The sequence below is a fragment of the Polypterus senegalus genome, chromosome 6 (genome assembly GCF_016835505.1).
Source record: "Polypterus senegalus isolate Bchr_013 chromosome 6, ASM1683550v1, whole genome shotgun sequence".
In the NCBI taxonomy this organism is placed as follows: Eukaryota; Metazoa; Chordata; class Cladistia; order Polypteriformes; family Polypteridae; genus Polypterus; species Polypterus senegalus.
Window position 1 is genome coordinate 84,966,650 of NC_053159.1, and position 144,179 is coordinate 85,110,828.

General features: G+C 38.6%; 2 protein-coding genes across 7 annotated transcripts; both read right to left on the bottom strand.

Annotated features, from left to right (window-relative positions):
- Positions 1–7,153: 7,153 nt before the first annotated feature.
- LOC120531223 (sterol 26-hydroxylase, mitochondrial-like) lies at positions 7,154–83,827 on the bottom strand. Its single transcript, XM_039756445.1, has 9 exons — positions 83,539–83,827; positions 71,121–71,311; positions 47,036–47,235; positions 32,333–32,530; positions 21,211–21,374; positions 20,216–20,382; positions 15,968–16,049; positions 13,833–14,033; positions 7,154–11,991 (listed from the first exon to the last, which is right to left on the bottom strand). The coding sequence occupies exons 1-9, from the start codon at positions 83,770–83,772 to the stop codon at positions 11,812–11,814; spliced, it is 1,617 nt and encodes a 538-aa protein (XP_039612379.1). The 5' UTR covers positions 83,773–83,827; the 3' UTR covers positions 7,154–11,811.
- A 21,921-nt stretch (positions 83,828–105,748) lies between these two features.
- Positions 105,749–126,155, bottom strand: zgc:66484 (uncharacterized protein LOC327557 homolog). Of its 6 annotated transcripts, XM_039756449.1 has the most exons (5): positions 119,455–119,494; positions 118,677–118,801; positions 113,713–114,923; positions 109,982–110,165; positions 105,749–109,109 (listed from the first exon to the last, which is right to left on the bottom strand). In XM_039756449.1, exons 3-5 carry the CDS (start codon positions 114,891–114,893, stop codon positions 108,957–108,959), a joined length of 1,518 nt encoding a protein of 505 aa, XP_039612383.1. In that variant the 5' UTR covers positions 114,894–114,923; positions 118,677–118,801; positions 119,455–119,494; the 3' UTR covers positions 105,749–108,956. The 6 variants fall into 6 exon arrangements, with proteins under 6 accessions (XP_039612383.1, XP_039612382.1, XP_039612381.1 ...); XM_039756448.1 differs by lacking the exons at positions 118,677–118,801; positions 119,455–119,494 and adding an exon at positions 126,006–126,155; XM_039756447.1 differs by lacking the exons at positions 118,677–118,801; positions 119,455–119,494 and adding an exon at positions 125,115–125,414.
- Between the last annotated feature and the right edge of the window lie 18,024 nt (positions 126,156–144,179).

Sequence of the window (144,179 nt, forward strand, 5' to 3'; positions counted from 1 at the left end):
AACTGAGGTTAGTTCTTAAGAAAGCTAGTGTGTCGCTTTCCTCCCCTCTTCCTTCTCATCCACTTTTTTCTTTGCTCTTTCTTCTTTATCACATCACAGAAAACATTTGCCACTTTATTTGCTGCACTGCATAAAGTCCTTACCCTTGTATTCTGTGTGGCAACATGATCTCCCCTCCTCTGTTTCCTTGTCATGGAACACCACTCTGTCTTCCAGGAACCTCAATCATCAGCATACTTGGTTTAATTTTGTTCATTGCTTGTATAATACCCCACATAATTGTTTTGCAATGGGTTTATCCTCTGACTCCACTCTTGCTCCATACATGTCCCTGGAACAGTCTTCTACATGTTTTGGAACTGTCCCGCTGTTGTACTCTACTGGTTTGCTGTTTCAAATTCCTTCTCTTCAAATTTCTGTCCAGATTCCTCTCTCACCTCACCTGGCCCTTTCCACATTCTTTGTCAGCCCAATCCAGCTGAGATTGTTCTCTCTGGACACCATCGCAGCCAAACTCACACTGGCTTTTCGTTGGAAATCCCCCTGTTCTGTTTCGGTTGGTTCTTGGAGATCTTCCTTTTATAATCTAATTCTGAACTTTGTCGATTAAGGGAGCATCTGGTTCCAACATCAGGGAGTGACTTTCGGGTACCAAGCCAGTGGGAGAAAGGATATCTCCCGGCTATTATTGATAGGAACTTATCCTCTTTGCTACCTTTCTTTTCAGAATAACTGTGGACTGCCCATTCTGAAAAGTCACTGAGACTCCATGTTAGTCAGTTCCTCATTTTTTATTTATTTTGTTTCTCAGAGGCTTGGGAGGGGCGCACTGGGCAGGGTGTGTGTGTTTTTATCTCATCCACCTTAACAAATCAACAAGTATCATCAAATGCCTGTCTTGATAGTGTATCGCAAACATTAGCACTGCTTTTACATACCCTGCACCAAACAGTATTTTAACAGAGACATAGCAACTGGACAGACACATTGCACTGTAAACATTAACACAGGTCTATGTTTATTACTTAGATTTTAAACCGACTTAGACAGGTATCTCACCTAGTCACCTCATAATTTCTTACATCTTGTTTTTGTTCTGAATTTTACTCAGTTTTTCCTATAAAAAGTTGTTCACAAAATGCCTTTAGCAAACTAGCATAGGGGGCAGGACATTTAGCTAAAGGATCCAATATTCTTCTACTTCTTCTTCTTTCTTGCCACAATGGATCATCTTTTTCCATATCTTTCTGTCCTCTACACCTTGTTCTGTTACACCCATCACCTGCATGTCCTCCCTCACCAAATCCATAAACCTTCTCTTAGGCCTTCCTCTTTTCCTCTTGCCTGGCAGCTCTATCCTTAACATCCTTCTCCCAATATACCCAATATTAACTACCAATATTATCCAAGTGCCATCAAGTTTTGCTTTTGAATCAAGACTTAAGACTTATTTTACTATAGCATCCTCTTAAACATAGTGGTAGTGTAAGAGCCAATCTTAGAAAGTTGAAGTTTTGAGTTAAACTCATATTAATGTTTGCTTAATTTGAATAGAATATAAATTTCTTTCATTGTCATAACTTATGGTATAGTCTTTTCCCTCTATAAGTTCTCAAGAAATAGAACCTTCTTACTGTAACTGAGAAACAGTGTGACAATAAGCTCAGTTGTTGTTTAGAACAGGTCCCAGTAAAGAGGGATTTGAAAGACCCATTTTAAGTTTAGAAATGGGATAAGCATACAGTTTTCTGACCGTTTTGAAATGGTTCAGAAATATTAAGTAAATAGTAACGATTTGAGATATAACAAGATTAAACTTAGAACTGAACTTTTCTTCACATTAATTTTTCCTTTTTTTTTGCTATTTTAATTTTCTTTTTTTGTGTTAACTGTTTTACTTTGAAACTTAACTAAACTTTTAAAAACGAAGATATTTTGTCTGTAAAATCATTTCTGCATGTCAGGCTTTTGTTGAATCCCATTTTCGAGTTGAAGCTGCAGAACTTTGGTAATTTTGGGAAAACGCAGCTACAGGTAGCGTAAAATACAGATAATGCAATATACACTAAATAAAAAAGGAATGTTACGCTAACTATTAAAAGGCTAAGCCTGCCTGCCATTTCACCAGACCCCTAGCGAATACACCTACAAAAGATAATATTTCAGCCTGAATCGGGCTTGACTATGCAGTCAGCAGATGCTCACTGATGAACTTCATACACAGGCCTGATTCCAAGTGTTTAATTGTTTTCAGAACTTTTAAGGTAGTCATAGTGAGTGTCTATTTTAGATATCCGAGGCTGAAGTACACGTAGTACAAGCTGCTCATCAACACAGCTGTAAAGTTGACTAAAATACCCTTGCCCCCTGACCATGGCACATTCACAGCAGACCGCTTACTAATATAGCAATCTGATAGAACCACAGGGAAGAGTGGCTATCCTACACCAAGCCAGTCCAATCTTGTAATAAGAATCGTTTGGCTCACTTAGTAATGCCAAGAAATTTCCCAGGAGGTGTAGGATAGGGGATATAAAGATCTCCAGTGCACTCTTCATAGGTGGTTACCAACCACTGGGAGAAAATGAGTGGCGAGTGGCTGGTAGAAGTTGTACACTGGCTGTTAATACAATGTCATTTTTTAAAAATGATTCTTTTATTCAGTCAGTCATTCTCTGACCCACTAAGTCACTTCAGCATTACTTGGAGCCTATTCAAGCAGCGCAGGGTGCAAAGCAATAAAAAATCTTGAACAAGGCCACAGTCCATTGCAGGTGCCAGTCACATCAGTTTAGCTAAGTAATCTGGGGAAAACATATGCAGACACAGCGCATTAGTGCAAACTGCGCGCAGACAAAAAAACAAGCACTAGATTTAAACCCAGATCAGTAAACATTAAAACAAACGTGACAAGAACAGGCCATTCAGTCCAACAAGCCCATCCATCCTATTCATCTTGATGGGAAATAACCTCAAGTAGAAATCTGCCTAAAGTGTTACCACACCTCACTACTTGGTGATTTTTATGCCATGTCAGTTTTTGAGTTAAAAAGAAATTTCCAAATCTGCCCTTAACAAGTTTCCAACCATGTCCCAGTGTTCTTATCACAAAATTTATTTTAAAGTAACAGATTGGGTCCACTGAACTAATTCCTTTTGTAATGTTTAAAATTTCAATCATTTCACTTCATAAATTCTGTTTGCCTAAACTGAAAACTCCTTCAGTCTCCCCTCATAGCTCATTCCTCTTTGTCCTGTAATCAGCCTAGTCACACTTCTCTGGACTTTCTCAAGCAATTCTATGTCTTTTTTATAATAATGAAATATCATCACTAACCACTGGACTACCAAGCTGCCATTTTCTTTTATTTTTTATTATTATTGTTGTTCAATTAATGACTAATATAGGCGATACGGTGGCGCAGTGGGTAGCACTGCTGCCTCGCAGTTAGGAGACCCAGGTTCGCTTACCAGGTCCTCCCTGCATGGAGTTTGCATGTTCTCCCCGTGTCTGCGTGGGTTTCCTCCCACAGTCCAAAGACATGTAGGTTAGGTGGATTGACAATTCTAAATTGTCCCTAGTGTGTGCTTGGTGTGTGTTTGTGTGCCCTGTGGTGGGTTGGCACCCTGCCTAGGGTTTGTTTCCAGCCTTGCACCCTATGTTGGCTGGGATTGGCTCCAGCAGACCCTGTAGTTAGGATATAGCAGGTTGGATAATGGATGGATGTATGGATAATGACTAATATTGAATCTGTCAATTTCTTGGGCACCTACCCTAGCTGTATCTGGTGTAGTCAGTAAAGGAAAGGACAGTCAGAACCTCACAGGATGCACTTCCAAAAACCAGCTGGGCCAGTTTAGGGTTTAGAACAGGTATGCCTTTGGCATGTGGGAGGAGAAAAACTGATGTTCACACAGCAGTAAATGGCAGCTAATCCACAAAACAACTGAACCTTGCTGATGTTGTCCTACATAGCACATAGGACCTCTGTCCAGCCCTAGGAATGAAAATGTCCTTTATGTGATGTATTTTAAAATGAACTTAATATTAAACACCTAATTACAATGTATTATGTTTAACAGGCTTTCTAATTATGCTGCTCTGTTATCCTTTTATTATATATTCAGAATGTGGGTTATGACTTTTTAAATCATCATATGACTCAAAGCATGCAGTCATCGCATAAAAATTCACAATATGACACCCACATAAGCGCCATCACTGTTTTGAGTTAACAAGGAATGTGCAGCATCTGGAGAAACTCACCACAAACAATGCAAACCTAGAAACTGCAAACACAATGCCATTCTAGCTACAGCGAGCCGGCATTGCTTTGAGGTGCTCCCACACTCCACCAAATTTATTATCAAAGACAAAGTAAGGGAGGTGGCAAATTAAACACAAATGGACACCAGATATGTATGAAGGCGTTTAATGTGCAAAGTAAAAGAAAAAAACAATAGATTATATATTATACCTTACAAGCATTTTGAATTACAATAAAGACATTCAAATATTTTTATAGCTCAGAAAGAATGAAAGTGCTGGACAGTTTAAAATATTAAAAGCTTATTTTCTATCACTTACATGTGTAAAAACATAGCATGATTAGTATAATCAAAATATTAATACAAGGCTTTTATACTTAGAAATATATATTCATTATGTATTGGATATTAAGGTAGAAATAAGTGTTCCTAAATTGAACTATAGAAGACTGATGATAAGCATCTCTATATCACTCTAAGTTTAGCTGATATGCTCAGGATAGGCTCCGGACCCCCCATGATCCTGAAATATATTCAATCTTCAGAATGTTATGTTTGCTGCTGAAAGGTGTCATTTTCTATTTAAGAAGAGGCACAGTGGTTAGTAAATAAACACAGAGAATACAACCTTTAAAAATACAAACATGCTGCTTTGTGTAGCCTCAGTATAGTTATGTCTTCCCCTGGAAAAATGAGTCAAAAACATATAACAGAAAAATGTAAATACCAAAACGTCAACACAAGTACAGTTCGGAAGATAGGTCGAGTGTCCACTGCTGTATCGATGCAGATTTAGAACACATCATTTGTGTGATATGTTTTAAAATCACCAGCACATAGCCTAATGCTGCACTCAAGATAGTAGAAGTGTGTTTCTTTGCCCACTTTTCCTATATTTATTCTGCTGCTTGTGCATGAGAGGGTAGAATGTCAGTAGAATGAGGGTAGAACGTCAGTGCCTAACCTACACGATCGGAAAGCCCCTTGTCTTGACCTCCAATTTCCCCTGACAAGAAACACAGTTTGTTTTTTGTGAACATTGCTTTGGGGGCTAACTTCTTTCTTGTCATTTTACTGAACTGCAGTCATTTTACCTTTTTGTCATGCACCTATTTTCACCACGGTGAACCTTCAGGTAACCAAATTCACGAGGCATATCACAGTGGATTGGTCATACAGTGCTGTATGCATCAGTTTCACTATCCGCATCAACGTCTGATGACCGATTCAAATTGTCATCACTATCGTTTGATTCAACTAATGGTTCTGCTTCAGTTTGTTCTAAAGCTGACTTTACAGGTGCTCCTTTACAAGCCATTGTGTTTTAGCTGAAGGCTCCGCCCCACTCATAAATATTGATGAGTAACCTTAGAGTGGCAAAATGCAAAGAAATATTTAAGATTTTTTTGCAGCATAATGTTATTTTATCTACTGCCCCAAGAATTATTTAGAGTTAACACTGTTAAAATGGGTCATTACACATCACCCCAAATCTGAATCGGGATTAGCAGTAGTTACATAGAATTGCATACCCGAGTCATGCTCAGTGTTAACAACAAGGAGGTTAAAACTGAGTTTCCTATGGATGGTAACAGGACATGAAAAGATATTGTGAAGAATATTTGCATTAAGTTCCTTGTTTTCATAACCAAAAAATCCATCCATCCATTATCCATCTTGCTATATCCTAACTACAGGGTGACGGAGGTCTGCTGGAGCCAATCCCAGCCAACACAGGGTGCAAGGCAGGAAATAAACCCCAGGCAGGGCGCCAGCCCACAACAGTAACAAAATAATCAATTTTATAAAATGTCCATCTCAAGGTATTTTAGAAAGCAAAAGAAAGAGCACAGATACATAAAACATAATTGTTGTAGGCACCAATGATTGGTGGTTCAGCTACTAAGGTTAACGTCCTTCAACATGCTGCAGATGTTCTACCAGACGGTTGTGGCGAGTGTCCTCTTCCACGCGATAGTGTGCTGGGGAGGCAGCATAAAGATGAAGGACGCCTCACACCTGGACAAACTTGTGAGGAAGGCAGGCTCTATTGTAGGAATGAAGCTGGACAGTTTAACATCTGTGGCAGAGCGACGGGCACTGAGCAGGCTCCTGTCAATCATGAAGAATCCACTGCATCCACTTAACAGTGTCATCTCCAGGCAGAGGAGTAGCTTCAGTGACAGACTTTTGTCACTGTCTTGCTCCACTGACAGACTGAGGAGGTCATTCCTCTCCCACACAATGTGACTCTTCAGTTCCACCCAGGGGAATAAATACTAACATTATTCTAAGTTATTGTCTGTTTTTATATGCATTTTTATTACTCTTTAATTTAATATTGTTTTTTGTATCAGTATACTGCTGCTGAATTATGTGAATTTCCCCTTGGGATTAATAAAGTATCTATCTATCTATCTATCTATCTATCTATCTATCTATCTATCTATCTATCTATCTATCTATCTATCTATCTATCTATCTATCTATCTATCTACTGTGTTTAATGTATTTTGCCATCTACTGTAAATAATACGAAGTGCACCATCGCTTGTAAAGCAAACCTACCACTCGAAAGGGGCTTACTTGAGGCAAGTTTGTTGTAATTTAGCTTATGCAATGGTGGATAAGCTTTACAAAACTGGCTGTTTCTTTTTTATATTGAACACAACAAAATTCATGTTGAAACAGTGTCACACATTGTCACAGTGATTAAAGGTGAATTGCTTTCATTTAACCCTTATTATTTAATGCTGAGTGGCACAGTGGTTTAGTGCTCTTGTGGCACAGATCAAGCACCCTTGACATGAATCCCTTACCTGCTTGTTATCTGTTTGGACATTCTTCCTATGTCTGTGTAAGTTTTTTTTCTCTAAGTGCCCTGGTTATTTCCAAAAGAGGTTCTTGGTAAGTACACTTGCATTTCCAAAGTGGAGCTGTGTCAGTGTGGGTACGTGTATCCCCTATCATACTGTAAGTTGGCATCCCGTCCAGGATTTGTTCCAGTCTTGTGCTGCTGGTACAGGATTTGGTTGCTTACAGTCCTGAAGTGGATTAAGTGAAAGAATGTTTTGTTATTGCTGGGTAAATATAGTAATTTGACTTAGAACTGAAAATATTTAGAACTGCAACTTGTCATTATAACATAAAACATTTCTCTTCAAAATAAAAATTATGTACGGTAATTATTTTTTTTAATATAAATTTGACACATGGTAAGAACTAGCAATTTTGTTATGACATGTTAACACTACTCTGCATGGAATTTTTAGTTACTGCTAAGTTGCAGAGCAAAGCTGAGTTTACTAACATTTTATTTCAAATAATGAAAATGGTTTAAAACTCTGGAACTGATGAGTTTCACAAAGACTGATAAAGAAATAAAACCAATTTTCACAAGGGGTTGTTATGTTTGAAGTTAAAAATGTATATACTGCAATTCATTAGAGGTAAAAATTGGGACACAACTAGCAGTGTCTTCACACATCATGTTGGCTGCACTGCCAACCCACACAACTTTTCCAAAAATGCATTTCTGGCATGGTATCTACAAGTATGCAGTGCCGTATTGTCATCTAGTGGTCTCTTAGAAAATAATCACACTGAACAACACAGGAACATGAGAGATGAGTTAAAGGGATCAGGACATTTAATCCAGGCTTTTCTCATTCTCTCATCTTTCCAAAAAACAGTTCATGTAAGATTATTACTTAGTAACTTGTTTTATTAAGTTATCTGGGTGAATAAAAAATAAAATTTGTGTGACACTTTATTCTCATCTAAACACTGTGGGGTTGTGAACCCCAAGTCTAATGGGACTTTGAATTATTTGTCATAATATATGCAACATTTGTTTCCTCATGAAGCATCTTGTTTTATTAAAAAGGAGGATGTCAGTCTCTAAGACAAAATGTGTTTCAGTCTGACAAGACTTCCCTCCATAGGCAATACTGTCATTAGCCATCAGTAGACCGAAAAGAGAATGGCTCACCTTTTTGTGCACACTGTGAACTTAAATAGCCTTAATCTTCCAGCTGCTTCACAATGGTGGCCAAATGCCAAACTACAGTCTGAAGAGATATAGCCAGTATGCTATCGATTAAATCTTGCACCTTGTATGAATAGCTCAAAATAGCACCTCGATATATACCTTCAAAATATAATATGATTTTTTTTTACGAATGCATGATTGTTAGGTATAACAGAAACATAAAGGTTCTTATCCATAAAATGTGCTGTACTGTTTAGCAATTTAACAACTACATTATTTAAAATTTGTACAGTTTACAAATGTCCCTTAAGAGTGTTATGCTTATAGAGAACTAAAAGTAGTACTTTTGTAGCGACAATTTTTGCTTAGAAGGTCTCAAATTACATTACAGACGGCCCTCAGGTTACAGACAAGCTCTGTTCCTGGCGACGTTTATAATCTGATTTCATATGCAACTTGAAAAAGGAAAATGGAAAACAGGTACAATTCCTTATTACTTAGAGAGAAACTGTTGAAAATCTACCGAAAAAAATGACAGCAAAGAAATATTACCGTGATTTAAATCATAAAATGCAAATAATTTAGCTAAAATGAACCATGGGTATGTATAGTATGTCGACATTTTGTTTAATCGTTTTAAAGTCTTTAACTCTTTGGGGGCTGAATATTTTTTCCAAGAAATGCAGTTTTCTGAAAAGCACACAAAGCAACAGTTTCACATGTAAATCAATATAAAATGTCTGTTGCTGTGTGCTATGGCCACCAGTTTGCTGTTTCTTGTGGCTTGAGCCACTCATGGCTGGCTGCCAAGTTGACTTTGCATGGCAGGGGTGGTAGCGGAAGTCACAGTCGCAGTGCAATGCAATCTGGTTTGTACCGCTTGTCAATAAACAAGACGGTCTACCCAGTCTACCCTGTAAGTGACGGTCTACCCAGGCAAACGTTGCCATAGGTGTATCAGCTACAGGTATGTGTTGAGCACCACAATCAGCTGGGGACCGGTCAGCTGATGCGGATACCTCACTTTCATTTTTGATCTCGATCTCCAGATCACTTGTATCAAAATCGGAGTCCAACAAGTCAGAGTCCAATTCAGTGATAATTTACAAAACGTCATCCACTGAGTATTTTCATTTTGTTCTCTTGCCAAATGACGATACCATTTTTGCTGTTGTTTGCTCTTCACTACTCATGCAAGCACAGGGAATCTCAGTCAGACCAACCAAGCTAACTTTTCTTCTAGCAAAGAGAGTCAAACTAAAACATAACGGTGGGTTTTGTCACCGTTTACAGTTGATCACCAACCTCAACCCCTCTTGTTGACAAAAGTCGACATCAGCCCTAAAAGAGTTAATAAAGATGCAGTACTACAGAGATGAAAAAGTGATAACGTTGGCAAGAAAACCCACCACTAACTGATAATTTATTTCTCCACACAGACGTGCTGTTTTTGCCAAATGATTACTACGAATATTTTTTCCCCTTCCCGCAGCTATACTCACTGTGATGACACAGCTTAGATGTGTATTTATGCTGCTGGGAATTACAAGTAGTGGCTTTTCCCGCTTGGTTAAAGTGTCACCTGCCAAAAGAGCTGGTTAGCTGTGACATAGGTTACACGGAGATGCATGTACTAACAGTTACATTCGCTGACGCATGCACAAACAATGATTGAGAGTGATGGCAAAGTCTGTAGAGCGCAGTACTGTTTCTTGCTGTTAGTGACACCTGCTAACAAGCTTGCTTCATTCATCCGTAAAAAATGGAAGTCACCAGATGAAAATTTACTTAAAGTCAGCTGAAAAGAAAAATTCAGTGGCTTTATGTGGTCATTTGTATCTGCAGAACTGTCATAACCTAAGACCCGTTTACATGTATTACGTGCGCAAACAGCAATGGTTTGGTGTGGGACATTTCTTCAACCATAATGCCACTGTATCGCTTTTTTCTATGGAGTAGGCCATGGCAAGTATTCATTTCCCTACTGCTTTCATTCAGTATGCTAGTTCTAAACTACAACTTGTGTGGAAAAGGTAAAAGTGTAATTAAAAAAAAAAAAGAAAATTGTAGTATGGACTACACAAAGGCATGGTTCTACAGTATATCAAATAGGCAAAAGATTTTAAAGGAACAAATGTTTTAAGTGTCACATTATTAAGGGATACCCTTTTAAGAGGCTGCCACATTCTCCAAAATGGTTCACTTTGGTTTTTGACATATTACAGTCTCCTTCAGATGTGCTGATCTGCACAGAGGTTACACAGTTAAGTGTTTTACTTCATCAAAATCTGCCTACTCCATTTTCACTACCTTCTTGCACCAGTTCCCTTTATCTAGAGCTCAAAACCTGTGGCAGCTCTCTATCATCCCCTATCTCATGTATTTCTTTTTTCAATTTTGATTCAACATTCATCTTTCAATTCACTAAAAAAGCATCTTGCTATTTCATTTAGGTAGGATTAAGAACTGCACTCCTCCTCTGCCTTGAACTGGGACTCAATCTTTAAAGGAATCAAAAACTGTCCCAAAAGCTCGAATCACAAGTTTATTCAATATAAAATTGTCAATAAGATTTGTACAATTCTTTTAAAACAATATTTAACAGGTTTAGCTCCTGTCACAATTTGTAATTTATGCTGTCTTAAAGTGCCTAGCTTCTTTTTTTATATGTTTTGATCCTGCAGTCATTTTTGATGTCTTTGTTCCTTGTTCTCTACAGCTCTTTTTTAACTCCTTAATTTTTCATTGTACTCCTTTTCATCCTCTAATAAGAAACTGATTTTACTGAGTTCTTCATTGCAATGATCCTCCTGGCATCTTGCTGGAAAAAGAACAATCAATTTCTAATAAATTCCTGGAGGAGCTTATTTTATATCTTTTTATGCTTATGTTAATTTATTTTATGTTAACCGAGATGAGTAAGGCATGCTGTTAGCACTTTTTGAGATGGGCACCAGTGGGATGGGGACTTATTCATTTTTCTTTTTTTTATGTTGAACTTATCTTATTTGGTTGTTTCCTTTTTTCTCTTTAAAATAATAAAAAAATGTTTACAATAAAAAAATGACACATTTTTGGTGAGTAGTGATGAGCAAAACAGAGAACTTTGTATTCGCATAGAGTTTTAGCAAACTGACACTAAAATTCACTTCGTTGACAATTTGGCTATTGAGAATCTCACTAAAAAAATTGGGAATGGGGGTGGTTTTTGAGGTAGAAAACAAGGAATATTGTTCCACATTTACAAACTGTGTTATCAATGCCACAGCACAAAGTAAAATGCTACATACCAGCCAGATTTTCAGACCAACTGCACTCGAGTGAAATTTTCAATAATGCGACTTTGAGTTTTGTTCAATGGCTGCTCTTTTCTCTTCTGTATCAAGTTAAACTTATTAAATTGATCATCATCATAGGGTCACTTGTGAGACAAAATATGAATGTTTTATCTATCATCCTTTGTCATTGTCATCTAAGCACAGTGTTATACAATATTAGAGGGAAGACATTACTGGGAGCCAATTAACTTTACGCTCCTTCCACTGCCTATTTTATCCCACCATATGTTTATGCATAGAAGTATCCGAATCCTGGCTGGAATTAAATGAGGATCTTTCATGCCTTTCAACAAAGTGCAAGTTGACGGGCCGGTCAGCCACCAGGACAATGCGATTGTGTGATTTAATCTCTCCCATCTTTGAATCAGGCAGTATTTCAAAATGTTGGATTATCTGAAAAAGAAACAGTAACTGCCGTTAGCAAGAGCAAATAATAAAAAAAACGTACTACTTCACTTAATGATCTAAAGATTGTGGAAAGAACTTTGACTTCAGATTCAAATAAAAGGCCTGTAAACAGACTGATTTATGAGATATAGATAAACCTGTAGGGCAAGATATGTTGTTGTCATGTGATATGAAAACTAAACACTGGAAATGACACTCTACTAGAAGGCTACTCAGTTTTGTTTTGTTTTTTGTGTAAGTGGGCCACGTTAGAACAGAATTGTATGAAATTGCACTGGAAAAGGGAGGTAGGGTGAGAAAGTGTGGATGTAGGATGTAGACAACAGGGTTTTGCTGCATCTCCCAAGACTCTTTCAAACAAAAACATGTGTAAGTGTGATGCTTGCCAAAGGAGCATGTGTTTTTTTCAATGGCATGGATGGATCCCTGAAAACATATTAAAGAAGAAGGGTGTATTATTACAACCATATCCATAATAGAATGGCTTACAAGCTAATTTTGTATTAAATTGAATTTTAAGACATGGTAATCAGTTACACAGGAGAAACTTTGGTGAGCAGCATGATTTTTCCAGTTGCTGGGCTATGAAATCAGATATTAGAATATACTAGGGGAAACAACACAAATAGATGGATACATTTCCTCACTTTAAGTAACTAATTTTTGTAAGAAAATTTTATTTAAATTTAAAAGCTCCACATACAAAATGATAAAAAAAATGATCATTCTAAATTTTACTTTAGTAATTGTGCAATTAAATAGATGATAAAAGGGAGAGTATAAAAAAGCAGGACATGTTTACACAGCTTTATTAATGTCTGCAGGGTTTGCAATTGTTGTGACTTTGCTGCAGAAAAAGGCTTGTCCTTAAAAGAACGAAAGCAAGTCAGACCAGAAAACAAAAAGAGCTGGGAGAAACACAAAGACTGGAGAAGGTGTCAATATAAGGATATTATATTATTTTAAAATACTGAATAAGTAATACTGAATGGTATCTAATCTAAAGGTGTGCCCTGGCTCTTCCAGAATTTTTTTTGTGGAAATAAGCTTACAATATGTTCATATAGCAATTAAAAATTCTTGTCCTAAAATAATATAACATGTTAACATTGTCACAGATGTCTGGTGTTCATACCTGGCCATGACGCCTGGAGGGACCGGATAGAGACATTAAAAGCTTACGGTTTAGAAGGACACAACCGCCCTGGAGCAGGAGAGGACCACGAGAGAGGAGGAGAGACTTTCCTACTCGTTGGGACCCGTGGCCACCGCCAGGGGGCGCATTAAGCCTCCTAGAACCCGGGAGAACTTTACTTCCACCACACTTGACAAGATGGCGGAGGAACCTGCCAGGGACGCCCGGAGTGCTTCCGGGGCAAAGGGCAGCACTTCCGCCACACCAGGAAGTGCTGCTGGAAGTTCATTTACAGCCACCTGGAATGCATCCGGGCAGGAATAAAAGGGCCCTCCTCCTAACAGTCGGGGAGCTAGAGTCGGGAGTGGGAGCAGGACAAAGCTCCCAGGAAAAGATTGGCGGCTAAGGACTGAGTGATAGAAGAGTTCTTTGGGGTGATTATTGCTTTGTGCATTGTGTGGTGTTTGGGACTGTGTTTGTTAATGATTAATAAACGTGTGAACTTTATAAAGATGTGGTTTCCGACTGGTGGTGTCCGGACAAGTCTCACAACATGTAAAACTGCATAGAGCAAAACTTAGGACAAATATGTACATATGTTACCATTTAAATACATGTTTTTATCTCCTACAATATAAAGAATTTCAAGCATCTATTATTTTTTGGTTAAAGATTGAAAATCCAATCTTACCCGTGCAAGCAACAGATGCATTTCAAGTTCAGCAATCCTGCGACCAGCACACCCTCGCACACCATACCCAAATGGAACTGAACCAAATGGGTTAGGTCTGGCCCGACCATCTCTTAACCAACGATCTGGTATGAATTTCCAATGTTCTGGAAAAACGTCTTCATCGTGACTTATGGCATAATGGCACAATACAAATAGTGTCTGGAAATTGCAAAAAAACAAGATGTATATGCTTAATCCATAAAATTCTTTCCACTCATAAAAAACATTTTTCATTAAAAAAACAGTCAGGCAAGTTATCTATAAGCTTAACCACACGGGAGGAGTACCCAGTAAACCTGCCTCGTAGTGCATGAGTTTGTGTCTATCTAAAATGGACTTAGGCTTTTTACTGCCATGATAGGCTCAAACCTGAAATGCATACGTAAATTAATAAAAGTTATATATGGACAAATGTTTAATTGTAAGCAGCCATGATATCCAACCAAAATTAAACATCTCACTGAGGTCTGTGAACTCCTTAAGCTTTGTACTCATATAATCTACTTATCACATACTATTCTTTCATATATCTTATATCGCATATTTTATTTCAACTTATTATTATTATATTCCATTACTTGTTTTTCCTTTTAATTATACATTCCTACTTTTTTGTCATTATTATGCTATATAAGCCTATGAGAAAAGGGCTTTGACAAGAAAAATGATAAATAAGTTAGGGTTGGGGGTATAGTGCTGAAACTCTATTATACACTGATTAGTTTAGTGTACCAAAACATTATTATCCCAAATATACTGTATATAAAAAAAAAATTGAGCTACCACACGCTGGTATTGGGAGCCCACAACTGCTGAACCCCAGACTCGCTAGAGCACCATAGTTACTGACTTGTGACTTCTGAATTGAGGCCCTCATTAATCTTCCATCTTCTAAACTAGTGATAGCATCTGGACAATATAATGTCAAGTGCACCAAGGACACTTTGGCTAACTGCTGCACTCATTTCTGTCAACTTTTATTGGGGGATCTCCTAGCAGGGACTGTTTTAGGATTTGTAAGATGAAAGATTCTTTAATACAAATTAAGTATAAAATGAACTGTTTTTTTGTTGTTGTGCTTATTTTTTACTATTGTGGCTCTGAGAGAGCACTTTAAATGGAACAACTTTTCCCCCGTGCCTTTCCTTGAATTGACCATCCACTCACTGCTGGACACATTAATTATCTACAGATTATAAATTCATGTAGAATAGTAAAATGAAAATTTGCCAATGCTCATCTAATCCCCATAAGCACATTAAATGACTAAAACTTGCTCTGGCCATAACCTATTACATTTCCAGCATCAATCATCAACATTCATCTACACAGACTTACTTAACAAATGGCTTGATGTTTAACCTGATGTTTGCCCACCCAGAAGAAGAAGGTCACACAAGAAGGTCCACTGTTTCTGTTTAGCAGAAACCTTTGACCTTCATAGCGCCCATGAATGACATGTGGGCCACACCCCTGAAAATCCCTTGCTATAGAGTTTTTCATATTCCATGTTAGATAAATGTACTTTAGTTTAAACAAATAATGATGTATAGAAATACATGCTTTATATGTCTATTTACACATAGCTGTGTCTAACCATGGCCAACCCACTCCAGTAGATTTATAATATAACACAGCATTCTCAAAGCCGCTCAATCCAATTCAGGGTCATGGCAGGTCAGATGTCTAACTACCACAAAATTGATACTTTTTTTTCTACATTTATAAGTTTGGGGCTTTCATTTTTAGGTCAAGGTGGCAAAAAGGTATGCCTTCTATTATAATATGCATATGAATTTACACATCTATTTACGATTTTGAACCTATTCTATGCATTACCCACACATCACTGGGTTCAGGGCAGAAACCACCTTTGATGGAACACCAGTCCACCACAAGGCACATTTATTCACGTCTGCCCAGTTTACAGTCATCTGTCAATTTAATCTTCATTCTAAATGACTTTAAATTTGGTAAGATTCTCTTCTACTTGCTATTTACTGATTTACTTCATGTCATAGCCTAGATTTGGGTAAAAAAAAAGTTTCATATATGAAATTTACAAAAGAATAAATAAATAAACACATATTTACATTTTTGGGGAACCAATGGCCACCAATCATCACTTCTTTTTCAACATTGCTTCGGGCATTGGTAGTAACAACTGGATACATTCTGCAACCAAAAACACAAACATCAGAAACACTGGATTGCATGTTATTCGGTTAAGTTTATAGTATAACAGACATTAGTTTTTCACTTTGTTCCTCACGTGTTTGACAGAAATAAGGTGCTTTTTTTATTTACAGTTGGGAGCAGCATGTCATACTGTAGTTGTTCGCAATGTCTTGCTCATTTGGGCTCCAGTGCAGCATCTCCCTCCACCACTACATTATATTTTCCCCAGTCTTACAATAGAAATTAGAAACATTACTTGTGTTTGTGTTTATCTACCAGTACACTAGGGGGACCTTCAAATTGTGGGGCTTAGTCTTGTTGTTTTGTCTCCCACACTGCTTAATTCAATGGCACAATGTTAAAATTTTCCTATTTTGGCCATGTTCATTTTTCCAGAATTTTAATTTTTCATGTTATTTTATAAGAGGAATCAGATGTACATAGGGTCCAAATCATCGGCAAATTTTTCACATTAATTTAAATGAAGTTGCAGTAGAATCATCTCTCTACGTATAAAACAACAAAACATATGGTGTCCGTGCCTGGGCCTAACATCATCTGGGGCTGGACTGTCCAATGAACTAAGGCAACAAGACACACAAAGAATATCTGGTGAAAAGAGGTTCCTGAATGCACAACTTGATCAAAACAAACACCATTGTGCCACTGTAACCATTTTACTAAAGGGGCATTTTTCTCTGCTAGTAAGAGTATATTTTTAATTATATATACTACTCTATATTTATTACTTTGAGTATTCATTTAACTACAAAAATTTATGTTTTTTTGCTCAATAAAATAAGTCCAAAGCCTGTTCATCCATAAAGCCCTTTGCCCTCCTCAAGACCAGGACACATATGCAATTAACTAAGCCAAATCAATACATGATTTGATAAATTTAAATATGTAGGGCTATCTAAAAATCAGGATCAAATAACCAAAAAAACATCAATCATTTTCAGTAGAGGAACACAAAATAAAAACTACAGAATGAGGCAAGGCTCAAGTCATTGAATCTTCTTCTGTCTACATACTTCTATTTACATGGCTTACTGCATATCAAGGACACAGGATGCTTAAACCAAGACATGAAAGCTATAGCATAACTAAATCAGCAGGAGAGATCATCCAGGCGACACAGCTAGCAGCCTAGAAACCACATTAGACATCTGCAGCTCTTAAAAGCTATGCAGTGCATGGTTGTCGATGAAAACCAGGAGCCACTTAGATGAAAGCAGTTTACCTTGATCTTGGTAGCTGGTTTAAAACCACTGCAGGTCAGAGGGAAGAGAAGCCAGGGTTAAAGATGGAAAATAGAAAGTGAGAGAGACAGAGAGAGAGAGAGAGAGAGAGAGATGGCAGGGGATAGGGAGAGTGATTTGTGCACTTAAAAGGTGGACAACTGAGTGAGCCACGGCATCTGGCAAACCCGGGACAAATCTTGTTAAGGAAGAACAAGTGGCCTGTTTTTGTTAAAAGGGTGCTTTGGACTGCATGATCATTTTCTAAAACAGTCCTAGCTCTTAGGCATTTAAAACAAAATTAACATTATAAGAAATAATATTAGATTTAACTTTTTCTGTCTGGTGATATGGAAAAATATTATTATAATTATTTCATACCCAATCAAATAAACTCTCTTATAACTCAATTTTTTTTTAACTAGTCTTACAGTCTACCTTTTACAGTGCATCCGGAAAGTAGCATCACTTTTTCCACATTTTGTTATGTTACAACCTTATTCCAAAATGGATTAAATTCATTTTTTTCCTCAGAATTCTACACACAACACCCCATAATGACAATGTGAAAAAGTTTACTTGAGCTTTTTTGCAAATTTATTAAAAATAAAAAAACTGAGAAATCACATGTCCTGTTTTTAACCCATTGCTTGTTCCCTGAAAAATACTTATTTGTGTAACTTTGAAAATTATATTATTTTTCAGTCTTCACTTCTTTTTTTTTAAACTTTTGACAGTTTACCGCTTACCTTTGTACAATTTCAGGTTATCAGCTGGACTTGAACTGTTTGAATTTCAATAAAAACTGTAAAAATAGGAGTGTGTTGCAAAAGTTTTGATTGGCAGTTGTCACACACGTGTGAATAGGAGGCAGCTGAAGGGTTTGGAGACGAATGGCAATACATCTGCCCAGGGGTGGCAGGGTGCACTAACACTCTTTCTAAGTTCCCTGCAGACCTTTCCTGGGAAATCCCACCAGGAGCCACCACCTCGACTCGGGACACCCCACTTCCGGTCCCGGCCCCGAGGATGACATCACTTCCCCCAGACTTCCTATAAAGCCTCACACCTTTTCACTGGAATTCAGTTCTGTTTTGGACTCGGGCTTGTAAACTTGACTAAAACTAAAAAGCATTAACTTTTGCAACCAGGATACTGAATTATACAGGTGGCTGCCCCAAATCTTGCCATGTCTCTTGTCCCTTCTTATTACACAGTGTAATTTTCATTGAGAGGATATTATCATGCAAGCAACACCTGTAGGTGTATGTCACTGGCCTTGCATTCTCTACCAAAGGAGGCGGGATAAAAAAAAAACCAACAAAGGTGTTTAGTTAGCCAGGTTCAAGGTATATTTGATTTTGATGTTATTTGCTTAGTGTCACTCTCTCATCCATCTCTCTTTGAAGCTGCAATATAGCAGGCTTCAAAATGATGTCCTGGATAGTTTACGGATATTTTATGCCCCAGTGTGCTGTGTATTTTTAAGTAATTTGTCATTTGTTTAGCTCTTTCAAAGAAAATGACCAGGACAACCTGAAAGGAGAACCTTCTGGCCTTGTTAGAGATGATTTTGCATATTTTTTCACGTGTAAGCTGTGCTCATTCCAATTGAATTATGCAGCCCTTTCAAGGGTAACGGTGAGGCAGCCAGCCTCTAGCTCCTACTAAGGTAATCTTAAGCAGATAGCCTCAGCCATATTGCTCTGTTTGATTTGTGCAGCCCTTTCAAATGCAACAATCTTGGAAATTCCAGCAGGAGTGTGGCTCATGAAGTAACTCTTGGTCTTTGCTAAGGCATTCCTGAAGTGCAGCCCTTTCAGGGGAAGTGATCCAGGGGCAGGAATAGGTCCTTTGCTTCTGCTGAGGTGTTCTTGCTTTGTATTTAATTTGTATCCCAGCAGAGGCAGTGACAGGCCCTTGGCCTCTGTTGCATTTGAGACAGGAGTGATGAGTGAATGCCAAATAAATAAGTACCACAGGGTGTACATGTACAACAAGCCTAATAATTAAGGCATTTCTAGGTTTAACTTGTCCACCAAAATAAAAAGAACTTTAGAGGGTTAAAGTATCTTTTATGAACACTTTTAAATGTCAAAACACTAGTATTCCAAAAATGTCACAAACTGAACAAAACCCAGGTTCATTACTTTATCAATGTAATATTTGTAGCCAACAAGACCTTAATCCTAAATTACATTTTTGTGGACTTTTAATTTCTATCTATCTATCTATCTATCTATCTATCTATCTATCTATCTATCTATCTATCTATCTATCTATCTATCTATCTATCTATCTTGCCAACTATAACAAAATGAATATCTATCTATCTATCTATCTATCTATCTATCTATCTATCTAATGATCGATAAATTGTGTTATGGTAATGTGCAAGGATGTCAGTAAATGAAAAAGAAGATGGCAGCTCAAAAGGATTCTCAGAATGTTAGAAGACAAGTGACCTACAATATTAAGTTCCAAGCAAAAATGAAATAAAGAATGAAAAAATTATGCTGACTGGTGGAAAGGCACATTAATCACTACAAAAACAAATGTTTGTCATAGCCTACACAGAATACAAGCTCAAGAACTATGTTCTGAGGTGCTAGAGAGTGTTTTATGGGATGTTAGAGGCCAGAAGACCTATTATGTGCCGATTATGTCTGATCATTTGTGAGGAAGGGTGTTATATTGTGGAGGTGGAGAAGAACAGACAGAGTAGTCGTAGTGGGCTTGCTGTGGTTACATGCACAAATGACTACAGAGTCAAGAGATCATACTGGAAAGGTAATTGCTTTGGTGGGATGACCACCTACCCATTAAAATATATTAAAATATTTTAAAGTGCATGCACAAACAAAAAATACATTTGTTTCATTAGATTGTGATATTGAAAAAATAGTTAATGAAAAACAAAACCTCAGAGTTTCCTTGATGACAGCTTTAAGAAGAGGCATGTTTGAAATATCTTCAACGGTTGGTATCTTCTTATTGGGCAGCTGTTTTTGTACTTCATGATAAAGAGCATTTTGGACTGCCAGGTTCCGAGACAGCTCATACAAGGCAAAGGTCATGGTGTTGGATGTCTGTAATGAAAAAAAAAAATGTGTTTTGCACATAAGCATGTAAGGTGTTAACTACAAAAAAAAACAGATTTTATTATTGAAGTTACTGGTTATGAAAAGGTGAATTTCTACATAATGATGTACATTTTAGAATGACTATGAATAAGCAAATACTCTAATGAGACAACATACCCATCAAGATGCTAAGAACTTCCTACTTATGAAAATATAAACCTGCAGTAGACAATAACCAAGGATACCAACAAGAAAATGTATATGATAAAATAAATATTAAGGGTGATACAAGAGTTAATGAAAAAAAGAAGAGGCAATAGTGTAATAAAAAAATATTAATATGAAAGAAATAGTACAATAAAAAAAATCAGAACATAATCTGAAATGAAATAAACATGAATTGCTGCAGTGGTGTAAATTAGTAGAACATATAAATATGGCATGAGCTTATATTATCAATTAACATGCATAAACAGCCAATTTAACAAATTTTCTTGATGACAGCTTTAAGAAGAGGGATGTTTTAAGTTTCTTTGCAAATAAACTGATTGCTACTTGAGGTATCTTTAACTAATTTCATTTTGTCATTTTGGCAGCTCTGCTTTTATTATTTGAAATACAGGACTATGCAAAGGTCTTACATCACCTAAGAAAATTATTTTTAAAAGTACTCATTTGGTCAAGTATTTTTCCTCAAGTAGGTCATGTTAGCTTAAAATGTGTTGAATGAATAACCGGAATAAATGGAGGCCACCATCAAAGGTGGCCTGCTCAAACCGATATATCACCAAAAGATACAGAATCCTACTATTCAAATATTAACATTAGTTGTACCGTATCAACTCCAGCCAGCAGGAGCTCTGCCACACTTCCATACACATCTTTGGTGGCAAGCTTGCCATTGGATAGCAGATAGGTCAGGTACTCCCCTTTTATCTCTTCGCCTTTCATCAAATGAGACTGTATTTCATCCATCTTCTTGTCCACAAGTTTCTTAGCTGCAAAACAATACATCTAAAGCCAACATTACTCAGATCAAATAATGAGTAGTGCAGTCCTTTTGGAATTTGTATACCATTAAAGGCGACAAATGCTTGTGTCTGATGTCTGAAGGAATATGAAGGAAAATCCACTATGAAAATTACCCCATTTAGGTAGTAAAGAATCATTGCATGCTCTGGAATTGGGGTCTATATCTAACAAAACTAAATTTAGGGAAATAATCTGATTGCTGTCTGATCTCTGTGGATAATCACAATTAGGATTTCAAGCGAATACTATGAGAATTAACCTCTGGGATCTCTTAAACCCACTTTTCTTTTACTTCAGGGGCGGGTGGCAATGAAAGAAGCGGGTTGTGCATGGAGCCACATAAGCCTCCACAAGACCAGGCAGGCGGGACTGCCAGTGAGATATAATGTTGCAACGCTGAAGCAGTGCTGAAATGGTAGTGAAAACATTGACTTGCCTTCTCTTGTACTAAATAAGAAAGGTAAATAGTGTTCACTCTTTTTAATTCTGCTTCCTATGGAACAGGCAAGTTCTGAAGAAGTTATTTTTTTCCTCTTTTGCTAATGTCTGGGTAGGTACATTAGAAAGTGAATGGATGAATGTGGTAATCTGTTTATCCATTTAAGTGTCATACAGTAGGTACCAAGACACACAGTCTTGATATTTAGCTAACCTTAAACTCACATATTGCTGCAATAAAAGGAAGAATTCCATTATAGGTAATCACTCTGACACGAATATGAGCTTCTCCTCTAAATTCCATACATATTTATTGATGATTATTTTCAAGGTAGTATCACTTGATGGCTGATCCTTGTTTCTATTGCTGGAACTCTCTCTAACAAACTCTGTAGCTTGTACGAAGTGTGTATAAAAAATAACTGGACTGCTGTTGTTGTTATTGCTCTAGGGAGGGGAGGGCCAATATGGGTCAATGCTCTCTTATCTTAGATCTTAAGAAAAGCTTCTTATCAGTTTCAACTTAACATCTCAAACTGTCTGACTCCAACAGTCATTTAAGTTCTTCTGCTACTTTCAGAAAAATGTTGTGACCCAAAGTTGAACAACGAAGCAACTTGAAATTTCTTGTTAAACTTCAATGATTGATGACAACACCCAGAAAATCAACAAAATTGTGCAAGGTGACTGTTGACTAAGTGTTAGGATGAATAGTGAAATGGTTAATATTGATAAAATTACTGTGTGGAACATTTTGCATGAAAAACTTAACATGCGGAAAGTTTGTGCAGAAATGGTTCGGTGAGCTCTCTCTGTTCTTTAGAAGGAAAATCGCTGAGCAATTTGTTCAGATGTTTTTGAGAGTATTGATCAAACAGAAAAAAATATCCCAGCAAATGGATCACCCACCGTACTCACCCGACCTGGCATTATGTGGCTTCTTTTTGTTTCCAAGAGTAAAAAGCACTTTGAAAGGGAAGCATTCTGAATCAACAGATGTCATGAAATAAACAGCAACGGCTTCCATGAAAGCACTCAAAGAAGTCGTCTTTAAACACTGCTTTGAGCAATGGAACAAGCGTCTCCAGTGGTGTGTGGATGCAGGGGGCAAGCATATTGAAGGGGAAAAGTAAATTTTGTAAATTTGAAAATAATAAAATATTTTATGGCATCAGTCCAGTTATTTTTTATACACACCTCATATATTTACTCAGTAATTTTCAGGAAGACCTAATACTAAATATCTGAGTATTTGGAGACTTTTTACTTAATAGATTTGCAGACTAAAGCACATCTATATAATATACAAACTATTAATATTACTTCGATTTATAATACTGAAGATGAGTGAGCTCAAAGCACACTCTCTTTTTTTGTTTTGCTTTGTAAACAGGGCGAATACACTCGATACCTGTGTGAACCAAAGACTTCAGTGGTGGTTTTAGTGTTTTATCTGTTGAAATTTTGTTCACAGGCTTTGTTCTCTAATTGCATAAGGTGTATCCGTTTTGGGTATCAAATTAAGTCTTTTATTTTTGTCATGTGTAATCTGTGTTTAAATGACCGCTATTTCTGCCAAATGTACTGGGGACAGGATTTTTCACCCACAGACTAATAGTTAATATATAATTAGAAAGGGTTTTGGACAGAAACAACACAGTGCAGAACAACAGATCTCCAGCTGTATGTTCTGGCTCTGTGTTGGGCAGTGTGGTGACCCAGTGTTTGATCCTGTCACCACTGAGTTCATGGGACCTGCTCAACTAGTCTGAATGGAGTTTACAAGTTGTCACTTGTCACCAGGTGCACTGGTTTCTTCCCAAACCCCTTTCATGCCTGCAAGCATTGGAAGCCTCCTACACTGACTTTATAGAATAATGTGTTTTCTGGAAGTGGTCTGCAAGATGGGTGGAACACTTTTTCTCAATGTATCTGTTTCCCTCTTTACAGTAGAAGGTGACCAGCCAAAAGATGTCTAGTGTCATATTGTTTTCATGTCCTGCCTCTTCTGTTTAACCAAGAATAAAACAATTATTTCCCTAAACAGGGTGTCACTTGACCAGAGCAGCCTGGGCACATAACTTGCTTTTGTGATTCCATTTCTATCCACAAGAGGGCACCAACATTGTATTCTTTATCCTGATGGAGCAGAACTGCTTTAGCTTCAAGTATACTTTTCCTCGATTTTTCTTATAAAACAGGGTACTCCAGGGTGCAGTCCCAAACCTCCACATGCCTATTTTTTTTATACACACCCTGAAGATATTCACTTCAAGTCAGTGTGTGACTTCTGATTGTCTGTATGATTATTCATGTGTGAGTGTAGCCTGCAATGGCATTATGTCCATAGATGGTTCCAGCATTGTGTCTGCTGCTGTTGCTGGAAAAGACCCCAGCTCTCCATGATCATGTAGAAAACTGGGTCAAAAAATAAACTGATGCATGATAGACTAGTTTATGAAATATTTTCAATTTGAGAATTTCTTGCCTTATAGAATTGCTCATTTATTTTTATTCAGTATTTTAGGATTTGAATCCTTTTGCAATATTAAAAAAAACAATCTTCACTTCATACTGCGACTTTCATGATAAGAACAAGTTTTAAAGTGTTCCAATAAACAATGTGATCAAATGACCTATACTCTATGACCCCAAGATTACCTAAAATATTATACCAAAGTTGAAAGAGTCATACATCAGAGTACATGGTTAATTTAAAGTAATTGATTTAAAATATGAGTGAGCTTTTAAAGTATTTAACACACTTGATATTTTAAAATGAATATAACAAAAGACTTGACTATCAGTTTACATGTGACTGACAGTTTATGAATGTGCAATTGTGTTTCCTTGTGGGTTTATAATGAGGATCTACTGTATATATATAATTCACTAAGGCAAGACAACCATGGAAAGCACGCCGGAAGAGGCGTGGATTCACTAAGCTGCCGACAAGTGAGACACCTATGGCGCACGCAGGAAAGAACCACGCCCACCAACTCCAAGACCATTGGATACGACGACAACTCGCAGGGCCACGCCCACCAACTTGGACGCGACGACACAGAAAAAATGCCGTCATTTATATTCATCTGTCATAGAGGCCACATGCAGTGCAGGTCAGGTTAATGTTATGTGCACGTCATGCACCTCCGAGCTACATTGACTGTTCATAGAGGCATGTTTCTAGCGGAGGTGCATCGCCATATGCAGCGTGTGAAACGGTTTGCAAGGGGTATCCCATGGGATCCTTAAAACAATCCTTTACAACTGAGGTTGAAGCACAATGAAGTAAGCAGTCTTTAAAAACCAACTTTTCGGTTATGACGCACGACCGCGTGCACCATAGCAAACTGTTTTACACACTACATACAGCAATTCGCTTCGGTGACAAACAAGCGTCTTCTTACATGCTACTGCAGGAACACGGACGTTTTCCTGCCCACCAACGCTCCTTTTTCACCGGACGGCGTCTACCCTCGCTCTCTAGGCATTTACACTGCCTGCCCATTTGCCCAGACGCAAAAACTCACCGACCACCCAGTTAATCCCTTTCGTCTGTGGTAAGAGTCCGCATGCACATCTGAGCCACGCGGCGTTTGTTATGCCGCGGGTTCACTATTGTGTTGTATTTTACTCTCTCCAGAGTTCCATCTTTTCATTCACTTAGGTTTAGGTTTAGGTTTAGTTTATTTATATAGCACATTTACAACAGCCACACGACTGACCAAAGTGCTGTTCATTTAGAAACATCAACATAAAATAGAAATATACGATTTAGCCAAAAGAAGCACAGCAGAAACACATAAAATAATTTGTATAAATATATCTATACATATACAGTACATATATCTACACATACACACATCTAGGTAGACAAAATAAAGCCTAGTAAGCCAGAGAAAACAGATGTGTTTTTAAAATAGATTTAAAAATAGTCAGACTAGGAGCCATTCGGATTTCAATAGGTAGATCATTCCAAAGACGAGGCCCAATTACCGAGAAAGCACGGTCACCTCTACGCTTGAGTCTAGAGTGTGGAATTAAAAGAAGGTTCTGATCACAGGATCTCAAACTTCTCAGGGTGGTATATTGGTAAAGCAATTCAGATAAATAGACGGGTGCTTGTTGGTGCAGTGTTTTAAAAACAAATAATAAGATTTTAAAATGTATTCTGAATTGAACAGGCAACCAATGGAAGGGGCTTCAGAAGCATAGTCACATGATCCATTTTTTTCTTTTTTAAAAGAAATCTAGCAGCTGCGTTCTGGACCAATTGAAGACGGGCAATTTGGGATTTGGAGATGCCATAATAAAGAGAGTTGCAATAGTCGAGGCGAGATGTAATAAAAGCATGTATGGCCATCTCCAGGGTCTTGTCAGTGAGATAAGGTTTAATTTTTGCAAGCCTGCGAAGCTGATAAAAGCTAGATCCGATCACGGCAGAGACATGTTTGTCAAGTTTTAATGAGTCATTTAACAGGGCACCCAGATTCCGAACCTGTGAAGACCTGAAAGCTGATAAAGGTCCCAGGTCAATTTCCGGGGCCTTCATATGTTCAGAAGGGCCGAAGACTATCACCTCAGTCTTCTCTTCATTTAAAGATAAGAAGTTTTGGGAAAGCCAAGATTTAACTTCATCTAAACAAGATAACAAGGCATTCATAGCCAGGGGATCATTTTTCTTAAATTCATTTACTGTTGTATTCTCACACCAACCCGTTTTAGACATCCGTGTTTTTCCAGAAGTGTTTAGCATTCAATAAATAATTATGCATGACATTGACCATGTGTCTACCCAGCGCAGAGAGGCATGGGTAAGCCGTTGAACCCCATTCGGGCTGCAAGCCGTGGAATTCCCACTAAATGTGACTCATATGCTCCCACTCATTACGTCCCTACCCTTTGTGCACACCCCCCTCCTACCGTGGTCGGGTATCTTGGTGGATTATATATAGAAAAGCAGCCAAAACCGAGGGGTATCCCATGGAGTCTTTAAAACATTCCTTTACAACTGAGGTTAAAACACAATGAAGTAGGCAGTCTTTAAAAAAAAAGAGTTTTCGGTTACGACGCACGCCTGCGTGCACCATAGCAAACTGTTTTACACGCTACATGCATCAATTCGTTTCAGCGACAAACATGCGTCTTCTTAGATGCTCCTGCACTTTGTTCACACCCCCATCCCACCTCGCTACTACCGTGATCGGGTGTCTTGGTTGGATTATATATAGAAAGGCAGCAAAAACCGCACAAAGCAATGAAAAGTCTAGAGTTCCATCTTTTCATTCTCTATCTGTTGTATCCTCAAACCCTCCCTTTTTAGACAACTGTGTCTTTCCAGAAGTGTTCAACCATCATTAAATAATTATGTGGCGTTTGTTATGCCGCGGGTTCACTATTGTGTTGTATTTTGCTCTCTCCAGAGTTCAATCTTTTCATTCGCTTACTGTTGTATACTCACACCAACCCGTTTCAGACAACCGTGTCTTTCCAGAAGTGTTTAGCATTCAATAAATAGTTATGCATGACATTGAGCGTGTGTCTACCCAGCGTGGGTAAGCCGTTGAACCCCATTCGGGCTGCAAACTAAGTCCCACTAAGTGCGACTCATACGCTCCCACTGATTGCATCCCAATCCTTTGTACACACCCCCCTCCCACCTCGCTACTACCGTGGTCGGGTGTCTTGGTGGAATATATATAGAATAGCAGCCAAAACCGTACAGAGCAATGAAAAGTCTACGTCAGTCACAGGTACATCTGTACTGTGTAAAGACGGCGACTCAAGTGACGAGTTGGAGGTGGGCACATGAGCGGGCAGTGCATACTGAACGAGAAATCAGCAGACTAGCATGACGGACGGAGCTGAATCAACGTCATTCTCCTTTCCTCCCATTCCACACTCCGCGCCGTGCACCCCCATCCCTCCGTCTGGCAGGAGAAGACGCGAGGACAGTGCGCCAGTTTTCAGTCACTTCAGACGATTGTGTGTTGGTTCGTTCTGTGCATTGTTACAATGTTGCTTTTCTTGCTGATTTATTACATTACCGATTTTTCAAATGTTAATTTTCTCCCTCTGCTTAAAAATCATTAAAAAACCGGCCTGATTATGTGGCGTATGGTACGCTGCGGGTTGGCTAGTCCTGAATAATTCTTGGTCATGTTAGTGGCACAAGTAAGAAAAATTAAAGCTTGTACATCATTCTAAATCACTGCATAAGGACAAATACAGCTAAAGCTCACTAATATTTTTAAATATTATTTTAATATTAGCATATGATTACATTGTGCTAATAGTTCTGAAATAGTGTATTCAATCAAAAGAAATCACAACATAACTAAGAAAATAAGACATTGCAAAATAAGAACTGTACATGCTATTATCAAAATGATAGAAAAGGGGCAACAAGTCCTCTTTGGTTGTGATTGTATTTATTCAACATTCAGGCTAATTACGGGGTATACCTGTTTGAAGAGGTGCCCAAGGATATACAGTAAGATAAATAATTTGATGAATTTTGACACATTATACTTTTTCTAACTAATTAATTCACCATATTATTTATTGATATTCCATCCTGACCCAGTTGCCATATTATTTACTTGTATGCCATCCAGCCATAATATTTATTGGTAAATAAGCTTCCATAAATTTGTCTTTATTACAGTCTTTCCCAATTGTTCTTAAACAGTCAGCTAGATAACCATTTGCTTTAATTCAGTCCTGAAAATTATCACACTATTACTATAATTACAAATTGTTCCTGTCGTTAGTGACATATAACAGATTGCTTACACCATTTGAGCAGATCTTCAGACACAAATTCCATTTGTATAGTACAGCTATCACCATACAAGCAGTCTGAATCTGAAAACAGTCCTCTGTCTAATCAAACAGATGGTGTCAAAGCTGAAGCTCAGTTCTCCCCCTGAAAACAGTGTGTATCAAATTGCTTCACACCTGATGCTAAATTACTGACTACTTATACTACATTATCGAGCTCACCGTACCCTGGGAGGATTCCGAGGATGAGGCATATGAGCGGAAATATCTACGATATGCTGAGTTGGCTGCTGAAGCGCAACATCGCGGCTGGACCATGGAGGTTCGCCCAGTGGAAGTTGGATGCAGAGGGTTTGTGGCAACATCTACCGTCAAACTGCTTAGAGGCCTGGGAATTAGGGGCTAGAGACAGTGCGCAGCCATCAAAACTGCATTAGAGGCAGCAGAGAGAAGTAGTCAGTGGCTTTGGATGAAGAGGAATATCCCCTGTTGGGCCCCCAATTAACAAACTTAGGCTGCCACACATAGGTTCATGAGATGTCAGTCATTTGGCACCAAAGCGACTCTCATGACTAATTGGTAGTGGGACGAGAGCTTAGGGCTGATCACCCTATAGCTGGCTGCCTCTGGTGAGGGTGTATAGTGTGAAAGGCTGAAACACCCCATGAGCCAGAGGAACACTACTGATGATGCGTCTTAATATTCTGGAAAACTTTTTTAAGTCTACCATTCACCATTCACCGACAAGCGTAACTGAACCTATTGTATGTTCTTGCACAAGGATAGTAACATCTCGTTCTGTGTTTTGTAATCTGGTTGTTTTTGGATGAATATATTATGGATAACAGACCGTCAGCAAATGGAGGAAAAGCAAGGCAGTGAACTGCATTATCAGATGATATTTGTGCTACTGAGGTTGACTACGTGCTTGTCCATGGTTTGATAGAAGCTGGCCAACGAGTGCATCCGAACCTCAGTCACTACACAGTTGCTTCCATAGTCCGTACATTCAGAATTGAGAACAGGTAAAGCACTTTACTCTTATGGTATTTAGCAGACATATATTGCATAATTATAGGGACATATTATATGGAGCTGTATAAAAATGTTCATATTGACAATACTGGATAGATCCTACACAGAAATGACAATGTACTTAGATCTTACAGAACTATAGTTAAAACTTATTAAGAAATGTCATTCTTTAAAATTGTGCACTTTTGTATATAATACGAAAAGTCAAATATTGCGATACATCTGTTTGTCTCTTTTAACTGATTTTTATGAACATTGTTTTTGCCGTTTTTCCTCATTAAAAACATAAATATTACAATTCATGATAGTAACTATTTAAATATTTAATGAAACAAAACATAAACAATTTCATTTTAAAAAGTTGTGACAGGGTGTCTACATGACAAAAAGTTGGCACTGCCAATACAAAACTAACATCGCACAAGGCAAAACTACTGTAAGTCGCACAACAAACCTCTGAAAGAGATTGAGACACACACAAAATCTTTCTGAAAGGTTCTGCGTATAGTACTGTGATAAAGAAGGGAGCACTAGACCAGGGTGGCCAACTACAATCTTAGAGAGCCACAGTGGCTACAGGTTTTTGTTTAACACTGGTAGTTTCACTATGTGCAATTTGTGTTTTTTTTAAGCTCAGTATAATTAGTCTGAATGACGAACCTCGGTTCTCTATTTGTAGAAGAGTATTTTTTTCATTACAATGAACTGATGACCTGACCTCCCACTTTTCCACAGACCTGCTCTAGAAGACTGGTTTTGGAAAATGAATGTATGGATTTCCTACCCTGAATGTGCAAATCATATAAGACAGGTACATTATAGGAAAGTAGCCAGAGGCTCCACAAGATACATCAGAGACAGCTTCCCACAGAAATCTCCAAATACTGTATATGTGATGGTCTGTGGTGGGCTGGTGCCCTGCCTGGGGTTTGTTTCCTGCATTGCACCCTGTGTTGGCTGGGATTGGCTCTAGCAGACCCCCGTGACCCTGTAGTTAGGATATAGCGGGTTGGGTAATGGATGGATATATGTGACGGTGCTGCTTCAGTCGCTCCATTTTTTTTGGGTTAAGATTTTTGTCTAGAGACTGGAATGTAATTGTATTGCACATTTAATATGCACTTAATTTATTACAATTTCCTTAAATTTATATTTTGAATACCCTCATCATTTTATACTTTAATCTTCATTTTTTTCTCATTTGATACCTATTTTAAACAGCTATTTTCAACATAACTTCAGTCAACAATGCTTCTTAAAGAGGCTTTTTGAGGTATGGTTCCATTTCACTGTTAAAAAGAGGGCCTGCGAGAAACTAGAGCTTTGTGAGAGACTTGTGAGGAGAGCATGAGTGAGACTCTCACCATTCGTTATCAATAAACTGACCCAAATTCCCTAAGACTAAGTGATCTCGGTGGAAATATACAGGCAGCCCAGCGGTGGGCAGGGGTGAATTGCCCCATATTTAATGAAGGAGTGAGGCTGCCTTTTATCAGAACAGACTACAGGGCGGATACCCTGCAAACCTCATTCAATACGGGTGAAAAAAAAGGCCTCAGGGTACAAAGGTTCCAGGAGCTGCTAGATTGACACTGGGGTGTGGAAGCTGGCCAAAAGTAGCCTTGGGAGGAGAAGAAGTCAACTGAACTCAGAATTTGGAGAGGGGTGGACCAACAGTCATATGATGGCAGAAAAAGACGCCAGGGTCAGAAGGTGTTTTTGTTTAATAAAGGTGCCTATATTTTCTCATTTTTGCCTCTTGGTGCACAAGTATACTATGAGCTGCTAAAAGTTTCTTACATTATTAGTCTTTGGCTCACTATTTTTTACATTAGATTATTAATTATTTATATGTTACAACATTGTTCAAAAGTACACCAATGAAATGATAAAAAAGTGAAAGATACACAAACCTACAAAAAACAATCATTTATTAACTGATTCGTTACCTAATACAATTTAGAGTTGGAGCTTTTAATAAAATTGGGCTATTGTGAATTTGTCCCTATGGAATACACAACTACATCTTTCTAAAAATTAAGAAATAATTTGCTTAGACTTTGGTATATACAAGATACATTAATTTTCCCTTCAGTGCTGTCATTAACACGCTATTGAGTACTTGGACCGCATTTCTTTGGGTAATTTCAGTTTACAAATTATTCAATCCTTGGACTCCATAATTTAGAACCAAGAACAGGACTGGTTTCTTGCTTGTTCACCAAGATGTTAAGTTAATCTTAAATTAGATAGGTAATAAAAATGAGTTAATGCCTCTTAAGTTTTTTAAATCCCCTCAACATTTATATACCTAAACTACCTTTTATCAAGGGTCCCTATTTTTCCAAGACGACTTTGGCCTGGACAATTTTGTTACTTTGGAAAAAGCTAAAAATACTTCAACTGAGCCTTCCTTTTAAATAAAGGAGTAAACATCAAAACACAATAATTCAGAATTAAATAACTCTTTCTATTCCAAAAATAGACATTCTTAGAAAACACACGGGCATGTTTGCTGCATTGTAGTATTACATGCCACAAAATGAACATGTTCAGTAAGAATTTTTAAAGGATCCAAATATGTGCTTCAAGTTAACTCCCACAAACAATTTAGGCAGTTTGGAATTTCTTTCCACTATAGAAAATTAGGCAAATCCTTACTTACTGAAATCAAAGATTCCATCCCATCCTGCAACATAGTGTTTCCAGAATGGCAAGACTTGTCGTGTCCATTTTGGCAGACTGGAAATAAACACACTGTAGGACATCATTTTTGCAATTGAATTTATAAACCCTTGTGTATCAGCGGGGACCTCACTTTCCAGGCAACCAATCCGAGATTCAAACAAGATCATTGAAATACCTGTGGAGAAGAAAAAACAATTACTTGAGGCAAATTTATCTACTTAAACTATTGACTCCTGAAAATTTAAAGGATCAATGAATACTTATATTTTATAGCATAAACTTTCTTGCAAAGAAGGAATAAAATAGGAAATTTGAATATTTTTGCATAATGCAACTTTCAGCAGGTACTCCAATGTTACTCAGTGGATTTTTTTATTCTGTCATTTTATAATGTAGATCTCTGTTATGGGTTTGTCAAGCTGCCTAAATACAGTAAGGATTGCTGGTGACAATGAATTGTCATAATTGTCATGATTTATTTTGTATACATTTTCTTTAAAATCAAAAAGTTAATTCAAACTATGTTCTGGAAGTTTTAGAGCTCAAGGAATCCTGTGGTCATATTTGTTTCTCAATTTGATGCATTTTCTAAAAACGTTTTTCCGCAACACCATTTTAAAACAGTTGTTTTGATGCTTGCTTGCCATTGTTTGGTAGGATGGCTGGGAGTGTGCAAAGTGTGACGTATGACCTCATCATCTCATAGTATCAAAGTTCAGTGTCATGTACTTCAAGGTTTGTCCAAGTTTGTGTGGATTCAAATTGAAAAGTTTCTAGCCTTATTTTTTGTGCTTCATTTTGGACCCTAGGTACACCATTATTTGCTTCTTATTTACCACGTCTTTCAGCTTACATTTTCGTTTATGCATATATCTTGGTTTGGCTTTGCACAATGAGTTTCTTTTATAGCTCTTTAATTTCCTGGCAGTTGACTTTAGCTAGTTTATACTATTGTTTTTTCCTGATTCCATTTCCTATCTGACACACTGTGCAGTCAGTAAAAAAAGGGATGAATATAATTGCAATGTGAAATGGGTATGCTTATTTTTCTCCTCAATACTTTGTGACATAGTACTTGCTGATGGAGAAGCAGAAGAGCTTTGAAAGATTTTGGCTACCTAAACTGAACTCTCATTAAAACAACGAAAAAGTCCAGGACCATTAAACTAATAAGTTTAATAATAAGGAGGAGAGAAGAGGGACAAGTGAAATAAGAGAAAAGGGATTTTAAAAAAACACTGCATCCCTGGTATTTCAAACATAGCAAAGCACTCAGGAAAAAAAGTGGTACGCCTATAAAACACAATAAGAACACTAAACATAAGCTAAAACTGTAAGCAGTCAAATGCCATGAGGATGGGCAAAGATCTATACATTGGGGATACACAATAACTACTAAACAAACACATGGTTAAAACTTCAGATGAAATCTCAGCAATCTCCTGTACATATACCTAAAGAACATGAAACATGACAGCGAAGATGACTTGTTTAGAAGAGGTGTAAAGTAGAAAGTACAAACGCATAACTCCAGTTCTTAAGTCCTTACACTGGCTTAGGTTTAGGGCAGGCTTCAAATTCCCCCTTTTAAAATATAAAGCCTTAATTGGCCAAGGTCCGGCTTACTTATATGAACTCATCACTACTTACAAACCAGAACGTACATTAAGATCTCAAGATACTGGCCTGATTATGATTCCAGGGATTAATAAAATAACAGTTGGAGGTTGTGTATTTAGTTACAGGGCCCCTAAATTGTGGAATGGTTTGCCTGCTACTATAAGAGGCGCCCCTTCATTCTCAGCTTATAAATCCAGGCTGAAGACTCACTGCTTCAGTTTAGCATACCCTGAGTAGAGCTGCTGATTAGTTATGCATATTCCATCTCTGTGGTTAGTCATTAGTACTAAAATATAAGTAATGTAATATTTATAAACTGTTACTAAACCTCACCTACACTGTTTCTCTTTTCAGTATCATGATGTGCACTTGGTGCCACTGCTCTACTGCCAAGTTGTTTTCCTGCCTATGGAAAAGTCATTTCCAATAAAGGAGCACTAGAATGATTGGGTATAAGGGTCCTTTCATCAGATTTGCCGGTCCCGCACTGACTCAGCTGTAGAAGGCCCAATAGAGGGAAGCAACTTGTTGGCTGAAATCTCCAGGGTCCTCATGTATAACGCTGTGCTTAGAATTCGCACTATAACATGGCGTAAGCACAAAAGCAGAAATGTGCTTACGCACAGAAAAATCCAGATGCAGGTATCTGTGCGTACTCCAACTTTCGTGTTCTTCCGCTACATAAATCCCAATCAGCGTGAAAACTAACGCACGTGCACGCACCTTCTGTCCCGCCCCAACTCCTCCCAGAATTACGCCTCTTTGAATATGCAAATCAATATAAGCTCAGCCTTCTGTGAAAAGACAATGGGAAAAGCATGGGGGAAAATATAAGAATTTCAGCGAATACCAAGTGGAGGCAAAGGAAAAACATACTATTTGTTTATTTAAACCGTGGTATAATCAACAAAAGGAAGTTGATCGAGTGACATAGCGTGTTGGAGAAACTTGAAAGCTCACGGTCACAAAGTTGCACAGTGCCGGAAATAAAAAAGAAGTCACATATCAAAGTCGGCGTGAAAAGGCGAGTTGCAGCCCACTGTCTGAATGTCACATGAATGCTTATTAGGGTACAGAGAAAAATAAAGGCACACAGTGGGAGAAACAGCACGAAATGTCAACTTCAATCTCAGAATTTCCACTTTAATCATGTAGTTTATTTTGTCATTAAAGTAGAACATCATAAACGTCATTTAAAATCTTTTAATTAACCAATTTCTCAAATCCCATTGTAATTAAAGTAGCACGTTAAATGTTAAATGCTTTGTTTTGTATACGATCTTCTTTGTGCTCTATGTGTGTGAATCACTACTTGCTTCTTAAACCAGCTCTCTTCCTCCAACTGGACAAAGAAGCCATTACATTCGTGATTTTACAGCTCTCTGAATAACTAAAATACTGAGATGTATACGTGATATCATTTTCATGATGATAGCAGTTAAAGCACGTTATTAAACACAGGTTTCACGGCGCAGTGATTGTGTGCGACCTTCGATGAAATTATTTATTGCAGCAGTACTCATGGGTGACTCTAGGCTTGTGGCAGCCCTTGGCAGAGAAAGAATTGGTGGCCCTTTCACCCACCAATGTCAATATGGTATCTTATGCACGGCAGATGGCCACGTCCGTTGCGGACACTGCATAGCCACCTCGTGCTCATGACACAAGTGTTTAACTTTTGTCGAAATTTGCCGCTGCATTTTAAGCTGCGTTGTTATTTTCTCTTTCTGTTTTATATTCAATATATATTGGTGTGGCCGCCCCTGCAGTCCTTGCTTTTCTTTCTCCAAGTAACCAATCGCCACACAATCAGCTCTGTAATAGAAGTTAAGCCATCTGTATGCTTAGAGCGCCGATTCTTCAAAACGTTTAAGGAACATTGAAATATCTTCGTATGTACATGGTTAATTATTCTATCCTTCACGCCAGTCCCAGTGAAGAATATAGATTATTTAAATGAAGTTAAAGTTTTATCTGTATAATATAATAAACATATTTTGCTGCATTTCATCTTAAAAATATTGTCATCATATGTAAATACGCGCTTTATAAAGTGGCGCAGGTTGTGTAATATTATAACTGTAGTGCAAGTTTACAGTGGGGTAATTGTACTTATAAGTACAAACAGTTCTACAAGGAGCACTTGATTGAGTGCGTTTATAGTTCTGGGAATGAAACTGCTTCTGAACCGCAAGGTCCGTTCAGGAAAGGTTTGAAATGTTTTGCCGTGGCTGAGGTAGCGTGTGCTTGAAGCTGTATACCTATAATTTTCTTTCCGATCAGCTGCTGCTGCGATTCCCAACTCAGATACAGTGATATAAATACTGTACTGGTGCAGTGAGAGTAATATGGAAAAAGATGATCCGCTGTGGCAACTCCTAACGGGAGCAGCTGAGAGAAAAAGAAGAAGAAGGTGCAGTGAGAGTAACAACGCTAATGCAGTTATGGTATTTAGAATACTATGGCTATTCCCTGGACCAATATATTGCTACAGGTTAATTACAATCAGATACATTACACTAATAAACGATATACGGTTAGTTTCAGTGTATTTATAAAGCCGTGTCAGGAAAATATGGAGTAACCACACAGGAACAGTAGCACTGCTTTGACGCTGGGTGCCGCCAGTCTGCAAAATCGAGCAGAGAACTTGTGTACAAAAAGGTATGAGGTACCGTGGAAAAGTGCGTGGCTTTACGCCAAGTGTAGGTTTTATACATCACGATTTGAACGTGGAAAAGTGCTTACGCAACATTTCTGTGCGTACGCACCGTTTATACATGAGGCCCCAGGACTGTAAACTGCATCTGGCCTGTCTGACTCCTTTTCTACAATTTGGCCATGGATGTACAATTAGCTGATGGACAGATATTACTGTTTTTCATTTATGTTAATTAGTTTCTACTTTGTTTTTGATGTTTTTTTAAATAAATATGATGTGATTGTTCTGTTTTTAGTGATTGGTATAACCTATTCTGGCAACTTGTCTTAAGAGTTGTTGCAGGGCTCTATGCTTGCACTTGGTGAGGAACACTGTGCAAGAACAAAGTAGTTTGTATTGTATTGTATTTCTGAGGTGGCAATGATAGATTGGCCATCTAGCTGTGAAGAAGATTATTTGTGTTCTCTTTCCTGTATTGTATTTACCCCATCTTTTGAAACTCATTGCACATCTAACATACCTAGAAGGGGGCCTTTCTCTGAATTGCCTTTTCTGCGATTTCCTCAATTTTTTCCCTAAAAGATTTTTTTTGAGTTTTTTCTTGCCTTCTTAGACAGTCAAGCCTGGGGGGCTTTAAAAACATGCTCGTTAAATCCCATTGAGGCACACATTTTGTGAATTTGGGCAATAAAAGAAACAAATTGTTGTTGTTGTTGTGAAGGGGGCCATGTACATCAGACTGAAAAAAAAACAACCCTAAACAGATAGGGAGGCATGTGACTCCTTCTATCACCTAAATACAATGCTTAATTATATCTCTGCAGCACTACAACAATTCACACCTCCAGTCATGGTTCCTTTGAGGGCCACGGGTACAGAGCTTTGAAGCTCCACCCTGTAGGGGCCCATGGTTGCTCCCAGTAGGCGCCCCCATGCCTTTGGAGCCCTGGACACCAGGAAGTGCTGGGGGAAAGAAGAGCAGGGACACCCGGAGTGCTTCTGGGGATGCAGCCGGCACTTCCACCACACAGTGGCGTGTTGGTGGGTAATTGCCGGAACCCACCTGGAGCACATCCGAGTGATAATAAAAGGGGCCACCTCCCTTCATTCGGGGCGAGAGTTGGGAGTGGAGAGGACTGAGCTGGATGTAAGGAGGCTAGGAGGCGGCCTGAAGGAAGGAAGGCATTGTGTGGCCAGGACTTTGGGGACTTTGGGGGTTTTGTGGTGCACTTGGAACTGTATATATTTGGAAATAAACATGTTTGTGGGTGACATGAACGTGTCTGCCTGTCTGTGTCTGGGCCAGCCTCCACACTGGCTAATAAATTGTTAATTACTGTAAACTGAAACTGATCTTTGACTCAGCTACCAAGAGTATTAAGGTTGAAATGACAACCCTTTTCACTGTGTGCACATGCTAGAAACTCATCTTTTGATGTTCACAAACTGAACAGTCATACCTGATGAGTATTCTGTTTAACATTAGACTCTGAATTAAACATAATACACGTTAAGTTAAACTGCCTAGCCTCTGAGGTTTGATTTTACAACACAAGGTATGGTAGTTAGCCTCTGAGGTTGCGTGTGAACTAAGTTATTATTCATATAACACATGCTAAGATAGGATGAAGAATGGCAAGGCAGTTGGTCCAGATGACATGGAAGTATGGAGGTGTTTAGGAAAGATGGCAGTGGAGTTTTTAACCAGATTGTTTAATGGAATCTTGGAAAGTAAAAGGATGCCTGAGGAGTGGGGAAGAAGTGTACTGGTACCAATTTTTAAGAGTAAATGAGATGTGCAGAGCTGTAGTAACTACAGGGGGATAAAATTGAAAAGCCATGGCATAAAGATATGGGAAAGAGTAGCAGAAGCTAGCTTAAGAAGGGAGGTGATGATTAGTGAGCAGCGGTGAGGGAGGTCAGTAGAATGGTGAGAATGCAGGAAGGAGTTGGCGAAGGTGGATGAGTTTAAATACTTGCGATCAAAAGTACAGAGTAACGGGGATTGTGGAAGAGAGTTGAAAAAGAGAGTGCAGAAAGGGTGGAATGGGTGGAGAAGAGTGTTAGGAGTAATTTCTGACAGATGGTTATCAGCAACCGAGTGAAAGGGAAGATCTACAGGACGATAGTGTGACCAGCTTTGTTATATGGGTTCGAGATGGATGCACTGACCAGAAAGCAGGAGACAGAGCTGGAGATGGCAGAGTTAAAGATGTTAAGATTTGAATTGGGTGTGATGAGGATTGACAGGATTAGAAATCAATACATTAGAGCAGTGAAAGGCAACCTTTTTCGAGTTGCGGCGCACTAAGTCCAAACATTTTCTTTCACAGAGCACCTGAGGGACTGCCCATAAATAAAGTCACGACGACACAATCTATGGACAATCGCCAATAAAAACAGTTAATTTTACAAGTTTTTAAATCTTAAATTTAATTATTGTGAACGTCGAGATTGTTTTTCAGCACATATGAGATTGATGTGAGGATCAATTTTCGAAAGACAGATGCACATTTCCTTGTCGATCATTTGAAGTCTCTCGCGTTTCTTAGACTTCATTTCTGTATCCGTACAGTGAGAGAGATCTTCTAACAACGAGACTTTTTAAGTCTCACGAGATGTGTTTTTCACCCTGCTGGTATTGATATTATGATGAATGGTGAACAGCGAAAATTTTAACTTGCATTCAAAATAAATACATTTGTTTATTCAACAATCTGATTAACCGTTATCTGTTTTTCCAACATAAAATATATTTTTTTAAACATTATTTTTTAATCAACCAAAGTTCAAAAACACTAGCAATTTTAAATATTTTACAAAAGTTTCCGCAGCGCCCCTAGAAAATTGTTGCCCGACAATGCATTAGAGGGTCAGCTCAGGTTGGACGGTTGGGAGACAAAGTCAGAGAGGCGAGATTGTTTTGGTTTCGACATGTGTAGAGGAGAGATGCTGAGTATATTGGGAGAAGGATGCTAAGGATGGAGCTGCTAGGCAAGGGGAAAAGAGGAGGGCCTAAGAGAAGGTTTATGGATGTGCTGAGAGTGGACATGCAGGTGATGTGTGTGACAGAGCAAGGTGTAGAGGACAGAACGATGATCCGGTGTGGCAACCCATAACGGGAGCAGCCGAAAGAAGAAGAAGAAGAAAAACACATGCTAAGAGAGCTACTTAGCATTGAGGTTTTATTATCAAGCATGTGTTATTTAAATGATGCTTAATGGTTGAGGTTACATGTAAAAGATGACTATTAGCTATAGTCACATTTTTTTAAGGATATATAACCTAAAGCTTAACAAACGATAATAATTTAATGCCAACTCAAATAGTACAGTAACCTATAATCAACTGATAACTCTCAGTACAAGTAATCTTTAAATATTAATAATAAATTGGAGTCACATTAAGATTTCCATACCCTTAAAGCAGATGAAGCAAACAAATAAAATAATACCCTAAATGCATAATTTATTACACCAGTTAAAAGGCCTACAATATAATGAAAAACTCACTCACTCATAAATAAAAGCACTTTATACTGTTTAGCTAAAATGCTGAAATTTGATGGTACATCTAGGGCAGAAGTTATCCACTAAGAAAGGACATTTTGATATATTAATATTTAGGGGTATCCCTCCCCCTTACACACACAAAAGAAAAACTAAACTTTTTTTTTTAAAATTGAATGAATGATTGAAATTTAGTGATGTTACAGAAAAAACAAAATTATCTGACTGTTGTGTTTTGTGCTTGTAATTTGCTAATATTCGTCATTAAGAATGCTACAGTAAATATGACATTCGAATGCACCGCATCCTTTTTTTGCTACAGCGCTGACAGTGATTGCACTGAGAAATAGCTGTCTACAGAAGCAAAGTGAAAGAAGGAAAGTTTGTTGAAGCACAAAAGAAGACATGTTTAGCAAGCACACTATAAAGTTGAATTGCTTTTCTGGTGGTGTGGCTGTCAGTAAGAAAGGTATTTAGTAAATATTACATGCCCCCCTGCAACTTTTTGGCAGTGCTGACATGGGGACTATAACTCCCATCAGGCAGAATGCTGTGCCAGATAATTTTATCAGAGCTCACAAGTTTAAATAAGTGCATCGACAAAAGTGGCATGTCATCAAAGGTCAATTAATTCTGTCAATTCGTGAGAATATATATATTTTGTGGTAAAAAGTTCTTTTTTTAAATTAAGTTTTTGTTTCAGATAGCTTGAAATTATAAGAAGCATTTATTATTTTCTTTTATACTATGTGTATTATGGATAAATATTTTCTGTATATATTTTATTACTTAAAAAAGTATGTATTTTAGGGGAATTTTATTTATTTTAGTAATGTTACAGTCGCTAAACAGTAAGCCTACAGAATTTCATTTAGTCAAAAAAATGAACGGGTAACTCCTGTGGTCTAAAGTTTAATTATAAAAATATCAAAGTTAACACTTCAATAGTTAGAGTACATAAAGCTTCTACGCAACTGGTTTTGCCGGAGCTTACAGTAAAAAATTAGACTCAAAAGACCAATTCAGTAACATGAAATCGTTGATCTGTACAGGCCCTGAAAAATGTGATTGGAGCCTTCCTAGTATTAGGTCTCCTAAATATGCTCTTTTAAAACATCCTATCAGCCAGAAATGTTTCGCTTTATTGTATAAAACCGAGTAAAAGTCTTTTTTACTAGTCTATTACCTAATATGCTGTGAATTGATTGAGAGTTATAAAGATTTTGGTAGAAATTAATTAATAAGCAGTTGAAGAGCAAAGGCACAAAACACTTAGTTTCCAGTGTTACAATGGTGAATAAACTGAACACGCCAGCATTTACATTCTCTTACTTTATATGCATCCTGTTTCCATATATTTTTTATACATTGTCACACACGCGCGCATGGGAGGCAGCTAAAGGGCTCGAGTGAAGGCAGTTCTGAGCCATGCCGGGATGTGGCAGAGCGCACTAACTCTCTTTCTCACTTCCCTGTAGACCTAACCCGGGAGGTTCCACCTGTCTCTCTGGACGTCACTTCTGGGACCGAGCCAATGGAGACAGACCTTGCCAGCTCCGGCCCCCCTGATGTCACATCCGGGACTAAACCAATGAACAATGAACACGTGCCCGACCCTTATGACCTCACTTCCTGTCTCCCCCTTTAAAAGCCTTCCCTTTTCCCTTCTGTGTCAGTCTTGTTTTGGACTCTGTTGTAAGCACTTCAGTGCTGGTATTTGAAAGAAAACGTTGCAGCCAGGATACCAAATTACATGGGTGGCTGCCCCAAACCTTTTTCTGTCTTTGACTCGTTTTGTGACAGTGGCGTAGTCGGCAGGATGGAGAAGTCCCAGAAGAGAAGGGGACAGGACCTGCAAAACACCCAGGTGGGAGCGTACCGGGGCCGAGTATTCAGGCGGGGAGGGTGCCCCGTGGTTCGGCGAGACCCGGTGCGGGCTCCGCTCCCAGCACGCAGAACTAGGCCGTCTAGAGAGGCCAGGGAGTGTGCGGGTGGGGCTCACCGAATTGGGCTGCCCTGGAGGGGGGAGACAAGAGGGACTCAGTATGCTCTCTTGGGGGAGAGTGCCTGCCCCCCAGTGAAACCACAGCCCCTTTTACCACCTTGGGGTGCCCCAGACTGGCAGGTGAGTAAAATAACAAGTGGAGGTTGGACCCTGAGAGGCCGACCAGTAAACAAGCCTGGTCCTTATGGGCAAAAGTATGGCAGTGGCTACGGCCCTTGGAAAACAAGCCCACCAGGTCATTGAGCAGGTAGCGTGCTATCTGCTCCTGAAAGCACTTCCCCAGGGCTTCACCCAGCCGGTCTGGGGCGTGCAGTTTAAGAACATGTCTGAGCTCATAGAGCTTCTGGAAACACAGAGGGCGGCCTCACACTCTGGGAGAGCAGAACCGCCCTTCTGCCAAACTCAGCCGGGTATGTCCCAAGACCTAGCCCCTCCCTGTATAACCCGGAGCTTGCATCGGCGTCCAGCGCCGCTGGCACGCAAAACCGCTTGGAGGCGAGGAGGAATGCAGGTGGAGGGGAGGAGGGCTTGGTGTGCTCTGACAAACCCGCTGGCGGTCCCGCATACAGGCGTGGTGATCGTTAACGGTTTAAAACTTCCGCTCTGCTCGATTCCGGCAGCAACATTTCCATTGTTGCCCGCCGTTTTGTGCTACCGCGACAATGGCTAAAATTCAAGACCAGTATAACCTGTGTCCACGGGGAAACCCGCTGGTACAGCCCCGCCGCTGTGTCATTAGCTACGGAGGATCAGTCCAGAAAGTAACCGTGGCAATCCTTCCTGATCCTCCGCACCCGGTGATACTAGGGCGGGACTGGTCTGACATTAAAAGCGGTGAGACACATACCACTCCCGGGTTAAGTTGGGCCTCGTTATGGACGGAGATGAACCGTCTCAAGCTGCCTCCACGCCGTGTAATCAGCCGGCAGAGAGAGGTGAAGCAGCCGTCCTGGCTGGCGTGGCAACTCCCGGGCCGTCGCAGGCTGACACGTCATCCACCAACGCCGCGGCGGAGCGGGAGAAACCACGCCCATTGAGGTCGGCGCTGACCCTCTCTCCGTGTTGCGGTTTCAATTTAAAAAGACGCCGGCTTCTTTCAAAGGGAGCAATGGAATGACGACTCCCTGAAGTTTGTAAAAATGCAGTGGTCCTTGTCAATGGCCAGCGCACTAGTCAGTCGATGCCACAGGGCCCCTACTTTGTGTTAGATAATGACCTCCTTTACCGTGTAGCAATGCATGACGGGCAGGAGGCGAGGCTGCTGCTAGTGCCGCGTACCTTCCGGCGGCAGGTCTGCGAGCTAGCACACGCCCACCTCCTAGGTGGCCACCTGGGCACCGAAAAAACTCTGGAGCGGATCAAGCTCGGTTTTACTGGCCAGGAATTAATGAGGAGGTTAGCCGCTTTGCGCTTCCTGCCCGGAGTGTCAACTGCGACAGATTCCTAGGAGGGACCGTGCTCCTCTTGTTCCTATTCCCTTGATTGACGTTCCCTTCCACAGAATCGGGGTCGACCTGGTGGGACCTCTAGAGCCCTCAGCCCGAGGACACAAGTACATTTTAGTCCTCGTGGATTATGCTACACGATACCCCGAAGCTGTTCCGTTGCGCTCAGCTACCTCTAAAGCCATCGCACGGGAATTACTAGGGTATTGCGCGTGGGGATCCCCAAAGAAGTCTTGACAGACCAGGGGACCCCTTCACCTCGGAGACGTTCAAGGAGACTGCCAGATTACTGAAAATAAAGCATTTAAAACCTCGTGTATCATCCTCAAACCGACGGATTAGTAGAGAGGTTTAATCAAACTCTCAAGCAAATGCTACGTAAGGTGGTCAGCGAGGATGGAAGGAACTGGGATCAGCTCCTCCCCCTCGTCCTTTTGCCTATCGGAAGTCCCACAAGCCTCCACGGGTTCTCCCCTTTGAACTACTGTATGGGCGACAACCTCGGGCATATTGGATATTTTGAAAGAAGGCTGGGAAGAAGAGGCTCTTCCCACCACTAACATACTGGAGTATATCGCGCAGTTACGCGATAGATTTGGAAAGATTCGCCTGTCCTTAAAAGTCACATGGAGGAGGCTCAAGCAGCACAGGTTCGCTACTACAACCGCTGCACGCCTCTTGGGAGTTCCACCCGGAGATCGGGTCATGGTCCTAGTGCCTACCTCCCACTCTAAGTTGCTTGCCCACTGGCAGGGCCCCTCTGAAGTTAAGGAGAGGAAGGGACTGGTCGACTATTTGGTGAGTCAACCCAATCGCCGGCCAAAGGAGCGGTATATCATGTGAACCTGCTGAAACCGTGGAAGGACAGGGACCCTGATCCCTCCTCCGGCCAGCCCGCTCACTCTTCGCCACACACACGACCTTAACTTTGGCGCAGACTTGAGACCCAGGCAGCGGCAGGAGCTGGAAACAGTTATCCGGACCGTTCGAGAGGTAGTCAGTGAACACCCGGAAGGACCTCTCTGATTGAGCACAACATTGTGACAGAGCCGGGGTTGTTGTCCGAGAACGCCTGCACCGTCTTCCCGAGGCAAAAAGGCTGAAGTGGAACTGAGATCAAGCGCATGCTGGAACTAGGTGTAATTGAGGAGAGTTATAGTCCCTGGTCCAGCCCCATTGTGCTCGTCGGTAAGCCTGACGGAGTTGGAGGTTCTGCAATGACTTCCGTCGGCTTAACCAAGTCTCCCAATTTGATGCCTATCCAATGCCACGCGTGGGCGACCTCCTCGAGAGGCTTGGACAGGCTCAATACCTGACCACACTTGACATGACAAAGGGTACTGGCAGGTTCCTTTAACGGACTCCGAAGGAAAAACGCGTTTAGTACCCCTAGCGGACACTGGCAGTATCGTGTCCTTCCATTTGGGTTACACGGGCTCCAGCAACCTTTCAGCGTCTGGTGGACAAAGTGCTTCGCCTCATAACTCATACAGTGCTGCCTACCTAGATGGCGTGGTCATCTATTCCAGCACATGGAAGGAACACCTACAGCATGTCCAAGCGGTATTACGGACACTTGGTGAGGCGGGCTCGGATTAATCCCAAGAAATGTTTCTTTGGATTAAGCGAGGCCAAATATTTAGGCTACCTGGTGGGTCGGGTACCGTAAGGCCACAGTGCTCCAAAATTGATGCCATTCTGAAATGGCCCGTCCATGAACCAAGCGGCAGGTCCAAGCCTTTCGGTTAGCGGGTACTACCGCCGGTTTGTACCCGGTTTTGAGAAAGCGCCCTTGACTGATTTAACAAAGAAGAGGGCCCGAACATTGTGGTATGGACTGCAAAACAGACGCTGCATTTGGTGACTTGAAGAAGGCCCTTACGTCCGCACCTATTTTGATGGCACCTAACTTTTCTTTGCCTTTCATCCTCCAGGCGGACGCCGGACACAGGCCTGGGAGCCGTGCTGAGCCAAAGTGTCGATGGTGTGAACACCCGTCATGTTCCTGAGCGGAAACTGTTGGACCGGGAGACCAGGTATGCGGCGGTGGAGAGGGAGGCTCTGGCGATTAAATGGGCGATCACTCAGCTGAGGTACTACCTGTTGGGCCGTGAGTTCACCCTTGTCACGGACCATGCACCTCTACAGTGGATGGCCCTGCACAAGGAGTCGAATCCGCGGGTCACCCGGTGGTTTCTTGACCTGCAGCCGCACAAGTTTTCGCTCGTTCATCGTCGGGTGCTCTCCATGCCAACGCCGATGCTCTCTCGGGTTTACGACCTCTCGGTTAAGGTCGCCCGACCCGGCGGTCTGGGCTGAGGGGGCCTTGTCACACACGCGCGCATGGGAGGCAGCTAAAGGGCTCGAGTGAAGGCAGTTCTGAGCCATGCCGGGATGTGGCAGAGCGCACTAACTCTCTTTCTCACTTCCCTGTAGACCTAACCCGGGAGGTTCCACCTGTCTCTCTGGACGTCACTTCTGGGACCGAGCCAATGGAGACAGACCTTGCCAGCTCCGGCCCCCCTGATGTCACATCCGGGACTAAACCAATGAACAATGAACACGTGCCCGACCCTTATGACCTCACTTCCTGTCTCCCCCTTTAAAAGCCTTCCCTTTTCCCTTCTGTGTCAGTCTTGTTTTGGACTCTGTTGTAAGCACTTCAGTGCTGGTATTGGAAAGAAAACGAAGTTGCAGCCAGGATACCAAATTACATGGGTGGCTGCCCCAAACCTTTTTCTGTCTTTGACTCGTTTTGTGACAACATATTACAAATCTTTTTATGCAATTGTTTATCTTGTCATTTTAATGTGTACTCTTGATTGCTTTATGAAGATAAATTCACATAAAATGACTGAGGTCAATTGTATAGCATATATAACAGAACAAAAGAAAACTTTAAAAATGTACTTTCTATATGTTACAAATCATAACATTCTAAAACTCACTTAAGCCAGTTCTGAGAGGACCACAGCCTATCCAAGTAGCATAAGGAACACGTCGGGAATCCTGCCCTAAACAGAATACCAGTCCATCAGAGCTGCACACACCCACTGACAATGGACCAGTTTAGAGTCACCACTAGCTTAAGCTGAACATCTTTTATAACACGTAAACTCCTTATGGTGAAGAATTAGGGACAAGTTTCAAACTCAGTATGCTAAACCTATGAAGCAGTAGTGCTAAGCAGTGCCTGTCATGCTGTGGTAAACACTTCAGGTATAACACAAAATCTCTTCTGTTGCTGTAAAAAAAGACTTGGTATACATTTTACATTACATACTGAAATAAAAATAACTAAATGTAGGATAAAAGTGGGCACACTTTAATAAATTAATAACAAAAAAATACCTCCTGTATGACTGATAAAAGATTTTTAAGAAGCCCTGTATTTATGAAAAGGCATGATTTGTCACACTCAACAAACTGTAGAACATACCTTCCAAAGAAAACTTGTACAGCTCATTTGCCATGTTGTGGACCATGTCCCCGGTGGTGCTTGTCTCTCTCACGTAGTAAATTCGTTTCATAAAATCAGTAACCACATCATTTATTACTGTTTCATATAGTGCAGAATCCTTTGGACGCAGCATACGATTGTTCAGAATTGCTCGTAGATTGTACCATTTTTTCCCCTCTCTGTAAACAATGGAAATTGCTGAATATGCATTAAAAATACACTAATTTTGCACCATAATTTTCTGATAGCAGCATACACACATTTTTAACTTTTCATATACAACACTAATGACATGTTATGTTAAATATAGGTATGCATTCCAGGGGCCTCATGTATAACGTCGTGCGTAGAACTTGCACTATAACATGGCGTAAGCACAAAAGCCGAAATGTGCTTACGCACAGAAAAATCCAGATGCAGGAATCTGTACGTACTCCAACTTCCACGTTCTTCCGCTACATAAATCCCGATCAGCGTGAAAACTACGCTTCGTGCACGCTTTATGTAACGCCCCAACTCCTCCCAGAATTATGCCTCTTTGAATATGCAAATGAATATAAATCGCCCTTAAACTCAGCCTTCTGTGAAAAGACAATGGGAAAAGCACGGGGGAAAATATATGAATTTCAGCGAATATCAAGTGGAGGCAAAGGAAAAATATACTATTTGTTCAAAAAAGCCGTGGTATAATTAACAAAAGGAAGTTGATCGAGTGACATAGTGTGTTGGAGAAACTTGAAAGCTCAGGTATCAGTCGCCGTGAAAAGGCGAGTCGTAGCCTACCGTCTGAGTGTCATATGAAAGCTTTTTAGGGTACAGAGAAAAAAAGGCACACAGTGGGGAAAAAAAGCACGAAATGTCAACTTCAATCTCGAATTTTCCACTTTAATCATGTAGTTTATTTTGTCATTAAAGTAGAACATCATAAACGTCATCTTAAAATCATTTAAGTAACCAGTTTCTCAAATCACATCGTAATTAAAGTAGCATGTTAAATGCTTTCTTTTGTATTTGATCTTCTATGTGCTCTATGTGTGTGAATCACTACGTGCTTCTTAAACCGTCTCTCTTCCTCCGACTGGACACGGAATCCATTACATTCGTGATATTACAGCTCTCTGAATAACTAAAATACTGAGATGTATACGTGATATCATTTTCATGATGATAGGAGTTAAATCACATTATTAAACATGGGTTTTACAGCGCAGCGATTGTGCACGACCATCGATGAAATTATTTATTGCAGCAGTACTCAGGGGCGGCTCTAGGCTTGTGGTGGCCCTGGGCAGAAAAAGAATCGGTGGCTCCTTCGCCTGCCAATGTCAGTGAGGTAGCTTATGCACGGCGGATGGCCACATCCGTTGCGGACACTGCATAGCCGCCTCGTGCTCATAACACAAGCATTTAACTTTTGTCGAAATTTGCCGCTGCGTTTTTAGCTGTGTCGTTATTTTCTCTTTCTGTTTTATATTCAATATATATTGGCGTGGCCGCCCGTGTAGTTCTCGCTTTTCTTTCTCCAAGTAACCGAATGCCACACAATCAGCTCTGTAATAGACGTTACGCCATCTGTAAACTTAGAGCGCTGATTCTTTAAAAAGTTTAAGGAACATTGAACTATCTTCGTAGAACATGTTTAATTATTCTATCCTTCACGCCAGTCCCAGTGAAGAATATAGATTATTTAAATGAAGTTAGTTTTATCTGTATAATATAATACACATATTTTGCTGCATTTCATCTTAAAAATGATATTGTCATCATATGTAAATACGCGCTTTACAAAGTGGCTCAGGTTGTGCAATATTATAACTGTAGAGCAAGTTTACAGTGAGGTAATTGTACTTATAAGTACAAACAGTTCTACAAGGAACAATGATTGAGTGAGTTTATAGTTCTTGGGATGAAACTGTTTCTGAACCGCGAGGTCCATACAGGAAAGGCTTTAAAACGTTTTGCCGTGGCTGAGGTAGCGTGTGCCTGATGCTGTATACCGATAATTCTCTTTCCGATCAGCTGCTGCTGTGATTCACACTCAGATACAGTGATATAAATACTCCGAGTGCTGCAGTGAGAGTTATATAGAAAAAGATGATCCGCTGTGGCAACTCCTAACGGGAGCAGCTGAAAGAAGAAGAAGGTGCAGTGAGAGTAACAATGCTAAAGCAGTTATGGCATTTGGAATACTATGGCTGTTCCCTAGACCATTATATTGTTACAACTTAATTACAATCAGATGCATTACACTAATAAACGATATTCAGTTAGTTTCAGTGTATTTATAAAGACACGTCAGGAAAATAAGGAGTAACCACACAGGAACAGTAGCATTGCTTTGATGCTGGGTGCCGCCAGTCTGCAAAACCGAGCGGAGAACTGCGTGCGACAAGGCATGAGGTACCGTGGAAAAGTGCGTGGCTTTACGCCAAGTGTAGGTTTTATACATCGCGATTTGAACGTGGAAAAGTTCTTACGCAACATTTCTGTGCGTACGCACCGTTTATACATGTGCGTCATTTACATATGATGACGATATCATTTTTAAGTTGAAATGCAGCAAAATATGTTTACTATATTATACAGATAAAACTTTAACTTCATTTAAATAATCTATATTCTTCACTGGGAGTGTCGTGAAGGATAGAATAATTAAACATGTACTACGAAGATATTTCAATGTTCCTTAAACGTTTTGAAGACTCGGCGCTCTAAGCTTACAGATGGCTTCACTTCTATTACAGAGCTGATTGTGTGGTGATTGAGTATTTGGGAAAAGAAAAGCAAGGACTGCAGTGGCGGCTACGTTAATATATATTGAATATAATACAGAAAGAGAAAATAACAACACAGCTAAAAACTCAGCGACAAGTTTCGGCAAAAGTTAAATGCTTGTGTTATGCGCACGAGGCGGCTATGCAGTGTCTGCAACGGACGTGGCCATCCACCGTGCATAAGCTACCTTACTTATTATTACTTATTGGCGGAAGGAGCCACCGATTCTTCCTCTGCCCAGTGCCACCACAAGCCTAGAGCCGCCCCTAAGTACTGCTGCAATAAATTATTTCATCGAAGGTCATACACAATCACTGCTCCGTGAAACTCATGTTTAATAACTTACTTTAACTCCTATGATCATAAAAATGATATCACGTATACATCTCAGTATTTTAGTTATTCAGAGAGCTGTAACATCACGAATGTAATGGATTCTGTGTCCAGTTGGAGAAAGAGAGCCGGTTTAAGAAACAAGTAGTGATTCACATACAGAGCACATAGAAGATCAAATACAAAACAAAGCATTTAACGTGCTACTTTAATTACGATGTGATTTGAGAAACTGGTTATTAAACGATTTTAAGATGAATTTTATGATGTTCTACTTTAATGACAAAATAAACTACGTGATTAAAGTGGAAATGTCGAGATTGAAGTTGACATTTCGTGCTTTTTCCCCACTGTGTGCCTTTTTTTATCTGTACCCTAATAAGCTTTTATATGACACTCTGACAGTGTGCTACAACTCACCTTTTCACGGCGACTTTGATATGTGACTTCTTTTTTATTTCCGGCACTGTGCGACTTTGTGAATGTGAGCTTTCAAGTTTCTCCAACACGCTATGTCACTCGATCAACTTCCTTTTGTTGATTATACCGTTTATTTGAACAAATAGTATGTTTTCCTTTGCCTCCACTTGGTATTCGCTGAAATTCTTATATTTTCCCTCGTGCTTTTCCAATTGTCTTTTCACAGAAGGCTGAGCTTAAGGGCGATTTATATTCATTCGCATAATCAAAGAGGCATAATTCTGGGAGGAGTTGGGGCGTTACATAAAGCGCATGCACGAGCGTTACTTTTCACGCTGATCGGGATTTATGTAGCGTAAGAACGTGGAAGTTGGAGTACGCACAGATCCCTGCATCTGGATTTTTCTGTGCGTAAACACATTTCGGCTTTTGTGCTTACGCCATGTTATAGTGCGAGTTCTACGCACCACGTTATACATGAGGCCCCTGGACTGTTTACCTGACAAAAGGAAAAGTAAATAGAGACATGAAGGGCCAGATAAGATTCATAACCCTCTCACTAATTGACCGATAGAAAAGGGTCAATGGTGAAATTCTGAACATCTTTAACTACTAGATAAAGGAAAGCCTCAGTCCCTTGCAAGACCATAATAAAAGTACTGACCACTTATGTTATAGTGCTGAAACTGTAAATTTTGAAAAAACTCTTCTTAAATATTCACTCTTTATAAAAGCATATCACTTCAGACATACTTGTATTTGTTAAAAAAAGAGATCAAATTACTTTTTGCTGAACTTACAACAATAATTGATTAGTATTATAATTGCTGTACTACCTGTCTAAGATGGGTTGAGATCTAAGTAATCAACGTAGACCTTAGTGTTTGCACTGCACCATTATTTTTGAATGTATTTTGTAAAGCATTACTACAAATATCTGTGATGCGCTTCTGTTGGAATGACAAATCCAATGCACTTCATTACTACAAATATTTGCGATACACATCTGCTGGAATGATCTGTTGGAGACATTGCAACCTGACAGACACAGATACACAGACATACATTTTTATTACACTTTTATTAAGATGGATATTTTGAGAAAAAATTTTAAATACCTGTATTAACAAACTGTCTATTAGAGAACAGCAGCAATGAGCAATTCTGTCGATCCTAAATAATTCATATTTATTATAATTGTCTAACAGGGCATAGGCAGGGCTCTATCACACAGAAAAACTGAGTCCTGGGGTTATACATAATAGAGTTCATACTGTATATAATATTTGACTTTTAAGATATTGGTACTAAGTAGGCATTTCTGGTGACAAACTGCAGAGCCCAAAAATAGAGCTGAGATCTCAGATCTCATGGCTTGTGGTTGTGGAATTATACACTCACCTAAAGGATTATTAGGAACACCTGTTCAATTTCTCATTAATGCAATTATCTAATCAACCAATCACATGGCAGTTGCTTCAATGCATTTAGGGGTGTGGTCCTGGTCAAGACAATCTCCTGAACTCCAAACTGAATGTCAGAATGGGAAAGAAAGGTGATTTAAGCAATTTTCAGCGTGGCATGGTTGTTGGTGCCAGAAGGGCCGGTCTGAGTATTTCACAATCTGCTCAGTTACTGGGATTTTCTAGGGTTTACAAAGAATGGTGTGAAAAGGGAAAAACATCCAGTATGCGGCAGTCCTGTGGGCAAAAATGCCTTGTTGATGCTAGAGGTCAGAGAAGAATGGGCCGACTGATTCAAGCTGATAGAAGAGCAACTTTGACTGAAAAAACCACTCGTTACAACCGAGGTATGCAGCAAAGCATTTGTGAAGCCACAACACGCACAACCTTGAGGCGGATGGGCTACAACAGCAGAAGACCCCACCGGGTACCACTCATCTCAACTACAAATAGGAAAAAGAGGCTACAATTTGCACGAGCTCACCAAAATTGGACAGTTGAAGACTGGAAAAATGTTGCCTGGTCTGATGAGTCTCGATTTCTGTTGAGACATTCAAATGGTAGAGTCAGAATTTGGCGTAAACAGAATGAGAACATTGTTCTTGTTACCACTGTGCAGGCTGGTGGTGGTGGTGTAATGGTGTGGGGGATGTTTTCTTGGCACACTTTAGGCCCCTTAGTGCCAATTGGGCATCGTTTAAATGCCACGGGCTACCTGAGCATTGTTTCTGACCATGTCCATCCCTTCATGACCACCATGTACCCATCCTCTGATGGCTACTTCCAGCAGGATAATGCACCATGTCACAAAGCTCGAATCATTTCAAATTGGTTTCTTGAACATGACAATGAGTTCACTGTACTAAAATGGCCTCCACAGTCACCAGATCTCAACTTAATAGAGCATCTTTGGGATGTGGTGGAACGGGAGCTTCGTGCCCTGGATGTGCATCCCACAAATCTCCATCAACTGCAAGATGCTATCCTATCAATATGGGCCAACATTTCTAAAGAATGCTTTCAGCACCTTGTTGAATCAATGCCACGTAGAATTAAGGCAGTTCTGAAGGCAAAAGGGGGTCAAACACTGTATTAGTATGGTGTTCCTAATAATCCTTTATGTGAGTGTATATTGAACAGGTTTGCTTTAGCTTGTTGAGTTACAGAGGTGACAAATTGGGTCTTCATTTCATGGGCTCGTTGCAACTGTTTCAGATACAGCACAAGGGTGCCTTAAAGGGTAAAATGTATTGAATTAGCACAGAGCAAGTGGAGGCTTCCAGGACAGAGAGAAAGCCACACTCCCGCAAATGAAGATGTCCTCATGCCAGTGTGTCCTTTATATGCAAGAGTCATGAAGGAAGCCCTGTAATATACTGTATGTACTTTTAATTTCAGCTGAATTTGTCAAGAATTCAACTGTCACTTTTAACACTGGCATTCTCTGCTCACATTATTGTACTATCTAAGAGCTGTTTTTAACTAACAAAACTAGGGTTGTTTCTCATATTATATCCATCCATCCATCCATCATCTAACCTGCTATATTCTAACTACAGGGTCAAGGGGGTCTGCTGAAGCCAATCCCAGCCAACACAGGGCGCAAAGCAGGAAACAAACCCTGGATAGGGTGCCAGCCCACCGCAGTTCTCATATTACATGACACTTGAAAAAGTTATGCATTTTTTTTCCTAAGCAGAACTGAATTCCGCAATTATTGACTAACAGTCCGTTTAAACTGCTTTACTCCCACCTTGAAGTTAATTCAAACTGTTCAAGGAGAAGTGAAAGTAGGAGCTTTCAGGTCTCTTAAGTTTCAGTTAAATTTGAAGCTAATTTGAAAACCCACCTTTTAAGTACCAAACCATCAATATTTCAACTAAATTTGTCTTACAGAACTTATTAAAATATACAAAATACTATATATTCAACAGCAAATAATAAAACAGGAGCTTTCTTACAGTTCCAAAAGTAAGCAATACAGGTACAATGCATGCATTACTTCTGTAACTGACTTTACAGCACTAGTGAAACACACAGACCTAAAATAAAAGTAACTCAAATATAGCATGCTGAAATTTTCCATTTCGGCAATAGTTTCTTCAGTTTTGACCATTAAAAAATTCAGCTTCACGGCGATTGTATTGTTGATCTAAATTTCATAAGTTGTGCTCCTCAAACAAATATTGATCAGAGGATGTAAAAACAACGCCTGCATATGGTCAGAAGCTTCGATACTTTGGCAATCTTCTTGATTGTCGCAGTGCATTTCTGTGGCTGGGGCTTTCCTGCATGGTGTGTCCTGGACTTTGTTTTGCACATCTATAAACCATCATGCTTGTTCTGTGATTTGCCAGATGCTCAACAGATATCACTACTCTTCTTTTTCTTTCTGTCATTATGGTGGTTATCATTTGGTTTTTCAGATCACTTTGCCATAAAAGCATGACTACAGGTCACATTGCTGCCCATTATTGATATTCAATAAAGTTCAATATTAGATGATCAATAAAAACAATACTTACACTTGATAATGAATTCTGAACAAGTATATAACATGTCCTGGGGGACTAACAATAGATGGGCTTACAGGGACCATGGTTTTATTACAATATTTTTTATGGCCACCAGTAAAGTGGTCACCATGTTGCCACAACCGAAAATTCTTTGAACTTCAAGAACATATCAGGCTATATTCTGGATCACTTATTGCTCGTCTATGTGCTTCAACATCTGATCTGGTTATTCTTTCTTGTTCTTCATCACTAAAAGTCACTAAAAGTGAGTGTTTTTCAAGTAACAAGTCATTACACCCATGTCCCAATTCAAATCCGAAATAACGTATAATATGTACATAGTAAGTTAATATGAAATTTGCAGATAACCAATTGAAGTTGAAGTAAACAATAATTCCAGAACAAAAAACAAAACATACAGTATAATAAAACAGATATAGGTGGTGTAATAAATTCAAAAATGACCAACTTCAGACAAGTACAGTGAGGATGTGAGGAGCCCATGGATCCTAGTGTTGTTAAAGCTGACAACTATGTGTATATGTCTCTCTCTCTTTCTCACTCACTCGCTCATATATATACATATATATGTCTTCATTTATATATATATAGTAATGTGACTCCCTGTCTTGCACCCCAAAACACAAGGCTGAGTCTCAGTGCTTTATTCAGCTTAAAACAGGAAGAGCACAGTTATTTATTGTAGCAGGATCTACCACTCTCCTGTACACAGACACAGCAATCAGAGTAGTTAGTGTCGTGGTCAGGTTAGTGGCCAAGTAATACTCTTGCCTGCATTTATAATGTACCTTGCATCACCCATCGACAATAGGCGCATATAGAGCAACTGCAATCTTTTTGGATTTGCTTTCACGGCAAGCTGCTACAGCTCTGGGAGTCTGCAGTTGCCCTAGCAACTGACAGGCTGTCTTCTAAAGACACGGTGATCACACTTCAGTATGCTCTTTGGCATGTCGTCCTGTTGGGAGGAGTCCCAAAAGAGTTTAGAAACGTTGCTATATACTTTGCATATATTAGTATCTAGAAATCCACAAAGGGAGAAAATTAGTCACTTATCTTACAATAAGTTTTTATGCCTAAGCTTTCGACAACCTACCAGGTGTCATCATCAGAGAAAAACAATTAGATACACAGAATTCAAGGCAGTATATAGCAAATGGGGAAGGAGGGGGAGTTCACATCTCAGTGTGAACCTGCTCTTATCTGTGAAGAAAACAGGGTGCCAGTGGCAGAGCTACCAACTGTGGTATTCTCTGCCGAATGCCAATCGAGCTGCACAATGATAGGCTGTGAGCACAGGTCCCACTAGAGGGCGTCAGTCCCTCATGCTACCCTCATGGAGACTGCTTCTGATTGTCTGCTCAGAAACATGCACACCAGTACTGTAGTCAGCAGGAGATCATTTTGAAGTGCTCTAGCAGTGCTCCTCCTGTTTCTCTTCACACAAAGGAAAAGATACCAGTCCTGCTGTTGGGTTGATGCCCTTCTACGTCCAGCTCTCCTCATGTAAAGGCCCATCTCCTGGTATCGCCTCCATGCTCTTGAGACTGTGCTGGTAAACACAGCAAAACATCTTGCAGTGGCACATATGGATGTGCCATCCTGGAGGAGCTGGATTACCTGTGCAACCTGAATTGGCTGCAGGTACAGCTTAATGCTGCCAGTAGTGACACGGACTCCAGTAAAATGCAAAAATATAGAAGAATCAGTCAGGAAGGAGAGACCAACTGTCTGTGGCCACCACCTGCAAAACCATTCCCTTTTTGGGGGTTGTCTTGCTGTTGCCTCTCCAGTGGATATGTTGGCATATAAAAAAAATATGTGTGTGTGTGTTTGAATATATATATGTGAATATATGTGTGTACATATAAAATATATTCACACACCATTGTACATTTTTGTCTGCTATATTGATGTTTATTGTCTTTTTATTTAAATTATACAAGTTTTCTGTTATTCGCATATTGATCTGGTAAAAAAAAAATGCAAAGTGGAATTGAAAACCTAACAGGTCCAAACAGAGGCATAAATAAAAGATAAAGAGTAAAAGACAGAGTAGAACATCATAAAGAGGTTCAAAAACGGCATGATACACATGCAGAGCAGGTTAGAGATTATGAAAGTACTAAAATTCGAAAGCCTCAGAAAACTGACAGTAAAGATCGCATTAGCGCTAACAAACGGAAATTATTACTCAGTGAAATAATGGAACGGCGAAAAGAGATCAAATATATGCACATAGGTGATATAACAGAAATATGTAGATATTGTTTGGCTTTAAAGTTTAAGTCGGAGACTTGTAGATCGTCTAATTCGTGTTGCCATCAAGAAAAAAGAGTGTTTCCTCCCAATGAAGAGGAGTGAAATAAAAGAGTTGTTATTTGGTGAAAGTGAAGTCCATAAACACTACAGGCAAAATATCCAAATCTACAATAATCTGTTTGCATTTGCATCATTCAATGCTCAAAACGTAGATTTACACGATTCAGGACCATATGCTATAAGAATCTGTGGTCCCGCAACAATTAAAGCAGGTACAAGTTTAATTTCAAAGAAACCACAATTTGGTAAGGTTCATATTTATGATCACAGAGAAGCGATGCAACATAGAATCGAAAGAGTTAAACGATCGGACGTATTGGAAATTCTACAGCCAATAATGGATACAAATCCATATGTCCAAAAGTATCATACTTTACACGAAATTTATCTGAAAAACACGGACAGAGAAGTTTTCTTGGATTTCTATATGAATCTGAACGATCACACTCACATATATAATAAACCAATGTAACGAATTGTCAGTGATAATAGTTTCGAAAGACGGAGATTTCAAAAGCAGATCCGGGAAATGACTAGCGCGTAGTGTGGGTTGGCGAGCGAAGCGAGCAGGGGGCAGAGCCCCCTAGTATATATATATATATACACATATAAATTTATATTTTTATATATATTTATGGGTGTGATGAAAGAGGACATGCAGGTGAAGAGTGTAACAGAACAAGATACAAAGGACAGAAAGATATGGAAAAATATGATCCGCTGTGGCAACCAACTAACAGGGGTATAATATATAAAGTTTGTTATAACTGTGTACATGTTACTTGTTTTTAGTTTTTTCCATCATGTTAAAATTGTTTTCTTTCTTCTTTAATTTTTTAAATTTATATACAAGATAGAAGATACAAGAAGTTTATTTTCATATACACAGTAAAAACACATGTTAAAACTATGTAATGAAATTCTTACTTTGCTTGCTCACCTTCATATACAAAGACAGAAAGACAAAAGAAGTATGAAAACAAATAGCAATTATAATTAGAAGATTACAAAATAAGGTGCACAGTGTCTGATGACATACCGCAGCAGTCAGTACCATTTATGAGGCTATGAGTTGTGGTTTGGATTGACTTTAACAATTAACATTGTTGAGGAGTCTGATTGTTTGTGGAAAGAAACTATGCGTCGGTCTTGTGGTGCATGATTTCACAATCCTGTAGTGCCTCCCTGAGGGAAGCAGCGTGAAAAGTGTGTGATGAGGATAAGTATGGACTTTAATTATGTTGTGCGCCCTCCTGATGACCCTACTAGTGTAGGTGTCCTGTAGGGAGGAGAAGGTTGCTCCAAAGATGTGCTGTGCAGTTTTAATTACACGCTGGAGTGCCTTCTTTTCCTGCAAGGAGCAGTCACTGTGCCATACAATAATAGGTACCCCTATAGAAATTGGTGAGAATTTTGGTTGGCATGCCAAATCTCTTCAACTTCCTCAGAAAGAACAGTCATTTGTGTGCTCGGTTAATGTGTTGTTGTGTATTGTAAGACCAAATCAGGTCCTCGCTGATGTGGGTTCTAAGGAATTTAAAGATTTTTACTCTCTCCACCTCAGCCTCACCGATGTAAATGGGAGTGTGCTGTAGCTTCTTCTTCCATGGGTCAATAATCATCTCCTTGGTTTTATCTGTATTCAGGAAGAGGTTGTTTTCCTAACACCAGGCCATGATTCCTGCCACTTCTGTCCTATATTCTGCCTCCACCCCCCCAGTAATCAACCCTATCACTGTAGCGTCATCAGCAAATTTAATGATCCTGGAGTTGTTCTGAGAGGACACACAGTCATAGCTAAACAGGGTGTAAAGCAGCGGACTCAGTACACAGCCTTGGGGGCAGCCGGTGCTGATTGTTCTTGTACCTGATGTTTGGTTTCCCACTCTGCCTGACTGGGGTCTGGCTGTAAGGAAATTCAGCACCCAGCTGCAGAGGGATGATGTCAGTCCAAGGGAGATAAGTTTATTGCAGATATACAGTATAAAGAGCTGTTGCATCGCAGATAGATAACTCCTGTAGCCACAATAAATGCCTTTATTGAATAGACAAACCAGGGGTGAACAAGTTCCTTTCTACTGCAGCTACTGCCACGACACACATAAAAAACATCAATAATAAATCATAAACTTGCAATATTATTTAGGAAAATCGCAACATCTTACTCACCAAAAATTCACATTATTTCTAAACAAAATCCATCCTCCTCTCTTTCCTCAAAATAGTTCAATTACTCTGTCGTATAGATTATCCGTGCGCTTCAGTTTCATCAAAAAGTCTCTTTCTATCGCCATTGAAGCTAAAGCTGAAAGTCGAATCTGCCTTGTTGTATTTCTGGCATAAGTTTTAATTCACTTTAGGGCTGAAAATGTCCGCTTGACAGAAGCAGTGGACACGGGAATGGTCAACGCCAAACATACCAATGTGTACATCTGCCCCATGCTCTCATTCAGATTTTTCTGATGAAGGAAGTCAAGGAGATCAGTGGGAGATTTTCCTGCAAAATCATCCATGGTATACATTACAGTCAGTTCTGTTTTTAGCCGAGACAGATCAAAAAGTGCTCTGTGGCTCTATGTTAAACTGGAGAAGGCTGCATGTGGGAAATTTTTCTTGTTCTTCTGGGGGTCGAGGAGCGTGACAAACATCAGTTTTTCGTGGTCTTGAAATCTGGTCTGTGTCTGGCAAATAATATGTCCAGAATCCTGCTATGGAGTTGGCAGTAGTGCGCGCGAGCATCTTGCGCTTGACCTCTTCATGTGCCCGGAGTGCCTGCGGTGCATTCAGTGGCCTCATAGAGTTCCTCATATCGGTTTCTATCTCACTCAGCGTTGTCACAGAACTCCTTTACCCTAGCCAGACAAAACTGCATATCCAGTTTTTTTGTCCTGTAGTATTGAAAAGAGCATGTCTGAATACTCAAAAATGCCACTGAATGTGTGAAGTAAAAAACAAAACTCAAAATCATCCAGACGTGCTTTAAATCCATCAGCACAGCGCACTGTGTCCTCATCATACTCGTCATGATGCTCCAGAATGTGATGAAGCAGTTCCTTTAGAGCATCTCTCTTCTCAAAAATCGTATTAACCACAGGTGGTGGTGCCACACGAGGGAGATGACGCTGGCAGATTTCGTCCAGTAGTTGCGTGCGCAAAGGCGATCTAGAAAAAAATGCAGCAAGGCCATTGAGGTGGCCGACAAAGATCTTGCATTCTTTAAGCTTTGAGGCCCCTTGAGTCAGTACTAAATTGAGCCGATGTGCAGAGCAGTGTATGAATAAAGCCAAAGGTTCTCTCTCTTTAACTTTAGCCTGCACCCCATTTAATCCAGAAGACATAACCGCTGCGCCGTCAAAACACTGTGCCACAACTTTACCCAGGCATTCATTTTCCAACAAAAATCTGATGATAAGACCTGCAATGTCACCGGCTCGCTTCCCCATCTTCAAATCAGACAAATCGCTCCTTGACACATGTGCCTGTTATGTAACACAGTACCAGTGCTAGCTGCGCTGCGTTACTTGCGTCTGTCGTCTCATCCACCATAATAGAGACAAACGGTGCTTTTTTAACGTCACTTCTTATCTCTTCTCCCATCACTTCAGCAATGGCAGTGATCAGGTCGTTTTGTATTTTACCCGACATCCCACTAAACACTTTATTGGTGGACAGGTGGTAATGTAAATCTGCTTTCATCGTGTGCTCGAATTGAAAGTTCCTGTTTGCCCAAAAAAATGACACAGTCTATCAGTCTTTTTAAGATTTCTCTGTTTTTCTTCACCTTTTCGTTGTGGAGCTCCGTTTCCCTGCGCACTTGCTCATTCAGCTGTAGATCCGCTCTGATTTCCCCAAAAGTTTTGGAAAGCACCGTTGCTTGTAAGTGTCCGGCAGTGTTTTGAAGTCTTGTTGCTGCCTTGGTTAGGCAAGTCAAATTTACAAACCCAGTGTGGCTCCAAATACCATGTCGATCAGTGGCAAATAACAAGCACTCCCAGCAATACAATTTGCAGTGTTCCTCGGACCCTGTGAGCCAGGGGTACCGCTCGTAGTTGGTAACCTGAAAGTGGAGGACAAATCCTCCTCCTGGTTGCGACAGGCTAGCTAGGTTCAGAGTTGTCCGACCTTTCTTAACAATGTCCAGCTTTTCTTGAAAAGGCCATCTTGAAAATGGCCTTGAAAGTAAATCTGCCACCAAATCTATTTCTTCTCCTCCTTCAGCCATTGTGGGGTGACAAAATAGCTATTACACCATCCTATCAAATCAATGGGTCTAAATACGGTGACGTTGCCGTACGCCTGCTAGAGGGCCCTACTGACACCAACTCAAAATCTGATTGGTTGAAGCAGTTTAATCAACATTTATTTTGTGTTAGAGGACCTGCAGAACGGATTGTGAAGGCCTCTTTGACTTTGACTCTGCCTGGCAACAAATGATGGCTGAAATGTGATTGGTTAAATGCTTTAAAACGAAAATACATGTCTGGAAGCAGCACAACCACCGGAAAAGCTATGAAAGGAAGCGGACAGACTATTTGGAATTATTTAATAAGTATTCATGGACAAAATATAATTAAAATCAGTTTGCGATTCAGATATTTTTTTAGGGCAGCAGAGAAGGCCATGCAGGCCCTGACGGCCCACCACTGCTGTGTGTACAGTATATATAATGGTACTGAGAAAGATGCTGACATGGGACGTTTGATTTTTACTTTTCCCTTATCAGCTATTACTATTATTTTTTTTAACTCAATCTATTTTCTGGCAAGTTATTTTTAGTGAGTTGCCACTGTACCAAGTTTTTGGGATTGATCATACATGTTTCGATTGTTTTTGGAGGCGTGACCACGGGGGGGGCTGGGGTGATCACTGCCCCCAGAGACAAGCCATGCCCACCTTGCGAAATGCTTTTTCTGTTCAGTGAAAACTCTGAAGAAGAAGAATAACATTTGATTTTGAAAACTGAGTTGCTTTCCGATTAGACAGGCACCGTGCTGCTCACAGTTTACTTCGCCGCACATCTTGCAGCACGTTTTGAACCTGTTGACCGCATTCTTTAATTAAAACAGCGTATACGTTCCATTCTTCTTTTATTTTCTGGTTGGTAACACCAAAAGCTATGCATAGGTGGCTTATTAAAAAGCAGACACGCAGCACAGCGCACCTACGTCGGTAACTTAAACTCCAAAAGATGTAGATAAGCCTACACAGTCATCCAGCTCTGCGCCCATGTCGGGTACTCCAAACCTCTGCCTTCAACAAAATATACAGTCCGGACTACCTGACTTAAATATGGATAGCCCACCCCAGCCCATTTTAATTAATTATCCCAAGCGCACATTCGGAAAGACACTCAGATGTTTTAGTGCAAGCTGTCAGTCTTGACCATGGCTTGAATATTCTGTTGTCCGTGATGCCAGCTTTTGCTTTGCCTGCCGCAAATTTAGTGTTTCCAGTTCGGACCACGAGGACATATTCACCAGACACGACTACACTAATTGGAAAAAAGCTCTAGAAAAAGACGGTGGCGGCTTCCACAAACAAGCGTCTAGTATCGCGCACGCAGAGCCATGTCTGCATGGCAAGAGTATCGGCGCTGGGCAGAGACAAGTGAAAGCATAGTTCAACTACAGGGTCCAACTCAGATAGAAAAGAATAGATATTATGTGAAAAGCATTGGGGAGGCCGCTCAGTTCCTTTCAGTCAATGAACTGGCTCTGCATGGTCACAATCACGTAGGTGGGGAGGAGGGACTTTTTTTTTCTTTGATTACACAATCAAAAAAGATGCCAAACTTGCAGAAATTGTAAAATACATCCCAGAAAACATAAAATACACATCCAATGTAATTCAAAATGAAATAATTGAGAGTCTTGCCAAAATGGTGGTAAAAGATATCAGGACCAAATATGAAAAAGCTGACTCTCCTGGACTTTGCATTAAAAGTGATGGTACCAGTGATCACTGTGACACAGAGAATTTGTTTGTAGTGATTAGATTTGTCCAGAACTCCATCCCTGAAGAACACCTGATTGGCTTAATTGAACTGAATCAGCTTGAAGCGGAGTATATTTGTAACCAAATTCTGTCTTCACATCTCTCTGAGCTAGGTTACAGCCCAGACAATTTAGTGTGTCAGTGTTTTGATGGTGCTTCTGTCATGTTTGGGGCAAGGGGTGGTGTCAAGGCTTTGTTACAAAACAAAGTTGGTAAGTACAGTATATTCCATATGTGCACTGCTACAACCACCACCTCCATTTACCAGTGATACATGCAATGGAATCAGAATCTCTGGCTAAGAGATTCTTTGACTGGTCAAATTCATTGAACACATTTTGTCACAGACATTATGTTTCACACACATAAGAAACACCCACACTTAAAAGACTTCTAGAAATACGATGGACCAGTCATTATGATGTCACAAAGTCCATTGTCAACAATGAGGAAGCTATAAGGGGGCTTCTCTCAGAGGTAGCAGAGGCTGACACTGCCCCTTTTGACATTTGCATTGAGGCATGTGGCCTTTCGAAAAAGCAGAATTTCTTCAATACAGGAAAATTCCTCCTTCATGTGCTTGGTGTGCTTAAACCAGCCATGCAATTCTACAGGCACATGCAGTGGATTTATGCACTGCTGGGGAGGTGGTGACAGCTATACTGGCCAAACTGAAGGAGATGAGAAGCCACTCATTCTGGGAGCAGCGTTTCTCTCAGTGTGGAAGTGGGCCTACCAATTCACTCAAAAGGAAACGGAAAGTTAATTCACAGCTTGATGATAGTATTGTCGTGTCTATGCTCAGGCATGGTGACTCTGATGAACAAATTGCTCCTAATTAGACTTTTAAAAGGGATATGTTCAGCATTCTTGATAGAGCTATTGTGGAAATGGAGACAAGATTCTGTCAGAGAAATGTTGAATTATTGAGGGCCATATCGCTTCTCCTGCAAAAATCAGAATTATTTCTTGATCATTCTCTCCTGAAACCTCATCAGGCACTTGCATCACAAAGCAAAACAGCATAAAATGAAATTGCTGTGGCAAAAGCAATGTTGATCAATAAACTGCTTGCTGATGCTAATCTCTGTGAAGCGTGCAAATGCATTCAGCAGTACAAAGAGGCCTTCCCTATGTTGCATTAGCTATGTGTCACAGCACTCATCATTGGTGTGTCTTCAGCTGCATGCGAAAGCTCTTTCTCTACTTTGAACCGCATTCTCACTCCACTCCGCCGAACAATGCTGCATTCAAGGAAAAGAAATTTAGTCATTCTGGCACATGAGAAAAACATCACAGAAAATCAACATGAATGAATTGATTTCAGAATTTGCCAAGAGTAACAGTAGACTTGTCCTGTAGATAATATCCAGGTTAAACATTGGAAACTGATATCCTATAGCCTCCCTAATGAGTACAATGAGCCACGTTCTGTTTTTGCTCTCATATGTTGTATACATTTGATTTTATTGATATCTTGTAGATGTAGTTCTATATTTGTTCACAAATAATAATAATACAAGTTCCATTGCCTCTGTTAATTTAATTGAACAATAGGTTATGATTTATGCCACAATTGTTGCTTTTATATGTTATATAAAACTATGTTGTTATTATTATTTGACCCCCCTACAAAAATGGGGATGGATGGATGGATGGATATTTTTTGCCCCCCCCAGACAAGCCAAATGCCCACCCACACATGATATTCTGGTCACACCTCTGATTGTTTTCAATAAAGCAGACCTTTTCAGCTTGAGTGCAGTTTTGGTGATACTCAGACATTCTCTCCTGACTGTTCATTAATAGTCACACAGTCTTGTGCATGTAACACATACAAATGTAATAAAATATATTTAAAAAAGCATCAAATCAACAGCAGGAGTCTGTTAAGTTAAAGTGGCTATAATTTCACAATAACTAACTTAAAGTTTGCCTAACTGTTATGTACCCTTGGTTCACTAATGCTAATTATTACATAAACCAAGCTTACCGTTGTTTGTGTATCCTCAAATGGCGAACAAAGGTCGAGGCTATTGCAATTCCTTCTGTGATTTTTATCCCACATGTTTTGCATGTTGCAGTTCTTTTCCTGGTGATAACACTGTAGTCTTTGTGATTAAAATGATAATTTCTAATGTCTATCTTGAAGTTTGATGACTTGGTTCATTATATTCACCACTTCAGTCATCATTCTGGCTCCAATGTAACTGCCTCTCATCCAAATTCACCACTTTGCATACATGACGATGAATTCGCATCACTGTGTAGTTAGAAAAAATTCTGTGCACGGTGCACAAATCAAGAACATTGCATGGAAGTTTGGGAATGCCTGAAGTCATTTTCACTGTGTGGCCTTCACACCCAACATGGACTCGTTAAGTCTGGAAGCAGCACAACCACCGGAAAAGCTATGAAAGGAAGCGGACAGACTATTTGGAATTATTTAATAAGTATTCATGGACAAAATATAATTAAAATCAGTTTGCGATTCAGATATTTTTTTAGGGCAGCAGAGAAGGCCATGCAGGCCCTGACGGCCCACCACTGCTGTGTGTACAGTATATATAATGGTACTGAGAAAGATGCTGACATGGGACGTTTGATTTTTACTTTTCCCTTATCAGCTATTACTATTATTTTTTTTAACTCAATCTATTTTCTGGCAAGTTATTTTTAGTGAGTTGCCACTGTACCAAGTTTTTGGGATTGATCATACATGTTTCGATTGTTTTTGGAGGCGTGACCACGGGGGGGGCTGGGGTGATCACTGCCCCCCCCAGAGACAAGCCATGCCCACCTTGCGAAATGCTTTTTCTGTTCAGTGAAAACTCTGAAGAAGAAGAATAACATTTGATTTTGAAAACTGAGTTGCTTTCCGATTAGACAGGCACCGTGCTGCTCACAGTTTACTTCGCCGCACATCTTGCAGCACGTTTTGAACCTGTTGACCGCATTCTTTAATTAAAACAGCGTATACGTTCCATTCTTCTTTTATTTTCTGGTTGGTAACACCAAAAGCTATGCATAGGTGGCTTATTAAAAAGCAGACACGCAGCACAGCGCACCTACGTCGGTAACTTAAACTCCAAAAGATGTAGATAAGCCTACACAGTCATCCAGCTCTGCGCCCATGTCGGGTACTCCAAACCTCTGCCTTCAACAAAATATACAGTCCGGACTACCTGACTTAAATATGGATAGCCCACCCCAGCCCATTTTAATTAATTATCCCAAGCGCACATTCGGAAAGACACTCAGATGTTTTAGTGCAAGCTGTCAGTCTTGACCATGGCTTGAATATTCTGTTGTCCGTGATGCCAGCTTTTGCTTTGCCTGCCGCAAATTTAGTGTTTCCAGTTCGGACCACGAGGACATATTCACCAGACACGACTACACTAATTGGAAAAAAGCTCTAGAAAAAGACGGTGGCGGCTTCCACAAACAAGCGTCTAGTATCGCGCACGTCAGAGCCATGTCTGCATGGCAAGAGTATCGGCGCTGGGCAGAGACAAGTGAAAGCATAGTTCAACTACAGGGTCCAACTCAGATAGAAAAGAATAGATATTATGTGAAAAGCATTGGGGAGGCCGCTCAGTTCCTTTCAGTCAATGAACTGGCTCTGCATGGTCACAATCACGTAGGTGGGGAGGAGGGACTTTTTTTTTCTTTGATTACACAATCAAAAAAGATGCCAAACTTGCAGAAATTGTAAAATACATCCCAGAAAACATAAAATACACATCCAATGTAATTCAAAATGAAATAATTGAGAGTCTTGCCAAAATGGTGGTAAAAGATATCAGGACCAAATATGAAAAAGCTGACTCTCCTGGACTTTGCATTAAAAGTGATGGTACCAGTGATCACTGTGACACAGAGAATTTGTTTGTAGTGATTAGATTTGTCCAGAACTCCATCCCTGAAGAACACCTGATTGGCTTAATTGAACTGAATCAGCTTGAAGCGGAGTATATTTGTAACCAAATTCTGTCTTCACATCTCTCTGAGCTAGGTTACAGCCCAGACAATTTAGTGTGTCAGTGTTTTGATGGTGCTTCTGTCATGTTTGGGGCAAGGGGTGGTGTCAAGGCTTTGTTACAAAACAAAGTTGGTAAGTACAGTATATTCCATATGTGCACTGCTACAACCACCACCTCCATTTACCAGTGATACATGCAATGGAATCAGAATCTCTGGCTAAGAGATTCTTTGACTGGTCAAATTCATTGAACACATTTTGTCACAGACATTATGTTTCACACACATAAGAAACACCCACACTTAAAAGACTTCTAGAAATACGATGGACCAGTCATTATGATGTCACAAAGTCCATTGTCAACAATGAGGAAGCTATAAGGGGGCTTCTCTCAGAGGTAGCAGAGGCTGACACTGCCCCTTTTGACATTTGCATTGAGGCATGTGGCCTTTCGAAAAAGCAGAATTTCTTCAATACAGGAAAATTCCTCCTTCATGTGCTTGGTGTGCTTAAACCAGCCATGCAATTCTACAGGCACATGCAGTGGATTTATGCACTGCTGGGGAGGTGGTGACAGCTATACTGGCCAAACTGAAGGAGATGAGAAGCCACTCATTCTGGGAGCAGCGTTTCTCTCAGTGTGGAAGTGGGCCTACCAATTCACTCAAAAGGAAACGGAAAGTTAATTCACAGCTTGATGATAGTATTGTCGTGTCTATGCTCAGGCATGGTGACTCTGATGAACAAATTGCTCCTAATTAGACTTTTAAAAGGGATATGTTCAGCATTCTTGATAGAGCTATTGTGGAAATGGAGACAAGATTCTGTCAGAGAAATGTTGAATTATTGAGGGCCATATCGCTTCTCCTGCAAAAATCAGAATTATTTCTTGATCATTCTCTCCTGAAACCTCATCAGGCACTTGCATCACAAAGCAAAACAGCATAAAATGAAATTGCTGTGGCAAAAGCAATGTTGATCAATAAACTGCTTGCTGATGCTAATCTCTGTGAAGCGTGCAAATGCATTCAGCAGTACAAAGAGGCCTTCCCTATGTTGCATTAGCTATGTGTCACAGCACTCATCATTGGTGTGTCTTCAGCTGCATGCGAAAGCTCTTTCTCTACTTTGAACCGCATTCTCACTCCACTCCGCCGAACAATGCTGCATTCAAGGAAAAGAAATTTAGTCATTCTGGCACATGAGAAAAACATCACAGAAAATCAACATGAATGAATTGATTTCAGAATTTGCCAAGAGTAACAGTAGACTTGTCCTGTAGATAATATCCAGGTTAAACATTGGAAACTGATATCCTATAGCCTCCCTAATGAGTACAATGAGCCACGTTTCTGTTTTTGCTCTCATATGTTGTATACATTTGATTTTATTGATATCTTGTAGATGTAGTTCTATATTTGTTCACAAATAATAATAATACAAGTTCCATTGCCTCTGTTAATTTAATTGAACAATAGGTTATGATTTATGCCACAATTGTTGCTTTTATATGTTATATAAAACTATGTTGTTATTATTATTTGACCCCCCTACAAAAATGGGGATGGATGGATGGATGGATATTTTTTGCCCCCCCCAGACAAGCCAAATGCCCACCCACACATGATATTCTGGTCACACCTCTGATTGTTTTCAATAAAGCAGACCTTTTCAGCTTGAGTGCAGTTTTGGTGATACTCAGACATTCTCTCCCTGACTGTTCATTAATAGTCACACAGTCTTGTGCATGTAACACATACAAATGTAATAAAATATATTTAAAAAAGCATCAAATCAACAGCAGGAGTCTGTTAAGTTAAAGTGGCTATAATTTCACAATAACTAACTTAAAGTTTGCCTAACTGTTATGTACCCTTGGTTCACTAATGCTAATTATTACATAAACCAAGCTTACCGTTGTTTGTGTATCCTCAAATGGCGAACAAAGGTCGAGGCTATTGCAATTCCTTCTGTGATTTTTATCCCACATGTTTTGCATGTTGCAGTTCTTTTCCTGGTGATAACACTGTAGTCTTTGTGATTAAAATGATAATTTCTAATGTCTATCTTGAAGTTTGATGACTTGGTTCATTATATTCACCACTTCAGTCATCATTCTGGCTCCAATGTAACTGCCTCTCATCCAAATTCACCACTTTGCATACATGACGATGAATTCGCATCACTGTGTAGTTAGAAAAAATTCTGTGCACGGTGCACAAATCAAGAACATTGCATGGAAGTTTGGGAATGCCTGAAGTCATTTTCACTGTGTGGCCTTCACACCCAACATGGACTCGTTAAGTTTAACCCATCCTTGAGACATGACTTCATCTGTCACAAGGTGGAAGTTAAAGTACAAGTCGAGCTGCAAGTCTTTTTGATTTTTCGAGTCAATTCCAAAGTCATCAAATTTGTGATTTGAGTGTGACTTGGGCTCAAGTCCATCTCTGCTCTTTATTCTTTACTCTTCATTATTCTTTGAAAAATACTTGGTTGCTCTCTTCTGCACAGCTTCTAGTGCTGCTATGGAGTTTTTGTAGCATGATGCTCAGAACCCCAAGCAATTCTCCAGATGTGGACTTACTCCCCATTACAGAGCTTGACCTTAATTTCACCTTTTTTATATTCCATAGTGTGCAAAATACCCTGCTTCATACCTTAAGCTGGCCAAGACATGCCCCACAAGAACATTGCATATGCACAGCATTTTTTCTTGCTTTGTACAATGCTCACTGACTCTGCCTTCTTGTTTGCGTTTTTCAAGTTATAGTTTGTTGCTGCCTTTTGTAACTATGTGTTGTGTGTTACTGACAAAGTTGTTTTCTTTTTTGTAGTGTTCAATGTAGCTTAATATCTTAGCTAATACTGCAAGTTATATTAATGTTCAATACAAATACTGGTAAAAATCTGTTACAACAAAGTGCCAGGGACCTAAAAAATATTTCGTTGTAATGAAAATTTTGTAGTAATGAGATTCTGTATCTGTCGCTATAGTGGTTTCTTTAAGTTGCGTCCAGGCGTTTACAATTATTTCAATAGCTTCTTTCACGTTCATTTTCATCTCCTCCTGTCTAAAAGTTATGCTGCCGAGAATTTTTGTCAGCAATTCTTTGTGATAATACACTTTCAGGGTGTGAATGATGCCCAAATCCAATGGCTGAAGCACTGCTGTGCAATTGGGTGGGAGATATTTAACGCGAAAATTATCTAAATGTGGAAGCATGCTGTGGGCAGCACAGTTATCAATTAGAAGCAGAATCTTCTTTTTCTCCTTCTTTATATTGTGAGGTTACTGAACTCTTCGTGGTAATGAAAATTTCATTGTAAAGATATTCGTTGTACGGCATTTTACCTGTATACAAATGCCTGCTGCCTCGCAGTAAAGAGACCTGGGTTTGCTTCCCAGGGACCTCCCCTGCGTGGAGTTTGCATGTTCTCCCCGTGTCTGCATGGGTTTCCTCCGGGCGCTCCAGTTTCCTCCCACAGTTCAAAGATATGCAGGTTAGGTGTATTGGCGATCCTAAATTGTCCCTAATGTGTGCTTGCTGTGTGTGCGTGTGCCCTGAGGTAGGCTGGCGCCCTGCCCGGGATTTGTTGCAGCCTTGCGCACTGTATTGGCTGGGTTTGGCTCCAGCAGACCCCCGTGACCCTGTAGTTAGGATATAACGGGTTGGATAATGGATGGATGTTCATATATGTATTCCATTTGTAGTATTGTTCTTATTGTATTTGTTTATTTTTGTTTAGATAGCACACATACACTTACGTATACACATCTATTAAAGTACTTGAAGCAAGCTTGAAAAAGGGTGTGATCGACTCTCTGGTGTAGCTGCAGTTCTTTCTAGGCAAAGAATTAGGCCAGCAGGTGCATAATCATCACAATAACATACAACTGCCCCTCCCAAATAGTTTTTATAACATAAAAATTGCTAAATATAATATATTTTTTTATTTCTTCAGCCCACTGCTTGGTGAATAAGAATATGGTCCCAATATAAACCCTTAAGTATTTTTAAAAGTTTGATTTTGGGTTTAAGCTAATATTCTACATATGTACATGTGGCGACATGCAGAAGCCTACAGTATAAGATAAAAGGATAACTTTAGTGAACCAAAACCACACAGCCATAATCATATTAGTATTATGAATTGATCTGAAGGATCAAAGCAGTAAAGTTATGCATTTATAACTCAAAAGTATTTGTCCAGGACAGATTAAAACCACCACTTACTCAGTAAATGGTCCATATCCAAGGTCTCTAATATCCCTGTGATCAGTCCAGATAGACATATCTGCCCTTCTTGGATATTTTTCATCCTTCCTCATCAACTCCTCGATCAACTCCACACTGGCCAGATTTATATGTTTATAGGGCCCCAGTGTAGTTGTCCACATTGGACCATACATCTTCTTTTCATAAATCTACATAAAAGCACAAAAATAAATTCCAATGTGTGCACCACTGATTTTATATTAAAAAAAATTAAGAATAGTTTGAAGAAGTGCAAGCAAATTTTTATTCCCAGTTTCATTGGATTTTATTTCAATCACTATTCATATATTTTACTGCTTTCTTACCAATTCCCAAATAAGGAAATTCCCTAAATTCAGCAACAGTGCTACATTACACATTTTGCATGCTTTTTTAAATATGTGGGACTAAAAGAAACAGGCAACCCAACCTCTACTCTTAGGTTTATCCACACCTAAACCATAACAATTTTCTTAATAGCAAGATAGCCTATATGTTACTATTAAAATGTTCAGTCCTTCATATTCAAATTTAGCCAGCATTAATGTGAAATACTTATGTTAAATTATTTTAAACGTTTGAGTCGTTCTGACTGGTGGAAAAGGGCACTGGGGAGAGGACTGGGGAACATACGGTACAGGCCAGCAAGGCCCTAGGAGAGAGTAACAAAACATTTATTCTTATCAGTGTATGAAGAAGGGAAGACAGTGAAGTAATTCCTAATTGAGTAAAATGTTCATTATGGACTGAGGGAGCAGTCCAAACAGAGAGAATTTTTAAAAGCATGGCAGAGATCAGTAAACATTTTGCTTAAAGGAATAATTCCAAGAAAAGTCAGAAAACAGAAAAAGTATTTCCGGCGCCGCATCCGAGTGGCAGCCTTTCCAGCAGCTCCGTATGTTACTTTATCTTTTTACCTTTTTTTCTCTATTTTTCTCTATTTCACTGATCACTTCTACCACTTTCTTTTATGTGGAATTGCTCCCTGGACACTTTTTACTATTTTACTATTTGACATGGATTTTTACGCTCCGAGAATCGCCTATTCAAGTAGTCAGCTTAAAGCACTGAGAAGAAATGCTTATGGCGGTGTGGTTCCTTATTTACCTGACGAGGTAAGAAGATGATATCGGGGCAGCCGAGCCGGCGCAAAGATAAAAGATAAGATTAAATCAAGACAACTTGAGAGAAAATGGCGTTATAAACCGTCGGTGCCTTCTGTGATCCTGGGAAATGTAAACTCACTACCAAATAAGATTGACGAACTGGCTGTGCTGGTGAAAAATGTCAGAACCTACAGAGAATGCAGCTTGCTGTGTTTTAGCATCCCAGATGCTAACGTGGAGCTACCCGGGTTTAGCACAGTTAGAGCGGACAGAGACGCAAATACCTGTGGAAAGAAGAAAGGAGGAGGACTCGCTCTCTATGTCAATACAAAGTGGTGCAACTCAGGACATGTAAACGTTAAAATCTCCACTTGCTGCAGGGACATCGAACTGTTGGCCGTAAGTCTGCGTCCCTATTACTTGCCCAGAGAGTTTGGACACATGATTGCTGTTATTGTTTACATCCCCCTCAATCGAACGCGGAGATAGCGAGTGACATCATCCATTCCAAAGTTGCTAAGTTACAAACGCAGCACCCTGAGGCACTTGTGCTAATCGCTGGAGACTTTAACCATGTAACACTGGACAAAACATTACCTGCCTTCTCCCAGTATGTGGATTGTAACACTCGGGGAAACAGGACTATTGACCTACTATATGCAAACGTTAAAGACGCATACAGTGCCACCCCACTGCCTGCGCTTGGGAAAGCAGATCATAACCTGGTTCTGCTTCAGCCTCAATACAAACCAAGAGTGAGGGCGCTACCTACAACTACACGCTCATTCAGGAAGTGGTCCCTGAGTCAGAGCAGGCTCTGAGAGACTGCTTTGGAACTACAGACTGGGATATATTGCTTGGGTCACATAGTGAGAACATTGAAGAGGCTGTTGAATGCACAACTGATTACATCAACTTCTGTATGGACATTGTAGTTCCAGTAAGAACAGTATGCTGCTATGCTAACAACAAGCCATGGGTTACAAGTGACATCAAGGGCCTTTTGAACCAGAAGAAAAGGGCTTTTAAAGGTGGTGATAAGCATGAGCTCAAGTGCGTGCAGAAGGAACTCGAGTCCAGCTCAGGGCGGCGAAAGAGCAGTACAGGAGAAAGCTGGAGCAGAAGTTGCAGAACAACAGCATGAAGGAAGTGTGGGATGGGATGAAGATTATCACTGGCTGCAGCTCGAAGCGGGGTGCCGCCATCGAGACAGACGTGGAGAGAGCAAACCAAATGAACAACTTCTTTAATAGGTTTGATCACAGTAACCCACTCTCACCTCGGAGTACTGCATCCTCCAACCATCCTTCTGCTGATACCAGCATAGGTGAGACATCCCCACCCACAATTACAGCAGCCCAGGTGAGCAGAGAGCTGAAAAGACTTTGTGCCAGCAAAGCAGCGGGTCCAGATGGTGTATCGCCACGATTGCTGAAGGCCTGTGCGTTGGAACTGGGGAGTCCTCTACAGCGCATCTTCAACCTGAGCCTGGAACAGGGAGAGTCCCAAGGCTTTGGAAAACATCTTGTATCACTCCTGTCCCAAAGGTATCACGTCCTAGTGAGCTGAATGACTTCCGGCCTGTTGCTCTGACGTCACATCTGATGAAGACCATGGAGCGGCTGCTGCTTCACCACCTGAGGCCACAGGTCCGCCACGCCCTCGACCCTCTGCAGTTCGCATACCAGGAGAAGGTGGGAGCGGAGGATGCCATCATCTATATGCTTCATCGATCCCTCTCCCACCTGGACAGAGGCAGTGGTGCTGTAAGAATTATGTTTTGGACTTCTCTAGCGCCTTCAACACCATCCAACCTCTGCTCCTTAGGGATAAGCTGACTGAGATGGGAGTAGATTCACACCTTGTGGCATGGATTGTGGACTATCTTACAGACAGACCTCAATATGTGCGTCTTGGGAACTGCAGGTCTGACATTGTGTGCAGCAATACAGGGGCACCGCAGGGGACTGTACTTTCTCCGGTCCTGTTCAATCTATATACATCAGACTTCCAATATGACTCGAGTCCTGCCACGTGCAAAAGTTCGCTGATGACACTGCTATTGTGGGCTGCATCAGGAGTGGGCAGGAGGAGGAGTACAGAAAGTTAATCAAAGACTTTGTTAAATGGTGCGACTCAAACCACTTACACCTTAACACCAGCAAGACCAAGGAGCTGGTGGTGGATTTTAGGAGGCCTAGGCCCCTCATGGACCCTGTGATCATCAGAGGTGACTGTGTGCAGAGGGTGCAGACCTTTAAATATCTGGGAGTGCAGCTGGATGACAAATTGGACTGGACTGCCAATACTGATGCTCTATGTAAGAAAGGTCAGAGCAGACTATACTTTCTGAGAAGGTTGGCATCCTTCAACATCTGCAGTAAGATGCTGCAGATGTTCTACCAGACGGTTGTGGAGAGTGCCCTCTTCTACGCGGTGGTGTGCTGGGGTGGCAGCATAAAGATGAAAGACGCCTCACGCCTGGACAAACTTGTTAAGAAGGCAGGCTCCATTGTAGGATTAAAGTTGGACAGTTTAACATCTGTGGCAGAGCGACGGGCACTAAGCAAACTCCTGTCAATCATGAATAATCCACTGCATCCACTTAACAGTGTCATCTCCAGGCAGAGGAGTAGCTTCAGTGACAGACTAAAGAGATTGTTCCTCCCCCACACTATGCGACTCTTCAATTCCACCCGGGGGAGTAAATGCGAACATTCATTTTATTTTAATTTTTTTTTTCATTTTTATTACTATTTAATTTAATATTGTTTCTTTGTATCAGTATACTGTTGCTGGATTATGTGAATTTCCCCTTGGGATTAATAAAGTATCTATCTATCTATCTATCTATCTATCTATCTATCTATCTATCTATCTATCTAAAACGAGAGGAGTCAGTTACGTGAACTCATAAGATCAATTGTCAAAACCAGAGCACTAACCAGACTTCAAAGACAACAAGCAAACTAAAGTCTTAACCAAAGGTTTTCTAAAAAAGTTCTGGTTTTTGTTCATATTAAGTTATTACAGTAAGGTGTTTTAAATTTTGGATAGATCCTACTATGCTTGACCATCTTTTAATACCAAGGCTTCCATGGTGTTATTTTTCACCTCACAAGAACCGATTGGTAGGCTGCATGCCTAAATTGGCTGATTTTCACTAAAAAAAACTCAATCGGTGATTGGTAAATTGGCCGATCGCAAAAACTGGTCTTTTTAGCCCCTGATTTTCTAAGCTTTACGGTAATTAATTTTCCGTGCTCCTTTACATGAAATATTACGGTAGTTTAGCCAGCATGTGTTTTTTTGCTGCAGTGTAAACAAAGAGCAGTAAGTCAAAGTTAGCTTTACCAGAGAGCAAGAGGTGATTGGAATAATAACCTATATGTTAAAGAAAGTGGAGTAATAAACAGAGAAAAAGGAATCAGAGAAGCTGTAAGACTTTAATGAATTCAGACCTATTTATTTTAGATAGATAGATAGATAGATAGATAGATAGATAGATAGATAGATAGATAGATAGATAGATAGATAGATAGGACTTTATTTTGTGTTTTAATTAAAATTGACACCTTTTAAGTTTAGAGAGTGAGCTTATTTTAAGTGCAGCGACAAATTTAAAATTGCTGCTTATTAAACAACAGGTTTGTTTGCTTAACTGCAAAATGTGTCTTTTACTTATAAATATTTGATATATTTAACGGCTTTTTTTACAGATTTATACTTTGCTTATTATTTGTTGCTTTGTGTTATACAATATACATTTTGGTAAGAAATACGTACTACAGAATTAAAATGGTAATCCATATTTATATTTACACCTCCAGAATGATGAATATCTGTCTGATACACTGAAGAAAAAAAACACACTTGTATAGCATTTATATATTTTAACAGCAAAAAAGCTATAGTGCAATTAATGATTAAAAATGATTAAAACCTTTAAGTGCATGTATACTTACATTTAAGCAGTGTTTGTGTGAGAGTATACTGCATATCTATTTATATTATACATATACATATATATATATATATATACACCCACAGAAATACACATGTATATATATATATATATATACACATAATCCTCCGGTGGGTTGGCACCCTGCCCTGGATTGGTTCCTGCCTTGCGCCCAGTGTTGGCTGGGATTGACTCCAGCAGACCCCTGTGACCCTGTGTTTGGATTCAGCGGGTTGGAAAATGGATGGATGGATGGATATATACAGAAATGGAGAAAACTTTTTTAAGTTAAGTCAGAAAAAAAATAATAAATATGACAGCTTATATTTATGAATATATATTTTTGCACATATTTTACTAAAGTATTTTAAGGAAATTTTATTTATTTTAGTATTTTTATGATCACTGAACAATAAGCCTACAGAATTTCATTGTTAATAAAAAATTAACAGTTAACATCTGTGGTCTTAATTTAGGACATAAGGCTTCTATACATTTGGTCATGCCAGAGCTTAGGGTAAAAATTTTTTAAAAGGATAAAGAGGGAAAAAAACTCAACCAGCTGATCAAACAACATGAAATCAGTGATTGGATTTGCCCTTAAAAAACATGACGGAAACATCCCTATCAGGAACCATGTATTATCATAGCAAATACAAAAGACAAAATGGAGACATACATAATAGTCACATTAAATCTGAAGGCACAAAATAGTGACACAATGATAAAAAAAAAAACCTCAATATGAAAATGAGTAACATTGAAAATGCAAACTAGATTGAAGTCTGTCATGTTTCTAAAAGAAGGCAATAAAACTCCTCAGTTGCTGATTTGAAAACAAGCAGTGAAATCAAAGTGGCATAAAAATTTTCTTTCAAAATGGCAGGGCAATGACCAAGTTGCTCCTTTACAAGCTGAAGAAGTGGGAGGGCTGCTTTGAAGGCTTGGCCTTTCTAAGGTATCTTGAAGGGAAACCAGCGGCTGCTTCTAATGTGATGTTTCTGTATGCAAAGTAGGTCTGTCCCAGCCCCCAAAGTGATTCTTGACTTGGCCAGGAAGTACTCCTGGGACGTGAATGAAAGCCTCTTCATAGGCACTGAGCCATTGTCTTCATAGTCAGGCAGTGAGTTGGAACAAGGGCTCAGTGGAAGAAAGAACAGAGGCCAGGATCATTGGCATTTTGTCCACTTTGGGAAAGGGCATCCCCATTAGTTTTTACCAGAAAAAATAAGAATCATAAACTTACTTGAAAGTGAATACTTATGTTTAATAAAATAAATACATTTTGGTTTTTTTAATTAATATGTAATGATGTGTTTTTCTAAAATTTGATTGTTTTTCAAAAAGAAATGATAAATTCTGAATGAGTCAGAATCTGTACAAAGTTATCTGTCTGTGCAGTAGAGCATTTTCTAACAGTATCCTGAAGAGATGCTTTCCATGCCTCCTATTTTACTGTAATGCACTTTTATTAGCCTGTCAGCAGTGCAGAAATGTATCAGGTTAGGGCAGTGAAAACATTGTGTCTGTAGGAGGACAAGCCTTTTATTACAAAAACGTTGTGGCAGAGTTTACCAACAGTACTTTCAGTTCCTAGCAGCCGGCAGGAGTACACGGGGTCAATGGGAGGAAGCTGTTGACACGCAGCTAATTAGTATTTAGTAAGAAGAAAGGATTATCATGGAGGAACAGCAGTCTTTCACACACAAAGTCTAGGTGTGCATTTGCTAAGAAAAGTGAACGCGTTGATTGATGGTCATAAGTGCAAAGTACAATATCTTTTGCTTTTGGAGTGCATATCCATGTATGATATGATTTGTCTACTTAAGATATTCAGAACCTAAGTAGCACGAGCAGCAAAGAGACCTCATGATTATGAGTATTCCACAAACTATTTTGAATTCTATAATTGAAGTAATCTGCGGTGGGCTGGCGCCCTGCCCGGGGTTTGTTTCCTGCCTTGCGCCCTGTGTTGGCTGGGATTGGCTCCAGCAGACCCCCGAGACCCTGTAGTTAGGATATAGCAGGTTGGATAATGGATGGATGGAATTTAAGCTATAATATAGAAAATCATCACTTACACATTATATTACCAGTATGACTGAATACACCACCACACTACACGGATGGCCAGGACTTCAAAAAAGAGAGGTAGAGAGAGAGACAGCTGGGAAATGACAGAGGGGAGAGATTTGTAATACTCTGAGATGGACAAGTGCATGAGACAGACAGACATGGACTGACACTTGTAAATGAAGACCTAGAGAGTTAACAAGTTTGTTATTTTTGGCATTTCTCTTTGCTCTTACCTCTCTTTTTTTTGCTAATAAACTCATCATTGTTTTATGTTGGTGTCATTCTTGGCGGTAATGTCACCATGGGAAAAATCAACAAAACAGCTCCAGAATTGAGCTCGTAAAACATTCAGCTATTGTTATGTGCAATTACTGTAACTAAAAGATTTGTATGTTTAAACTGAATGTGCTGTCTTAATTTTTTTTTATTTTCCTGTCACCTTCAGATCTTAACATGTGAGTGTGTATTTCTTGATGGCACATGCCTACCAGACAAGCCCATAGGAGTGGGAGTGTGCGGAGTGCAGCGCCTTAACACTGACTGTAATTTTGTTGGAATTTCTACTACATCTACCTCTATTTATGCTTCCCTTCATGTTTGTCACTTCCCTCTGACCCTTATCTTTTTGTTCTTTACATCTTTTTTATTTTATTTTATTATTGTGTAAGGTTGAAATCCCTAATTTAGTGCAGTAATCACCCATGCGCTATTTCAAAATGCTTGTGGCCACAGTCTCTTTGCCGTGGCATTACTTCTATGTAACTGTGTCCTATTGTGCTGTTGTTGTTTTCTTACATTTGCACATCTTACTGTCCTTTTGACCATTTCTGCTTTATCCATGATTTTGATCTTTAATCTTGTTTTTTTAAATATGTAACTTTTTTTAAATATTAATTCTTGGTTATTTTGGTTATTAACAACTACATTTATTTATTTAAAATGTTTGCTAATTGAACTTTTGAATACCATTTATTTTCTCCTTCACATGTGCCTATTTAGAGCCACAAGATTAAAATGTGGAAGTGCAGCCCTGTACAGCACATTTGGCTGCGCAAACTAGGTTAGAATGTAGATCTGGGCAACCTAGACTAGAAGTCAAAGTGACAAAGTCAGGCAAAAAAAAAAAAATCATAAAAGATTAAACACTAAGTATTCTTTTAAAAAATAGGAAGAATCAAGACTAGAGGTTAGTACCATCTTTTATACTGAATTAATAATGTTTGCTATTAGTTAAGTGGTAAACATTAGGATAATATAAAGGAATAAACGTAAATCTGCTAATTATCCAGATAACTTTATATATCCTGCAGTTGTCAAACTATTTATTTTGAATAGTATCTGTAGATACAGATACTCCACATCTCACACTTTATTGATTTTGTCCCGTTCTGTGCTGGCTAAAAACAAGTCTACATTGAGCTATTAGTGTCTATTCATGCACTGTTATACTAATAATTAACTAAAGTACTTATGAATACTGTAACTTGGGATATAGCAGCCTAAATTTCTGTGGTTCATATTAACAAGAATTTATTCCTTCCAGATCTAATGCTGCCTGCACTCAATCCATTAATTCCTTAAGTCCTCACTAGGCAGATTTAACTTTTACTGAACTGATTTAGTGACACTAACAACTAATACACAGATAAATTCCTTAAAGCTGATGAAATTATTTCTATAATAAAGAGGCACTATTCCAGAAGAAATGCTTTATGTAATCAAAGGCAGGACATCAGTTTACCACCATTACAGCACCAACCAGCCCTCCAAGTCCTTAAAGGCTCTGAGAGCATATTGCTACTATGCAACAGAGCATCATCACTCAAGATACAATGAATTATAACCATTTCTTCTTTTTATTGCTGTGTTACATTAACTATAACTTAACTGTTTCCAACATTAACCATACTAACATATAAGGCTTAAGTCTGTCTAGTAACATGCTTATCTCTCTATTATAAAAAAAAATTTTGGAAGGCTGGAAGGAGACGAGACATGATTTTCTCAGAGAGATACTTTCATGTCCCGCGAGACGAGTCTTCGTGCCAAGAGATTTAACCACACCCAGGGCAAGAAATAAAAGACAAAGAGTAGATGACACAGTAGAACCTCGTAAAGAATTCAAAAACGTTGGCACGGTACATATGGAGAGCATGTTAGAGATAATGAACATATGCAAATTTGAAAGTCTCAAAAAAGAGACGGTAAAGATCGCATTAGCGCAAACAAAAAGGAAATTATTACAGAACAGCGAAAAGAGATTGAATATATTGTTCGGATTTAAACTTTAAGTCGGAGACTTGTAGATTGTCTAATTCGTGTTGCCATGAGTGTTTCTTCCCAATAAAGAGGTGTATCCACGAGAATTAAAAGATTTGTTGTTTGGTGAAAGTGAAATCCCACGAAAGAAATCATTTCTCATTTGTGTGAATGCTATTGTCAGACACATTTCTTGTAGAGAGAAAGAAATGCTATTCACTCACGGGCAGTTATACGTTGCATTGTCACGATGTAATTACAAACACAGAATCAAAATTCAACGCGATACTGATGAAAAGGTAAAAGCAAAAAGATATCAAATATAAGGACATAGGTGATATGACAGAAGTGTACCGTGCAAGATGCAGATCACGCGGCACGGCAGCAGCAGCAAGCCAGCAGCTGATCGAGCAAAGAGGAGGTAAAAATAAAACTGTATTTGTTTCCCATTGTATCACTGTTTAACAGGGATTTCAGAAGAGCGACTGTGGGGTGTGTTCAGCCCCCCCTCTTCACAACGCGTGCGGCAGAGACGTGGCAGGCCAGGCTTTGGGGTTGGCAAAGCGAAGCAAACAGGTGGGCAAAGCCCCCTAGTTTAAAATTAATAAAATCTACCTTTTACTTATAATAACTTATCACTAAAGTACACAATTTGCTTGTAGTAAAACAATATCTTTGTGCTGACTTATTTGTTTTCTGCTAATAAAAGCACACACTGTGCAATCATTCGTTTTCATACACTGTAAAAAAAAATCCAGCCAAAATTGATTAAATTAACTGTATATTTTCACAGCAGAAAATGGTAATACAATAAATGGTTAAAATAATGATATTAAACAGGTAAATATATGCAAATTAGCGCAGTGGTAGCACTGCTGCCTCGCAGTAAGGAGACCTGGGTTCGCTTCCCGGGTCCTCCCTGCGTGGAGTTTGCATGTTCTCCCTGTGTCTGCGTGGATGTCCTCCGGGTGCTCCGGTTTCCTCCCACAGTCCAAAGACATGCAGGTTAGGTGCACTGGCGATCCTAAATTGTCCTTAGTGTGTGGGCTGGCGCACTGCCCGGGTTTTGTTTCCTGCCTTGTACCGTGCGTTGGCTGGGATTGGCTCCAGCAGACCCTGTGTTAGGATATAGCGGGTTGGAGAATGACTGACTGACTGACTATTTTATAAGGTGACGTGGTTAATCTTTTATGCATGTAAAATAACTGTGTTATGTAGGTATATTATAAGTTAAAAATGACATCACTGATTTGTTTCGATCTTATGTTTGTAAAAATTGATTTATTTGTATGGAATGTTGTGTGATTTTAATAAAATCAGTAAAATAAAAAAATGACATCACTGAGCAATTTAGCTTGAGATGGTTTGATTTAACATAATGAAACAGTTTGATTTAATATTAAATATGGCAAAATTATAATGGATGACTGCATTACGTTTTCTGAGATAAACCGTACACTGGTCTATGATCCTGGCAGTTTTTGACAGTTAAATGACTGGCAGCTCAGCAGCCAGCCAGCCGACTGCATAGACTTATTGGGATGAGTTCCCTGTGAACCCTTCCTGGATAAGTGGGTTAAGAAAATGGATGGATAGGTGGATGAAAGAATGGATGGATGAATAAGTTGCATGGGTTTATGTTCAGGACAATTTCCATGCAGCAAAATTCTGATTTCCTCTCACAGTCCAAAGATGTGTTTTCAGGTTGATTGCTAACACTTTTAAGGTCATAAAATCTGTGAAATAAAACTTGGTGCTGGTTTATAGAATTTATGAGTAGTGACCCAGCAATGGAGAGAAGGCATGTTGCAGATGGCCTTCTGGAGAAATCCAAAGGTACATATTTCCAAGTTCTCCTAATGCTGGACTGCTGCCTGTTTCTTAAACAATGTGAAAACTATCTGAAAAGGTATATCTATATCTATCTATTTTTAAAAGTCTATTGGTGCGTTTATCATTAGAGTAATACAGGTAGTAACAATTGCGGTGGGTTGGCACCCTGCCCGGGATTGGTTCCTGCCTTGTGCCCTGTGTTGGCTGGGATTGGCTCCAGCAGACCCCCGTGACCCTGTGTTCGTATTCAGCAGGTTGGAAAATGGATGGATGCATGGATGGAGGTAGTAACAAAATACTGTAATCGTCACAGGTTGAAGTAGTAGTATGTGTGATGAGAAAAGACAATATGTGGGCAAATGAGTGATGGGAATGGAAGTACAGGGAAAGAGAAAGCAAAGGCGGCCAAAGTAAAGTCTGAAGGAGAAAGTAAAAGGAGATGTAAAGTTAAGGGGTCTGAGTGAGGAGATGATGTAGGACATATCAAAGTGGGAAAAGAAGAAGAACATTGTAATCCACATAATAACTGCTATTGCTTTAAAACCAACCATTGGTTATTTTTTGTCTATTCGTTTTTCTAGCCTTTTTTCCGATTAAGAATTTATTACTACATAAACCGTGTTTATTGTTTTGCTGGTTACAACGTTTATTCCAAAGTACAAACGAAATGTTTGCATCGTAATACACATGCATTTTAAATGATCACCCTTATTAATTTTTCTCTGAAATATTCATTTAAATATTTACTCTTGATAATGTTCGTGTATGACTGACTCCACGGCAACGATTGGTTTCTGATTTGTGTCAGATCTTTTCGGGTAGCTTTGCGACCCTAGCTCGGGGTGAATGTGCTCTCACGTTAAATTGCACCGCCCCAAACAAAGCGTTGGTTACGTAAAGCTGAATTATACGCGTTCTTATGTAATTATATCGATTTCCTTATTCGAAATATAAGGAGAAAACCTGAAGCTATTACTTTTAGCTGCGATCGACTTGCTGTCTTTGAACTTGACTCACACTTCGGCAGTACTCGTTCTTTCCCGGATACACAGATTTTCTTTCGCCTTCTAAATACAATTTACTATTAAAAAAAAAGTTAATAGCCCGCACTTTGTTACATCCATCATCTTACATTAGATACGTGGGTATAAAGTGTCACCTGTAATTCGTGCATTTTCCGGAAGTATCCTTGCAGAAAAACCCTTGCCAAAGACTGCAGGATACTCGATCCAGGGATCCGACTTGGGGGCTCCGCTTCTTTTAGCGTTGCTTCTGTCACAGAATTTGAGTGCGCGGTATTTGCGCTGACGCGGCTGAACTCTCTGGGCTTCAGCAGACATCCGTGTATTCTTTTGAGAAGTGCCGGACCGCTGCGGAGCGAAAGCGCAGCCATACTTAAAAATTTGGAACAAGGGGAAAACGTCGATATACTGATAGCGGTCCGGCTGTTCAACAGCTAGTGGGAGGAACCGCGGCAAGCTGTGGCCAATACGCAACCCTATCAGCTCGCCTACTGTACAGGATCTCAGTACCATTAACCCTGTCAGGCAAGCGTAAAGCTGATTACGACCAGTGTGTGCAAATCGCACATTACCACAGGGGTTAGGTGATTTGTGGTCATTTTTATCTTTCGCACACCTGCATCTTTACCTTTTTACATAGCGTGCTATCATTTATATTCAAAGCAATAGGATTGTCAGAACGAGGAAAAATAAGCTGTGGAAAACGATGGTGTAGAGCAAGGAAATATTTCAGAAACGGCACAGAGAGATCCGATTCCGATGACTGTGTGGAGTGTGAATTTTCTCCAGTTTCACGAGTTTTTCAGTTTCCCACCAATACTCTAACGGCTAGTATTGTTGTCTAAACCAGGGGGTTCTTAAGCTTTTAAATCTGATGGCCTAAATTAGAAATTCGTTACCCAAGAACAGGATTATCATAGTGACAAAGAAGTCATAAATAGACCAATAAAAATGGCCATCTAATATAAAAAATTTTCCTTTCAAGCATATTGTCTCACATGAATATTACTAAAAGTGTAAAGACAGACTGCAGTATTGTTAAAACAATACTATACAGTGGTGTGAAAAACTATTTGCACCCTTCCTGATTTCTTATTCTTTTTCATGTTTGTCACACAAAATGTTTCTGATCATCAAACACATTTAACCATTAGTCAAATATAACACAAGTAAACACAAAATGCAGTTTTTAAATGATGGTTTTATTATTTAGGGAGAAAAAAAATCCAAACCTACATGGCCCTGTGTGAAAAAGTAATTGCCCCCTTGTTCAAAAATAACCTGTAATAACTGTGGTGTATCACACCTGAGTTCAATTTCCGTAGCCACCCCCAGGCCTGATTACTGCCACACCTGTTTCAATCAAGAAATCACTTAAATAGGAGCTGCCTGACACAGAGAAGTAGACCAAAAGCACCTCAAAAGCTAGACATCATGCCAAGATCCAAAGAAATTCAGGAACAAATGAGAACAGAAGTAATTGAGATCTATCAGTCTGGTAAAGGTTATAAAGCCATTTCTAAAGCTTTGGGACTCCAGCGAACCACAGTGAGAGCCATTATCCACAAATGGTAAAAACATGGAACAGTGGTGAACCTTCCCAGGAGTGGCCGGCCGACCAAAATTACCCCAAGAGCGCAGAGACGACTCATCCGAGAGGTCACAAAAGACCCCAGGACAACGTCTAAAGAACTTCAGGCCTCACTTGCCTCAATTAAGGTCAGTGTTCACGACTCCACCATAAGAAAGAGACTGGGCAAAAACGGCCTGCATGGCAGATTTCCAAGACGAAACCACTGTTAAGCAAAAGAACATTAGGGCTTGTCTCAATTTTGCTAAGAAACATCTCAATGATTGCCAAGACTTTTGGGAAAATACCTTGTGGACTGATGAGACAAAAGTTGAACTTTTGGGAAGGCAAATGTCCCATTACATCTGGCGTAAAAGGAACACAGCATTTCAGAAAAAGAACATCATACCAACAGTAAAATATGGTGGTGGTAGTGTGATGGTCTGGGGTTGTTTTGCTGCTTCAGGACCTAGAAGGATTGCTGTGATAGATGGAACCATGAATTCTACTGTCTACCAAAAAATCCTGAAGGAGAATGTCCGGCCATCTGTTCGTCAACTCAAGCTGAAGCGATCTTGGGTGCTGCAAAAGGACAATGACCCAAAACACACCAGCAAATCCACCTCTGAATGGCTGAAGAAGAACAAAATGAAGACTTTGGAGTGGCCTAGTCAAAGTCCTGACCTGAATCCAATTGAGATGCTATGGCATGACCTTAAAAAGGCGGCTCATGCTAGAAAACCCTCAAATAAAGCTGAATTACAACAATTCTGCAAAGATGAGTGAGCCAAAAGTCCTCCAGAGCGCTGTAAAAGACTCATTGCAAGTTATCGCAAACGCTTGATTGCAGTTATTGTTGCGAAGGAGGCTCAACCAGTTATTAGGTTCACGGGGCAATTACTTTTCACACAGGGCCATGTAGGTTTGGATTTTTTTTCTCCCTAAATAATAAAAACCATCATTTAAAAACTGCATTTTGTGTATACTTGTGTTATATTTGACTAATGGTTAAATGTGTTTGATGATCAGAAACATTTTGTGTGATAAACATGCAAAAGAATAAGAAATCAGGAAGGGGGCAAATAGTTTGTCACACCACTGTATGTATCCATATTCCAGATTTGTTTATTCACTAGGCTCACCCGCCTTTTAAGTTGACCACTTCTTAAGGCAATTCAATATGTCAGTTTGATATTTTATACAAACTCATTAATTTGGTTATATTGCATTTGAGCAGTATTAGTTTAATACTCGTAGTTTCTGTTATTTTTGTGATGAAATTTAAACTTTTTTTCTATATTGAGGTCGTCCTTTTGAACCCCCCTGATATTTGTACTCCATCAACATTAATTATTTCCAGAGACATAATTTTGTCTATTTTTTCAGTGTATCGCGCACAAAAGCAAGGGAACGATGGGAGCACCAGAACTCTGCTCACATCATGTCGCTTCGCACCGCAAGCTGCAAGTAGTAAGTCTGTGATAAGCGAATACAGCTATGCTTTCCACTCACGGGACGGAAGGACAATCCCGACCGCTTTTATATAGTAAGAAAGAAGAAGAAGATATCGCACAGTCTGGAGTAGAAAATCATCTTTTACCTGGAAAAACGAAACTACAAATCACATCGTGCATTGCAAAATGGACGGGGCTTGTGTGAAACTCCATGCTACCCGCACAGTTTGGAGCATAAAATCATCTTTTACCTGGAAAAACGAAACTACATTTGCATTGCAAAATGGACGGGGCGTGTGTGAAACTCCGCGCCTGCGTAGCACTCACGGGACGGAAGGACAATCCCGACCGCTTTTATATAGAAGGATAGCAGGGTCATGGAGCAGCATAAACAGATTACAGGAATTACAGGGTGCAAGGCAGAAACAATCCCTGGACCCAATGCTGTCTCATCACAGGAACAGAAACAAATACTAACACCCGTGGGACAATTCAGCACGTGCAATCCACCTAACCTGCCTGTCTTTGGACTGTGGGAAGAAACTGGAGCAGCCAGAAACCCACATTTGCATCGGGAGAACATGCACACTCCACACAGAGAGAGCACTTGGGACATAAAGTTAAAACGACTAATATCATTCAAAGCAGGAACAGAATTCTTTCATTGCTAGTGCAAATGCTTAGTTTTAACTTAGTAAAGCTGAGAGAAAAAATTTGTTGCAATGTGATGTGAGAATATGATGATTTTTGAAAGCATGATGCGAAAGGTCACTTTGTCATTTGAATCATTTAGGAATAAAGTCATTTTAAAAAGTCATTAATGTAGCTTATTTCCTGCATTTCGCCTATTTAATAATGTTTCTGAAATGAGCACCACCATTAACAATACATTTTTTAAATAGTTTAAATGCTTTGCTTTCAATTTAACAGTTCAATTAACTGAAAACAAGCTAAATAATTCCTAAAAATGATATACACTATGTTTAATTTATTTTGTTGATAGGATGTTTTTAAGAGAGAGCAAGCATGAGAAATAGAGTGAACTAACAGCAGAAAACATGTAAAATTTCAAACTGCTTCATACTGCAGTAACAACGCAACAAGAAGTTGAGTATGACAGCAAATGTATAACACATAAAATAGCCAAGGACAAAACAAAACACTTCAGAGTGGAGCCAGTGACATGGTCACTAAACAGAGGGCTTATGCTTGTGTAACAGATTAACACCAATGAGGCCAAGCTAAACAACAAAATGTCCAGACTGACACCTGGAATGAAGAAGGGAAACACATTAAAGCTCTGTCACATTGCTTTCATTCACATGCTTTATTTATATAGTCTCTTTAATCAGAACTACAGAAATTGCAATTGACATCCCCAGCCGCTCAGACCAATTAGTCTGTGATTCGTCTTAAGATGTTGGTGTGAATTCATGTGTGTGAGAGAGCTGACAACCAATGAGCGCTCAAATGGAAGTACAATACATATGCAGCTATGAGAAATAAGAAACACAGGTGTTTTGGACCTTGCAAACACAAGTGAGCTTCTCTTTAATGTTTTGTATTTTATGTACCACAACAGAATGGAAAAATAGAAAAAAAAAGTCAGAGACAATGTTGAACTCGCCATACATACCTTGAAAGCGTTTGTACAGCTCTGGCTCTGTCAGGCAGCACATTATTGCTTTACAATATTGTAAAAATGTGAAGCTGTGATGGAAAGTCAAGAAGTCATCTAATTTGTCATCTCCCATGCTAACTAGTTCTGCTTTCTGACATCCCAGGCCATGATATCAACAGCTGCAGTTATCAAGTCTGACATTTCCTCTAACTAGAAGAAATATAATGTGTCACTGGCTTTAGTAGAATGTTTAACCTCCTTGGCATTAAACTTGAGCATGTCTTGGGCTCAGAATGCTATGTAAAAATGATTAACCCTGAGTCCTTCTCAAGTTAAGCCATTTTGATGAGATATACAGAGTGTTAAGTCTGAAAAATGTTTGGGATGGTATCCTGCTGCCTCTTGTGGATGAAATAACATCATACTGCAAAAAAACAATGCATTTTTCACTATTCATCAAAATTTATGAGTGATGTAGAGCCTTCAACCAAATCATAATACTGGTATGTAAGGCTGTAAGGAAGGTTATAGAACAAACTAAAACTAAACCATTAGGTTAATCAAGCAATAGGGATGAGAATATGAATTGGTCAACACACATTGACACAGACAGTTAAACTGATGCATATGGCACTGTACGACTGAACTGCCATGATATGAATGGCAAATTTGGTTGTATGAATGTTCACTGTGGTTCAAGTAAGTGAGTGGTCAAAAGATTGTGATCAAGTGGAGGGGCAAAAAGATGTTAGCCCCATAAGGGGCAGGTAGGATCTTGCGCTGGAAACATTTTGGACAATTTTAAGTGAGATAGACTGTTCATTTCTAAGCCAATCCAAGGATGGACCACACCCAAGTTTTGGCAGCACCTTCTAAATGAATAACTAAAGGAAGTTAACATTTTGTAAATACCAAATATGCTATAGGTGAACACAGTCAAAGTGTTTCAACATGTACTGTAGTATATATACTGTATACAGACCACAATGCTTCTGTTAATTAATGTTTGCTATTCTAAAGTTACATAGTTACACAGCAATCAAAATGACAACAAAATATTGTAGCAGCTAGCAGACTAAAGCACTTGTCAAACACTTGAGGTCAGAGTTAGAGAGACAGCACTTAGAGACAACTATATACTGTGTGTTTTAATTGTTGGACTTGGATTATTATCTACAAAAGCAGAAATCTGCAATAGAATGAATTTGGGATCAGACTATGTGTTGTGGTAGTTAATATAAATTTACTGCAAAACTAATTTTGATATACTTTATTAATTCCTGAGGAAACATTGTAATTTTGCATGACCTTTGGTGATCAGAACTGTGGGTCAACCATTGTACAGTGCCCCTGGAGCAATTTTCAGGTTGAATGGATTTGTTCAAGGGCCCAACAGAGTATTTGAACCAGCAACCTTTCAGATACCAATGCAGATCATTAACCAAAGAGCCGCCACTCTGTCCAATACTAGCTGGATTGGATGCTTTGATGTTTTTCAGTTCAAGAGGAGATAGACAGTCTGGTGGAGGAGACTGTTAGAACCAGTTAGAGGAGGTTGATTACCCACCTAACTACAAGGATGGCTCTGTCTCCACCCCCCTATCCATCCATGAAAAGACCAAGAAGCTCATGTGTACTGGCTGACTTGCTTGGAGCTACATTTGCCCCTGCCACAAATAATGCTGCACCAAAAATCTGCACAGAATGCTGCTGCAGCTGAGATTAAGAGAAAAAATCCTTTGCCACTCCCAGAAAATCCTCTAAGTTGGTGGAAGGAACATGAACATGAGTATTCTCAGTTATCTAGAGGAGCAGAGCATTTCCTGTGCATTCCTGGCACACGCGTCTTTGCAGAGGGAGTTTTCTCAACCACAGGAAATATCATCACTGGGCATGGAGAAATGTCCTGAAAGCTGAGCAATTTGACCAGCTCATCTCTCTCAACAAAAACCTTGACATTAAAAAATAAGTGCTGACATACATACAGAATGCAATAATATGTGAAATCCAAGTTAAGGATCTGAGAATGTTCACTATCTGTATATACATTGCTTACATTTGTTTAACATTTTCTTTAGGAATCCTGCAAGCACTTGATTTTCATTGATATAGGCAGATGTAATTCCTTGGTTTAGATTGCAGAAAATAAAAACAGTGTTACATTGTTGGATATTACAGAGACTATGTATTTTCTTTTTTGACTATATGAAATTGAGAAATTAAAAACAGGTGTATGTACTACAACAGAACTTGAACCTTTTAAACAGAATTTAACATATATTCTGTCTGGAATTTTTTTGTATTTTCTTAATTTGTTTAGTTAAAGAATCTAGCAAGCACTTTAATTTTTTTACTGAAATAGACAAATGTTCATTCCTTTGTTCACATTGCAGTGCTATGAAATTTGGATGTTACAGGGACTATACATTTTCTTTTGTTAACTACCGTGAACCTTTAAAGCAATATCTAAAAGTACAAGCACTTTGATTTTTTTTACTGATATACGTACATTTTAATTAATTTGTTCAGATATAATGAAGTTATAGAGACGGTGATAAATGTTGCAGATCCCACTGGTCTGATTACATAAAAAAAGTAATTTTTTACTCATATTTTATGTATTTGGTGGTATGTTCTTTATACTATGACAGCTTTCCTAAAATTAGATTTAAAAAAATTGCAATATATCGCCTTGCTTACAGTATTGCAATATATCACAATATATTGAATTGTAACCCCTGTATTATGATACATATCGTATTGTACAATTCTTGCCATTACACAGCCCTAGTTTAGTGATCTGCTTGATCTGTGTGTTAAACAATAAATATGCCAGGCTGTCAGTGTGTCTGCCTGTGTCCTCCACTGCACTCCTTACCACATATGTTAATCATTAAGCTTCAGCTGCCTTGTGTTACTGAGGTCTTAAACTGATAACAGTTTTAACTTTCTGCTTCCTCAAAGTGCCTTTCTCTCTGCCTTTTCTACTTTAAATATTTTGTTTACTAGCCCAGGGGTCCTCAATCCCAGTCCTGGAGAGCCGCAGTGGCTGCAGGTTTTTTTTCTGACCTGGTTGCTTAATTAGAAAGCAATTCTTGCCAATAAAGCACTAACAAGCTATGAAATTAAATTAACTCTGCTATGTCAGGTCATTCTCATATCCTAGATTTTCTTTCCCTTTCTATCATGCAAATGATTTGAAGGCTAAAATGGACGAGTAATTCTCAGTCCTTCACTTTTTTCTCTTCATTTTTCTTCCAAGTATTTAATTAAACCCAATAGTGCAGATAAATACACACAGGTGTAAATGTAAATAAGCTAAATGGAGAAATGCTGCTCTCTCTTGTCATTTACATGTTACTGATAATAAGGAGCAATTAAAATAGCTGTTTAAGACAAAATTAAGCAATAAGGGCTCAAAATCACTAAAGTGAAGCAGAAGTGTTACTTTAGCAATAAGTGCTTTTTATTAAGCAACTGGGTTGGAGCAAAAACCTGCAGCCACTGTGGCTCTCCAGGACCGTGATTGAGGACCCCTGTACTAGACAAAGAGAAACTGGATACTGAAACCCCAAGTGTTTAAGTTGCTTGGACAGGAGGAATTGGGGGCACTTTTTAGGTAAGAAACCCTGTGGATGGAATCTTTTCAGACGTAGATTTTGCAGCTATTCCACAAACATTACAAATTTTTTTAGTGAGTTATTCTGCAGATTTTCTTCCCTAGACAATCACGTTTGGTCCTATGAAACTATTAACGAGGCAACAGATGAGATCCAGATACTGGTATAGCCAGGCAATTGATGAGGTTGGATGAATGGACATTAGCCATCAGCAATCAGAAGAAGATGATCATGAGGATCTTGTTGCTTTAGTGGCTCACATTAAAATGGAGGCATTCCCTGAAGTTACTACAAGGTCATTGCATGTGCATGCTGATGGAAGGTGTAGGAAGAGAGCAATCAGTATGGGTCGTAGATAATTTATTGAGATCACTGAAGAGTAACTTCAATGATTTGTTGCTATGACAAGCAAGTGACATCTTTTTTAAGGACGCTGATGTTGTCGCTATAACAGGTGTTGGAGAAGCTTAGGTCAACTGTAGATGAGTGCAATCCCCAGTGTAATCCGAGAAATTGCTACAATATTACAAGTGGCAAAATCTACAGTTTGGTACATCCTGAGAAGGAAAGCAAGCACTGGTGAACTCAAAAAGACCTGGACGTCCACAGAAGACAACAGTGGTGGATGATCGCAGAATCATTTCCATGGTGAAGAGAAACCCCTTCACAACAGCCAACCAAGTGAACAACACTCTCCAGGAGGTAGGCTTATCGATATCCAAGTCTACCATAAAGAGAAGACTGCATGAAAGTAAATACACAGCCACTCATAAGCCTCAAGAATAGAAAGGCTAGATTGGACTTTGCTAAAGAACATCTAAAAAAGCCAGCACAGTTCTGGAAAAACATTCTTTGGACAGATAAAACCAAGATCAACTTCTACCAGAATGATGGCAAGAAAAAGGTATGGGGAATGGGAACAGCTCATTATCCAAAGCATACCACATCATCTGTAAAACAGGGTGGAGGCAGTGTGATGGCTTGGGCGTGCATGGCTGCCAGTGGCACTGGGACACTAGTGTTTATTGATGATGTGACACAGGAGAGAAGCAGCCAAATGAATTCTGAGGTGTTCAGAGACGTACTGTCTGCTCAAATCCAGCTAAATGCAGTCAAATTGATTGGGTGGCATTTCATGATACTGTAATGGCAGCACTGGGCACTATGTAACTCTGGAGGTGATGCCAGTTCATCACAGGACACTCTACTGCACAAACTCGCACACCCACTAGCTCATCTAGTATGCATTTCAATAAAACAAAGACACATGAAGATCATGCAAACTCCAGATAGACAGTGATCAGGGTGGGATTGTTTGGGGCCATGATATAGCAGCAGTAGCCACATTACCACAAGATCGACTGTCTCTTCCAAAACAGTGTATCAATGCACAAAATAACACAAGTGTACCATTTACAGCGGTTACAGCAGAGAATTCATTTGAAAGCCAAGTGTTGTTTGCATTAGTATAAATGGAAGCAGTTGCTTTATTTGGATAGCGAAATTGCTTTTAATGGCAAGAAAGCAACAATTTGATTGGTTTTATTTTTGTAGATATTGTTACTTTCTCCAGAAAAAATCATTTTGTCACTTTTTCAAGTACTTGCCAGTTTGAATGGCAAATGTTCACACAATTGAGGATTAGAGGGACATAAAACTGAAGCCTATCAGATTTCTACAAGCATCAGATAGCTGATATCATGTTTTCCTTCCTGCGAGTAGTAAATAATGTATGAAAGTGATTGACTCATTAACAATCCGAGTTGAATTTAGCTCAAAAGTCTAAACCCACTTAGCCCAACTCACATTTCAGCAGCCTGAGTCTGTCCTTGTAGCATCAGGTGGTAAGCAGGAATCAAAGCGTATGCACATATAAATACTTTAGTGTCATCAAAAGCCAACAATCAACCAGTTTGTCCTATATAACATTGTGATGTGGAAGGTAAGCTGTTCATCAGTTCCCAGTTTTGGTAAGATATTCACAAATGATTCAGTGGTAGAGAGAAAACCTAATCTATCTATTTATACCTGTATTATTATACCCACTTAATCAGGTTCAAGATCATGGTCTTGGGAAACTATCCTGGCAACATCAACTGGAACCTTATGCACATTGAGAATTCAAGAACACTTGAATGAACCATAAAAAACTGTATTTCAGTAGCTGGTGTTCACTGTAAATTTTAAGGCTGTATCTCAGGGTCAAGGTGTTGCCTGCATTTGGTGGAAATACACTGTTAGGAAGTTTCTTAATGTATTTATTTACTAGATGCCTAAATTGACCCAACTCATATCTGTAAAGTCTTTATAGACTTTCACAAAATATTTATTTCACTGCAACAGGAACGGCTGAAATGATGTTTCCTGTCTACTTTGGAGTTACTGTTGTTGCTTTTGCTATCAGATTATCTGCTTGCTGCACATAATTTAGTTTCCTGAAAGTAGATTTCTAAGGTCACTTGCATGCTGTGGTAATTGTGAACATCTGAGGTTTATTTATTTTTTTAAGTGAATAAAATGACTAGTAACTTCTGTTTCAAAGTTTAAACTCTGTGGAGAAAAACTATTGCTATTTGGTACTGTCATGTTTGTTTTTGACAATGTCGATTATTGACGCCAAATGTTTAAGTCATGATATGATCTGCTGAATGATTAACAGGATGAATGTAATAGATATCCTAGGAAGACTTTGTGTCATGCTCACTGCTGAAGTTTTGGAGATTCTGACATAATGATGATTGGAGGCCCTGCTTTTCAAGATAATTTTAAAGAGGGTTGGAAATCCTGTTACAGCTTGACTGTAGATGATGGAATGTACTTGGCACAAAACTCAAATGTGGAAGTACAGGAAGCCCGCATCTTTCAGTCAGTAGGCCACAGATTACAGACATCAGTATACATCTGATTACATTGTTTGTGTTGAAGATAATTTCTGGTTGCAAAGTAAAAAAAATAAATAATGCACATTATTTCAAAATGGATGAAAGCTAATGAGCCACTGTAAGCATATTTGAGCTCTGTTTTTCACTACCAGCTAAAGTAGTGTTAAAAAGCAGGTATTTATTTAATTGTATTGATTTTAATAAAATCACCTCACGGAGAAAGAGAGCTAGGCCAGCAAAGGAAAACTGTATGCTAGTAAATATAACTGAATAGATAAATTAATAAATGAATAAAGATAAATGGAGTAAAATAGGAAAGAGAACCTGCTGCCTCTATTTAAATACTTATTCTAAAATGTTATAGATCCTGCCAGGTTTTGAAAAAGTTTTGGACAAATCATCTAAGTGCAAATTAGATTTTTTCCAGTTTCAAATAGTATATAACATCAGTTACCCACTGACTTAAAAGAGGAGAGTTAGGATTCTTCCAATTGAGGAAGATAAGTCTACATGTCAATAGTGTAGTAAAGGCAATCACAGTTAGTTTGTCCTTCTCCACTTTAAGCCCATCTGGAAGAACACCAAACACAGCTGTTAGTGGATTAGGAGGGATTGTGACACCAAGGCTGTCGGAAAGGCATTTAAAGATTTTGGTCCAGAATGATGTTAATTTGGTGCAGGCCCAAAACATGTGACCCAATGAGGCTGGAGCTTGATTGCAGCGTTTGCAGGTTGGCTCTTGTCCTGGAAACATTTTAGACAATTTTAAACGTGAGAGATGTATAATTTTGAGTTGTATGCTTTGCGTACATGGAGCTCGAGTGAATTCTGTGCATCGCTACTTTCCACTCTTTTTCTGAAATGTTGAGCAAGGGATCCTTTTCCCACTCTTCTCTTGGATCTTTTAAAGAGAGGGACTGTAAAAAAGTTTTATATATTATGGAAATGCTCTGTGAGTCCTCGAGACTGAGCAATATTTTTTCCGGCATAGAGGTAGACAGAAAGTGAAAATTGGGCAGGTTCTGTTTAACAAAGTTTCGATTTTGAAGGTAGTGAAAAAAATGTGTTGCTGCTAAGTTAAATTTAGAGTGCAATTGTTTGTAGGATGCAAAGACGTTGTCTATATACAGATCTCTAAGTGATTTAATCCTGAATGTTTTCCAGACTTTTAAAACTGCGTACGTTAGAGAGGGTAGATAAAGGTGGTTATCGTGCAGAGGTGCCACAGATAAAATCTTCTGTGTCTTAAAATACTTCCTACATTGGTTCCATATTCTGAGTGAGTGAAGCACAATTGAGTTGTTAGTATTGTGGTAATAATGTATTTATTGGTGTGAAAAGCAAGGAATATAAAGAATTACCGCAGGATTTTATTTCTACTGTTGACCAAGCCTGTGTAGTTCATCTATTTGTGTTCAGGTTTCTATAGTTTGTATGTTTGCTGCCCAGTAACAAAATTGAAAGTTAGGTAGAGCCATGCCACCTTCTGCCTTAGGTCTTTGTAGGGTCGCTCTTTGGATACGTGGATGTTTTGAATTCCAAATAAATGAGGTTATGGTTGAATCTAATTTCTTAAAATATGATCCATTGATGTATATTGGAATGTTTTGAAATAAAAAGAAAAGGTTAGGAAGGATATTCATCTTAACAATGTTAATTCTTCCAGCTAAAGTGAGATGAATGTAGTCTACTAACACATGTAATTACATTTTGTTATCATTGTTATTTTATTTATCACTTTTAGTGTTACAATAATATTAAAAAAACAAAAATGCGATAAAAGAATCTTTGATGAAATAACTAAAAATATGAAAGGCTCCAGTTTTCATATAAGTCAAATAATTCTCTGAATGTGCCTGAATATTACACCATGCTTACTTTGCTTAACTTTTATTCTTTCTTTTATTCTTCACAATACTTTACAGGATGTAAGCTCTTACAGGCGTTGATTTCTAAAATCACTCTCTGTTTGAGTTCTGTCACTATAAGAGGACTTGGTGAGGAAAAAGTGAATGGATGACCTGTAATTATAGATAGTTTGCTACACCCACCTCAGACATCACAGCTGTAAAGTGGAACAAAGAGTAAAGTGCCATTGTAAACCAAAGTTGTTAAGCAAGTTTCTAAACATGCAGTATATTAATAAAGAGGGCTACAATCAGCAATAAAACAAATGTAATTCAAAGAGTTACGTGTTTCCTAACCTGTTTTATATGTGTAGGGCAATCTTAAATAACTACCCAACAGTATTTGCAGTTTTAGGGAAATTTCTGCATTACTGCAATATAGGTGCAGTGGCACCATAAGAAAGGTGTCAGCAATGGAATAAATGGCTTTACACACCAGGAAACATGAGACAAAATCATAATCAGAACTCATTGCGTGTATCTCTTTTGTAAGTTTCGTTGGATAAAAGCATCTGCTGAGCAAATAAATTTACATGTAAATGTAAACATTACAAGGTCAAAATCAGTAGAAGCCTTGACACACAAAGAGGTTTGGGGCAGCCTTCTTGTTTACTGGAAAATTTGATGAAAGGTTGAAAAAATGGTCTTTACAGACAAGAGTCTAAAACAGAACTGCCCAGCTTAGCAAACATGGCGGATATATAGTGGAACAGCAGGAAGAGGAGGGATCTTGGGGCCTAAACCGGAAATGAGGTCATCAGGTTGCAACTTCTTGGAAGGTGGAACCGGAAGTAATGTCTTCTGGGGCAGAGCTGGAAGTGACGGAACCAGGCAGAATTTCCTGCATTTGGTCTACGGGGAGATAAGAGAAAGGGTTAATGCACTTTTCCACCCCCTGGTCTGATTGGGAATTATGTTCTTTTCGAGCCGTTTAGCTGCCTCTCATGCGCACGTGTGTGACAATGGATATCAGGATTAGTAGGCTCCCATCTTCTGTAGATGGGAAATGAAAACTCAAAATGTCACGTGACTGCAGCATCACATGACCAGCCAATGACCACAGCAACCTGCCAACGATATAGCTGGAGCCAAGCAGACAGCCACAAAGTGACATTGAGCCTCAAAGAAACAGAACCCAAAACGAACATCACTGTCATCCAAAACAGCATGCAAAATAGAGGTGCAAAAACACCAAAAACAGAATGATAAAATATTTTTATATCCAAAAAAAAAAACTCTTCAGCAAGGTAAAAAACGCTTCAAATCATTAAATGTTTTCAACAGAGCTGAGTCAAACTAGGGTTAAAAGAGGATGGCTGCTCATACTCATAAAATACTCATATTTAAATATTTTAAGAAAATGACACTGAACACTCTTAGTTTTACTCAAGATGAAGTCTAAAATTACTGGGTGAGCAGATGCATTATTGAATATACTGTATTATTGAATGTATAGCCAGAGTTATCATTCCAGTGTAAGTATATTTCCTGTATACTTAATATTTTTTAAGTATAAGTTTCCATCTTTTGCTTCTAATTCTGTTTTTGGTTTTGTTTTGACTTTAATGTTTTTTTTCTAATAATCATATTAACTATTTCATTTGTAAGTTTGGTATTTTTATGTCTTTCACTTGCATTCTTTGAGTTTGGAAGAGATGGGGCCATCTTGAGGGCATGGTTGAAGGACCACCATCAGCCTATTTATTGTGAGTCTGAGGAGAGGACCCTTCAGTGGTTCATTCTTTTTTAGAGTCCATTTGAAAGTACTGATTTTGTGGCTTCTTGAATTTATTTGGTTTGTTTTTGGTTTTTAAATTGTTGGGTTACATATTAGGTGTTTTTTTCTCTAAGTTGCCCTTTTAGGCATGAACATGCTGGAACAGGCCAGTACAGATTGGGGTTAAATTGTTGGGGTGAGGCCTGGTTGATAGGTCTGTTGGAGACCTTAGTTTCCTTTATGTGGATAATGTACTAAAATCATAAGAAAAATAAAGTTCCACATTAATTACATCATACGTTATCACTTTCAAGCAAAACACTATTGCAGAATGTGGCATAACTAAATTAGCATGGTAAAAAAAAGTTTGTTGGTGGAAAAATATTGAGCATAATAAGAGGCAGAGATAAAGTACTGCAGTGGGTGTGACAAAAAAGAAAGAAAATCAGAAAATGGGAGGATACAAATGTTACACTTATGTTCTTAGAAAGGTTGGTTATTAAATCCAGAAACAAAGAAGAAAAATATATGGGTGGTAATCTTGTCAACAAGGACTCTAGAGAGACATGTGACGTTATGGAAAGTATTAGCAACGATTGTACAGGGCAGTTAGGTAGCTATTTTATCACCACCAAGCTACTCCCTGCCATCACAGCTCCACACAAAAATTCTATAACACTCATCCTGTGACAAACAAACCTACACCTTCTATATGGTTTTAATTTTCTTGCTTCCACAGATTAGGGGAGATCCCCTCCTACTAAGCAACTGGCAGAGCAACCTAATTCTATTACTTTGTCCTCAAATTCCTGAAGGCTTAAACAAAAGTGAACAAAACACGCAGATCTACCACATACATTACCTCTCTAAAACAATGAAGTAGTGCATTCTGTAAAGAAAAGAAGTAATAATGAGCACTAAGGGTTGTATTCGTTCATTCTTAACATGGTACCAGAAAATAATTCCTCTTTTTGCAAATTAAGCAATTCAATTGAAATAGAATGCTATTTAAAAGTAATAACCCATTATTACCAATAAACAGTAATCCAGTAATATTTAGACAGCTGCAAGACACAATTCTCTCCTACACTTTGCTCTAATCTCTTTATTTGCCCAAGTGTTTTTCTCAAGAATCTTTGCTTAACCTCTTCCTTTAACAGGCCATTTGATTTTAGATTTTATGAATCCATATTTTCTTCTGCTTTATGAATGATAGGATGACTCCACACTCTTATCCTGACAATGGGCCAATTTTTTTGTTTTACTTTTTACCCAACCTATTTTCATAACTCTTCACTAGATACACATTTTGAAAGCTTCCGGTCTGTTTATAATAATAATAATAATAATAATAATAATAATAATAATAATAATAATAATAATAATAATAATTCATTTTATTTAAAGACATTTAAGGACACCTTACAAAATAATCAAAATAATTTTTTCCAAATCAAAGAATTCATAAAATAATATAAATACTAAAACAAATAAACAATAAATAAAAAAACAATACAAGAAAAAATGACGATATGTATATGTGATCATAAAAGTACAACACTGTACAATCAAGGGAAAAAATCAAGAGGAGTAGCCAAGTTTAAAAAGATAAGTTTTAAGTCTGGATTTGAAGATGGGAAATGAATCAACGCTGCGAATATCTTGAGGAAGGAAGTTCCAGTAATAACTCGAGCAGCAGAATTCTAAACCAGATAAAGCCTATGCAGAAGCTTGTGAGGGAGGCAAGCCAATATTCATGTTGTTACCAGAGCATGCACAAGAACAGCAGTACTATTAAATGTGAGGAATGGACAAAGACGATTTATATTGCAAAGGTGAAAATATGCGGTCTAGGTAATATTGTTATCAGGAGCTTTCAAAGGCAGAATGCAGTCAAGGATGACACCCAAGCTCTTAACCTGAGAAGAAGGAGAAACTATAGAATCATCAATTGTCAAGGAAAAACTGTCAAGTTTGGCAACAGTAGATTTAGTGCCAATGAGGAGAACTTTAGTTTTATCATTATTAACTTTAAGATAATTGGAAGAGAAAAGCAGTCAGAAAGGATGAGTGGTAGTAGGGCAGAATTAGGCTTGGTAGATAAAACAGAGCTATGAGTCATCAGTATAACTGTGAAACTGAATACCAAATCTCCTAAAGATATTACCAAATGGTAGAAGATAGACAATAAATAAAAGAGGGACGAAAACAGAGCCTTGGGGAACACCACTAGTGACTGAGGTAGGCTGAGATCTCAAATACTTGAGTTGAACAAACTGTGTACAACCAGAGAGATACTGTAGACCAAGTGTAAGAAATATCACAGAACCAACTGTAAGAATCAAGTTTATGTCTCCCTTTTGTATTTTCCATGACTCAGACTCATATGTCGCCACACTCTAGATAAGTCATATATCAATTTACAAGTTGACATCATTTGTACTTATGGCCAAGGTCCTTAGAAAAAGCAATAAGGTAATAATGCTCACCTTTGCTTATCCACTACTTGCGGAAGCATCACCAGAGAACCAAGTGCAGCGAACCAAGCTTTACAGTGGTCATCTGCTGGAAATGCCATTTAAAACTTCACTACTTCGTCAGATGTTGTGAAGTGAAACCAAAAATTGAACAGATGTTTCTGTGAGATGTTTCAAGGCACTACTGCAAGAGAGATCAACAAGGTATTGCTCTCTGATGTTTTGCCCCAATATGATGACATCATTTTAACAGGCAAACAGGTTTTCAGTCCAGCTGTGCAGCAAATCAAAGACAGGACAGTATTCACACTACTGGGTTTTGACACTTTTAAGATGCTTGCTCATATCAGCAACTATAGTGACTGGAAGCTGCATTTTTTTTTTCCTGTTAAAAAATTGGAAAGATTTTCAAAAGAGTTAAAATTTGATAATAAAAATTGAATTTCAAGTTTTCTGATTGATTTCATTTTGTTTCAGACATGAAGAGCTATCACCACTTTTCCTTGTAGAAAGCCACTGAGCTTATTTAGGTGGCTAAAAATAACAGTAAAATAGGCAAAACTTGCTATTTCCTAAAAATCCCAGATGTTATGCTTAAAATCAAACTTTTTACAGTTTAATTATGATAGTTTTACCTAGCCATGTAACTCAAAATGGAGCATAAACACCTTATTTAGAGAGAGCTGTTAGATGTCAGTGTGTAAAAGAAGTTGGTGGTGGTCACTGCCCATCTCATCACATAAAATTACGAATAAGCATGTCAGCAGAGGACGACTCCTTATATAATGGATTGCTCGAACAGTTTTGTCTAAGACATTCAGTTTTGCTGTCATTTTGTTTCTCTATGTAAACTTCAATGAACAGACTCTACTTGTCAAGCGACTGTTTTTACATGTACAACAAGCCCACTGTGCTAGCACAACATTGTGCAAGCCTCATGAGTACTTCATCCTACACCTTTTGCCCAGTCTGTTTCATACGAAATAAAAATGTTCAGAGTATCAAAAATAGCTACACTGAGGTAACAGTTTGTCCTTGTGGCCAGTGTGTATGTGAGTCCAAAAGCTGAATGTTCTTTGCTGTATTTTCTTTGAACTTTTTGTTTTGAGCATTATGTTTGCTTTTTTTTTTTTTATTTGAATTTTTTGGCTTCTGTAGAAGGAAAATTTTTATATTAACATAGATAATAACAAATTAACATATAGAGCCATAAAAAGTAATTAAAAGCTTCTAAAATATTAAGATTAAGCATAAATTAGAATGTTAAGCAAATAAGATAGGTCTAGCAAATAGTTAACTAAAAAATTAGTTATATTGCATTATTTTTTAGGCTTACAGTAAAATTTCCAGAGTAAGAAAAGAACAGCAAACTGATACACAGAAACCAGCTTTGGACAGGATAAGAGTTTGAGAACACCTGTGATTCAAGGCTAGGAAGCGATAACACAGAGAAGATGCCTCTGAAAGGCTCTTATCAAAAAGCAGCTGGGCTGATGAATCAGCAGAAAGGCAACAAAAGGCTTTTGCTGTAAGCAGGGTCACGCTGACATAACGCATGAAGAGAAAATCTTAGTAAATTCAGGCATTAACAAAAATATTAGAAGAATATATTAGAAATTAACCTTAGTGTAGAAATTAAGACAAATCAAGCATGCCAAGCAATGATTAAATGAAAGCACATACTATATTTCTTTTTAATTAAAGCTTAAGCTTCAGGTCACTGTTATAAAAAGTTTGGAAGGTTTAAGAGAGCAAATGATGAGAGGAAACCCATATATGGAATTGAGGCTTTGGCCAGTTAGAGAAAATGGGCACAGCATAGAAAAATAACAAATTCCACGAGGGGGCCAGTGATAGGAAAAGTAAGGAGATAATAAGGGATCCCATGGAAACTCAAGGTTCGGCCGGACAGGAGTTGAAGGGAGTCGGAGAAGATGAGCAAGAGAGCTCATTCGAGCGAGGTCACAAAAGATCGGAAATGACATAAGAAAAGCCCAAAGATGGTAAGAGGAAGCCATCCACCCAGTCTTAGACCAATCAAAATAAGCCGAACAGACACCAAGAGGAATAATGGACAGTAAAACCAGGTGCAGAATAAGCTAATTGAATGAGGCAAAAATGATAAGAAATTGTTATAAAAACTTCAATTGCTGTAATGTTCGGGGCTCAGCTCAATTTGGCCGTATTGGGTTGAGTCCTTGTTATTTTTTATGTTGATTTATTGCAATAAAGCCTTAAAACTCTGTCTATCTCGAGTCCTAATAGCCTTTATTTTTAGGTAAAAAGCCACCTGATGATGAATTTGTCGCCACAACACTTCTCTTATGGGTTCATCACACTGCTATGCTTTTAAATTTGTATGTTAAAAGCCACTAATCCATTATCTCTTTTCATAGACACCCCTCACGCAATACCTATCGGCCATGAAGTGTGAGTGACCTGAAAAAAAGGCAACATCAGAATAGCAGGACCCTAGTAATGAACAACTGCAGCAAATAACAAGGAGGCTGTGTTGATCGGGTTTTTGTATTCCTATTCATCATGTTTGACATTCAATTTTGATTCATAAAATGCTACAATAGTGTAGCATTTTAAATATATTCTGTATTTCTTCCTATATTTGATTGTAATTTTTGTTTTTTAGATTGAAATTATGCAGTTTATCTGCAATATGCGCAAAGCCCACGGGTGGGGAATTGCTGCTCTATAGCATTGAAAAGTGAGAATAAATGTGGTGATTGGGACAGTAATTTTATTTAACGTATTTTCTTTGGGAGAAGACTTGTATTTCTTTGAGCAGCCCAACAGACGATGAACGGAAGGAGTATTGGATTTTTGTTAAGTTTATGTTTGGACTTTTGGTTGACCCTTAGAGCAGCCTGGACAAGGTAGGAGGGAATGAGACTAGAGTCGTGCAGTTTTGGCTGGTTTTTTTTTTTTATGTTTTCTTTTTATTTTTTCTGTATATTGACATACTGTAGATGAACTGCAATTTTTAATAAATTTGTTTTTCACAGAACTCACTGAAGAACTTCAACCTCTAATATTTGATAAGGGTTTGATATTTTCATATCACCTTGTTTTTAATAAAGAACTGATTATTTTTGAGACATTTTGTCTGTGTCTCACTCACCCTGGTTTATCCTTGGTATGACTTACTAGATGCCACATGGTTGTACCACTGCAAGGTACCTATTCGGTATGGGGTATCACACATTGTAGTTAGTAAACTGGTGAAATTCTCAGATGACACTAAAACTGGAGAGATTCCATACTACATGGAAGCAAAAAGTATTCATAAAGAACTAAGCAATTTTGATACCTGGGCAAATATTTGGAAAAGAAAAGTTAACTTAAAAAAGTGCAAAGTGATACGCATGGGCAGGAAGAATGTAATTTATAGATAAAAAGTGAGAGACACTGTCCTGCAAGAAGCAAGCTCTGGAAAGGATTTAGGGTGTTAGTTTACATTGTAAAAACTATTGAATATAAATATAAATCAAAGAACGTCATGTTGAGACTATATGCTACACTAGTGACACTGCATCTGGAGTATGTTGTGTAGTTTTGGTCACCACACTTACAAAAAAGAACAACCACATGCATAACAGGACTAAAGGGGATGTCCTACTCTGACAGACTTAAGATACTTAAATGTCTTTAGTCTTCAATAGAGGAGGTTGTGTAGGAACCTAATCCCAATCTTCAAAGTTTACCAGTAAGACAAATCCATCAAAATTCTTTCAATTAAATGTGAATCTCATACTTGAGGACACCAGGAGATAAAGAGGGAGTGCATCTAAGATTGAAGACAGGAAGTACATTTCCATGGAAGGTTGTGGAATTCTGATATAAACTACCAAGTCACATATTTGAAGCAGAAACAGTGACAATCTTTAAAAAGTATCTGGACAAGTTATTAGGACAGCTTGGCTATTTGCTAAACAAGCGAGTATAACAGAAATCTTTTCTGTAAGACTTTAGCATTATAAGCTCATTATAGGTCCCTCAACTGCTTCAGGCCAGCATTTTTCCAGAACACAGCTGCTGTTCTTGAGTAAGTGCCAAAAGCTCATCGCGTGACTAAAGACTCAGACTGTGTTAAAATTCCACATATGGGATGCTTCTATGTGATTTCTGAATGCTATCTTATAAAAATCTTTGACTAATACAGAACGTTTGCATAGCTACGTTTTGCTGCATGGCCTAGTTAAGTTGGTGTGCTGTGAACCCTTTACATATCTTGGCTAAATAAAATATTGTGATATATTGATTATGTCTGAAGAACTGAACCAGAGGATTTCCCTAACACAAGCTTGATGGACTGAATGTTCCCTTCTAATGTTCTTAAGTGGACTGATTCACGGATGTAGTCCTATTTATTTACTTTGCAAATGCCATACTGACACAAGGTTTAGTACAAGTCAGGCAAATAACCTTATTTTACTTTTTCTAGCCTTGTAACACAATCCCAAACCTTTATCCCATTTTAACGATAAAGACAGAATAAATAAACATATTACACCATATAAAGTACATAGGGAACTGTGTCTGTGCTGCTTTTGCTTTTCAATTTGAATGCCATTCAGATTGTAAGAATGAAAGCACAACTTTTTGTGGTCACTTGCAGGAGTACAAAGATTTCTATTTAATAAAAAAAATAATAAGACAGTCTTTGCAAACTGCTTTCTAGGCATACAGATGAAACCCTATATGACCACTACAGACCACTTTGGCTTTAGTTAGAAAGGCATCACATCCCATGATATTTATTTTTTGTAAGGCTCAAGATTTCCACAAAAAAGTAAAGTCATAAAATCATATTTAGCTGTTGTGTTTTCCACCATCTCTTCAAATGGTGCACTTACTATTGCCTATCCCAAACACAATTTAGAAGACCCAGATGCATTACAATGGTTTACAAAGTTCTATTTTTTAAACAATTGAAGCACAAGACAGTTAACTGACCTGTCCCACGTCACACAGTAAGTCACAATTTAAACCTTGATGTCCAGTGCCCTGGCTATTGTACTGAAATTCCAAAATCCTGGTCTACAATATAATGTCTTAATCTAATGGGCATGTTGGTCTGTTTTTTAAAGCTACAAGACACTATTTTGTTAAAAAAAAAAGAATTTTATTGTAAAATGTAAAACATATCTTATTAGAAAGCCTTAATGACAGTTAAGCAAGAGTTTAGTCATGCACAATAAACAGTAGAGTAGTAATAAAAAAATAAATCGACATACTGAAAAAAATATTTAAAATCTGTGTTACATAATCATATATCAAACATGAAGACTTCAAAATTTCTTACATTAATCAGAGTAAACACTGCTGGGTGACTGGCACAAACTTACAGCATGTCACTGAAACATATTAAAATAAGTTTACAATTAAATGAGAAAACTTATTGTGCTTGCTTATCTTTTCATAGAAAAAAGCTTTCATTTTAATACTATTGAACCATATCATATTTTTGATGCCACTGTTCCACACAATACACATCATTACTTCAGACAAAATTTTAAAATTTCTGAAACAGATTTTAGAGTGCATTTTACAATTAGAGCACACTTTTGGAGGATCAATAATTTAATACATAATTTCCTCTAAAAAAATAAGTGCTATTATAAAATTTCTCGTTAAACAAAAATGCATTGATTTCATAAAGTATGCAAACAGCCAGTCCATCTTCCTCTAAATTCAGTAAATTATTTAGTTAGCTGCACCAAAATATTTTTTCTCATTTAAGGCAACTTGATTGAGCACAGTATAGTTATTGATTTAAATAAAAGATGTGTCTTTATAATAAAGCACACAAGGCTACCTCAGTGTGATCATGAAGGAATGTGGAAATGTGTTTATCCATCCATTAAACAAATATTTGTCCATAAATGATATTATTTTTAATATGTTGCCAACCCCATGTATTTTGTAATTATGGCTGAAAAAATTGTTACTCTTATGTTTTTATACAGAACAGAGATAGCAAAATGTCTGATATAATATGCATCTATAGTGACCAACGCTGGGCAGTAGCAAATGGTATTTAAAAAAAATCTACACAAAAATTATGTCACTCGGGTCACATAATCCATAGACATCTAGCTGTATGGTACTATGTTCCAAAGACACATATTTTTATTAAAATATTGTTAAATATACCACCTTCAAAAAAAAAAATTCTTATGAACGAAAAATGGACACATACAGATTTGAATACAGATGCACTTAAACTGTTGTTCCACCCCCTCCTATCATTTAATTTCTATTCATAGAGGTGAGACACACCTGGAGTGCCTCAGGATTATGTAGGAGGTCTGTGAAACTGCACAAGTGAATGGACCATCTGCTTGTTGAAAAATCTCGGATATGCAGAAATATGAGAAATATCCTCTTCCCAATAATGTTTTCCCTCACTTTTGTTTAACTTTTTCTTCTCAGTGCATGCTTTTTGTTGATATCATGTGAATCCAATGAATGTTTGCCAGTGAATAACCTGTTAATAGGCTGGACCCTTGACCAATGCATGAGATGCCTCTTGGGTTCAAACATTCTGGCCATGTCTAAGCACATTTCATTTTTCATTCATGACAGCATTTTCAGGAAGTGGTTTACTTAACAATATTTTACTAAAAGTATACAGTACTGTATGCTTGTATGTTGTGAGCATATGACTAGATGAATGAACTTATGGATTATGCAACATGTGTAATATGAGATGTTTTCATGGACATTCTTGTTATTGTTTGCTGTTGTCCACCATTTGTCACCATATCAGAAACTCTTCTATTTCTGTTCTAATAAACACATTAGATTAAATTTTTTTCCCAGCCATCACTACACACTACATGAGGTAAGAAACATACAAAAAAATATCATTTTTGGGTATAGTATTCCATTAATTAAAATGAAATAGCCATAAAACATCTCCCCTAAGAAAATCAAATGCCCAAACTCTTTTATCAGCTCAGAGAGAGTAACACATGAACTTTTAGGCATTATTGTGGCAAGATACATGACTTGCATATCAACAATCAATATCTCCTTAAGTAATAACATTTCATACCTTTTTAAAAAAGTGCAGTGTTATTAGCAATGCCACTTCACATTTTGTTGTCTTTGTGGTGACACCTACATGACTTTTACATACTTCTGCTGAAGGCAACCACTATTTATTAGTTCTACAGGCAATGTCATCAACTAGAAGAAGTAGAAAGGTTTCTTTAGAATTGAGTGGACAACATTTGTTTGGATAGCTGTCTTCAACTTACAGCATGAAGGACAGAATTGCCCAACTAAACTGGTGCTTGGTTACAGTGATCACCTCAGGGGGTTGGTGAGTTTCTCTTGTCTTGTTTTTATTTTTTTTCTTAGGGAGACCAACAAGAAAGTAAAGCTTCTTGAAATGCTCAATGAACCTCAGCCTTTTTGTTTGTTCATTAGAACATCGGATATAAAATTGTCTTGTCTCTTGTCTAGGTGCTATTAAATAAACTATATGCTTATGCTACTTTAAAAGTAAATCTGCTGGCTTGCCATTTTGTGCCCTTTATAGTATTACAATAAGTTTTTGTGTAAATGTTGCTCCTTCTTTTGTTTAAACAGTTTCAGTTTCAAAAATAGAACAGTTTTGCTCTTTATTGCACATGCCCTAATCAAAACTGCTTCCTTCACTTTTTGTTCAACACACTTGAACAGTGGCTCATAATGAGTAGCAGGCAGCATTAGTGCATAACATCTCCATATATTTTTTAATACTTATAGCAAGTAATGCAAAGAATACAGACTGGCTAGTACTGTGTAGACAGACTATAAAAAATACTGTTTGGTTTGTTCGTTTCGTACATATAGTTTAACAGAGTGCACAACCAACAACAAACACTTTTACACGTGTGTTAAATCTGAAGAAATGTAGCAATTAGATACTAGTGCATTTTGTAGTTTATACTTTGGTATATCACCAAAGTGAAATTATCTTGCAGCATTCTCTCTACACACTAGGTGTGCTTTCACAGTTAAATTATAATACAGTGCAGAACCTAGATTGAGCTTTTAAGGCTTTCGGTTAAAGTGTGTTAAAACTGGATCAATTCAAGAATAAGACCCTAGTGCTTTATTTAATTTTTACTTCTCCAAGGCACTAAGGTGAAATTATCCTGCAGAATTATACCCACCTACTATGTGTGCTTTCACACTACTATATTTCCATTTCCAGCAATTAAGCCATACTATTGAAATATTACTTCTTATAAATGAAATTTATAAAACAAAGAATAATCCTTTGTTAAATAAATGTGAAGCTTAGCAATTTGATTTTCCAACTGAGCTAACTGGACTTTCTTTGTAGTAATTTATGATTCGTTGAGCTTCCCTTTCTCCAGACAGATATGCTCCATGGGTAGTTGTGTAATAATTGACATGTGTTGCTTCCCCAGCAAAAAGAACCTGCAAAGGCTGAAAAAGACATAGGGATTATAAAAAAATGCGATTAAATCATTTTATAAAAAAGTGAAAATATTTAAAAAGATTTATAATAATTTTTCAACAAGTTATATGCATGTTTCCCCTGCATACATAATTGCATTTGAAATGAGACAATCTGACATTTGAGTACAAAAACATTTAGTTCATTCTGATTAAAATGACACTGTTACTATCTGTTATATCAATAAGTGTTTTGGGGAAATGAAGCAGCCCATAATTTGCTAGGCGGCTTCAAAATAAACACTTTATCAGGATGATAAGCAGTATGCCTGAAAGCTTTTTATCTGGAATTTTTTATTTGATTAGAAGGCATCACCCCATTGAGTACAGCAATGTATGGCAACTGCATGTTAACCTTTCCCTGAAGGGGAAGATTGTTCTTTTAAGAGAACAGGTAGATTTGGAAACACGACTGATTTAAAAGTTCAGAGATGCAAGAGCACCGGGAGCTGCCAGAATGAGCTTTACCCAAGTGTCTCTATTACTATAACTGGTCTGACTCTGACCCGTAGATCGATTCCAGTCTGGCCTGCAACTTACTATAGAAAGGGCTTAAGCTGTCTTGGGTCCAAAGCCTTACAGAGTCTAAGGTCATAAGGTGAAATGGGGCAAAGGTTTAACTGATGGGATTAAGAGAGGCCATGGCCAAGGGGAAACGTAACATTTTTGTATGTTTTAGCCTTTTTTGGTCTCCTTTTGGGTAGGAGGGTCACTATAAGTGCACTACCTCATTAGGAATGAAAATGTTACTCTCCATTTGCTAAAGGCAACATGTTAAGCACAGTATATAAAATGAAAGATCATGAACAGTACATTCAAAAGACATAAATTACTCAAAGTACCTTATTTGTTGAACTGCAAGAGACAGATGGCAGTGGTTCTGCTAATGCTTCTTGTTCCTTTTGTGCATCAACGCCAACAGGTATGTAAGTATAGGAGCCTCGAACATAGGGGTTCTCTTTCCATAAAGACCTGACCACACGAACAGGATTGGAAACATTCCAGTTTGTGAACAATCTTAGTAGCCTGCCCAGAAAACACAATCAGAGTCAGCAACATCTGATATGCTAAAATATGTTACATTTAATTACATAACAATTTTAAACTGTTATTTTTTTAGTTAAAGTTCAGTTTGGGTGAAAATTACCCATCCCAAGGGTGCTACCACGATTTGCTGATTAAATCAAATCAAAAGTCAAAATACATTTAAATGGATTTTTCTAATATTGTTAATAAAATATATTTTATATTTTCATGGTTCATATATTTGTAATAAAAGAAAAGCAAATAGCAATTACAAAATGAAAAAAAATCATCTTTGAAAAGTATTTATACAGTTTAATTGTTAGGCATTAAGCAACCTTAATTATTATATGCTTCAAGAAGTCTTTCTTATTTTGCAGAATTAACAATGGCTAATTATTTATTGCTAAATGAATCCAGTTGTAGATTCATGAGTTTTAAATTGGCACTTGGTGACTGAGTCCTGCAGTTGACTGGTACTCTGTCCACGGCTATTTCTTTGAGATAGGCTGCTAGAATACCTAACCGTTGACTTAAATAGGTTTGAGAATGTTACATTAAACTGAATGCTATTTGCTGAGTGACAATATGCAACAACCTTATGTGTCTGACATAGATTTTAGGATTCAGGTCTGGACTTTGATTGGGCTATTCAAGGAGTTTCATCTTTATCTTTATAATCCCTTATAGAATCCAAGGAGGCCAAAAATTAAAAAAATAGAGCATTTATTATAATGAAGGTACAACATAAAAGGTAAAAAAAATGTCATTTGCTCCCCACAGGGCCTACATACTGTATAGTATGTTCCTTAAAGTTAAAGTTCCTTATTATGTAGGGTAGATGGCCCATTACTCACATAACTGAGTAAGAACAATTTCCTGACCTTCCACTACACTCCTTTTCTCAACCTTGACCCTAAGACCCTCTCAAACCCTCAGCTTCCAGCTAAATACTGTAGTGAAGAGTGGACACGCATTTTATATTTTATTTTAAAAAACCAGAACATCACAATGACATACCACTTGACACAAAAAGTAATAGCATAACAGCATCAAACACAACTCCTGCATACTTATTCTAAAACTGTATTCATGAATTCTGGCCATGTTACAAAAACAATTTGGAAATATCCTCTAAGAGATAATTTGATTTTTTTTTCTAATCTGAGATAATATAGAACATTGCTTACCACTGAGTTATAGAAGGTGGAGTGGGATTCTTCCAGTTAAACAAGATAAGTCCACCTACTAGTACTGTGACATTGGCTACTACAATCAACTTTTTCCTATGAACTTTAAACTCATCTGGAAGTACACTAAATATTGCTGTTAATGGATTGGGAGTGCTTGTGACATGTAAAATGTTTTGTCTAGAATGATGTTAATTTAGTGCTTTACCAAAACATATAGTGCAGTAATGCTGAGACAAGAGGGCAACAAGGTTGGCTCTTGCTTTGGGTACATTTTAGGCAATTTTAAACGAGATAAATATGATTGATGATTTGATTTAAATATGGAATGCTTTGCACATATAAAACTAGAGTATATTCTATGTATGAATATCCATACATAGAAGTTATACTATTTTTCTGATGAAAGCTACCTTTGCAACCATTGCCTAGGATGGTTGAAGGGTCTCTTCTTTGAAGTATTTTTATATATTGTCCGAGTCTTCATCAGGGTTAACCACTGTTGCCTCTGGGAAAGATATGGGAGTGACACATGCAAAATTGGGTAGTCTTCTTGTGATAAAATTTCTAACTGGTATATAAGAGAAAAAGTGTGCTGCTGGAAAATTAAATTTGGAACATAATTGTTAATAAGACACAAAACCATTGTCTATATAAAGATTTCTAAGTTCTAAGAATTCTATATAAAGATTTCCTAGCCTTAAATACTGAGTAGGTGTGAGAATAAGGATAAGTGTGATTATCACGTACAGTATAGGAGCAACAGATAAAAGCTTCTCTTACCTTGAAATGCATCCCACATTGGTTCTCTATTTTACATAACTGGTTGTTTGGACCTAGTTTATCCTCTTTTTTGTCAAGTCTACCAGTCCTTGCCAATGAAAAACAACCACCCAACATAATGATGCCACCGCTATACTTCAATGTGGGAACGGGGTTTCAAACTCTTTCCAGTATTCTTTCACATGTTTCTGCATGAGATTTTGCAAACTTAAAAAGGGATTACATATTTTAGCTTTTTTTCCAAATACTGTTTCCCCTTTACTTCTGTACCATGTAGCCCAGATTCTTTTTTTCTTGGCTCTTGGCTACTTCTATTAGTTGTCGTCGTCTTCTTCTTATTTCTTGTGTGCTGTGTTTTAGGGGACAAATAGTTATTTAAAGATTCTGGGTAGTTTTATGTGCACTCCATCTCCAGATAAATTTAACAGTACTAATTGGGACTTACAGTGCCCATAAGTTATTTTTATATCGTTCACATGGCTATTGCATGTAAAAATTCTGTTGTTTTAATTTCTGAGAAGCACTGGTTTCTTTAAATTACTTTGTATGCAACAAATAACAGGATGGGCTCAAACAAAGAGGAATATTTATTCTTACAAAGAAAGATATATTAGACACAAATGGTTAAATGCACATTGGTGGATTCCCACCAACAGGCCATTCTAATGGCAACAGGTTGAATCTGTGTTGTTTAATGATGGCAAATGCGAAACCTTTCAGAGCTGGGAATTTCAGTTTTGCATTTTTATTTACTTTTCCATTATGATAAAATTATTATGGTCAATTAAAATGTAAAATATTGTAAGTTTAGTTAAAACAAAAATCCAATTTTAATATGTTGTAACTTTCATTTGTAACATACCAATATATGGTAGCAGTTGGTGGAGGGATACTGCACATTTGTTTTATAATCACCACTTGCCTTAAAAAACAATTACGTCTATAAGTTCTCTGTTTCAGTTTTCTTATCTTGAAAGCTGCCCAAGGGAATGATAAAGTCACACTTTTATTCACAAGTTCAATATGTATATGGAATGCTGAAATCTCTGAGAAATCCTTTTCCAAATCTAAGTTTTTCAGCAAGTCAAACCATGTGCTGTTGTATAATGTAATGGCAACAAAATACACTACTTTAATTTAGTAATACATTGCAACTGTAACTACAATTTTTTTTCTACCATCACACTGTTTAAGTGTGCCAAATAGAAGTTTCACCATTCTATTCAACGCTTTTTGTGAATGGCTTGAAAAAAAAAAAAAAAGATTATACTTAATTTACAAAGTATGGCATAAGTAAATCAGATTGTTAAGGGTATTTCCCAAATAAAGTAAACCACTATATAAGTTTGCATTTTGGTTCAACTGTTCTTTTAAGGATGTTTAAAATCATGTATTATGATGCCTCTTTTATGTTACACTGACACACTGCAACTTGCACAGTGCTTAATGTAATTTAGGAAACCCAACCTATATTGTAACTCGTGTGTTTATGGAATTGTATATTACCACTCTATTCCCCACAACACCCTTTTTTCTTGTAAAAGGTCCACAAAAGGTACTATTTCACACGTGCATACCTGGTACATGTTTCTCCAACAATATTATCATCAAGAATCTCCATGTATTCTGCTTCCTTGCCTGTAATCCAGCCACAAAGCACATTAGGGTGACGAGCAACAGTATCAAAACCACAGATTTTTTTGTACCAGGTGTCTTTCCAGCTATCCCCATCCAACATAGACATGTACGTATCTTTATCTTCATGCCCTTGTTCCCAGACTAGTTGAATTCCAGAACAATCTACTGGCCAAAACGTCTTCTCAAACTCCAAGAAGATTTTGCTGACTGTTCCAAAGCCTAATCTATTGATGGCTCTTATTTTCCAGTCTGGTAGAGGAGGATGAAACATCTCAGTTGCTTTTTCTTGCAGGTAGCCTAAAGGGACTGTCACAATTACATGATCTGCTTCTAGCTCTTCATCATTGTCACAAATTACTTTTACTGGATACATTTCACCAGGAGGGGGCGTCCCCTGGTTTAAATTCCACTTAATGAACTTGACTGGTGTACTACACACAAGAATGCCTAATGGTAAGCTCTTCAGCAATATATCCAATATAGCTTGGTAACCGCCTGGACCGAGAGAGTTAAAGAAACCGCCTTCTAAGGCTGTATATAGCCTAAGCTGACTTACTGAGAATTCATATAAGGAGGAACAGGCCTCATCTGTACATTCAACACGTTTGCACCATTCAAATACCATTTTTGCACCTTCTATAGATATAAGCTCTGATGCACTGAACTCTTCATCAAGGTAATCTCCAAGGCTTGTTTCCTTATATTTGGGACCCAATTCTTCGTTAAATGCTTTGGACATTAAGTTATCAAAAACTTGACATACATGCTCAACTTCATCTGAATCAAACAGTTTGCCATTTTGGTGGAAAAAATAATCTTTTGGTGTAACTGCTCCAGGAAGGCACATAGTAGAACAGGAATCGTTCTCAGCCAGTAGGCCATGCTCCTTCGCTATGATAAAAATTGGGTTTCCATCTTGGCCATGAATCCAGTTGGCTCCTAAATCTATTACATTTTCTCCAAAGGGTTTTGTTGTGTGCACTCTACCGCCAGGTCTATCCATAGCCTCCAAAATTGTGACATTCAAGTATCCATGTTTAGTCAGATGACTTGCTGCTGACAGCCCAGCAAACCCAGCACCAATAACCACAATTTTAGGTTCCCTATTTATAGCAGACATAATCTTTATTCAGGAAGATATTATTGAATCCTGCAAAAATCAAAGGAAAAAACTTAGTTCTGCTTTTACTTCATTAACAGGATTTTAAATGAATGTGCAACTTAATATACTTAACAAACTGCATTGTTTATTCTTCCTACCTTGCCCTATACACTAGACACAGTATCTAGACTTCTTAAGCACAATTACGCAAGCAGAGCACCATACAATTTAAACCTCCCGTTTGCACACTACCATCAAGCATCTGCATTTTTTTTAATTTTGTTGTAATTATTCCATACAAATAGATCAATTTTTACAAAGAATAGGATTGAAAACAAATCGAACCCCACCCCTGAGAAGGAGAGTATGGCCAACGAAGTAGTACTTAAAGCTTGTAAATATACCTAAATTGATGAGATTCATAAGGCAATAGAGGTGAATGGAGAAGAAAAAGAAATGTGGAGAGAATTATTTCTTCTTATTCTAAAATATTATTGATTAGATTCTGCCAAGTTTTGAAAATGTTCTGTGCAGATCCTCTAACTGAGAATCTGATTTTTTCCAGTTTCAAATAGTATAAAAAATCGGTTTCCCACTGACTTAAAAGAGGAGAATTAGGATTCTTCCAATTTAGCAAAATAAATCTGTGTGCCAAAAGTGTACTAAATGCAGTTTGTTTGTCCTTCTCCACTTTAAACCCATCTGGAAGAACACCAAACACAGCTGTTAATGGGATAGGAGGGATTGTGAGACCAAGGCTGTCTGAAAGGCACTTAAACATTTTGGTCCAAAATGTTGTTAATTTGGTGCAGGCACAAAACATGTGACCCACTGAGGCTGGGACTTGTTTGCAATGTTCACAGGTTGGATCTTGACCTGGGAACATTTTGGACAGTTTTAAGCGAGACAGATGTGCTCGATAAATAATTTTGAATTGAATAGTTGTATGCTTTACATGTAAAAAATGCATGTGCGCAAAGGAAAAATACGGTAGATTTGTCTTGGTTTGTGTCTCTCTCGAGTGTTCCAAATTATTTTAAATCTTTAAATCACCCTTGCTTTTTAAGCTTTTATCAAATTTAAAATGATAAACAAAATATAAGCAAAACTTTTCTCATGTTCTTAGCAGAAACAAAATGAAAATGTAGTGATGGATTAGCTACAGTTCTCCTTTATTGCTATACTTTGCAAGTATTTACTAAACTGAAGCTTCCTGAATTTCATTTCTAGGAGCGGCTGAGATGAATCTATGTTTTTAGAACTTACTTTATTGATACCCTATACAATCAGGACATCAATGAATAAAATGTCAGTTATTCTTGTAAAATGTACAGTATATATGTGTGATTTGATCCCCCAACATTTGTTCTGAAAAGAAGCAAAGGCGGCAATAAACACTGTTAATGCCTTTCAATCAAGCTAGCGGCTTGGTGGAGAGTGGGAAGGTAAAGTATTTCAAATCATACAATGTTTAAGGAGTTTCCAAAACACAGCAAGTATTTTACAGCGAGTGAAAAGACCACAATGGTGATGCGCAACAGACAACACAGCAGCAAAGAAAAAGTTAAAATATTTCAAAATATGCTATAATTGAATAAAATTTCTATTTACAACCTGATGCACACTCCATCAATTGCATAATTCAATCATTCATACTAAAGCTTAGTATATTTTGTTTTGTTAATTACTATATATTTGTATAAATGTGTGTATATCTACATGTTTTACTTTATTATTGTTGCTATTGATTTACCTCCTTAGTGTTAATCTTGAGTGTAACTCAGGCACAGAATTTTACAATACACAACTACACCCAATACCCTTTATATTGTGAAGCCTGAATAATTCTCTGGACAGTACTGTGCTGCCATCTAGTGGATGAAATAACATCATGCTGCAAAAAACACAAGTACAGTGGAACCTCGGTATACATCCTTAATCCGTTCCAGACCCTTTGACTTATACCAAACAGGACGTATACCAAACAAATTTTTCCCATAAGAAATAATGGGAAAATGATTAATCCGTTCCCATGAAAAAAAAAAATCCTATTGCTATTGGCATATTGTACATTGATGGGGTTGTATAAAATAATTTAAACACTGCTTAATACTAAAATACATAAATACAAAAGCAATTTGATGAAATAAATGAAAATTTTACCTCACTTTACTTTTTAATAACATCTTTGTTTTTCACAATCGTAGATACCGTCATTTTCGGCAAACGGTATGCAACAGCCATGTCCCAGATACGCATGCCACCTTCATACTTTTCAACAATCAATTCAAATTTACATGAAAAAAACACAAAATCACGTTGTGACGATGCAGGTTTGCTGTATACTCCCATCTGCTGCCAGGGAGCCCTTGAATCCTACACCGTCGGTAATGTGCCTCGCTGCTAACCTCATCGGTAACAACAAAGCAAGGGGATGGTGAAAAAGTGCAAAGTGCTTTTATTAAAACACATAACAAAACAAGGTGTTCAAATTAAAGTGCAGTCTCCAAAGTTCCAATTAATAATCCATAAAATCAGAAGTGAAACGTGGAGGTTAAAAACAATAGAAAAAAGTCTTCTTAAAACAACGGTTAAAAGCAGGAAGCATTCTTTAAAAAAAAGAAGCCCGGTGCCTGCTTCCCAACTGGGGAGTCGCCCTACTTGCAGCTGACCTTCGCACTGCCTGCTTCAGCCACTTCATCCATGCGCGCACTCGCTCGCTCTCTCTCTCTCTCTCGCGTCCGTTCTTTCTTTTTACTCCCCTTCAAGCCAACTCGCACTTCTGTTTATCAAGATAAGCAGCCCTCTCTCTCTCACTCACTCAACCTCCCGTCTTTTTTTTCTTTTTACTCCCCTTCTAGCTGACTGCGCTTCTGTTTATCAAGATAAGCAGCCCCAGGAACAATCATGAATGCGGACGGTCCCTCACAAGTGCACTTTGGTGAGAAACGGCCACATCGCTAATCGCCCGACAACCTTCAGCCACATAACCACCACGCCCCCTCACCAAGCTGCGAGCGCAGTGATTATTTATTTTAAAGCTGGACTTTGACAGGAGCTGTGGACCCGCTATATCACACACGTGAAAGTTCACAGAGAGTTATAGCGCGGGTTGTTCAATGAATGCTAGCAACTGGCGCACTAACGCTCGTGGGCAGTCGTGGCTTTGTCTCGAGAGAAGCAAACAAGGTTAGCACGCGAGTCGTATTCCAAACAAAGGTTGTATACCAAGCAAAATTTTTTGTGTCCAAACAGGACGTATACCAAGTTGGACTTATTCCAAAGCAGACGTATACCGAGCTACCACTGTATTTCTATTTTTTCTGCAACTTTATAGAAACTCTAAGTCAGCAGTTCTCAACCTTTCTAGTGGCACGACCCTTTAATACAATTTCCCATGCTGTGGCGACCCCAACCATAAAATTATTTTCGTCGCTACTTCATAGCTGTAATTTTGCTACTGTTATGAATCATAATGTAAATATCAGATATGCAGGATGTATTTTCATTGCTTCAAACTGAACATAATTAAAGCGTAGCGATTAATAACAAAAACAATATGTAATTATATATGGTGAAATATTGTCTTTATGACTTACGTTTATTTGTTTTTCTTCATTGTGTATTGAACTGTATTCACCGTATTCATGTTGTATACTTATGTAAAAATGTGAAAAGCATGGCGTAGCATGGGTAACAGTCTTAATATCACAACAGTAAACTACTTTGCTACAAAACTGTTGCGACAGTACACGTAAAAAGCCAACGTCAGTGCGAAGGTTGGGGCTGCTTCTTTCTCACCAGATCAGAAATTCTCGGGGCAGTCTTTGCAAGAGTACAACGAAGATCATCTTCTGCAACAAGTCTACTTCTGTATTTAGACTTGATAACCAACAAGCTGGAAAACCCTGTTTTGCAAAGATATGCTGTTGGAAATGGAAGAAGAAGTGTGTAAATCCCGTAACGTCATGCCATTCAATGTACAGTAATGTAAACAGTTAAAAATAATAAAGTTACAACAATTAAAACATTTGAAATTATTCTGATTCAATTGTCTGCAACATCTATCCTTGAATGACAATTGTAGTAAAAAACTAGTAACTACGAATGGAAAAAATTTGTACAATAACAAGTTTTACACATTAGAATACAGTAATCCATCCTCGATCGCAGGAGTTGCGTTCCAGAACCCCCCGCGAAAGGTGAAAATCCGCCAAGTAAAAACCATGTTATTTTTTTATATATTTTAAGCCCTTATAAACTCTCCCACACTATTATAAACATTTCCCGCACAGTTATACAGCATAAACCCTTTGTATTCTCTTAGATATTAGGTAAGATTTGTTGAAATTATGTATGTAAACACACTGTTTATATACAGTAAAACCTAAATAATATTTTAAAGATGTCGAGTGTCTACGATATCACGTATGTTACAGCCATTACGACAGACAGGCCACCAGCAATAAATATGTACAATGCAAGAAAAAATGTATACAGTAAAATGTGTGTACAGTGACACTAAACGTATGTATATGTACTAAGTACTGTACGCAGAAAATTAATTATGGTTACTCACCAACAATGACACGACGACTTGTCCGATAACGATCAGTGTAGTTTTACTGCACAACAAAGGAGAGAGTTGCAGCTCTTCTAAAGGAGCCACTTCAGGCGATTGTGTAGCAACGCCGTTGTTCTTCTTCCGGCAGTCTCCAATCCAAATCCCTAAAGCGGATTCCATCCGGACTACCACCTTATTACATCCACTTACAACTTGTTTTGCACCCTGGTTAAAGGACACTGCGGCCGTAGATCTTATATTCTTTTCCTCCTTTTTAAATAAAAAGAATCGTGGACTCATTAATGCCATAATGACGTCCTACAGCAGTGTAGCTGTTCCCTTCCTTCAACATATCCAAAACCTTTACCTTTTCAGCAATCGTTAGCATCTTCCCTTGGAATTTAGGAATGGCCCCTGAAGCAGAAGCAGATCGTTTTGGAGCCATAACGAAGGGCTTGACTACGTACAAAGATAAATACAAAAGAGCACAAAAGTTAACTCTTTACACAGCGAAACACGTTGATACTGAATGAGTGAGACAAGACTTCCTGGTTAACGCAGCGGAATCGAATTCGGCGCTTCGTTGCTGAGCCAATCAGCACACAGGAACTTAAGTTCGCGCTCTGACTGGGTAGCTTCTCAGCCATCAGCCAATAGTGTCCCTTGTGAAATCAACTGGGCAAACCAACTGAGGAAGCATGTGCCAGAAGTAAAAAAGACCCAATGTCTGCAGAAACCCGTGAAGTAGCGAAAAATCTGGTTATATATTTAGATATGCTTACATACTGTATAAAATTTGCGATAGAGTGAAGCCGCGAAAGTCGAAGCGCGATATAGCGAGGGATTACTGTAGACAAAACCCATATTTCCAATGGTCTTAGGAGACCCCTGGCAAATCATCATTCGATCCCTGACAGGGTCGCGACCCACAGGTTGAGAACCGCTGCTCTAAGTAAACATCAGTTTTCATGGTCAGGGTGGAGCCTCCAACATAAAACACAATAGCAGACAAAAAGCCTTAAAGGAAGTTTTAGAATGAATTGAAACTGAACCATTGCTTGAATGAAGCAATAGTTTTGACGATATGAGTTATCAGACATTGACACAGAAAGTGCATGATAAGAAACTGTACGACTAAACTACTGTAATATGCCCAGTGGATTTGGTTGTGTGAATGTACACCACGGTGCAATGGTAGCTGTATGACAAAAAAGGCAAAGTAAATGTGATCAAGCGCAAGGAAAAGCAAGACAATAGCCCCCTAAACACTACTCCCAATGGGGAAACTGTCAATGTTTATTTCTCGGGAAATGTGGAACTCAATAAGCTTTGAGTTTTGGTAAGCTGCAGTAACACTAGGGGTGCACTGATCATGCAGGTCAGGCACTAACATGTTATCCTTTTGTGTGCAAGCAACAGAAAAAAATATAACAAAAGTGCTCAAAAAGACAGACTTGTACTGTCCTGACTGGAACATCAGCCTGTGCATTGGTGACTGTCTCAAAACATATCACACAAAGGACATGTATTAAATCTGCATCAGTACTTCCTATTGTACTTATTCAGATGTTTTGGTATTTACATGTTTCTGTTACACAACATTTTTTTCTTGTTGAAAAAAATTACATTCTTGGCTTTTTTTTTGTCTTGGGGTAAACAAAATGCTAAGGAAGCTACATTTGTAAGTATATACTATATTAGAAAAAATATACGTGTTCTTTAGGCCAGTCCTCTGTTGAATAATAATAAATAAGTTTTATTAATTAAAAAAAAAACTGAGAATCTGAAAATATGAAGCAAATAGACAACATTGTGATTAGAGTGCTCCCTCAAAGCTCCAAAGTATTGAGTTTTAATTTTAAGAAAGTTACTGTTTCTGTTAGCACATTTTCTTAATTATTATTTGGGATTTCTTCTCAAATCTCAAAACTAAACTGGCCCACAAAGAGTAAGTGTGTAGTACATAAATCTGTATGCTGTAATGGCATGGGTTACAGCCTTAATTGCCACTGACACTACTTTCTTGTGCTCTGGCCCAGATGTGATCTTGCAACTTAATTAATGGATAGGTTTGATATTTTTCTTTCTTTTTTAAATTTTATTGTAATCATTCCATACAAATAGATCAATTTTTACAAAAAAATAGGATTGAAAACAAATCAACCCCCGGCCCTGAGAGAAAGAGAGCATGGCCAACGGACTAAAACTTAAAAATAGTAAAAATGAATACATTTATTAGGCAGGTACAGATAAATGGAGAAGAAAAAGAAATGGTGAGAGAATCTACTTCCTCAGTGCTTTAAGAGCTTATTCTAAAATATTATTGATTAGGTTCTGCCAGGTTTTGAAAAAGTTCTGCACAGATCCTATAAGTGAGAATTTGATTTTTTCCAATTTTAAATAATATAAGACATCAGTTACCCACTGACTTAAAAGAGGAGAGTTAGAATTCTTCCAGTTTAGCAAAATAAGTCTGCGTGCCAATAGTGTAGTGTTAAGGTATTTTTCAAGTCAAAGTTGTTTCTTCACGGTAAATTTTCATTTTCCACACAAAACCTTTATTAAGAAATGCCTTAAAACTCACCAAATATGCACTTTTTCAAGCCAAAAATTTTTTTGAAAATTGATCCAGCTCTTGAGATCATATACATATTGCAAAAAAAAAAGTATCCATGTTGTTTTAAAAAGGAAAAAGAGAAAAAAGCAAACCACTGTTGTTGACATTCAGCCATTTTAAAAGGAGCCCCACTGTGCACTTCACTCTGCTGCTCATTTTTCTCCTTGGTGACCTTTCCGAGCCAGTGCCAAGTGCTGTTACTGACATTTTTGAATGTTGATGCCCAGATATTTGATGACACATGCTTCCAGCTGCTTTGTCCTTTTGCCCAATCTTGCACAATACCTGGCTTCACCTCACTCAGCTCACATGTGGTCACAGACAGCCCATATGTCATTTTTTTCCCAGGATCCGTGAATCAACCCAAGGCCAGGGTTGATACCTAAGACTTTTCAGTGGCTACACATCTGGGGAGCTCCTTTCATGCCTTTTATGCCAGTTAGCACAGAGTTGTCATTACAGTGCCACAGTATGCATGAGTTTTGCATATTCTCCCCACATATTAACGGATGGACTAGCATGACTGAGTTTTAGTGAGTTTACTCAACGGAACACATTGTCCTCAATTCTTTTATTACCATGAAGTTTGTAGTGCTTCAATCTCCTGTATCGGGCACTCTGCCTTTTCAATTTCTGAGAATTTTTTTTGGTAAAACTTTACATTAAATACAAAGCAGTGTAATTAGTTCACTTGTTGTTATTTGTAGAAAGTACAATGAAACTCATCAGTGTACTGCCACTTGGTGCAAATCTTACTCTGTAGGCAATGTAAAATAACACAGAATGTAAAGAGCAAAAAGTAAGCACTGTTTATGATAAAATAATCATAAGATTTTAGGGTGCATCTGTCTGTTATTACAAGCCATGGCAGAACATAACTACAAAAAAAAAAACAGAACTTCAGAACCAAAAGTAGGATTATAAATGTAAAATGGTTTGGAACTGGGTGCTTGTTGGGAAACAGCAGACACATGAAAAAGAAATGTATTCTGACCTTAAGAAAAATAGTTCCAAGAATCTGTGATACAGTAATTATTTCTAGTTTTCTTTTGTTATCACAAATATACCTCATAAATGTGGAAGGCATGTTTTCTTAAACTGAAACCTTTTCTGCTTCAAAGTGGATTATTTGGTAAATTTTAAGGCTTTTCACTTCACCTATCCTAGTACACTTCAGTCCCAGTGTACTGTAAGTCCCATTCAAGAACAGACAAGTTATTTTTTAATTTCATATAAAAAAAGTCAATTTTATGTGGCAAATGAATATATACAATGTTTGTGAAGAAATAATTTGTTTGAAAAATATCAAACTTACCCTTTAAGCAAGTCCTCTAGACATGGGTCTATTTTAATATTTCTGTTAATGTTTAATATGTAATAAACCTACACAGGCACTTTGAGTGTATCTTATAAATTTAGTTCAAAATAAAAATAAAACTCTACATGTGAATTTCTTAAATAAGGTGGACAGTGGCACATCAGTTGGGGTAGCTGTCTCATAGCTCCAGGAGACCAAGTTTAAATCCTGATACAATAATTCTCTGTGGCGAGTTAACAAGGTCTCCTTTTCCAGAACATCCCAAAGGCTAATTAAAGGTTAATCTGACAGTCTAGTTTGCTCCTGTATGAGTATGTGAGCATATGCATTTCTAGTGATGCCCATTTCCTCATTGGTGAGGTAGCCACTGGTTTTATATGACTCTCTAGCTGGACTAAGCAGATACACTTAGTGGATTGAAGAACTCATTAAAGAACTGCATATTAAGGTGGCTTTTTTCAAAAGGCAATGTTTATTCCATGTTTGTTAAATAGAAAGTACTTTAATTAATTAATAATCAAATCATGCAACCAGACTATTTGGGAAAGGGAAAATGGTAAAGGCAGAGTTAAATCTAAGAAGGGATATAAATTCGCAATATTTAAATTACTGTGATTAAACACTAAAGTAGAAACTAAATATTTTACCGAAATAAAAAAAAAAAGCCAAAATAATATTTTGCAGAAAACACCATATTTCACTTAAAACCCTAAAAAAAATGATCAAATGCTTTTTTGCCTGCAGTGGATCATAAGAGGGATTTACATAATTTTGGTAACCCCTGCCATATTAATATCAAAGATGTTATTTTACAATTATCTACAGAAATAATTACTTCCATTTTACTGTATTATTCTTGAAAATGGCACTTACCAAGCGGGGTACTGATTCTTAAGCGTAGTAAGCACACTTTTTGTACTTTGGCCTTACTTCATACAATAAAGGCTTTCTAATCTTTGCGAGGCTATAATGTCTTGTAAATAATGCTGACGCTGTCATTCTCCGTTTTCTTTGCATTATATACAATGTCAAATAAAACTACAAAATAACTACAAAACCAGGATGTAGAATAACTGAAATAATTTAGATCCTCAAAGTCTTCACTGATTATTTTAATACAATATATTTCAAAAATCGGTTAGAAAGAAAGAAGGCAAACGGTGCAAGATGAAAAATTTGCATACGACGGACAAAAAGTTTTGTGCTACACCCCTTTTTTGCACCTTATATTTGTACGTGGATGTCACTAGAAATGACACATCCTGAGCGCATACAAATTTAGCAATGTCCACTCGTAACCGAAAAAAGTCCTGTTATACATTTAACACAAACCCAACTGGATACAATGCAAGGCTACGGATTTGAACTTTTCAAACGAAAGAAACGTTCCAAGATCTCACAGAAACCCCTCACGCTACGTCAACGCTATATTAGCAATCAGCGTTGTTCCTATTATCGTATTTTTCCCGACAGGCTAAGCGCATACTAGTCCCGCCCCACACCACTTGCGCAGACATCAAATTCTGGAGTAGTGCGGCTAAGCGAAAGTAAATAAAATATCGAAGTAACTCATTAAACGGATGTGCAAACAGTGTATGTTATAAATTAAACGAGAATATTATACTGGTAATAATAATGGGTACAAGCATCACCTATAACTGCAATTTTAATTGCACACGAACAAGGTCAAACGAAACCGTTAAATGCTAACTTTTGATGCGTATACATCGAGACACTTACGTATTGTGCTCCAGACTGAGCTGCGGTGCTCACTTTTAGATTTGGCGTGCTTTTTTTCCATACTAACGTGGAATTTGTCGCACGGTGTTGCATAAGTAGGCGCAGGTTTAGTTATGTGCACGTCGCGAACAGCATATGGCGCTGTTGTTATTACTCGAGAGATAAACCAAACCGTCTTATATGTAGATGTCAAAATGGCTTTTAGTCACATAAAGTAAGCGACATGGGCGGTAGCTTTCCATTTCCCAGAGGGGGACCAGTTTTGTGCAGGAAGGGGCGTATCTGTAAGCGAGCAGGACGACTATATGCTTGGTTTATTTCGATTTGCCAATAATTTTCAAGGGACATTTTGAAAACTACCAGCATCTCGCAATCTGGTATTCACTACCCCAAGCCGAACATGAAATCAACCATCATGTTTCTTGAACTTCTATCTTTACTAGAGTTTAAATCTCTGACGGTCAAGTATTTACGGTGCAGGTCCAAATGTACTTCCCAGTGTGTGGACGGAGCATCAGCCTATCATTTGTATTCACCAATCAACTGCCAGAATTACTTTGTCTAGCATCTAGGCACCACCCTCAAGGGGGCGCAGTGAACTACAACGTAACGAAATAGGAATTTCCATGACCGTCCGGATTAAAGTTTTTAAAATCGAAACTAATCTGTCAACAAATATTTTTGCGTCTAAAGTTAATAAACTGACTCTTTTAAATAATAATTATAAAGCATGTTAGTTGCATGTAGATTTTCTTAGGTGAAATCGATATATTTAATAATAAAAGTAATAAATATATATATGTCATAAAAACTTGACACGCAGATGGAACAGCACAACCCAACCCAATCTACTGATTTAGTTAAACGTTAGGTGACTGTAAATCGACTTACCTGGTTTGCACTCTTTATACAGTAGCCCTTAGAGCCTGAGGAATGTTCAGTAACGGTACACTTGGTTGTTACTTCCCACCAGCTTTATAATTTGATAAATGTTTGAGCAATCACTTATGCAACAGTGCCCTTGAAAACAGGAATGCAAATAATTGCTTCGACAGACTTTATTCTACTCTTAAAAGGGTTTACTTTTTGACGTACGTTATACAGTGCCAGCAGAAATTTTTCAGACCCATTTTGTTCTGTTGCTCCCTCATGCTAAAGTCATTTATGTTAATTTTTCCCCTTATCCACAATGATAAAGACAAAACAGAATAATAGAAATTTGTGCAAATGTATGTCAGAAGGGGACCTTGTTTTTTTTCAATTTCCTGGATAATCCAGTTACTCATTGTGACATGGCTGTCTGCAGGATGTAAGTATTTGCTGTCTTGCAAAGGAGTTGCTATTTTGAAGTTTATGGCTGGTTGAGATTTACAAACAATACCACGTGTGATAACAGAACTGTCTCCTTCCTTGGAGGATTTCTGCATTTACCTGACTTGGCAATTAACATGTTTGACAATATTGGTTGCTAAACAGCAGATCTTTACTCATTAATGGTTGGTAACAATACATTTTGTTAACTCGTGTTTTCATTATTTGTTAAACCCAGGAAATTTAGCTGTGCCACTTGTTTAATCTGGTTGTCCAGAACTGATAATTGCAGGGACTAAAGGAGATTTAAGCTCTGGCCAGGAGAAGGCAAGAGGAAGGGGACGGTCCACTGAGAACACTGCCAAGACACCCGGACAGAGCAAAGGGGCTCGCAGGCTGACAAGGGTACGTGGCTGGCACGACGTGAGACACAAGGACGGCAATACTTCCAGGGAGGAAGAGACAGCTCCATAAGGAGGCGCCGGTTGTGGGCCCAGCGAGAGGGAAGCTGCATGGAAGGACCGAGCCAAGCTGGCAGACAAGAAATAAGGCGTGCCTTAGGTCACAGCAATACAAGGAGCCCAGAGTGGACAAAAAGGAACAGCAAAGAGACGCCAACAGGGATTCCACGATTCTCTTGGAAACGAGTGTCCGGTGAACAGAGTGCATCCGTGGACAGTTGAGCAATTAAGTGTTGGGGTAACACTGAGAACAAACAGGACTTTGCACCACTACAGGTTGTATCATCCAATTCATGTTTTTAATGGACTTTTAGAGTGTGGGCTGTGGGCTTTCCTTTCTAAGATAAGAAATTTTCTTCATGATACTGTTAGATTTGGTTTATGTTCATTTACCTTTTCATGTACTTATTATTGTCTAGTGTAATATAAGTTACTGTTACTTCCTGAAATTGCTGTTGTGTCTTTCATTGTGTGTTTACTCACCGCCCAATTTAAGAAACCTGTGTGCTATCATTGGTAAATTTCAGGAGTTCCCAGTCTCTTAATAAAACTGGGTGGCGTAGTCGGATATTTGGATGGTGTCTAGTTAGATTACCTGAAAGTGTGACCAGACACCTGTTACATAATTTTGGCAGTAGTCGGCAGGATTGGGCTTGTGAGTAACACACTTGGAAGTACTAGGCATTTTTTAAAAATAATTTTTATTTAGTTATTGATTTTGTGGGGTAGTTTTACTGTATTTTTATTATCATCATGATGATGCCTATTTTGCCGGTGCACCTTGGATTGCCAAGTTTAGTGGGGAAAAGGTGATTTGAAATATGATGAGTGGAAAGAACAGATGCAGGGGTTATTAGAAGCAGCTGAATATGGGGAGTCTCAAAAGGTCAGTATTGTGATGGGAGCATTGACTGGGGATGCCAAACGGGAAGTCAGTGTTTTGAGTGTGGAAGAAAGAGATAGGGTTACAAAGATTTTTCTTTTTCTAGATGGATTATATGGTGACCAAGTCCCGTTAGCTACTCTGATGTCCCAATTTTACATTTGTACACAAAGAACTAACGAACCTTTCAGGGCTTTTGTGCTTAGATTGAGGGAACTTCATTGCAGGTTACAACGGCGTAGCCCAGCCCAAGCCCCTCCGATATACAGCTGCGCGATCAGCTGTTGTTGGGCCTCCACGACACGGGACTGCGACAAGCACTACGGACATTTGTGCGCCATAATCCAGATAAAACTTTTGGGGAAGTGCATCAAGAGGCCCTGCTGCTGGAAGGGGAATGTAATTATGTGGGACACAGGGAAGCAATTTGCGGAGCTATTGGTGAGTTCTCTGCAACTAACTCTCATTCACAGGCAGACTGGAGACTAGCATTCAAGGAAGAGATTCTAGGTGACCTGAAAACACAGATGAAGGAATGGACTCAGGAGCTGCTGAAGGAACTGAGGCCAGCAGTTCCACAGGTTGATGCTGCCCAGCCACTAATACACTCTCAGCCAGATAGGAGGCCTCGCACTAACAGCCGTTATGCCTGGGATTCACAAGGTAGGCCCATTTGTAATCAGTGCCAACAAGCAGGTCATTTGGCGCGGAACTGTCCATCCTCTAGTGGGCGCCCTACTTTTGAACTTGTGAACCCTGCAGCTGTGGGCCAGATAGCAGGGTTGAACAGTGAAACACGAAGGCCATATCCCCTCTTATTGGTGAGTGTCCCGTGGTACACGTCACCATCGAAGGCAAAACATTAAATGGACTGTTAGACACTGGATCCCAGGTAACACTGATGAAAGAGAGTATTTTCAAGCAGCATTTTACAGATACGATTGAAGTTGGGCAGGCACCGTTTCTTCTAAACCTGAAAGCTGCCAATGGGTTGGATATCCCTATACAGGCTACGCCACAATGGATTTTGAGGTGGCTACAGTGAAGTTACCTGCTAGAGGGTTGTGATTGTACCAGATGAAGTCCAAACAGCCCATTGCTGATTGGAATGAATGTGATCTCTGCTTGTTGGCATGCTGTTTTTCAGGCTTCAGATTCACCAGTTGTACTGTGTCAGGCAGCCCCCAGTATGCAGGAAGCAGGGTCTAACAGCTCTGCTGTGTGTCGCTGTGCTGAGCCACACCGGGAAAATGATGGATTCAGCCGATATGTACAACCAGCCTTCTGCCATAGTGTGAAGGTCCCTGCCAGAGGGGGTACCAGGGAAGAATGGGTGAAGGGACATCAGCAGAAGCTATCAAATACAGGTCAAACTGCTAAGGGGAGGATGGATAAGGCAGCACGACATAATAAAGCTCAGCATAAGGAAGCTCAGGCTATTCCATTGCTTCCTGGAGAAAGGGTATGGCTGAGAAATAGAGGTAGACAAGGACAAGGGAAGCAGACAGGTTGGTGGAACCAAGAACCCTATGTGGTGCTGGGCCAGGTAGGGGATTCTGGGGTGGTGTATAAGGTGAGGCCAGAAGGGGAGGTAGAGAAAAATGTGCACCGTAATGCTTTAAAGCCTTGTTGTTTGTCTCCACAAAGTGCTTCAGCTACCCCAACAGCCGAACCATCTCCACCTGGACTTCCCATATATGGGTTTTGGACAATGAGAGACCCAGCCTCTCGAGAAAATGGTGATGTCTCAGAGGGGAGCTGTGGAGTTGCGCCGATCGAGGAGGGAAAATTTGGGGAGACCCCCAGCCCGTTTTAGAGAATAAGAATATTAAGCTGATTGTCCGGGACTGACAATGGTTAAGTCTGGGGGGATGTCAGAAGGGGACCTTGTTTTTTTTCAATTTCCTGGATAATCCAGTTACTCATTGTGACATGGCTGTCTGCAGGATGTAAGTATTTGCTGTCTTGCAAAGGAGTTGCTATTTTGAAGTTTATGGCTGGTTGAGATTTACAAACAATACCACGTGTGATAACAGAACTGTCTCCTTCCTTGGAGGATTTCTGCATTTACCTGACTTGGCAATTAACATGTTTGACAATATTGGTTGCTAAACAGCAGATCTTTACTCATTAATGGTTGGTAACAATACATTTTGTTAACTTCGTGTTTCATTATTTGTTAAACCCAGGAAATTTAGCTGTGCCACTTGTTTAATCTGGTTGTCCAGAACTGATAATTGCAGGGACTAAAGGAGATTTAAGCTCTGGCCAGGAGAAGGCAAGAGGAAGGGGACGGTCCACTGAGAACACTGCCAAGACACCCGGACAGAGCAAAGGGGCTCGCAGGCTGACAAGTGCGTGGCTGGCACGGCGTGAGACACAAGGACGGCAATACTTCCAGGGAGGAAGAGACAGCTCCATAAGGAGACGCGGTTGTGGGCCCAGCGAGAGAGGGAAGCTGCATGGAAGGACCGAGCCAAGCTGGCAGACAAGAAATAAGGCGTGCCTTAGGTCACAGCAATACAAGGAGCCCAGAGTGGACAAAAAGGAACAGCAAAGAGACGCCAACAGGGATTCCACGATTCTCTTGGAAACGAGTGTCCGGTGAACAGAGTGCATCCGTGGACAGTTGAGCAATTAAGTGTTGGGGTAACACTGAGAACAAACAGGACTTTGCACCACTACAGGTTGTATCATCCAATTCATGTTTTAATGGACTTTTAGAGTGTGGGCTGTGGGCTTTCCTTTCTAAGATAAGAAATTTTCTTCATGATACTGTTAGATTTGGTTTATGTTCATTTACCTTTTTCATGTACTTATTATTGTCTAGTGTAATATAAGTTACTGTTACTTCCTGAAATTGCTGTTGTGTCTTTCATTGTGTGTTTACTCACGCCCAATTTAAGAAACCTGTGTGCTATCATTGGTAAATTTCAGGAGTTCCCAGTCTCTTAATAAAACTGGGTGGCGTAGTCGGATATTTGGATGGTGTCTAGTTAGATTACCTGAAAGTGTGACCAGACACCTGTTACATGTATACAAAACTCTCTCTCTCTCTCTCTCTCTCTCTCTCTCTCTCTCTCTCTCTCTCTCTCTCTCTCTATATATATATATATATATATATATATATATACACACACACATACTATATATATATATATATATATATATATATATACTCTATATATATATATATATATATATATATATCACATTGACTCATTATTCAGTATTTTGTTGAAGCACCTTTGGCAGCAAGGTGTCTTCTTGGGTATGATGTACTATGCTTCACACCTGGATTTGTGGATTTCCTGCAGATCCTCACAAGCTCTATCAAGCTGGATGGAGCTATTTTCAGGTCTCTCTTTCTCTAGAGAGGTTTGTTTGGGTTGAAGTCTGGGCTCTAGATGGTCCACTTAAGAGCATTTGCACAGCTGACCTCCTGTGTTGTCATTGCCTTATGCTTAGGGTCATTGCCCTTTTGGAAGTAAGACGTTCAGACTAGTCTGAGGTCCAGAGCACTCTGGAGCAGGTTTTCATTAAGAATTCTCTATACTTTGCTCCATTCAGTTTTCCCTCAAACCTGAGTAGGCTCCCAGTCCAAGCTGTCAAAATGCCAAACCCATAGCATGTTGCCAACACCATGCTTTAAGTTCTGGAATGATATTACACAAGTGATGAGTGGTGCCAGGTTTCCTCCGGACATGATGCTTAGAATTGAATCCAGAAAGACCAGTCTTGGTTTCATCAGGTCAGAGTATCTTATTTTTCTTATTTAGGTGCCTTTGTGCAAACTCTTGGGGGGCTTTCATGTGTTATCTAGCCACTCTGACATAAAGCCCAGGTTAGCGGAGTGTGGCGGTGGTGGTTGCCCTTCTAGAAGTGTCCCTGTCTCCACACAGGTTCTCTGGAGACCAGCCAGAGTCACCATTGGTTTTTAGTCACCTCACTTACCAATGCCCTTCTCCCCCGATTGCTCAGTTTGGCCAGGCTGCCAACTCTACAAAGAATTGTGATTTTTCCAAACTAATTCCATTTAAGAATTTTGGAGGCCACTGTGCTCTTGGGGACCTTCAATTCTGCACATTTTATTGTAGACTTCCCCAGATCTTTGCCTCAATACACTTTTGTCTATAAGCTCTGCAGGCAGTTCCTTTGACCTCATGACTTGGTTTTTGCTCTGATGCACATTGTTAACTGTGTGAAAATGTTTTAATGATGATCAGTGTCATAGCAAAGGGTATATGTGTCAATGTGATATTTCAGTTTATTTTTTATTAATTTGCAATAATTTAAAAAATCCTGTTTTTTCATTGTTGTTTTGTGGTACTGAGTGTTGCTTTATGTAGGAAAAAATGAATTAAAATGATTTTAGCACAAGTCTGCAACATAACAAAATATGAAAAAAGTGAAGGGCTATGAATACTTTCTGAAAAAGCTGTATATTCACTCAAATGAAGTCTTCCTTAAATGCCAAAAAAGAGTGAACGATTGTGCCAGTTTAGAAAAAAAGTTTATCTATATTAGTGTATATTTTATATCAAAGTATAACTGTTTAAGGATGTCTTTTCAGTAAATATCCATGAGTATACTTGTGTAGATGAATATGCTTGAGTAATGGTATCATTTTAAAAATGTAAACCATCTATATATGTAATGCTGCAGTTATTTTCTTCTCCTGAGGAAGCTTAGAAAATGTCTGAACCTAATCTGAATGAGACTTGTTCCTTCTTTGTTTTCCTTCATTCATCACAACTCATTACTTAAACATGCAATTTATGTGAAATGCATTGTAAATTATATTGGCCTCAGTTGTCAGTACATTAATATTTATAGGCAAACAAATGTGACAATGAAAGTCAATATATTAAAGAGAATTATATACTGTATAAGATAGAGTCAAAAACCTTTAAAATGTGGAAATCACTTATATACTGTAATACAGGGTGGTCCAGATCTAATTATGCAGATCCAGATCATCTGGATGACTTTGATTTATGTGGGGATGATTCCAGTTCGACGCAAAGACAATTCTTCATGTCGTCAGTTCGCACACTTCTCAATGGTCCGGGATTTTTCGGGTGATTGTCTATGCAATAAACTTAATAAGTTATAGCGTAATGAAAATTGCATAATTAGATCTGGAACACACTATATAATGTGACTGGGAAAACAGACCAGGGTAAGCAGGCAAAAGGTTGGAGTACCTGCTGGGTCACCGCTTTTATTATAATAAAAATAGCAGGCATCAGGGCCTGTGATCAAGAAGACAAATCAGCCTTAGTCAGCCTTCAAACAGTTGTAAATTAACAAAAGAATTGGAATGCCAGGTCAATATGTGATGGCACTTTCTGGGAGCCACTCTTTTTTATTATTTATAGTGTCTATTTCAGAATGGGTGGAGCCTTCTCAGGGCACTGTGGGCGGGGTTGGGTAGCCTTCTTGAGTGGCTTCTTGATGCTACAGGGGAAAAAGGAGATACTGGTAGTGTCAGCACCCCTTCTCATCCTGGGTGGAAAGCCTAGAAAGTGGTCTCAAGGCCCACATGTGTGAGAGCAGGAATGTCAGAACAGTCTGATTAAGGGAAATAACAAGTCACCTCCATAAAGTCAAGATAAAAGTTGTTTTAATGGGCTATGTAGGTTAGGTCATAGAGCAAAAGAGGACAGAACCTATACAGTACTGTGTTTGGATGAGGCACCAAACCCTGTTCAGTTTCTATTTTTGATTTTTATAAATTTATTTACTGACTGGGCAGCACGGTAGTGCAGTGGTAGTGCTGCTGCCGCACAGTTAGGAGACCTGGGTTCGATTCCCGGGTCCTCCCTGTGTGGAGTTTGCATGTTGTCCCCATGTCTGCGTGGGTTTCCTCCAGGCGCTCCGGTTTCCTCCCACAGTCCAAAGACATGCAGGTGCATGGATTGGCGATTCTGAATTGACCCTAGTGTTTGTCCTGCGGTGGGTTGGCACCCTGCCCAGGATTGTTTCCTGCCTTGTGCCCTGTGTTGGCTCCAGCAGACCCCCATGACCCAGTGTTCGGATTCAGTGGGTTGGAAAATGGATGGATGGATATTTACTGACTTGCTAGTTTGTTCAGGAGTAATGGATTAGCTGCAGTTTTAAAACATGCCTCATGATGTATGTGGATTTTACACCACCATGTACCTTTCCTTAGTAATAAGTGTATTTTAGATTAAATAGGTAATCTAAGTACATATAGCTCAAATGTACGTCCAGCTCATGTCACATGGGAAATTTGTTCAATGTGAACATCATCGACACTGAGCTGAAGCTTTAAACTAGAATGTTTGATTACAACAACAACAACAACATTTATTTATATAGCACATTTTCATACAAAAAAAAATGTAGCTCAAAGTGCTTTACAAAATGAAGAATAGAAAAATAGAAGACACAATAAAAAATAAAAATAAGTCAACATTAATTAACATAGAATAAGTAAGGTCCGATGGCCAGGGTGGACAGAAAAACAAAAAACTCCAGAGGCTGGAGAAAAAAAATAAAATCTGTAGGGATTCCAGACCAAGAGACCGCCCAGTCCCCTCTGGGCATTCTACCTAACATAAATCAAACAGTCCTCTTTGTATTTAGGGTTCTCATGGAAGGACTTGATGATGATGGTCACGTAGACTTCTGGCTTTCAGTCCATCAATGTTGGAGCATCATGATGCTTTGAGTAGGTGGTGGTGGCGCAGGCCGCCACCACAAAGAAATCGGAATAAGAAACAGAAGAGAGAGTGGGGTCAGTACGGATTTTAGAGCCACTATGAATAGTTATTATGATGAATTGAAAATACAGAGTATCAGTATTAAGTTAAAGTGAAGTTAGAAAAGGCCATGTTAAAGTAATGTGTTTTCAGCAGTGTTTTAAAGTGCTCTACTGTATTAGCCTGGCGAATTCCTATTGGCAGGCTATTCCAGATTTTAGGTGCATAACAGCAGAAGGCCGCCTCACCACTTCTTTTAAGTTTAGCTTTTGGAATTCTAAGGAGACACTCATTTGAGGATCTAAGGTTACGATTTGGAATATAAGGTGTCAGACATTCCGATATATAAGATGGGCGAGATTATTTAAGGCTTTATAAACCATAAGCAGTATTTTAAAGTCAATCCTGAATGACACAGGTAACCAGTGTAGTGACATCAAAACTGGAGAAATGTGTTGGATTTTCTTTTCCTAGTTAGGATTCTAGCAGCTGCATTCTGCACTCGTTGCAAGTGATTTATGTCTTTTTTGGGTAGTCCTGAGAGGAGTGCGTTACAGTAATCTAGTCTACTGAAAACAAAAGCGTGAATTAATTTCTCAGCATCTTTCAATGATATAAGAGGTCTAACTTTTGCTATGTTTCTTAAGTGAAAAATGCTGTCCTAGTGGTCTGATGAATATGCGATTTAAAATTCAGATTACAGTCAACAGTTACCCCTAAGTTTTTACTTCCGTCTTAACTTTTAATCCTAATGCATCAAGTTTATTTCTGATAACCTCATTGAATCCATTATTGCCAATTACTAAAATTTCAGTTTTCTCTTTATTTAGTTTGAGAAAATTACTATTCATCCATTCAGAAATACCAGTAAGACATTGTGTTAGTGAATCGAGAGTCGGGTCATCAGGTGCTATTGATAAGTACAGCTGTGTGTCATCAGCATAGCTGTGGTAGCTCACGTTGTAACCTGAGATAATCTGACCTAACGGAAGCATGTAGATTGAGAAAAGCAGCGGACCCAGGATAGAGCCTTGTGGAACACCATATCGGATATTATGTGTCTTTGAGATGTGATTACCACAACTCACAAAGAATTTTCTCCTGCCAGGTAGGATTCAAACCAATTTAAGACACTGCCAGAGAGGCCCACCCATTGACTAAGGCGATTTCTAAGAATATTGTGATCAATGGTGTCAAATGCAGCACTCAGATCTAAGAGGATGAGAACAGATAAATGGCCTCTGTCTGCATTTACCCATAAGTCATTTACTACTTTAACGAGTGCAGTTTCTGTGCTGTGATTTGTTCTGAAACCTGACTGAAATTTATCAAGAATAGCATGTTTATTGAGGTGGTCATTTAACTGCATAATGACTGCCTTCTCTAGAATTTTACTTAAGAAGGGCAGGTTAGAGATGGGTCTAAAATTTTCAAAGCAGAGGGTCAAGATTATTTTCTTGAGCAGGGGTTTAACTACAGCAGTCTTAAGACAGTCTGGAAGACCCCGTATCTAATGACGAATTTACTATGTCAAGAATATTGTCAATTAGCACGCCTGATACTTCTTTGAAAAACCTGGTTGGTATTGGGTCAAGGACGCAGGTGGAGGTTTCAGTTGAGAGATTATACTATGTAATTCAGGTAAATCTATCCTGGTGAAAGCATTTAATTTGTTTATAATGGAGTACGGGGCTTTGGAGGTTCTGCAGTGTTGGGGAGCTATACTATGTTATCTCTAATATCATTAATTTTTTGATTGAAAAATACAGCAATGTTCTCACAGGTTTCACTGGAAGTATTCTGGGGGCATTCCTTTGTGTTACCTGGGTTTAACAGACGATCAATTGTAGAAAATAAGACTCTGGGATTACTAGCATTGTTATTTATAATATTAGAGAAATAGCAGCCTCTCAAGACGGACTGTGTTATTGTATTCTGTTATTTTAACCTTCAATATCTCATAATGGATAGTTAGTTTAGTTTTCCTCCATTTACGCTCAGCTCTACGACATGTTCTTTTAAAATCAGACACTCTTTGGGTCTTCCATGGAATAACAATGCTAGAAGATTTTTAACTGTCTTTTCTGGTGCAACTATGTCAACAGCAGCTCTTACTTTAGAATTAAAGTTTTCCACTTTACTATTTACATTATCCTCGCTATTATAGTTGGCACTATAAGCGGACTGATTGCTTAGAATGTTTGCAAGTTTTAAAGCTGCTGATGAGTCAAAGAAGCGTTTTTTAACAAAATGCTTCTCATGAGTGTTTTCTATCTTTATTTCTATATTAAATAGTAGAAGGAAATGGTCTGATAGACCGATATCAATGACCTGCTTTATATCAACTTTAAGTCCTTTAGTAATCACTAAGTCTAACGTATGACCTGCTTTATGTGTAGGCTGATTAACGAGCTGTCTCAAATCAAAAGAGTCCAGAAGGTTCATGAATTCTTTTACTTTTTGGTCACACTGATTGTCGATATGAAAGTTAAAGTCGCCGACTATTAAGAGTGTGTCATAGTTTGTAATTAAAATTGACATTAAGTCAGAGAATTCCTCAAAGAAAGACGCATTATATTTAGGAGGTCTATACACGGATAATACTAGAATGTGAGAATTTCCAAGAATAACAACGGCGAGATACTCAAAGGACTTAAATTTACCAAAACTTACATCTTTACATTTTAACCGGCTCGAGTAAATGTTTGCCAAGCAACCCCCTTTTTTCCCTGGCGGTCTGCACGAGTAAAACTGTAATCCGGAGGTGCAGATTCGATTAAAACAGCGCCCGTCTGAGTTAAGCCACGTTTCACTTAGTGCAATAAAATCAATGTTTCTATCACTAATAAGATCGTTTATAAAAAATGTCTTGTTAGAATTAAGTAAAACTACAGGGGTAAAAAGATATAATTATACAAACTTTATGCTTCTTTTTATACACTGTTAAGGTATGTAGCTTAGAATGAAAGTGCATTTAGTCAACATTAATAGGGTCATTATCATAACCTGTACAGAGTACGGTGAAATTGTTATTTGTATGTTCTACATGCAACCAGTCAACATTCTCCACCAGTGAAGACATTTCCCCTGTCTATGAAAGGTAAGTTTATCAAAGAAAAAGAATGTACAAAGAGAATGAACAGTGGATGAAGCAAATTGTGGTGCGGTCTGATTCTCAGATGAGTTTGCTTTCTGTCTAGAGATTTTCAGATCTTCCTTTGTATTTTTGGGATTCCTTCTGGACATTACTTTCTTAACCATTCCAAAGACATGTTGTAAGAGGAATTGGTAACTTACAAAAAAAATCCCCCTTTTCAGTAATTGTGTGTTTATACATCATTTTGCCCTGTGTTGTAATGGTAGTGGTTTCTGAGATGCTGGAACAGAAACATTTGACACCAACAATCATAACATGTCAAAGTGTCTTAGATCATACTTTTTGCTCTTTCTAATGTTTGGTCAAATAATAAAAAAAACCTCTTGATCATGTTCGCATGCCATATATTTTAAATTTCAGCCACAAGATGTGATCAGGTTATTGGCTGTGACAAGTCTGTGTATCTAAGAAAGTGGCCAATGAGTGTTTTACAATCGATGGTCTGGCTGGCAAGGCTTAAAAGTGTAGCCATACTGGTAGTCAGATTACACTAGTCTTCATGCAATTACAAATGAAAAGGGGCTGCTAGGAATAATGAACCTCACATCCCTCTGATTTTTGCACAGAGAGGGAGAAGAGAATGAGAAAAATACAGTGGAGGACAGCAAAGACACTAACATGACTTCTCCAAAGTGTCTGGGATTGTTAGAAAGGATGAAATTGCCTTTGAGACTTTGCTGTTTTAAAACAGAGTATGGGACCAGGTGGCAGAGATCCTTGCTATCATTAGAAGGAGCACTAGGTTGGTGCACTTAAAGTCACAGACAGCCATATTTGGAACTCACCAAAAGGTGATCACGAGATGGGATTTAAAAGCCAAACTTTATTAAAGAAAATCATGTCATTGTACGGAGTGTGAGTCTGTCCAGCAGGGGGTGCTGGCTCCCTGGTTGGAATAAGTTCTTTTGTAATTGCGACATGTTACATAACCTGAAACTATATAGATATAATTTATAAAGGTGATACCCCTCCCTCAGTGATGCGGCGGTAAGAAATCACGTAGGAGAAATAACTTAGCTTTGTTTAATGACGGTTTATGCTGCACAACAGACGAGGAAGCCATGACAAGACCATTACTATAGTGGGAGCTCGATGTATACAGTTTGCCATTTTTGTTGCTGCGCTGGAAGGATTTTCTGGATCGGATGACATTATCTCCCATCCGTCCGTCGCCTTCAAAAGTGTGCCGAGCAATGTTCCAAGGTTTTACGCTTTCTCCATGTGCACTTAGGTAAATCATGCCATTCCAAACAAGGAAAAGAAGATCCAATGTCAAGTTGACTCTGACACACAGAAATAGTACAATGCCCATTTTGCAGTGGTACCTTTCTTGTCTAATGCCTGTCTAGCAGTTCTAAATTATGAGCCCCTGTGTGCTGTATACGTGAGAAGATTTATTTATTTTTTTTTTTGTACAGAGCGCATTGACATTTTAAACTTATATACTTATTACAGTGAGTTGCATGAAGACTCACTGGTGGGAAAAAGACAAGCAAGGATCAGTAGAGAGAAATATTACGGTAGATGAAAACAGAGAGTGTTTCATAATGCAGAGGAGGTAGGAAAATGTCAAAACTACCAACATTAGTACTACTGTACTAACAGATAATACTAATAGTAAAACTGCTAAAAGATTAGGACCAGTGGTAATGAGGATTTTCCTATTTTGTTATGTCCTTGGTTAGTCTGTATCTTGCTTTCATGTATCCCTGCTTAGTACATTTAGTTTAATAATAATAATACACTCTTTTATTAATGAACTGAAAAATCCTGGCAAAACCTTGGGCTTCTGTTATAATACTCGAGAATTCCTAAAGCACAAACTCCAGAACAATTCCAAAAACTGCTCACGAAAGGTGAAACCATCAAAACCCGACTAGTAACAAGGACAAAAAATGCAGGATATATTTACTTTTCACAAGTACGCTGACAAAAAGTAAAGTCCATGGAGCACAAAATTTCAGAAAACGAATTGTCTTAAACACAAAAGCAATCTATTTTCCAATGCAGAATCCAGAAAACGAAGTCATAAGAAGAATATGTAAGTCAAAAATCAAAAAAAAATCACAAAAAGCACAGTAGAAACACGATAAACTTACCAATTCCCAAATGCATTTGAATGAACCACAAGACGATAAGCAGGTGGCCTCGCTTCTTGGTGAATCACCCAGGAAACACAATGAATGTAATATGAGCATAAGGAATAAACCAAATGACTAAAGTAATAACAACATAAATAAATGACTGAAAAATGAACAGACAACTCATATAACAAGAATTTTAACCCTGGGTGAAATATAACACTCTTCAGATATTCGAGTGACTCATAGCTACAACAGTTTTCAAAGGTCCCTCCTGCCATGTCTCAGCCAGGATTCCTCACCTGTTTTAATTCTTTAAGATTACAATAATTTTTCCTTTATTTTTACAAGGAATGTAGACAAGAGTTTAAGGCGGTCACTTGTTCTTAAGAAAAGTAGCCTCCCCATGTCACATGATGTCTGACATACTATATGAACACTGAAACCCTGCAATAGGAAATTTATACATACAGTATAGGGTGGTCCAGATCTAATTATGCAATTTTCATTATGCTATAACGTATTAAGTTTATTACATTGAAAATCACCCGAAATATCCCGGACCATCGAGAAGTATGCAAACTGATGACATGAAGAATCGTCTTCGTGCCAAACTGGAATCGTCCCCGCATAAATCAAAGTCATCCAGACGATGCATAATTAGATCTGGACCACCCTGTACTACCAAATATGAAAACAGAATGATGTCATCAAAAAAGCAACTAAAGAACATACACAAGAAATTCAGAAAGAACCAAGATAAATTAGTTAATAGAAGTTGCTGTCAATATGTGAATTATAAGTTAAGTTTATCTCATCCTATCATCAAATGCACTAAATACTTATTTGCTTGGGAAGTACTGTTGATTTAATATTCTGTTTTATTGCTGTTTTCGGGTTGGTACACTTAAATGGTAAGGGACCTTTCAGGGAAAAATGTCACTTTTGAAATGGCACAGACCACAAGGAAAAGCCATCCAAAACATGACAAAAGTTTAAAACTCCACACTAGCAAATATGACCTGGTATTTGTGTGTAAGTGTGCTCTGTCATGGACCGGTGACCTGTTAAAGACCAACTACTGCCTTGCACCTGATGCTGCCATGATAGGCGCTGACATATCTTAAGCAGTGCATATACAGTGCTAACTACACTGGAGTTTTTTCACAACATTTCGGGTAATGGGAGTGTAGAAACAATCATGAGTAGTAGATGAGGCAAGCTGATTTATTCTATCTTTTAATTTAAAAGAATTTGTTACATTTTTGTTTATTAGTGCACCTGAAATTGAAGATGTATTGCATGTTGGTCCAAAATACAAATAAGAGTCTCAATGTACTCAGTTCACAAAATGGTTATTATAGCTTGGGTCGCAAAACTCATAAAGCCTTCAAAGTCAAAACTAGGTAGAGGTGGATTTATAGGTATGTGTATTGTGCAGAGAAGTAGGGCCTCCACACAATGGAGGGCCACTGCTCTGAATTCAGAAACTTACAAAAAAATGATAAGCCATTTTTTTATCTTTTAGCAGCTGACAGGTCTGTATGAACTTTCTGTGACCTTGTAAGCAGATTTCAAGATTTCAGCCATATACGTTCTCATGTAATTGCTGTATCGACATAATGAGAGATCCATTACCTTTATCAAATCAAGTGGTGCAATCTCAAAAACTTCCAAATTGTACTTATATTTAATTACAACTCACAAACATTTAACAGGTTCAGCAATTCCATTAATCAAAAGATCTGCACTATAAAACTTAAGTTTTGACAAAATAGTCATCAGTTTTGTGTAAAAGAAAAAGAAAATAATATGTGCTGTGTGTTTATTATTTCTCTATGTGTATCATAAGCTATAAGATTTCTAAGAAGTGTATAGTTATGTCATGTCATGCCATTTTCTAACTCACTTAACCCAGACCAGGTTCTCGGGGTTTACTGGAGCCAATCGCAGCTAGTGTAAGGTTCAAGGCAGGAACAAATCCAGGTCAGGGAGCCAGTCCATTGCAGGGCAAACACACATACACATGCCAAACACACACTAGGGTCAATGTAGTGTCAACAGTGCAGTCAACACCTAGCCTGCATGTCTTTGGACTGTGGGACGAAACCGGAGGAAACCACAAAGACATAGGGAGAAGTTTATAGTTATAATTGAAATGTTAACTCATAATTACATATCAAGTGGCAGCAGAGATATCCCAACTGAAAGTTCTGCTACTGAAGCCAGAATGCAGACAGCCTCAATGGCGATTTGCAGTTCTGCCTCAGAGCTCACGCTGGTGTAACAACCAGTTGCGAAGTGAATGCACAATAATCTGGTGACCAGGGGCCTCATGTTTAACTCTGTGTGTAAAATTCACAATACAACATGGTGTACAGGAAAAAGTGGAAATTTGCAACATTTTTGTGCGTACGCTTCATTTATATATGAGGCCCCAGGACTTGGCCTGGAAGTACGTCACTGCAGGTAGGTTTGAAGGATACCCCTTGTATTTACAGTTGGGAAAAGATGGGGAAAGAAACAAAGACATCAAGCCAGTTGTTAGAGAAAGAAAGACAATGGGCAGTGAGAACGGAGAATGTTTTGTGGTTTATAGTAATGAATTAGCCAACCTTTCAGAGGAACATGATAATGTCTCCTTGGTGTTATCATTCGAATTTCAGAGATTCTTCTCTTGCCAACCTGCTTCATCAGATTCAGAGTCAAAGAAAGCCAAAGAAAGCTACAATAAATACAAGGTCAGTATCATGTATGTTCATCCAATAAATATACCCACTGATACTGTGGTTTTCAAAAAGTCAAGTCAGCATTGTCTAATGCAGTTTTTGTGGTTGACCATTTCTGGTACTCAAACCTGCCTATTTCTGTGTGCTTTCTTCAGAAGAACTTGGATAGCAGACCTGGAAACTCCTGTCTGATTTGAAATTTCTGCTTGGGAGGGACCTTATCGGTGCAGGATGACCTCCTTTTTTCGTGTTGCTGTGCTCATTCTTGCAATGGTTTAAGAACTCATCATTTAGATAGATAGATAGATAGATAGATAGATAGAATTTTTTTTTGTCCCCAGGGGGAATTTTGGCCTTTTACAGAGGCTCTTCAAACAAGCAAATAAATAAATACATACTGTGACCACCAGGAGGTGTTGTAGCACCCAAAATCTCAGACCTATAGATGAATAGAAGAAGTACCTTCTTTGAAACAGGAACAATGTAGGAAGTTTTCCACAGTATTGGCTATTTCTGAAGCCTTAGAAACAAACTGAAAAGGTGACAGAGGACATCACAAAGTTGATCAGCACGGGACTGAAGAAATTGAGGACTGACTCCATCTAGTCTCGTGGCTTTTCCTGTGTGTAGCTTTGTAAAAATACTATTTTAGCGTTTAGACCTGTTAGGTGAGAGAGTACTTTCTTTCTCTTTAATTCGTGATTCAGGCCTTTAACATTCCAGCTTACAAAGTTAACTGTCCCGTGATGAAGACACTGATTCTGAGTTTTTTATGTCATTTTATAGTCTTAACTGGAAGTGAGACAGCTTCGGCCTTAATTTCCTATTTCCCCTAGAGTTGTTGCCATGCAGCTTATTATTACGTTGATAGTTATAATTATTAAGATTAATAGGATAGATTAGGTATAGATCAAGCCTGCTCTCTTTCTCTCCCCCCTTAACCCCACACCCTCCCTTTTTGCCTCCCCAAGTGAGGCTAAAACCCACTTCACGCAGTCCCAGTCCTCTGACATACCCAGAGACAGAGCACGTCCAAAGCAAAACAAGCCCCAATGCAGCGGCACCTTAGGGTTAAAAGATAGAGATATCTGTTACCAATATAGTCTTTAAAAAGAAAAAAAAAAAAAAAAAAAAGGGAAAAAAAAGAATTTTGCACTTAAAATATATATATAGTCTTCAGCAATTTTAGTGCATTAAGATGATACACCCAGATAATAAACTCGGGTGATGGTGTTAAAGATGTGACCAAAATAAGCATAAGCATAACAAGTCTTAATGCAGTAATAGCAATAACAATAAACCAAGGGTATGATATTGAACAGTCTTGTTTAGGGTAGATATGAAGTAATTAGAAAAAGAAAAAAAAAAGGAAAGAAAAAGTAATTAAGCACAATAAAACATAAACAGATAGCGCCCTAGTAATACTAAGTAATAATGAGAACAAATGAGAATATGTGCTGATAAAAACCCTTGTTTTAAAACGAATAGATCAGACAGTAGATTATTAACCGCCATGACTCACTATTATGTATCAGAATTGTCCCGGGATCAGCTTTCTTAATCCCTTTTCTGCATCTTCCTTGCTAGCGAAGACATAGAAATGACCTTGCCATTCCACTTTCAGTTTTGCCGGATACAAGAGGCTGTATTTGATGCTGGCTTGCCGTAACCACTGTTTGATGTTGTAGAAGGCAACGCGTTTAGTAGCTGTTGCT

Coding starts and splice junctions, on each gene's coding strand:
- LOC120531223 (XM_039756445.1), bottom strand. CDS start 83,772: ATGGCTGCGCTTTCGCTCCGCAGCGGTCCGGCACTTCTCAAAAGAATA. Junction 71,312..83,538: donor GGAAAATGCACGAATTACAG/GTGACACTTTAT, acceptor GCTTTTATGTAG/ATTTATGAAAAGAAGATGTA. Junction 47,236..71,120: donor GGATATGGACCATTTACTGA/GTAAGTGGTGGT, acceptor CATTGTTTACAG/AGAGGGGAAAAAATGGTACA.
- zgc:66484 (XM_039756448.1), bottom strand. CDS start 114,893: ATGTCTGCTATAAATAGGGAACCTAAAATTGTGGTTATTGGTGCTGGG. Junction 110,166..113,712: donor GTTGGAGAAACATGTACCAG/GTATGCACGTGT, acceptor TTTTCTGGGCAG/GCTACTAAGATTGTTCACAA. Junction 109,110..109,981: donor CTTGCAGTTCAACAAATAAG/GTACTTTGAGTA, acceptor TGTCTTTTTCAG/CCTTTGCAGGTTCTTTTTGC.